This window comes from Oncorhynchus clarkii, chromosome 10 (assembly GCF_045791955.1).
Source record: "Oncorhynchus clarkii lewisi isolate Uvic-CL-2024 chromosome 10, UVic_Ocla_1.0, whole genome shotgun sequence".
NCBI lineage: Eukaryota > Metazoa > Chordata > Actinopteri > Salmoniformes > Salmonidae > Oncorhynchus > Oncorhynchus clarkii.
Window position 1 is genome coordinate 10,649,152 of NC_092156.1, and position 144,179 is coordinate 10,793,330.

The 144,179-nt window shown below is 43.8% G+C and overlaps 2 protein-coding genes across 3 annotated transcripts; both read left to right on the forward strand.

Annotated features, from left to right (window-relative positions):
* The first annotated feature begins 23,376 nt into the window (after nt 1-23,376).
* On the forward strand, nt 23,377-62,079 carry LOC139418001 (cytoplasmic polyadenylation element binding protein 4b). Of its 2 annotated transcripts, none has more exons than XM_071167074.1 (10): nt 23,377-23,800; nt 25,831-26,985; nt 46,507-46,597; nt 49,072-49,122; nt 52,437-52,607; nt 53,338-53,427; nt 53,682-53,800; nt 55,259-55,373; nt 55,730-55,911; nt 57,235-62,079. In XM_071167074.1, exons 2-10 carry the CDS (start codon nt 25,876-25,878, stop codon nt 57,460-57,462), a joined length of 2,157 nt encoding a protein of 718 aa, XP_071023175.1. In that variant the 5' UTR covers nt 23,377-23,800; nt 25,831-25,875; the 3' UTR covers nt 57,463-62,079. The 2 variants fall into 2 exon arrangements, with proteins under 2 accessions (XP_071023175.1, XP_071023174.1); XM_071167073.1 differs by having other exon boundaries at nt 23,733-23,815.
* Nucleotides 62,080-74,790: 12,711 nt separating this feature from the next.
* On the forward strand, nt 74,791-118,727 carry LOC139419427 (neuronal vesicle trafficking-associated protein 2-like). The gene is made up of 5 exons (XM_071169376.1): nt 74,791-74,955; nt 75,435-75,601; nt 82,908-83,024; nt 116,620-116,730; nt 117,344-118,727. Exons 2-5 carry the CDS (start codon nt 75,473-75,475, stop codon nt 117,533-117,535), a joined length of 549 nt encoding a protein of 182 aa, XP_071025477.1. The 5' UTR covers nt 74,791-74,955; nt 75,435-75,472; the 3' UTR covers nt 117,536-118,727.
* The last annotated feature ends 25,452 nt before the right edge of the window (nt 118,728-144,179 follow it).

A 144,179-nucleotide genomic window follows, 5' to 3' on the forward strand; every position in this document is an offset into this window, starting at 1 on the left:
TTTATGACTATACGGTTGCTTTAGCAAATTGGTAGTTATACTTTAGTGAGACTCATGAGTATAAAATAGGAACTTATGGTAAGTGATGATGTCTGTCTGTTGTTTAACAATGGTTTGACTTCCTCTCATAGACATACGCATACACTCAAACAGACTCATAGATACTCATAGACTCCTATAGAGTCATATAGACTCATTTAGATTCAAATAGACTCATACAGATTCATATACACTCATATAGAGTAATATAAACTCATATATACTTATATAGACATACACTCACATAGACTCATATTAGACTCGTATAGATTCATATAGACTTAAATAGACTTATAAAGACTCATATAGATATACACTCATATACGTACAGTTGAAGTCGGAAGTTTACATACACCTTAGCCAAAAACGTTTAAATGCAGTTTTTCACAATTCCTGACATTTAATCCAAGTACAAAGTACCTGTTTTAGGTCAGTTAGGATTACCACTTTATTTTAAGAATGTAAAATGTCAGAATAATAGTAGAGAGAATTATTTTTTTCAGGTTTTATTTCTTTCATCACATTCCCAGTGGGTCAGAAGTTTACATACACTCAATTAGTATTTTGTAGCATTGCCTTTAAAATGGTTTAACTTGGGTCAAATGTTTTGGGTAGCCTTCCTCAAGATTCCCACAATAAGTTGGGTGAATTTTGGCTCATTCCTCCTGACAGATCTGGTGTACTTTGGAAGTATGCTTGGGGTCATTGTCCATTTGGAAGACCCATTTGCAACCAAGCTTTATTTTCCTGGCGATGTCTTGAGATGTTGCTTCAATATATCCACATAATTTTCCTCCCTCATGATGCCATCTATTTTGTGAAGTGCACCAGTCCCTCCTGCAGCAAAGCACCCCCACAACATGATGCTGCCACCCCTGTGCTTCACGGTTGGGATGGTGTTCTTCGGCTTGCAAGCCTCCCCCTTTTTCCTCCAAACATAACAATGGTCATTATGGCCAAACAATTCTATTTTTGTTTCATCAGACCAGAGGAGATTTCTCTGTACGATTTTTGTCCCCATGTGCAGTTGCAAACTGTAGTCTGGCTGTTTTGTGGCGGTTTTGGAGCACTGGCTTCTCCCTTGCTGAGTGGCCTTTCAGGTTATGTTGATATAGGACTCGTTTTACTGTGTTTATAGATACTTTTGTACCTGTTTCCTCCATCAACTTCACAAGGTCCTTTGCTGTTGTTCTGGGATTGATTTGCACCTTTCGCACCAAAGTACGTTAATCTCTAGGAAACAGAACATGTCTCCTTCCTGAGCGGTATGACGGCTATGTGGTCCTATAGTGTTTATACTTGTGTACTATTGTTTGTACAGATGAAAGTGGTACCTTCAGGCATTTGGAAATTGCTTAATGACTTAAAGATTGCTGTACACCACCGGAACCCATCCAACTTGAAGGAGCTGGAGTAGTTTTGTCTTGATTAATGGGCAAAAATCCCAGTGGCTAGATGTGCCAAGCTTATAGAGACATACCCCAAGAAACTTGCAGCTGTAATTGCTGCAAAAGGTGGCTCTACAAAGTATTGACTTTGGGGGGGGGTGAATAGTTATGCACGCTCAAGTTTTCATTTTTTTGTGGTAGGCATGTTGTGTAAATCAAACAATACAACCCCCCCACCCCAAAATCTATTTTAATTCCAGGTTCTAAGGCAACAAAAATAGGAAAAATGCCAAGGGGGGTGAATACTTTTGCAAGTGACTGTAGACTCATATAGATTAATATAAACTCATATACACTCATATAGACTCAAATACTGTAGACTCATATAGACTCATCTAGATTAATATACACTCATATAGACTCACATAGACTCACATAGACTCATAGAGACTCATATACATACACTCATATAGATTCATATAGACTCACATAGACAGGACGCAGTCTAGTTATTCAGACGCTCCAGATCCCTTCATGGTCATGTGTCTGGTGAGAGGTTAGACATGTCTTTGTTTCACACTGTCACATGACCCAGTCTATCCTGTTTTGCTGACTGACAGACCAAAGTTTGTGCAGAGCTGTCCAAACTCTACTATTCTGTCTGACTACCATGTCTCTGTGTGTGTGTGTGTGTGCGTGTGTTAGCAGAAGCAAGTATGTTTGGTGAGTGTAAGTAACGGTAACACCACTATAATCAGCGTGTAACTGTGTATTATGTAATCAGCTGTGTGTGTGTGTGTGTGTGTGTGTGTGTGTGTGTGTGTGTGTGTGTCTGTGTTTTTCAAATGAAATGAAATCAAATGGTATTTGTCACATGCACAGAATACAACAGGTGTAGTAGACCTTAGAGTGAAATGCTTACTTACAAACCCTTAACCAACAATGCAGTTTTAAGAAAATACCCCCCAAAAAGTAAGAGATAAGAATAACAAATAATTAAAGAGCAGCAGCAAATAACTATAGCGGGGCTATATACAGGGGGTATATAAAGGGGGTACCGGTACAGAGTCAATGTGCGGGGCACTGGTGTCGAGGTAATTGAGGTAATATGTACAGTTGAAGTCGGAAGTTTACATACAACTTAGCCAAATACATTTAAACTCAGTTTTTCACAATTCCTGACATTTAATCCTAGTAAAAATGCATTGTCTTAGGTCAGTTAAGATCACCACTTTATTTTAAGAATGTGAAATGTCAGAATAATAGTAGAGAGAATGATTTATTTCAGCTTTTATTTCTTTCATAACATTCCCAGTGGGTCAGAAGTTTACATACACTCAATTAGTATTTGGTAGCATTGACTTTAAATTGTTTCACTTGGGGCAAACGTTTTGGGTAGCCTTCCACAAGCTTACCACAATAAGTTGGGTGAATTTTGGCCCATTCCTCCTGACAGAGCTGATGTAACTGAGTCAGGTTTGTAGGCCTCCTTGCTCGCAAACACTTTTTCAGTTCTTCCCACAAATGTTCTATAGGATTGAGGTCAGGGCTTTGTGATGGCCACTCCAATACCTTGACTTTGTTGTCCTTAAGCCATTTTGCCACAACACAACTGACAGATCTGGTGTACTTTGGAAGTATGCTTGGGGTCATTGTCCATCTGGAAGACCCATTTGCGACCAAGCTTGAACTTCCTGACTGATATCTTGAGATGTTGCTTCAATATATCCACATAATTTTCCTGCCTCATGATGCCATCTATTTTGTGAAGTGCACCAGTCCCTCCTGCAGCAAAGTACCCCCACAACATCAAACATCACATACACATGGCTAGCAGATGTTAATGCGAGTGTAGTGAAATGCTGCCACCCCCGTACTTCATGGTTGGGATGGTGTTCTTCGGCTTGCAAGCCTCCCCCTTTTTCTTCCAAACATAACGATGGTCATGATGGCCAAACAGTTCTATTTTTGTTTCATCAGATTTCTCCAAAAAGTACGATCTTTGTCCCCATGTGCAGTTACAAACTGTAGTCTGGCTTTTTTATGGCGGTTTTGGAGAAGTGGCTTCTTAGTTGCTGAGCGGCCTTTCAGGTTATGTCGATATACGACTTGTTTTACTGTGGATATACGTAGATACTTTTGTACCTGTTTCCTCCAGCATCCTCACAAGGTCCTTAGCTGTTGTTCTGGGATGGATTTGCACTTTTCCTCCAAAGTACGTTTATCTCTAGGAGACAGAACGTGTCTCCTTCCTGAGCGGTATGACGGCTGCATGGTCCCATGGTGTTTATACTTGCGTACTATTGTTTGTTAAGATGAACGTGGTACCTTCAGGCGTTTGGAAATTGTTTCCAAGGATGAACCAGACTTGTGCAGGTCTACAATTTTTTTTCTGAGGTCTTGGCTGATTTATTTTGATTTTCCCAGGATGTCAAGCAAAGAGGCACTGCGTTTGAAGGTAGGCCTTGAAATACATCCACAGGTACACCAACAATTGACTAAAATTATGTCAATTAGCCTATCAGAAGCTTCTAAAGCCATGACATAATTTTCTGGAATTTTCCAAGCTGTTTAAAGGCACTGTCAACTTAGTGTATGTAAGTTTCTGATCCACTGGAATTGTGATACAGTGAATTATAAGTGATATAATCTGCCTGTAAACAGTTGTTGGGAAAAGAGTAGATGTCCTAACCGACAAGACATTTGTGGAGTGGTTGAAAAACGAGTTTCAATGACTCCAACCTAAGTGTACGTAAACTTCCGACTTCAACTGTATAATAACAGAGAGAGCGGTGGCTAGAGTCTTTGACAATTTTTAGGGCCTTCCTCTGACACTGCCTGGTTTAGAGGTCCTGGATGGCACAAAGCTTGGTCCCGGTGATGTACTGGGCCGTACGCACTACCCTCTGTAGTGCCTTGCAGTCAGGGGCCGAGCAGTTGCCATACCAGGCAGTGATGCAACTTGTCAGGATGCTCTCAAGGGTGCAGCTATAAGACCTTTTGAGGATCTGAGGACCCATGCCAAAACTTTTCAGTCTCCAGAGGGGGAATGGCACGTTGTGTTAGCTAATCCAAGTTTACATTTGAAAAGGCTAATTGATCATAGGAAAACCCTTTGCTACAGTTACTAAACTAGTCTAATCGAAGCGATTCCCAAACCTTCCATAACAAAGTCATTACCTACATAGAGATGAACCTGGAGAAGAGCCCCCTTAGCAAGCTGTTCCTGGGGCTCTGTTCACAAACACTAACAGACCCCACAGATTCCCAGCACAGCAACACAAATAGACCCAATCAAATCATGAGAAAACAAAAAGATAATTACAGAGCAAACTAGAATTTGTCCCTAAACAGAGAGTACACAGTGGCAGAATACCCGACCACTGTGACTGACCCAAACTTAAGGAAAGCTTTGACTATGTACAGACTAAGTGAGCATAGCCCTGCTATTGAGAAAGGCCGCCGTAGGCAGACCTGGCTCTCAAGAGAAGACAGGCTATGTGCACACTGCCCGTAAAATGAGCTGCACTTCCTAACCTTCTGCCAAATGCATGACCATATTAGAGGCACATATTTTCCTCAGATTACAAACCCACAAGAACTTGAAAACAAATACAATTTGAGACTCACACAGCCAAAGTAAGTCACATGGGTTCACAATGTGTAGCTGCTCTGTGTAGGTAGTCTGGGTTGGCTGCAATAGTGCTCAGCCTCTCGGCTCCATACAACAATCCCCTGTTTGTCTCTCTCTCTCTCTCTCTCTCTCTCTCTCTCTCTCCCTGTATGCCTGAGTGTGTGATCTGTGCGTGTGTGCGCGTGCGTGTGTGTGTGTGTGCTTTTGTCTTTAAATCTGTGTGTGTGTGCCTGTGCCATCGTGTTTGTACCTGTGTTAGTCAGTGTCTGTCTGTGCTTGTGTTATGTTCCTGAGAGAGAGAGAGGGAGAGAGAGAGAGAGAGAGAGAGAGAGAGAGAGAGAGAGAGAGAGAAGGTTTAGCATCAATCCCATCAAATTTTTGAGACTCTCCTAGCTGTTATAGTGTGTCTGGGTGCAACATGGAGACTCTTCTAGCTGTTAAAGTGTGTCTGGGTGCAACATGGAGGCTCTCCTAGCTTCTATAGTGTGTCTGGGTGCAACATGGAGACTTTCCTAGCTGTTATAGTGTGTCTGGGTGCAACATGGAGACTTTCCTAGCTGTTATAGTGTGTCTGGGTGCAACATGGAGGCTCTCCTAGCTGCTATAGTGTGTCTGGGTGCAACATGGAGACTTTCCTAGCTGTTATAGTGTGTCTGGGTGCAACATGGAGACTTTCCTAGCTGTTATAGTGTGTCTGGGTGCAACATGGAGGCTCTCCTAGCTGCTATAGTGTGTCTGGGTGCAACATGGAGACTCTTCTAGCTGTTATAGTGTGTCTGGGTGCAACATGGAGGCTCTCCTAGCTGTTATGGTGTGTCTGGGTGCAACATGGAGGCTCTCCTAGCTGTTATAGTGTGTCTGGGTGCAACATGGAGTCTAAGGAAAACAGACAACAGGAGCACCATAAACATTAGCAGCTGTACCCACGGCAACACAGGCAGTTCTTTGAAGTTACAACACACAGACAAACACACTGATGTCCCCATGGCTCTATAGAGGTACAGGAGAGGGAGGGGGGGCATTAGAGGAGGAGTAGGAAAGGGGTGGTAAGAAGAGAGAGGAGGGAGGGAGGGAGGGAGGGGTGGTGAGGAGAGGGAGGGGGAGAGGGAGGAGGAAGAGGAAGAGGGAGAGGAAAAGGGAGAGGGAAAGGAGGAGGATAAGGATAAGGAGAGGGAGGAGGAGAGGAAGTGGAGGGGGAGGAGGAGGAGGTGGGGAGGTAGAGGAGGAGAAGGAAGAGGAGGAGGAGGAGTGGAGGTAGAGGAGGAGAAGGAGGAGGAGGAGGAGGAGGAGGAGGAGGAGGAGGAGGAAGGGGGAGGTGGAGTGGTGATATAAAGGAGGAGGATGGGTCAGTTGGGTGACAATAGTATTAGCCTGGTACAGCTGTCAATGGCAAGGAGCAGGTCATGGCTTAACCTTGAGATCCCTGTTGTTTCCACGGTAACAGTAGCTAGAGACTAGCCAGGACTCCTCTTTCTCTCTATCCAGTCACACAGTGCTGAGGTCACTACTTTTGTTGTGAACCAGATGGGCTTTAACACCACCCGACCTGCTCATTGTGTAACCACGCTCTTTAAGGTATGATACGCTGCTGGTGCTGTTACAGTCACTCCTCACAAAACTGTTGTCAAGATGCCTGTCTTTGCCAGCCATCTTGCCAGCCATCACTGTACCATGTATCCCTGCCACAGAGAGAGGGTGGTGAAATGAAACTCTATCATGCCCTATAGTGGGAAGTCCACAATAGATTCATATAGGGTTCAGAGTAAAGGGTTGGAGAAATACTGTATGTACGAGAACAAAACATTGCTGTCCCACATTTCAGCAGGGTTAAGTCGGTGTTGTTCTTTAGAACCTTAACATCCTCATTGTAACCATGGCAGCTATCTACTGTTTTGGGGAGTAAACAGAACAGCTGCGGAGGGAATTTCTACAGGCCTGAAAATAGAGAGGGGGGCTCATCAAAATCACACCAGCATCAAACAGGACTCTGGGTGGTGGAGGGGGTAGTGTGGTGGGGGACATGGATGGGTGGGGATTGAGAAGGGGGGACAGGAGAGGACACGTGGTGTGGTGTGAGTGGGGCGAGGGCCCTGCCGGCAGCGGGCAGGCTAGGCTGTGAATGATGGGGGTTCTGGAACACGCATTCCTGGGGGTTGAGCTGCCTGTCCAGCCTCAGTATGGATCTCATTGTTCCTGGGGGTTGAGCTGCCTGTCCAGCCTCAGTATGGATCTCATTGTTCCTGGGGGTTGAGCTGCCTGTCCAGCCTCAGTATGGATCTCATTGTTCCTGGGGGTTGAGCTGCCTGTCCAGCCTCAGTATGGATCTCATTGTTCCTAATCCGGTCATGAGAGCAGCCAGACCACATGCAACAGCCACACACTCTCAGAGATACCAACCTATCATACTTATAGACAACACAGACACACACATGCACGCACGCACACACACGCACACACACACACACACACACACACACACACACACACACACACACACACACACACACACACACACACACACACACACACACACACACACACACACACACACTCGGAAAGATACTACCTTGGATGCTGGTGCTCAGGACCTTGGGGAAACAAACAAATATACCGTAATCACACATACTGACTCATAAATAGAATGTATTCATACTTTTCTATAAAATCTTTTGTATATCCAAGTTTTTAACCTAGATTCTCTACTTGAGTACCTGAATGCCCTTTAATTCACCAAAGGCATGTGTGAGATTTGATTTTAGAATGCATTGTTTTGAATTATAATGGCCCAACCGAAGCCGAGTCCCCGGCTTGTTCACTTTCACACCATGTTCAATTAGAACATTTATTTCAACGTTTTATCGTTAGCGCTGTGGTCACACAAAACAATAGAAATGTTGTCATTATTCCCTTTTCTTCAACCTCATTTGAATTGTAAGAGGTGGCTTAGGGTTGAGGCTTTAGTATACATGCTAAATTAGACCACTTCATCCACTTATGGAAACACAACATCGCTATCAGTGAAGATGACTGGTAATATGGACTATACTGTTATCCTTTCTACCTGCCTCGCTCTGCTTGCCCCGCCCACCCGCTTCTGGGGAGCTTTTCGCTTTACTGTCTAAATGACTAGAAAGGCTTTCTCCTCTCCTCTCCTCTCCTCTCCTCTCCTCTTCTCTCCTCTCCTCTCCTCTCCTCTCCTCTCCTCTCCTCTCCTCTCCTCTCCTCTCCTCTCCTCTCCTCTCCTCTCCTACTGCCAGATGTGACCTATCACATTCCCCATCTGTCTAGTGCATCCATCTCAGAGCACCAGCAGTGGCATCTCTATGACAGGGTCCAGGACACCTCCAACACACACACGCACACCCACGTGCATGCCCACGCGCCCACACACACACACACTAAATGGATACTGTAGTCTCTTTAGGCACTCATCCTCTGGGTGTGGTGAGACTAAAGAACTTGGAAACCGTTTTCGGCTATCCACTGCATGAGATTAGGATTTATGTTATGAGCTTTTCCTTTTCCTGTCTCAAGCGTGTCTGCGTTGCCGTCTCTTGGGCAATACCGGGCAGCTGTTTCTAAATCTAGATGTCCATCACTCATTGTAATACTTTGGAATCATTAATCTGAATACCCCCCCCATATCTTCTTCTGGCCTGTTGTAGAGATTAATGTCTGGTGCCTTCATATAGATAGCCGCCTCGCCAGCTGTGGTCCCAATACTCTCCACAGCACAAGATGAGGTCTCTCACTCCCACTGGTGCATCGACATGCCTGTCTTCCCTCTGTGTGAGCATGTTCTCCATCTCTCCTGCCCCACAGTCTTCATGTGTATTCTGTAATGCAATCATCACTGTTGCCATGGAGAGGGAGTACGGGCGGCGGCGACACGCACCATGACCTCGTGAGGAATAGCTTTGTGGAGGAGAAGCACGCTGCCTGACTATGATTCTGCAATGAGTCACCATGAGCAGCCCTTCCCAGAAATACCCTGCACCACTCTGCACTGCCACGTCGCTCCATCACGTTGTCATGGTAATTATTGTTTTCTTAGTCACCATAATGCATTGTTTATGTGGCATGACGAGGGACAGCACGAGAGGACTCTGGGTATAGGGACAGACAGTTTGGTGCACTTCAGTGCCATTTGTGATTTCTCCATAAATCAGCTTTACAGAGTGAGCTGTATTGTAGCCTCACTCAGCTAAAGCTGCTCCATGGCAGGCAGCACACCACACCACATAACTTTGCTGCATTCGACCTTCCTTTTAAGTCTGACCTTGTGCTGATGCACTGACAGAGAGAGAAAAGAGAGGGGGGGAGGTAGCTTTTAGACAGTCAGCTGAATCCAGCCCTGGGAGAAAGCCTGGCTTCTTCCTGTATGGGTAATTCAGTCCTGGGCTTGATACACTACACCAGCAGGCCTCTGCACCCGAAACAAAATGGCCCCGTTGTTGAGACTGTGCAATTTCTTCTCCATAGTGTGATCTATGAAGCAACAGTGGTGTAAAGTACTTAAGTAAAAATACTTAAAAGCACTATTTTTGGGGGGTATCTGTAATTTACTTTACTATTTATAATTTTGACAACTTTTGCATTTACTCCTCTACATTCCTAAAGAAAATAATATACTTTTTACTCTTTACATTTTCTCTGACAGCCTAAGGTACTCGTAACATTTTGAATGCTGAGCAGGACAGGAAAATATTCTAATTCACACTTATCAAGAGAACATCCCTGATCATCCCTACTGCATCTGATCTGGCGGACTCACTAAACACATGCTATGTTTGTAAATTATTTCTGAGTGTTGGAGCGTGCCCCTGGCTATCTGTAAATAAAAAAAAACAAGAAAATGGTGCTATCTGCTTTGCTTAATAAACGGAATTTAAAATTATTTATACTTTTGATACTTACGTATATTTGAGCAATTTTATTCACGTTTGATACTTAAGTATATTTAAAACCAAATACTTTTAGACTTTTACACAAGTAGGATTTTACTGGGTGACTTTCACTTTTACTTGAATCATTTTATATTAAGGAATCTTTACTTTTACTCAAGTTTGTCAATTGGGTACTTTTTCCACCACTGTAAGGCGAAGCAGGGCCTGTGGGGTTAGCAGGGGTCAGGGTGTCAGACAGGAGCCCCACTCTATGCCAGGACAGAGTGCTAATCTGTGCTGTGCTGAGCAGCTCTGTCGGGGGCTAGAGGAGCAGACTGGGACCCTTGTCAGAGCAGTGATGAAGGGTCAACATCTCCAGCTCCAGTTGCCCTTTTCCTCCTCTCCACTTCTAGAGAGAGCAAAGTTATATACTAAAGGAATTAGAGACAACCAGAGCAGGGCTTCTACTATATGACACAAGGATATCTATGTATTTTTATACATCGGGAAATTAAAATGTGTTTCCTCATTTGTGGACCATAAACGAGACTTGAGAGTGAGATGTGAACGTGGACCTGAATGTGACAGAGCTAATCATCAGGATGGGAGCGCATAGGGTCTTGTGTTGTCAACTGTGCTGTTTCTGGGGCAGCTTCCTGTTGGGAATTCTGGGAGAGGGGGTGTCCAACCCCCACTTAGATGAGATGAGGGGTGCGGCGGCGACCGAAGTGGAGTGGAACGGCACAGTCATGGCATTCCCACCCATAAAAAGATGATTGCAGGTTGGTGGATACAAGCAAGCAGGCGAGAGAGAGAGGGCTGTTTTATTATGATGCTCCCTGGCCTCAATTATAGCATCTGAATTAGACTGCTCATCTATAGCAGCTATATCGAGATGCGTAAATCTTACAGATTAAACTGTATCACCATATGAAAAAAGAACATGCAGCTAAAAAAAAGAGGAGCTCTCTTGTCTCCCTACCTCCTCCTCCTCCTCCTCCTCCTCCTCCCTGCAGATGATGTAGAGCCAAAGAGCAGGCAAGCGTTGTGATTTAATTGCACACTAGAGCAACCTCAGAGAATCTTGTATGGTGTGCATGCCAGAAACAGTTGGTGTTGTTTCTGTCTTTAATAAACTAATGGTATGTGGTGTGGTAACGGTACCTTGTTTGAGGCATGCAAGGCTCAGTAGGTCCGCTCCACAAACACATTGGGCCGTCAAACATCAGCTTGAGCTGAAGCCGTATCGTGCAAGATTCTGTTTGTCTATTCCGTGTTGGTCTGACTGACTTGATAGTTTTTTACAATGCAGGATGCGGAGGGGGCTGTTCAATTGTGCTGTAAAACACATGACTGTGCATGCTGTGGCGCATTCCCTTTGTACATGACAGACACGTTGCATACCAATGATTTTGGGTTATACAGCAAAAACAGGAGGTGGTGGTGGGCTATTCTTTTTTGAAGCGGAGCTCTGCAGCAATTGCAAACCACTTGGCAGCACTCTCACTGGACCATGCCATGCATTTCAATGAATTGTAGTGGTGCTGCTGGAAAAGGAAATTTGAATGGACACTGGGAGGCATTTAAGAAGTCATCATTATGTCTGTGGCTCTGTGCTGTCTAGCCTACCTGGTGGACAGAGTGTACTGTACTGTATTGTACTGTAGGAGGATGCGGCTGGGCCTGGGCTGGGGCAGGGTTGAGGAGGGCTGGGACAGGGGCAGGGCTGGGGCAGGGGCAAGGCTGGGCCTGGGCTGGGACAAGGCTGGGCCTGGGTTAGAGCAGGGCTAGGGCAGGGTTGAGGAGGGCTGGGACAGGGGCAGGGCTGGGGCAGGGGCAAGGCTGGGCCTGGGTTGGAGCAGGGCTGGGGCAGGGCTGAGGAGGGCTGGGACAGGGGCAGGGCTGGGGCAGGGGCAAGGCTGGGCCTGGGTTGGAGCAGGGCTGAGGAGGGCTGGGGCAGGGGCAAGGCTGGGGCAGGGCCGAGGAGGGCTGGGGCAAGGCTGGGGCAGGGCTGGGACAGGGCTGAGGAGGGCTGGAACAGGGGAGAGGCTGGGCCTGGGCTGGGGCAGGGCTGAGGAGGGCTGGGACAGGGCTGAGGAGGGCTGGGACAAGGCTGGGCCTGGGCTGGGGCAGGGCTGAGGAGGGCTGGGACAGGGCTGAGGAGGGCTGGGACAGAGGAGAGGCTGGGCCTGGGTTGGGGCAGGGCTGGGGCAGGGCTGGAGAGGGCTGGGACAGGGGGAAGTCTGGGCCTGGGTTGGGGCAGGGTTGGGGCAGGGCTGAGGGGGGCAGGGCAGGGGCAAGTCTGGGGCAAGGCTGGGGCAGGGCTGGGGAGGGCTGGGAAGGACTTGGGCAGGGCAGGGCTGGGCAATGTGTGTTTGCACAGGGCCTGGCTGTTACATTATCCCCACTGGCAGAGTGCCTCACACCTCCTCGCCTCTGTGATGAGTGGGGAGCTGAACTAATTACCTTCCAGCAGAAATTAGATTACGGTGTGTTTGCCGGGCATCACCTCCGTGAGATAATATCCACATCTGCTCTGGACTGCTCTATCCTGACTTAACCTATGGGGAGCGGGACATGGACAGTTTGTGGAGTAACATCCTCCACTGCAAGCAAACTAGCACTAAACATTTTTTTGCTTGGAAAGCAGATATGTCTTTTTTATCATACCCAGTATAACACGTTTTAACGATGCGTTCTAATGTAATTGCTATGTAATATAGTGTCCAATACGATACATTTAATTTACCGTATCCAGGAGGACGTTCGTACGATAACAACATGCCATCCATAATTTTCAGTCCACATAAAGTGAGTATGTTTTACAGCAGCAATGTAGCCAGGCACCTATCACAAAGGTCAGCATGGCACTGGGCCAAGAAAATGAAACCCCCCCCCATATATTCCAACAGCTTTCTGGATTCTCTCCACCAATGGGAAGACAGGTGAACAGTCTAAAGTGCACTGACCTGGCCTCTTCTAAAGCGGGGTGAGCAGGTTTAAACCGCAATCAATAGTAATCAATGGTCATGTTTTGGCTTGAAATAGAACAGGACAGAGTGTCAAGTAGACTTTGTATTGAGAGCTGTTCCTATCTGCATTCCTATCTGACGTGATTAGAAGAAAGATGAGTAATAACTGAAAGGATAATAAGGCTATGGTTGACTTAGCAACCAGCACAGAGAACTGTTGTTTACGTAGAAACACATGCAGTACATATTTAGTTGCGCTTGAGAGATGTCTAACAGATACAGTGTAAATCTGCAGTGCTATCTAGATCAGTGTTTCTCGATCTTGGTTTTTGCCCTAGCACTAACACACTTGATTGAATCAAAGATTGTCTATTATATTGACAAGATAGTCAAGTGGCCGTTCTAACAATGGAAATACATGTCCTCAAAGATGGAAGGCAGGTGGGAGGGGGCGAGATCAGATGGGACCATTCTAGCCAATGAGAAGGCGGATATGTGTGTGAACAACAGGCCATGTGCCATTATAGTGTCTGTGACAACATGGGCAGTGCCTTTGAGGCTATCACCATTTGAAAGTAGTACATTTTCTTCTTCATTGGCTGATTGCTCCCAGCTCATAGGAATCCCCACCCAGTTGACTACTTTAAAATGGTGGAAGCCCTCAATGACAATGTCCATGCTAAAACGGGTTGTAGCAATGATGAGTCCTCTATCGATCTCTATGACAACAGCTCAGTCGTTTAAAAAGAAAAAGTTGCCGAAATGCCACGTGCATCCACTTATATCAGTGCATTCATAACAACCTAACCATTAAGCAACTTCTATTTAATCAAATAAGCCTTATGTAGCAAATTAGCAATTTGTAAAACCTCTTGCTTCGCCTCTTCCTCTTTGATGGAACTAATCAACATATCATCAAGCTTGTGTGTTAGATGCTAGGGCAAAAACAATAATGTTTTCCCCTTTGGGTCCCCGGGACCCGGATTGAGAAACTCTGATCTAGACAAAGTAACATGTCTCTGGTATAGAGTGTCTATGTTTGTCTCTGTGTTATCTGATATCCCCCTATAGCTGTGTCTCTGTGTATGTGGCGCTGTGTTGGCCTTGCTCTAGGGAGTGGGCTGTGGCCTTCCACAGATGGCCTGGAGGAGAGCCTGGTGTAAGCTGTCCTCCACGGCTCAGTGCAGCGCCTTTAGCTGCCCACGCCCACGCACTGCTTGAGATGCAACACACTGGGGCTAAGGAGTCGCCATGAGCAGAAGGACAGAGGACGCCTTCTCAATGCCTGGCTGAATCAAAATCAGGTCACGAAAAAAGAAACACTGTGTCTAACCAAGATTCCTTCGTCTTATCTTTTCCACAAAACGATGTTTGATTAGAGTTGCTCCTAATCTGTATATAAAATACAGTAACTTCATAGATGTTTCCGGAAGAAGAAAAAAAGCGGTAGAAAAAACATTACACAGACGGCTCCATGCATAAAAAACATTACACAGACGGCTCCATGCATAAAAAACATTACACAGACGGCTCCATGCATAAAAAACATTACACAGACGGCTCCATGCAGACTGTCATGATTCAATGGACAAACTGCAATGTGCGTGTTTTGTTTCAATGTTTCTGGGAGAGTTGTTAGATAATCCCTGTGAGTTGCTGTGTTAGTGTGCACGTCTAATACATTTTATATGTGTCAATAGAGATCAATGGACAGCGAATGACAGTGATCAATCTGATAAGCCCAGATATTGGCCTGTAGCAGAATGCCCTGCCAGTGACCCAGCCAGACCTGGTGAGTGGAAACTGAAAGAGCGGGTGCCCCTCCACCCTAAACAACTCTTCAATTCCCATGAAAAAGAGAGCGGGAGCGAGAGCTCAATGGATGCAGTGGAGTACAATGGAAGGCAGTATTGATCAAAGCTAGCTACTGGATTGAAGTGAATTCAGTGAATAGAAGAGTCTCAGAGTATTGATGACCAGTATGCCTGTGTATTGTGGCAGGGTTGAGGAGGGCTGGGACAGGGGCAGGGCTGGAGCAGGGGCAAGGCTGGGCCTGTGTATTGTGGGGCTTCAAAGGGGAAGAGGAACACATAAACAGAGGCATCAAATATGTATTCATAAAATGCATACGTAAAATATATTCATGCATAAATAAGTTGCTTTGTAAAGAAGTGTCTGCTAAATGGCATATATTACACTTCTCCAAAGTAGAGCAGATGCTGTATATACTGTAAGACACTGCATCTCAGTGCAGGAGGCTTCACTACAGTCCCTGCTTCGTATCCAGGCTGTATCACATCCGGCCGTGATTGGGAGTCCCATAGGGCGGGGCACAATTGGCCCAGCTTTGTCCGGGTGTCATTGTGAATCATCGTCATTGTGAATAAGAACTTGTTCTTAACTGACTTGCCTAGTTAAATAAAGGTTAAATAAAAAAATATGTAATTCTATATATCTATACATAAACCAAGCCTTTTCTCTCACACCAGTACCTGTATTCTCCATTCCCTTCTCTTTCATGTCGATCCATGGCGTCTCCAAGAGGACAGACAGTACGGGGCGTGACACATGAAGGGATGTCCTGTTCCTAATGTTTCTGTGAAGGTAACTGGTAACAGGAGACCAGCAAGGCATGTTGTCCCAGGGCAGGCAGCACAGGGCTGTGTCTGTCCTGCTTGCCCAGTAAAGGGGGTGGGATGGTGATGTAAATGTTTGATGGGGTTGCAGATTACTGCTCTGATATGCTGCATCATGCCATCTGTCCCCAGCAGAGCCGTGCGTTCTAAAGAGAGGGAGGAGATGGAGAGAGCGAGAGAAAGAAACTGAAGGACAGTCATCAGTGTTTCCCTTCCTTTACCCATGGAACCGTTATAATAAGAGGTTCTTCAGAGGGCAGAATAAGTGATGATCAAAGGATATGTTAAATTGTTTCTCATGGATTTTGTGCAGTATTGATCCTGCACGGTGCAGTGGGGTGGGTTGGGGGTGGGGAGGGGAGGGGAGGGAAGAGCTCTCATACATTTACACTGCAGAGTCTCTTCTTTGGTTCTCTCGTTGTTATCCAGGCAGCAGTCACATTGTGCTGTGAGGCTTGGAGCAGAGAGAGAGAGATTTAAACAGATTGATAATATATGTGTTATACTTCAATCAATGGGACTAACTATCAATCAGGCAGATTGTGAACTCTGCAAACAGAAGTCAATAAACACAACAGTACTCTGGGGCCTTGGGTGGAAATCTCTTACCAAAGCCCTGCCTCCTTCTGGTCCTGATAAAAAAAGGTCAACAGTTCTCTTCACAACATAACAACACAGTGAGGCTAATCATGATTTTCCCAGAAATGATATTTAGAAACCTGAAAATAAAACTGAACAATAACACAGAGATCAATGTCCGTCCGTTTCTACTAACTCTATGTGTGATGATATATTCTATAAGCACGGCACACTTTGGAATATTAGTTTGAATCCTACATTAATGCTACTGTACACTTACGTTCATGTTTGACCTGGAAGGCTGAAACCCAACCTGGACTAGTCAGATACAGTTTAGCTCATGCAGAGCAAAGCCAGTTTCCCAGACCCAAGTAGGCTACTGTACGCTGAAAGCAGTGAAGAGAAGAATGGGGCCATGCCAAGCCTACGGGAATCCACCTCAGTCATTTTTTTGTCCGGTGCTTAAACACATTAAGTTTATGGGGACACCAAGAAACTAACATCTGAAGTAATTAAGTCAGAACTTGAATGAAATCTCGGAAAGAGGCAGTCAAAAATATACATATCTTCCCTCCTCAGGCTTTCAAGTTTTTAATGATGATGATCTCAAGCACTGTTGTTTAGTGTTTAGAGTTTACTGACAGGGACAGCAATTTTTTCACTCTCTCTGAAATGTGGTTTGTGTGCGTCTGTAAGTTGTTGTTCGTATGTGTGATTTAAAACAAATGATAATAATGACATGTGGCACACTGTTTAGACTGTGGTGTAAAAGACACTTTCACATGGGCAGCCACTGTATCACGTCACCCAGACCCGTTTTTATCAGACTGGCTGACACATAGACATTACATTGTCCATGGGCTGAAACTGCATCAACTGATAAGGTTCATGTTGAAACTCCATCCTTCACCTGAGGAGAGGTGGAACGGTATACTGTTGGCTACGTCTGCCCCATCAAATACAGCTGAGGACTTTACATTATTGATGAGGCCACACTCCGCATCTCTGCTGGAGCGAAGGATGGCTCAGGTCGGTCTTACTCAGCTCTTCTGCGTCCAAAGCTCCAGGATTTTGGCCGTGTCAGCACTATGTGAGCTAGAAGAGAGAGAGATAGGTGGAGAGCGAGGAGTGAGGAGATAGAGAGGGGTGAGGAGAGAGAGGGGTGAGGAGAGAGAGGAGTGAGGGGAGAGAGAGGAGTGAGAGGGTAGAGGGGAGAGAGAGGTCGTTCTGGGTGGATTGGTAGTGTAAGGGAGCCGATGGTAAGGTAGCCATTTTCATTATTCACCATCGCAGTGAGCTGTGCCACTCGATATGGCCATTGTCAGATGTCCCCTGTCAACGGGCCAAGCTCATCAACTGTGGAGAGCTGCCCAGAAGGAAAGTGGCATCTCAATTGTCACACACACACACACACACACACACACACACACACACACACACACACACACACACACACACACACACAGCTGGTCCACTGTAATGTATTCCGTACAGTACCCAAAGGACTAATGAAATCACTAAGGTCTCTCTGACATCCACCATTCCTCCCTCAAACGTTGAGATATTCCACTGGCTAAACCTCTTTGGCTTCATTTGTATTTCATCCCTGGGAAAAACCCACCAGGACAAATACACAGAGAACAATGTGAACAAGCCCTGGCCTACTCTGCTGGAACACAGTTCATGACTATTATATTCCATTCCTTTCAAACAAAGTAGGGCAATACAGAATGGAGCAAGAGTCAAAGCTAGAGAGGCATAATGGAGGTATAGTGGAACGTGCTAGGGTTGTGCGCCTGGCACTTACGTAGTGGTGGTGGTGGTAAACAAACATGTATGTTTATACTATATACAACACGTCAAACAGAAATGATGCCTTTGTTGATACTTCTGCCTTGCAGCTCACGAGGACAGAGAACTGCTGAGAACACAAGCCCAGGCACCCAGTAGCGTGCCCAGTAGTGTGCCCTGACCCTGTATATAGCTTACGTTCTTCTTATTTCTATTTCTCGTGTGTTTTTGTTCTACTTTACTTTATAGTACAACTGATATTGATTACTGCATTGTCGGGAAAGGAATTTCACTGTACTTGTGTATGTGACAATAACACCTTGAAACTTGAGATAGTTTGTTTGATGTATTGAATATTTAATGTAGTACAATACAATGGTATTACACAATATAATGTGGCTTTGTTGTAGTCGTCTATTCACGGCTCTCTAGAAGAAATCAGTAGGGGTGATTCATTTTTTATGGATTTAATGTTTTATTCATAGCCTCGCCGGAACTGTTGCAATATATACACGTAAAAAAGAGATACAAAACATGTCTGGATATGCGATTGGTTACGGTGGACAAACACTGTAACCAACCAGAAATACAGTAGGACACATATTTTAAAAGCTATTATCATCCGCCACACTGCTTTCTCTCATAAATATGGATGTTATTTCCCTGCTTTGCATGTTAGCATTTATTTCCTTTTGAATGTTAGCATTTATTTCCCTTTGAATGTTAGCATTTATTTCCCTGCTTTGAATGTTAGCATTTATTTCCCTGCTTTGAATGTTAGCATTTATTTCCCTGCTTTGAATGTTAGCATTTATTTCCCTGCTTTGAATGTTAGCATTTATTTCCCTGCTTTGAATGTTAGCATTTATTTCCCTGCTTTGCATGTTAGCATTTATTTCCCTGCTTTGCATGTTAGCATTGAGGGTGCATGGGACGGAAGATGAGTTGGTGGAGAAAAGGTGTTGTCTCTCTCTGTAAATGAAACCAGTAAGATCGGTTATTCTATCCTTCTGTAATCCATTTACCTACGCTTATACATCTCCACCCCACTGTGAGAGAGAAATATGTGTTTCAAATGCTCCTTTCCTCCACCTCTTCCCACTGTTGTCAAGATTAGTGAATTAATATGATGAATGGATGAATCAATATCCCTGGGATCATGTTTGCTGAATTGGAGAGAAAATGGTAACAATAAGGAAATGTGTATAGGACAGAGAGCTGTGGAGGTGTCTACATTAACGGACACTACGCAATTATTACTGTGTTGCTATCTGTTTCTGGGTCTTTGAACGGGAAAAACTATGGACCATAAATAAACATTTATTCAGTGTAAAAGAGCTGATTCTCAGAACAGCAGCGGCCAGTGAAACAGAATGGTTACGTTTTACTCCTCTACAGAAATCCTGAAATGTTGGCAGAAGTGGATGAGGCCCATTTAAAGAGACATGACATACTGTATGTAATGCCATGTCAGAATGATTGGATTTTTGACTGTTAAATGATTGCTGATGTTGCATTATAACTGTGTAATGTAATCTGTTGCAAACAAATGCCTCATTGTATTTCAATTCAGCCGGCTTGTCAAACACTGCAGTGGCAACACAGGCAGATAATCACACACACATTTGAATTAAATTCAGTCAGAGCTGTTATCAGCAGGTTAAAGGGATATGGCCTGTCTCACTGAGTGAAGTGTAAGGTTAAAGAGAAATGAGAGACTCTCATACTCTAGTATCCATGGCTACCACCCGCATGCAGTTACACACGCTCTAGAACCCCCAGTATACCACACACACACACACACACACACACATACACACACACACACACACACACACACACACCTGAAAATAAAATTACAAGTTTAATTGAATGAGCACATTTGTAGACTTCACGTTTCATGAAAAGGCAATGAGAGATTGTCAGTTAGTCGTGACCCGAGCAGCCTAGTGAAAATGATCAGGCAGGAAGAGCTTGATTAGCGGGTGAGAGAATAGAAGGCTAGGCAGCAGCTTGGTTTAATGAGATCTCTGTTTGTGGCCACAGCTGTTCAGAGCAGAGGCTCTCTCTCTCTATGCTCCCTGACCCATCATTTCACATCCGCACTGGTAATGGGATTGATCCTGCTGGCCCAAAAATGTTGAGAAGAGAGCAAGCAGGTGCCACCACCAATACCACTGACAGCAGACCTTTCCACCACTGTCACAATCTGCCCTATCACATGCGGTCAATTTCATGCATTACGTATTGACTTTGAAATTAAATCATTTGTCATTTTCGAGGAATAGTGAAATAATGGATGTTGAGATCAAAAACCAAAAAATCAAAAGCTAAATGATTTTAATTGTAAACTAAAAGAATGATATCAAAAGCAAAACCCCCCAAAATATTTTTTTGTACAATTTTCCAGCAACCAACCCTATTGTATCCATTTTTCCTGTGCTTTTTTTTGCCTGCAGTTACAATCTTTGGTTAAGTTACTCTGATATTTGCTTTCACTGTCCGTTTCTTTGCTTTCTCTGCCAGTTTTATCAATTGCGAGTTTTGGCAATTTTTTTCATGAATGCAGGGTTTAGAGGGAGTGATAGATAATGCATCTCAATTTATCCACAAGTTTTGGATTGACAAGTAATTCTAACCCAATCAATGAGCAGGATAGACTGAGGAGGGTGGAATTTTTATATTGGCTACTTAATAGTCTGGGTCAGCACTTAATAGTCTGGGTCAGCACAGAGATGAGGCCGTGTGCTGCCGAAACCACCTCTGAATATTCTTTCTGCTGAAGACAAAGTGAACATTAGCTGGATATAGGGGCAACAAGGGAAGAGCTTTAACCGACTTGCCCATGAATGTCTCTAGATTAAATAGCCAGCTAGTCCAGAACATCTTGTTAAGGGTTATTACGAATACAATCATACTGTATATAAATGACTGGTTTGACTGTATGCTTTTCACAAACCAAGTAATTATTCTGTCCGTAAAGGGCGTAATGTGATTTCAATCTCCTTATGAATATCTCCAGCTAGATAAATAGCTAGCTAAATGATATATGTAATCCAGAGGACTCGTGTAAGAGTGTTGATGTGTCAAAGTGGATACAGAAGTCCCTGGTCTAAATACAAATGATGCAGCTAGCTAGTTACATTTAACTGGAGACAATCGTCATGGAATTAAAATCACAATAGTCTATTCGACCATAACAAGCACTATGGTTTACTAAAAATATACAGACAAACCTTTCACTACGACTGGTATGGGCTAGCTACAGGCATGCAGAGTCTTGCGATTCATTCCATTTGACTAGCTAGTCAGACAACTACAGTAAGACAACCAACTAAGCTAGAAATAGAATAGGAATAGAAAGAAACCACCCTCTGTCTATCCTGCTCATTGATTGGGTTAGGATGAACCGTCACTCCAAAATTTGTGGACCAATGCAGGTGCATTATCTACGCCTCCCTCTAAACCCCCCCTTTACTTTTAAAAAAATGCCAAAACTCACAATTGAAAAAATTCGCAGTGGCTACAACAGATTTTCATGCAAATATTCTAAAATCCACATAAAGAATATATGCACAAAAAGAATTGTTACGGATAAAAATCAGTGTGATGACAAAGTGCACACAACATTTTATTTTCACTTAATTTTCAGAATAAAAATCAGTGTTTTCATCACATTTTTAACTCTATGGCCTACGGATAGTTTTATCACGAAAACTGTTGTGTTAAATAGAAAGTGTGCCCACTCTGGTCTTGATACCTGCACTCTAGCCAACAGCTTGCAGATACAGTGCAGGTAGGCTGTGAGGGTAGGCTAGTCTACTGTACATGATGAGATTATTATGGATAACGGCAGTCAAGCATCGATCATCATGGCACCAGAATAAGACCCTCCATATTTATTGGGAATTTGCATCAAGCACATTACCGTGCACTTTCTCCACCCTGTGAAGTTCATTATTTCAACTGTAGGCTAGCCTAACAAACTACTGTACATAGTTTCCTGAGTCGTAGTGGGAGGAAGCTAAGTTTACTTCGATATGATGGTTATTATATAAATATACAGTATACGCATAAAGGCATTTCCACCAGCATTTCTCACATAATTTTATTGACGGAAAAATATTCCACCCATGTCAAATTAACAAGTGATCTGTTGGCATTTATAAAATTAAACCGAAACATCCTGTTTCCATGGCAGCTGTTGTGATAATGTTTTGTGAGGTATGACTTTACTTGGATAAAAACTGTGGATGGAACATGGTTAGTGAAAGCAAAGAAACGGATGGCAAAAGCAAAGATTAGAGTAACCTAACCAAAGGTAGTAACAGCAGGCAAGAGGGTAATTGAAATGGATTCAATAGGTTTGGTTGTTGGAAAATTTTTAAGCTGCAAAATGTGACTTTTTGGCCTACCCTACCAAATACATATAGAAAACTAAGTTATAGACCTGTCATTCTCGTTGAAAGCAAGTATAAGAAGCAGTATATCTGTTATATGTGCACTATTTCTATGCTTCCCTTTCTTAAGTTTTATTTTTGGCTTTAAAAATTATTTGCTTGCAAGTTTTTTTTATTTATCTTTTGATATTCTTTTTGCTTACAATTCTACACATTTTTGCTTTTAAATTTTTTTGTTTTTAAGCTCAACATCCATTATTTCATTTTTAAGCTAAAATATTATTTTTACATTTTCAACTGTTTACGATTTATTTTATTTTGAATTCAATACCTAAAGCATGAAATTGACACCATACTATAACCAGCATCTTGCCTTTCAAACCACTGAGAGATTTCCTGGAAGTTGCAGAAGATATTTCCACCACACAAGCTCCCATGCATATCACCTGCAGTAATAGGGCTGCATCCAAGGCACATCACATTATCCTCAGTGTTTGATGGTGAATATGTCTATGAACACTGGAAGGAGCAAGCTCTCTTTTCCATGTAGAACATTGAGCTGTACTGGGATGTTCATGCTATATATAACCTCTAGCCAAAAACAAACAATAACAGTTAAGGATGAAAAGCTATATGCATGAATGTAAGAATAAGGTATGACTATGTCTATATTACAACTACAGCCTGTTCAACGCTATATTTTTGCTCAGAATCCATATCGTTCACATTTTAAACATTTTGCAGGAGGCTTGACCTCTTAATAACTTACAAACGATAGGGAAGGAATGCAATTTCAGCTGTTTCTCTCTGATCTGAGCTCTCATGATTCGACCTTACTAGGCGGAGACTTGGCGTGAAGAGGATATACGCATATCACGTTAATTGACCTTAAAGGGCGGGCACATCTTTAAGGTGGGCGAGGCTACTGGTTTGTATGACCAATTATACGCCACTATCTCACGAGGTGTGGGTGGCTCCCAGTCATCCGTGGGAAGGTTTTAGAAGGGGGCGGAGCTCTACCCGGAAGTGTCTCGCGGCTGAGCACTCTGTCATTTGTCCACGGTCGGTTCTGAGGAGAGGGACAGCAACGGCAAAGAAACGCAGGAACAAGTCAGTTGGATAGAGAGAAGAAAGAAAATAATAGAGAAATCCTTTAAACAATGAAACCGACCGAATAAGCCACTACAGTCAACTAGTATTGAATTCGTTTTAAACATTTAATTCAATGACATTTTTTTTTATTTTTTATACAAGCAAGGTTAGCGGTTCGCGAGAGAGAGCTGTGTCATTGAGCAGGCAGGACACGTCAGGCAGGAGACGAGAGAAAAGCTGGTTAGCCATAACTAGCTACTATATGAGCTAAAGCCATCAAAGTACCCTATCGCTTGTCATAAACTTGATATTCACAATTTTATCAGACACATCGAGATTGCCGATTGACTACAGGACGGATCGAGTCATCGCCTGGATCAAGGGTAAGCGACCAAAAGGTGAAAAATGGATTTTATTGTCGATGTGTGTGCAACGTTGCTTTAGCCAGATTATTCATACACTACTATAGCTAGCTAGCATCTGTGACTACCGACTTTGTCATATCTGTTTAAGATATTGCCTAAAACAATCAAACTGTTGGGGGAAGTGCCTAATACAGATTAAGAGTAAATAAGCCATCATTTTCTGGAATTAAAGGGTCGAATCCAAGCAACGGGATAGGCTTTGACAGCTGTCAGGCAAGCAAGGTCGCTTGTCTGTCATGATTTCGTTCAAATGTATCTAGCTAATGTTAGCTGGCTAGCGTCATTTTCCAAATACTGTTGCATAAGACTATTGCAACTGGCAAGCTAACTTTAGTATGTTATCGACAAAATGCTAGCTAGTTAATTGGCCCTAGACATGTCACCACTGCAATCTCCTGTCGACTGTCAGATATACACTACATTGCCAAAATAGTGGATTCGACTATTTCAGCCACACCCCTTGCTGACAGGTACATAAAATCGAGCACCCATCCATGCAATCTCCATAGACAAATATTGACAGTATTGTGGCCAGTACTGAAGAGCTCAGTGACTTTAAATGTTGCATCGTCATAGGATGACACCTCACCTGCTAGAGTGGCACCGCTCAACTATAAGTGCTGTTATTGTGAAGTGGAAACGACTAGGAGCAACAACGGCTGCGAAGTGGTAGGCCACACAAGCTCACATAACAGGACCGCCAAGTGCTGAAGCATGTAAAAGTAATCTGTCCTCGGTTGCAACACTCACTACCGAGTTCAATATGGCCTCTGGAAGCAACGACAACACAAGAACTGTTCGTTGGGAGCTTCTTTATGAAATGGGCTTCCATGGCTGAGCGGCCGCACACAAGCCTAAGATCACCATGCGCGCAATGCCAAGCGTCGGCTGGAGTGGTGTAAAGCTTGCTGCCATTGGACCCTGGAGCAGTGGAAACACGTTCTCTGGAGTGATGAATCACGCTTCACCATCTGGAGGTCTGACAGACGGATCTGGGTTTGGCGGATGCCAGGGGAACGCTACCAGTCCTAATGCATAGTGCCAAATGTAAAGTTTGGTGGAGGAGGAATAATGGTCTGGGACTGTTTTTCATGGTTCAGCCTAGGCACTTAGTTCCAGTGACGAGAAATCTTAACTCTACAGTATACAATGACATTCTAGATGATTCTGTCCTTCCAATTTTGTGCCAACAGTTTGGGGAAGGCCCTTTCCTGTTTCAGCATGAACAAAGCGAGGTACACACAGAAATGGTTTGTCAAGATCGGTGTGGAAGAACTAATCGCCCAACATCAGTGGCTGAATGGAAGCAAGTCCCCACAAATGTTCCAACATCTAGTAGGAAGCCTTCCCAGAAGAGTGGAGGCTGTTATAGCAGCAAAGGGGCGACCAACTCCATATTAATGCCCAAGATTTTGTAATGAGATGTTTGACGAGCATGTAGTGTAGCTTATCAGAAAACGTTAGCTAACTAGATAGTTAGACTAGTGTAGCATATTCTGTAGCAACGTAAAGATGGTGCTAGCTAACCAACCAACTAGCTAGCATGCAATAAACCATTTAGCTACAATGTACAAGGTGGAACTGATGTGGCATCTGTCACGTTAGCAAGGTTATTATATCGGCAGCTATTCTCGACAGATAGCTTTAACTCATTCCATGAATTTGTGTCCATTAATACCTTAACCATAAGGTGAGAGGAGTTCCTAATGTATCAGTGACCTTAATTCATTAATTAGCTAAGTACAAGGGAGGAGTGTGAACCCGAGGCACTCGGTCCTCTGTGGAATAAAAAAACATTGTTTTATTTATTTAACCTTTTATTTAACTGAATGAGTTTGCCACATGTGGACTAGCAAGATGGTTACTTGCAGAAAAGGGTCTGACGTAAGCTGGCTTTCAAAGTCCATTACACTGGTGACTGCCTGATTCTCAATTACAACCATTGGAATAATAACTGGTGTGTTTTTTGTGTTTGCCCCTCTCTTTAGGACGTAAAGATCACGGGATAGCATATATTGTGTGGGGGAAAACAAATGGGGGATTACGGGTTTGGAGTCTTAGTGCAAAACAACACTGGCAACAAGTCTGCATTCCCAGTTAGAATTCACCCACATCTGCAACCTCCACATCATCATCAGAATGCGTCTCCAAGCCCTGCTGCTTTCATAAACAATACCACATCTGGTAATGGCAGTAGCAGTGGGTCGCCTTGGCTTTTTTCAGCCACAGCTGCCCACAGCAGCATGCAAGATGAAATTCTTGGGTCTGAAAAACCCAAAGCCCAGCAACAGGAAATGCAAGAAACGCAAGAAAAACAGCAACTGTCCCCTGGCCACCAGGAGTCTGTAATCATATCTGAGTTAGAGAAGGCGAGGTCTGAGGAGAACAAGGTGGAGGGCAGCCCCTCAGAGGGTAACAATGGAAAGGAGAAGCTGCGCCTCGAGTCCCCAGTACTGACAGGCTTCGACTACCAAGAGACATCGGGTCTTGGGGCTCCGGCCCAGTCCAGTACCTCCTCGTCCCTGACCGGCTTCAACAACTGGTCAGCGGCTATTTCCCAGACACCCTCCACCATCATCAACGAGGATGTCAGCTTCTTCAACCCAGCTGCCTCTGCTAACAATGGGGCCCTCCTGTTCCAGAATTTCTCCCACCACACCAGCCCAGGCTTTGGGGGAAACTTCTCGCCCCAGATTGGACCCATCTCCCAGCACCATCCCCCACATCCACACTTTCAGCACCCACACAACCAACACCAACAGCACCGCAGGTCCCCGGCCAGCCCCCACCCTCCTCCCTTCCCCCATAGGAATGCTGCGTTCAGCCAGTTGCCGCATTTGTCCAATAATCTGAATAAACCCCCGTCACCTTGGGGTAGCTACCAAAGCCCTTCTCCTTCTCCCTCTTCTACCTCCTGGAGTCCCGGCGGGGGCTATGGTGGCTGGGGAGGCTCCCAGGGGCGTGAGTACCGTCGGGGCCTCAACGGAGGCATGACCCCACTGAACTCAATCTCCCCACTGAAGAAAACATTCCCCAACAACCACGTGCCGTCGCAGAAGTACTCCCGCACCAGCCCTGGGTTCAACCCCAAATCCTGGATGGACGAGAGTGTGAGCAGGAGTGACAACATCTTCCCCTTCCAGGTCAGTCAATAATTCCCACTGGTTTTATACAGTGTCTTCTAACTGTGTACTGATATTAGAGCCATTCAGCGAGACAAAATATAATTGTGTGTACCCAAAGACCTTACTCTGCGTTACGTGATGAATTTGTCACGCTATTAGATGTTGGTCCTAATGCTTTAATTGCCAGAGGCCTCTTATGACTAGCGTAGCTGTACCACTGCAGTGATGTGTGCCACGTATATGACATACAGAAGCTATGACATCATAGAAAATATCAGATCATTTTCTACATCCAGAGAACACACTGTAGCGAAATAGATGGAACATCAATTACCTATCTTTCTGTGAAAGTGATTTTTAGGATTACAGGGCTATTAATAACCCGAGACTACCGGTCTACACATCCTTTATAATGCGACCTCATTTATAATGCAATTTGAAATTTGATTGATAGCACACAATGAAGATGACTTGGATAACGGTATAATGTGTTGGAAAACTCTGATAGGCTTGATGGAAAGGGCATGGAGATTATTTTATTGATCAAGCACAGGGGTGACAGCGTCTGGAGGAGGGGGGGTAGAGGTGGGTGCAGGGGTTGGGCTAGTGTACGTGCTGGAAGGCTTGATTTGAAGGCTCTGTGGACCCCCCCCCCCCCCCCCCCCCCAGAAGTGCTGATGCCATGATGCCACATCGACCATGTTAGATATAGCCTGACTGCTATGTTACTGTAGCACACAGCAGTGCTGTGCTCTTGTTGCTCAGGCTAGCTGGATTGTGGCACTCTGACCTCTAAATGCATTGGGGTTGGAGGGTGTGATTGGAGGTTAGCTTCTGCTTTGATGCAGGCTGTAATAACTGAAACACATTGTTTTTTTAATAATTAAGAAGCATTTTCTAGTCTACTTCAATGAGGGATGCTGAATATTCTCACATATCGGGTAAGGTTGGCCTGACAGGCAGCTCGAGATGTAGAAGAGTGTTCCATAGAGACTGTCAGAATGAAGTTGTGCCCTTTAAATCCATTGGAAATGAATCCTCTGCAACGGTCTCTATATTGAAGGTTTGAGTAGTGAAAGGCTACTGTCGTGTGACTGAACTGAGGTATCTGCCGTGGATCAAAATCCAATAGTAGGTTAGGCGTAGCTGTCCGGAACTGCTGTGGAATTATTACACAGATATTACATTGTTATTGTATAATCATGCTTAGTCACGCTAGGATTAATCACATGGGTATTCTATTTTTGTTCTTTAAAAAAAAGATCTGTTCTATGTAACTTAATGATTACTTTTATCATATTGGCTAATTACATTATTACAGTACCAGTCAAAGGATTGGACACACCTACTCATTCCAGGGTTTTCCTTTATTTGTACTATTTTCTACATTGTAGAATAATAGTGAAGACATCAGCACTATGAAATAACACATGGAATCATGTAGTAACCAAAAAAGTGTTAAATAAATCAAAATATATTTTATATTTGAGATTTTTCAAAGTAGCCACCCTTTGCCTTGATGACAGCTTTTCACAGTCTTGGCATTCTCTCAACCAGTTTCATGAGGTAGTCACCTGGAATGCATTTCAATTAACAGGTGTGCCTTGTTAAAAGTTAATTTGTGGAATTTATTTCCTTAATGCATTTGAGCCAGTCAGTTGTGTTGTGACAAGGTAGGGGTGGTATAAAGACCAAGTCCATTTTATGGCAAGAACCGCACAAATAAGGAAAGAGAAATGACAGTCCATCATTACTTTAAGACATGAAGGTCAGTCAATATTGAACATTTCAAGAACTTTGAAAGTTTCTTCAAGTGCAGTCTCAAAAACCATCAAGCGCTATGATGAAACTGGCTCTCATGAGGACCGCCACAGGAAAGGAAGACCCAGAGTTCATTAGAGTTAACTGCACCTCAGATTGCAGCCCAAATAAATGCTTGACAGAGTTCAAGTAACCGACACATCTCAACATCAACTGTTCAGAAGAGACTGCGTGAATCAGGCCTTCATGGTCGGATTGCTACGAAGAAACCACTACTAAAGGACACCAATAAGAGAAAGAGACTTGCTTGGGCCAAGAAACACGAGCAATGGATATTAGACCGGTGGAAATCTGATGGTGTGGGGGTGCTTTGCTGGTGACACTCAGTGATTTGTTTAGAATTCAAGGCACACTTAACCAGCTTGACTACCACAGCATCCCATCTGGTTTCCGCTTAGTGGGACTATCATTTGTTTTTCAACAGGACAATGACCCAAAACACACCTCCAGGCTGTGTAACACGGAACCCAAACTGGCTGCGCGCGTGCGCTATCGTGCATAAATGTATTTTGTTCCCCCACACCAAACGCGATCACGACACGCAGGTTAAAATATCAAAACAAACTCTGAACCAATTACATTAATTTGGGGACAGGTCTAAAAGCATTAAACATGTATGTCAATTTAGCTAGGTAGCTTGCACATGCTAGCTAATTTGTCCTATTTAGCTAGCTTGCTGTTGCTAGCTAATTTGTCTTGAGATATAAACATTGAGTTGTTATTTTACCTGAAATGCACAAGGTCCTCTACTCCGACAATTAATCCACACACAAAACGGTCAACCAAATCGTTTCTAGTCATCTTTCCTCCTTCCAGGCCTTTTCATCTTTGAACTTGTATGGTGATTAGCATCTAAACTTTCATAGTATTACAACGACTACCGGCAAAACGGTTCGTCTTTCAATCACCCACATGGGTATAACCAATGAGGAGATGGCATGTGGGTACCTGCTTCTATAAACCAATGAGGGGATGGGAGAGGCAGGACTTGCAGCGCGATCTGCGTCAGAAATAGGAATGACTTCTATTTTAGCCCTGGGCAACGCAGACGTGAGCAGTGTGGGTGCAATAATTGAATAACATAGATTTCTACATTTATTTTGCAACGCTCGCGACGTGTTCGGTCTGGTCATCATGTAAGGGCTATTTGACCAAGGAGAGTGATGGAGTGCTGCATCAGATGACCTGGCCTCCACAATCACCTGACCACAACACAATTGAGATGGTTTGGGGTGAGTTGGACCTGCAGAGTGAAGGAAAAGCAGCCAACAAGTGCTCAGCATATGTGGGAACTCCTTCAAGACTGTTGGAAAAGCATTCCTCATGAAGCTGGTTGAGAGAATGCCAAGAGTGCAAAGCTGTCATCAAGGCTAAGGGTGGCTACTTTGAAGAATCTCAAATATAAAATATATTTTGATTTGTTTAACACTTTTTGGTTACTACATGATTTGTGTTATTGTGTTATTTCATAGTTTTGATGTCTTCACTATTCTACAATGTATAAAATAGTAAAAAATAAAGAAAAATCCTTGAACGAGTAGGTGTGTCTAATCTTTTGACTGTTACCGTACATAATAAATAGGTTCCCTGTCTCTCTGTCCCTGAACAAGCAATGTTTTCAGCTTAACTTGGACAGTGATAGTGAACACCAGCCCATTAATTGCATGACTTTCTCTTGTGACTGCCAGGCATGTCCAAATGGTTCTACATAGTTTCCATCTCATCACGGAGAGAACAGGTGGGGGGGGTTTGTGGTGTCCCTTTTGGAGTCATTTTTCTCCATATCCATTCCTAACCTTATACCTGTTTTGAAGGGTATAACACAAAAAAAAATGTTTTAGAATTTTTTTTGGGGTGAAAAAAGACTTCAACATTTAACAGGAATTCAGCAAAAAATAAATTAACTGTAGGAAATCTGTTGCCAAGCATTCCCATTAATACATTTTTATTTATTTAGTCGAGGTATAAAAATTATTTTCGTCCCCCCGACCGACCATCTGGTTTGACAAAACGTCCCGCAGCTGAATCTAGGTGCCTACCCCTGCTGTAGGCTATTTTTCCTCTCGTTATTTAGCATAGCCTACATCCATCAAGCTTGCACAACATTTACATTGCTCAAGTAAGAAATACCTTACTGTCTACAATACTTCGGCTTCATACTGTAGCAGCACCTTTTCATCGAAATCTTGGTTATGTTAGTCAACAGTGGATGCCTGTTTAACTTATTTAAATTAGCTTTCACTGACTGTTTAGGTGTCTGCCTTGGGGACTTAACACATTAAAGTGATGTGATACTGAGCTCTTAGTTTAATGGTGCCGGAAGTTTCCATAGGCCTGCTGTGTCTCAGCCAAGAATATCACATGTTTGGTGTGAATGTAGAGGCTGTCTGATGGGGGGACTAGAGCACGCGCTCCATGCAAGCCGACACAGGTGAGATGTTGATGATTAACCTGTGTCTCAGGGAGAAAATGAGAAGGGAGATGCTGCTCCCACTTGGGAGAACAAAAACCGGTTTATGAGAAAATGGAGTAGAAAACAGACGGAATTATGGAATCCAGACATTAAAATGGAATTCAACAATATTCAGAAATGTATTGAACTTAGTAGGAAATCCACAAAATGTATTGAACTTAGTAGGAAATCCACAAAATGTATTGAACTTAGTAGGAAATCCACAAAATGTATTGAATTTAGTAGGAAATCCACAAAATGTATTGAATTTAGTAGGAAATCCACAAAATGTATTGAATTTAGTAGGAAATCCACAAAATGTATTGAATTTAGTAGGAAATCCACAAAATGTATTGAATTCATTAGAAAATTCATCATAAGTTTATCATAAGACGTGATTCTTTTTTTCCTGCAACTTTCTGAAACTAAACAGGAATGTTCTTCTGTGTGTGTGTTTGCTCGTGTGCGCGCGCGTTGATATCTACACTTTGTGTGGCCGTTAGCGATGATGCTAATGATAACGTTTCCCAAAAAGGTTTTCAATTAAATGCTAATTACAACGTTTTTTTTTAGTCCTACCAGACAGAATATCATGACTGTTTGCATCAATCCAGTGGGCGTTTGTTTTGCCGGCTTTGCAATTACATGAGCACTACAGAAACTTAGCTAACCAAACAATGGCATTAAAGGGTAACTACACCCAAAAATCTTTTTTCTCCCTCCCCCCAGACTTCAAGTGGTCTGATGCGGTTTAAGCATTTTTGTGGACTCATCCAATGTTGTTTTTTTCAGTTTTTTTCAGAGCGATACAATGAATAAATGGGAAAAACAAAACGGAGATAACACAATCAGGCAAAAAATAAAACATTTTCTAGGGCCATAAAGAAGGACCATTTATTTAGATGTGATGTTCATCCTGTGATGGCCTTGGGCTGTGCTGCTGCTGATCAGAGCAGGACTGTACTGGGAGACCTAACCTAAATTTTTTAAAATTTAGCCATTATTTAACTAGGCAAGTCCGTTAAGAACAAATTATTATTTACAATTATGGCCTACCGGGGTTAACTGCCTTGTTCAGGGGCAGATCGACAGATTTTTATCTTGTCAGCTCGGGGATTTTCGGTTACTGGCCCAACGCTCTAACCACTAGGCTACCTGCTGCCCCAAATGAACAAGGAGGCTGTTTGTTTTTCAGGCTAGGTCTCCTCTCTGTTTGTTTCTGTATTAGAGCAGCTTTTGTCACTGGTTGCAGGTGCCATTGGCAAACAGTCATATGTTTCCTACAGTAGGTCCAGTGTCATCTCTCAGGGATTAGTGACTATGCCTCCCAGAGAGGGATGTTCTGATAATATAAAACATGGACAGGCCTCTGGTCCCTACTATAGGCTTACTGCCTTTGGGTACGGTACTAGAGCTCTGTTCTTAAGCCAAGCTCTCTGCACTGAGGCAGGGCCGGTCTTTCACTTTCTAAACCCCGGGCATCCTCTTAGCTCTGTGTAAGCTGCTCTACACACTTCCGTGACTGGGAGGGACAGGGCCTACTGCTTGGTAACATGCCTGTGGATCTGGGCTTGGGCAGGCACCCAAAGGGCCACATTTAGCAATATAATGTGTGTGGGAAATTGTTAGAGGTAGCCTACGGTTGTGATTTTTCTGGTTAACCTTTTTTAAACGAAGGACATATATTTGCTTGCATTTATAACTGCTTCAAATCACAGTTGTCATTAGGGCTGGGTGATATATCAAATTAATTCAAATGTTTTAGCACAATATTCCCGTAACCGAAACGGTTTCAATCCACTATTTGTATTTGAGGTTTGTGCCAACTGAATCAGTCAGATGGACACACAAAGACATTGAGACATTATTTTACTGTAATAGAGGAGTAGTTAACCTTTCTAATGAAAACCTTTTTATGTATCAACTCAACTCAAAAACCCAGAGCAGTCACTACTAAAATGTGGAGTATCAATTAAAATTCATTCTGGAAAATTAATTCTCAGTTTTTCACTAGCAGCATTTGCCAAAAACTGTTATACTAGCTGTCTAGTCTGTTTTAGAAATGTGTAATTAGCATCAAAGATGGGTGCGTTTGTAAATTCACTCTGGCCATCTACTCCAATTTCAGAGCACTCTCGTTTGTGTGCTAGAGTGCAGAATAACTGATGAACGCTCAACACCTGTTGAATATGGCTGGTGTCGGTAAGCGTCAGCAAAATTTAAATTGTTGCCAGCAGCCCAGTTAGTCACCAACGCTCTAGCTAACATGAAAACAGCCTAACCACCTCTGCTAGGGCGAGTAAAATCATATCAAATTTATTTGTCACATACACATGGTTAGCAGATGTTAATGCGAATGTAGCGAAATGCTTGTGCTTCTAGTTCCGACAATGCAGTAATAACCAACAAGTAATCTAACCTAACAATTCCAAAACTACTACTTTATACACACAAGTGTAAAGGGATAAAGAATATGTACATAAAGATATCTGAATGAGTGATGGTACAGAACGGCATAGGCAAGATGCAGTAGATGGTATCGAGTACAGTATATACATATGAGATGAGTAATGTAGGGTATGTAAACAAAGTGGCATAGTTTAAAGTGGCTAGTGATACATGCATTACATAAAGATGCAGTAGATGATATAGGGTACAGTATACACATATACATATGAGATAAGTAATGTAGGGTATGTAAACATTATATTAAGTAGCATTGTTTAAAGTGGCTAGTGATATATTTTACATCAATTTCCATCAATTCCCATTATTAAAATGGCTGGAGTTGATTCAGTGTGTTGGCAGCAGCCACTCAATGTTAGTGGTGGCTGTTTAACAGTCTGATGGCCTTGAGATAGAAGCTGTTTTTCAGTCTCTCGGTCCCAGCTTTGATGCACCTGTACTGACCTCGCCTTCTGGATGATAGCGGGGTGAACAGGCAGTGGCTCGGGTGGTTGTTGTCCTTGATGATCTTTATGGCCTTCCTGTGACATCGGGTGGTGTAGGTGTCCTGGAGGGCAGGTAGTTTGCCCCCGGTGATGCGTTGTGCAGACCTCACTACCCTCTGGAGAGCCTTACGGTTGTGGGCGGAGCAGTTGCCGTACCAGGCGCTGATACAGCACGACAGGATGCTCTCGATTGTGCATCTGTAGAAGTTTGAGTGCTTTTGGTGACAAGCCAAATTTCTTCAGCCTCCTGAGGTTGAAGATGCGCTGCTGCACCTTCTTCACGACGCTGTCTGTTTTGGTGGACCAATTCAGTTTGTCCGTGATGTGTACGCCGCGGAACTTAAACCTACTACCCTCTCCACTACTGTCCCATCGATGTGGATAGGGGGGTGTTCCCTCTGCTGTTTCCTGAAGTCCACAATCATCTCCTTAGTTTTGTTGACGTTGAGTGTGAGGTTATTTTCCTGACACCACACTCCGAGGGCCCTCACCTCCTCCCTGTAGGCCGTCTCGTCATTGTTGGTAATCAAGCCTACCACTGTAGTGTCGTCCGCAAACTTGATGATTGAGTTGGAGGCGTGCATGGCCACGCAGTCATGGGTGAACAGGGAGTACAGGAGAGAGCTCAGAACGCACCCTTGTGGGGCCCCAGTGTTGAGGATCAGCGGGGTGGAGATGTTGTTACCTACCCTCACCACCTGGGGGCGGCCCGTCAGGAAGTCCAGTACCCAGTTGCTCAGGGCAGGGTCGAGACCCAGGGTCTCGAGCTTGATGACGAGTTTGGAGGGTACTATGGTGTTAAATGCTGAGCTGTAGTCGATGAACAGCATTCTCACATAGGTATTCCTCTTGTCCAGATGGGTTAGGGCAGTGTGGTTGAGATTGCATCGTCTGTGGACCTATTTGGGCGGTAAGCAAATTGGAGTGGGTCTAGGGTGTCAGGTAGGGTGGAGGTGATATGGTCCTTGACTAGTCTCTCAAAGCACTTCATGATGACGGAAGTGAGTGCTACGGGGCGGTAGTCGTTTAGCTCAGTTACCTTAGCTTTCTTGGGAACAGGAACAATGGTGGCCCTCTTGAAGCATGTGGGAACAGCAGACTGGTATAGGGATTGATTGAATATGTCCGTAAACACACCAGCCAGCTGGTCTGCGCATGCTCTGAGGACGCGGCTGGGGATAACATCTGGGCCTGCAGCCTTGCGAGGGTTAACACGTTTAAATGTTTTTGACTGTAGACCCTGCCACACCTCTTGTGTCTGAGCCGTTGAATTGTGACTCTACATTGTCTCTATACTGACGCTCACCGAATCAGCGTATTCGTCAATGTTGTTGTTGGACGCAATGCGGAACATATCCCAGTCCGCGTGATCGAAGCAGTCTTGAAGCGTGGAATCAGATTGGTCGGACCAGCGTTGAACAGACCTGAGCGCGGGAGCTTCTTGTTTTAGTTCCTGTCTGTAGGCAGGAAGCAACAAAATGGAGTCATGGTCAGCTTTTCCGAAAGGAGGGCGGGGGAGGGCCTTATATGCGTCGCGGAAGTTAGAATAGCAATGATCCAAGGTTTTACCAGCCCTAGTTGCGCAATCGATATGCTGATACAATTTAGGGAGTCTTGTTTTCAGATTAGCCTTGTTAAAATCCCCAGCTACAATGAATGCAGCCTCAGGATATGTGGTTTCCAGTTTGCAAAGAGTCAAATAAAGTTTGTTTAGGGCCATCGATGTGTCTGTTTGGGGGGGAATATATACGGCTGTGATTATAATCGAAGAGAATTCCCTTGGTAGATAATTGTTAAGGGAATGCGGACGACATTTGATTGTGAGGAATTCTAAGTCTGCATAGTTTCCTAGGAACGCGAAGCGAGGCGGCCATCTCTGTCGGCGCCGGAAATATAATGGTCAGAGGGAAATGTTCTAATTTGTGTTGAAGTAAATAGAAAGCTAGCCAACCTTAGCCAATTAGCTTGGGTGCTTGACTGCCGTTGTGAGGTCAGAACGCTCGGATCAACCCTACTCCCAGGTCACAGCGTCCAGTGTGCGCTCTGAGCGCTCTGAGAGCGAAGTGCTCTGAATTTACGAATTTACGAACACACCCTAAATAAGGAATTGCGAACTCATTCTCATTCTGAGAAATAAGGTATGCCACTCGATTTCAACTGAACAAAGTGGACAGGCTAGCATACTGTTCAAACATATGGAAATGGACAGAAGGGTGTGTTCATGACAACGCTTCTACCTTGTTAGCTGGGAAATATGTCCAAGTTGGCTGAACTTGAATTATAAAGATTAGCTGGCTACTCACTAGCAAGTGGGCTTGTGCTTGTGGGATTGTTTTCTATAATCAAATCAAAATGTATTAGTCACATGCGCCGAATACAACAGGTGTAGGTAGACCTTACAGTGAAATGCTTACTTACGAGCCCCTAACAAACAATGCAGTTAAAAAAAATATATGGATAAGATATAAAAGTAACAAGTAATTAAAGAGCAGCAGTGAAATAACAATAGCGAGACTATATACAGCGGGTACCGGTACAGAGTCAATGTGTGGGGGCACTGGTTAGTTGAGGTAATATGTATATGTAGGTAGAGTTATTAAAGTGACTGCATAGATGATAACAACAGAGTAGCAGCGGTGTAAAAAGGGGAGGCAGCATTGCAAATTCAGGAGTCTTATGGCTTGAGGGTAGAAGCTGTTTAGAAGCCTCTTGGACCTAGACATGGCGCTCCGGTACCGCTTGCCGTGTGGTAGCAGAGAGAACAGTCTATGGACTAGGGTGGTTGGAGTCTTTGACAATTTTCAGGGCCTTCCTCTGACACCGCCTGGTATAGAGGTCCTGGATGACAGGAAGCTTGGCCATTCATTCTACCCTCTGCAGTGCCTTGTGGTCGGAGGCTGAGCAGTTGCCATACCAGGCAGTGATGCAAACCAATAAGGATGGTGCGGTTTGGGGCATGTAAAACGTCTGCCTTCTGCTCCGGTACCATTTTACATTTTAAGGGATGCTTTGGGATTTTGGCAATAAGGCCCTTTATCTATTTCCCCAGAGTCTGATGAACTAGTGGAAACCACTTATCTCTGTGTCCAGTATGGAGGAAGTTGGAGGTAGTTTTGCGAGCCAATGCTAACTAGCATAAGCACAATGACTGAAGTCTATGGGTATCTGCTAGCATGCTTTTTGCTTGCGAAACTACATCTAACTTCCTTCATAGTGGACACAGAGTCAAAAATGGTATCCGCTTGTTCATCGGATTCTGGGGAAGTAGATAAAGGATCTCATTGCCAAAATCCCAACGTATCCCTTTAAGACCATGAAAGTAGCCTATGACGTCTGTTCGTTCATGATACGGCAGGATGTCTTATCAAAACAGAAAATATCGACCCCAAAAGTCTCGTGTTCACATCACTGTGTGTATCAGTTGATGGTATACTAATGGGAAGATGTTTTGGGATGTGTAGACTGACTAATGTGCTGAGGTTAGTATCAGACAGGGCTCTACACTGACCTTTTTTACAAGGAGCACATGTGCTCCTAAGATGAAAGATTTAGGCACACAGAAAGAAGGAGCACAATGAAAAATATTTGAGATATTAAAGCTAGAATCCTTCAATTTTCTAGGCGCACTGGTGCTCTTAAATATAAATTGTGGGTCACACAGCAAAAGATTTGGGTGCATATGCAAGTAAAATGGCCGCACTGTAGAGCCCTGCCAGATGTAGTCTTTTGTTCTATGGTTATAGTAACAAGCCTCATTCATTCATTCTCATTTAGCCCCCCATTTACGGCCAGCACACTTTCCCAGCTATTAAAATTTAGAGGGCATTAGCCAATTAGTCACGATCCTGATGGCGGTAAATGCCCCTTGAATAATGAAAGAATTGACCATCAGTGACAAGTGCACGACCGTGTTCTTATGTTCTCTAACCTTCTACCCTTGAATGGAGTTATGAAACAGGACGCGTACTGTGTGTTTTAACGAGCGGGAGAATGGGGGGGGGGGGGGGGGGGGGGGAGGAGATGTGTCAGAAGTGTCACAGGCGTTTTAACTCCCAGTCTCTGATTAGGATCTGTTGCTGTTTTTAATGACTTTATCACCAAAGTAGATCTGTCTCCCCTGGGGAACCAGTCTGCACCCCTTGCTACCCCTCCCTACCATGCTCTGGGGCTGGCTTCATGGGTTTGTGGGTGTTTTAATGTGGAAGCTTTGAAATGCCTTGACCAGCAACACAAAAATCAAGTGTCAAAGCTAAGCCCCCTTCCCTAGCTCCCTCCCTCCTTCCCTAGATCCCTCCCCCTTCCCTAGCTCCCTCCCTCCTTCCCTAGCTCCCTCCCTCCTTCCCTAGCTCCCTCCCTCCTTCCCTAGCTCCCTCCCTCCTTCCCTAGCTCCCTCCCTCCTTCCCTAGATCCCTCCCCCTTCCCTAGCTCCCTCCCTCCTTCCCTAGATCCCTCACTCCTTCCCTAGCTCCCTCCCTCCTTCCCTAGCTCCCTCCCCCTTCCCTAGCTCCCTCTGTCCTTCCCTAGATCCCTCCCCCTTCCCTAGCTCCCTCCCCCCTCCCTTTCCATTATTTTAGCCGTGACATTGTAGATTAATGTTGTGGCAGAAACCCATGTTTCATCAAGGCCTGTTTTAGCAGTGTTCTTCACGTTGGATAGTTTGACCTTAGCTTCTAGCTATACTCCCAAACTCAGGCTCTCTGCCTGGAGCGAGTTGAAATACAAAATACTCCAGTTTGGTATTTCCGACTGTTTCTCGCTATTCTTTTGTCTCTTTATCAGGTGAAAACTATTTTTCCTCATAGTTAGGGAATTATTTCATTACATTCCTATGTGCCACTCGCCTGTTATTTAGCCTAAGCTTGACTTAAAATGTTCCTTAAAGATTATTGTTGAGCTTGGTAAGGAAGTCTTTTTTGACCCGCCCACCTTTGTGTGTGTACTTTGGAGGTGAACCAAACTTGTCATGTGAGGCTGTGAGAAGGAAAGAGTTGAACCTGCCTGTCCTTCAGTTCAACTGGCCAATGCCGTACTCTTAAGGGCTATGTGTCTGTGTGCCTATGTACGTAACCTTGTCCTGTAGAACCCATCTGCCACCATGACGACGCACAAGTATGGCTGCTGTTGCTATGCATCTGAATGGATTGGCGACTGCAGCGATTAAAGGGATATTGCAAGATTATGGCAATTGTGCTGTTCTACTTACCCAGAGTCAAATTAACTCATGGTACCATTTTTACGTCTCTATGTGCAGTTTGAAGGAAGTTAGAGGTGGTTTCGTGAGCCAATGCTAACTAGCGTTAGCGCAATAACTGGAAGTCTACAGGTACAGTAGCATACGCTAGGATCTGACTCTGGCTAAGTAGAACAGCAGCACAATTGTCATAATCTCGCAGTATCCCTTTAATCGCTACGGTTGCCAATCCATTCAGATGCATAACTACTGCAACAGCAGCCATACTTGTGTGTCGTCATGATGCCGAACGGCATCTCATTACCTAGTACTTCACGAGGACCCTTCCTGTTTTGCCTCTTAGGATAGGGATAGGGTTATGTGCACACTGTTTTTTTGTTGAGTATTTATTTTGTAATTAATTAAGAGTGTTTTTGTGTTAATCTCCTATTTGACTTCAAGTAGTTCATCTCTCAGTGGATTGTAGAAAATACATTCTAGGCTACTGCATCCCCAGCCTACTGGTGATTTGTGTGGTTGTCACTCCTAAGGTCATGGTTGTTAATTCCGTTAGTTTACTGCTCCATGGCCACCATTTTAACGCTTGTTTCCATTCCCACTGCTTAGCATTAGGGCTGGTCGACATGGCCACAATATCGCATCACAGTATTTTTCAAATTGTTGACTGTTTTATGTTTTTGAATAGTACAAGTTAAATACTTTATGAGTAGTGTGTGACCCTACATACATTCTAAGTGATTTCAATGGGTCTCTCTCCATTCTGATTGTTTTATACTGGTTAATTAAACTTCAACCCAAATTAATTGTCTGCATTTTCATCAATCTCATTTGTGATCCTTTCCTCACTGCCACGTAGAACTGCACGATATGGGCAACAAAAATCAAGGCCTTGTTTTAACAAAATGTTGCAATTACGGTTTGACTTGAGATTTATTCAGATTCTATAGTTAGATGATAATAGTGGGCACTTTGAATACAGTGTTTTGATATGACAACGAATTAACATACCAGGGAGAAGTTATTGCGGCAGGGTAGGAACCAAAGTGTTGGTGAGTGTTTCCTAGGGGACCTTATAATCTTTGGCTACATTAAATATGTAGCTAACATATGCTTTGCCTATTCCTCTTTGATTTAGAAGATACTGTTTCACAAGCAGCATGCTGATTTAGGCCTATACCATCACTGGTATCAGGCTGTAGTTAGTTGCGTTTTCTATCACTCGGTACATTTATTAGCTAGCTCGGTAGCCAGCTAACTAGCAATTAGCATTATTGGCTAACATGACTTAGCCACAACTTGCTAAGAAAATACAAATTACCTGTATGCAAATGTAAGAAACACAAGCTAATAGTATAGTTATAGAACACTTGTGGATTATATTAAGAAGCAAAGTTAAAACAGCATGGTAGTCATCAATGTTGTTGCATGTGCTGCATTGACCATGCAGACTGAACTTGTGGTCGAGCAACAAAAACATGCACTCTGTGAGTAAACAGGGGCCGGGGCTAGGTCTGGAGAGAGATGACTCAACTAGCGGAGTAAACTATAAAAATGTACGTTACACACAGCTTATCACATTTAACAAAACAAACATTCAAATATCATTATATAAGGTATAGTAAAACCCCAAACCGGTCTGTGCATCAATACTGGTATATTGTTTTTTTTCCCAACAACAAGCAGGACTCACACGATATTCTCCAAACACCCCACAGGTCAGACATCCCAATTATTCGCAAAAGGAAGCGATGCAGAGGACGAAGAGCCGGATGCCTCGTCCGGACCCGCAGAAGGCGAGTAGGAAAGCTGCCGTTACCGTCAATATTACTCGCCAACGTGCAATCATTGGACAATAAACTAGACGAGGTACGATCACGAATATCCTACCAACGGAACATCAACTGTAATATCCTATGTTTCACGGAATCGTGGCTGAATGACGACATGGATATTCAGCTAGCGGGATACACGCTGCACTGTCAGGATAGAACAGCACACTCCGGTAAGACGAGGGGGGGCGGTCTGTGCATATTTGTAAACAACAGCTGGTGCATGAAATCTAAGGAAGTCTCTAGATTTTGCTCACCTGAAGTTGAGTATATTGTGATAAATTGCAGGCCACACTACTTGCCTAGAGAGTTCTCAGCTATACTTTTCATGGCTGTTTATTTACCACCACAGAGACGGGCACCAAGACCGCACTCAGTCAGCTGTATAAGGAAATAAGCAAACAGGAAACCGCTCACCCAGAGGCGGTGCTCCTAGTGGCCGGAGATTTTAATGCAGGGAAACTTAAATCAGTTCTACCAAATTTCTATCAACATGTTAAATGTGCAACCAGAGGGAAAACATTTCTAGATCACCTGTACTCCACACACAGAGACGTGTACAAAGCTCTCCCTCGCCCTCCATTTGGTAAATCCGACCACAACTCTATCCTCCTGATTCCTGCTTACAAGCAAAAATTAAAGCAGGAAGCACCAGTGACTCGGTCTATAAAACAATGGTCAGATGAAGCAGATGCTAAACTACAGGACTGCTTTGCTATCACAGACTGGAACATGTTCCGGGATTCTTCCGATGACATTGAGGAATACACCACATCAGTCACTGGCTTTATCAATAAGTGCATCGAGGATGTCGGAAGCGTACAAGAAATCCCGCTATGCCCTGCGACAAACCATCAAACAGGCAAAGCGTCAATACAGGGCTAAGTTGAATCATACTACACCGGCTCTGACGCTTGTCGGATGTGGCAAGGCTTGCAAACTATTACAGACTACAAAGAGAAGCACAGCCGCGAGCTGCCCAGTGACACGAGCCTACCAGGCGAGCTAAATCACTTCTATGCTCACTTCGAGGCAAGCAACTGAGGTATGCATGAGAGCTTCAGCTGTTCCGGACGACCGTTTGATCACGCTCTCCGTAACCGACGTGAGCAAGACCTTTAAACAGGTCAACATACAAGGCTGTGGGGCCAGACAGATTACCAGGATGTGTGCTCCGGGCATGTGCTGACCAACTGGCATGTGTCTTCACTGACATTTTCAACATGTCCCTGATTGAGTCTGTCATACCAACATGTTTCAAGCAGACCACCATAGTCCCTTTGCCCAAGAACACAAAGGCAACCTGCCTAAATGACTACAGACCCGTAGCACTCACGTCTGTAGCCATGAAGTGCTTTGAATGGCTGGTAATGGCTCACATCAACACCATTATCCCAGAAACCCTAGACCCACTCCAATTTGCACCGCCCAAACAGATCTACAGATGATGCAATCTCTTGCACTCCACAATGCCCTTTCCAACCTGGACAAAAGGAACACCTATGTGAGAATGCTATTCATTGACTACAGCTCAGCATTCAACAACATAGTACCCTCAAAGCTCATCACTAAGCTAAGGAACCTGGGACTAAACACCTCCCTCTGCAACTGGATCCTGGACTTCCTGACAGGCCGCCCTCAGGTGGTGAAGGCAGGTAGCAACACATCTGCCACGCTGGGGCAGCAGGGTAGCCTAGTGGTTAGAGCATTGGACTAGTAACCGAAAGGTTGCAAGTTCAAATCCCCGAGCTGACAAGGTACAAATATGTCGTTCTGCCCCTGAACAAGGAAGTTAACCCACTGTTCCTAGGGTGTCATTGAAAATAAGAATTTGTTCTTAATGCTTAACGGACTTGCCTAGTTAAATAAAGGTAAAAAAAAATCTTTAATAAAAAATCCTCAACACTGGAGCTCCCCAGGGGTCCGTGCTCAGTCCCCTCCTGTACTCCCTGTTCATCCACAACTGCATGGCCAGGCAAACTCCAACACCGTCATTAAGTTTGCAGACGACACAACAGTGATCACCGACAACGACGAGACAGCCTATAGGGAGGAGGTCAGAGACCTGGCCGGGTGGTGCCAGAATAACAGCCTATCCCTCAACATAACCAAGGCCAAGGAGATGATTGTGGACTACAGGAAAAGGAGCACCGAGCACACCCCCATTCTCATCGATGGGGCTGTAGTGGAGCAGGTTGAAAGCTTCAAGTTCCTTGGTGTCCACATTAACAACAAACTAGAATGGTCCAAACACACCAAGACAGTCGTGAAGAGGGCACGACACAGCCTATTCCCCCTCAGGAAACTAAAAAGATTTGGCATTGGCATTTGGCATTGGCATTGGCATTTGGCATCCTCAAAAGGTTCTTCAGCTGCAACATTGAGAGCATCCTGACCGGTTGCATAACTGCCTGGTACGGCAATTGCTTGACCTCCGACCGCAAGGCACTACAGAGGGTAGTGCGTACGGCCCAGTACATCACTGGGGCAAAGCTGCCTGCCATCCAGGACCTCTACACCAGGCGGTGTTAGAGGAAGGCCCTAAACATTTTCAAAGTCCCCACCCACCCTGTTCATAGCCTGTTCTCTCTACTACCACACGGCAAGCAGTACTTGAGTGCCAAGTCTAGGACAAAAAGGCTTCTCAACAGTTACACCCAAGCCATAAGACTCCTGAACAGGTGACCAAATGGTTACCCGGACTATTTGCATTGTGTGCCTCCCCCCCGCCCCCAGCCCTCTTTTACGCTGCTGCTACTCTGTTTATCTTATACGCATAGTCACTTTAACTATACGTTCATGTACATACCACCTCAATTGGCCCGACCAACCAGTGCTCCCGCACATTGGCTAACCGGGCTATCTGCATTGTGTCCCACCCCTCTTTTATTATAGCCTTGCAACTCTTATTTTCTATTGTCTTTTTACTATTGTTTTATTTCTTTACTTACCTACACACACACACACACACACACACACACATACCTTTTTTTCGCACTATTGGTTAGAGCCTGTAAGTAAGCATCTCACTGTAAGGTCTACTACACCTGTTGTATTCGGCGCAGGTGACAAATAAACTTTGATTTGATAGGATGTATGACGCAACCACATGAGACTTCACACTAATATGTTTTTGGATTTGTCAAACTTGAACTCTGGCCTAGTTGAAGTGCTTCTTTAGTTCTTTGACAGGCAGCCAGATCTTGCCTGGGCTGAAAGATGCTGTCAATGGTGAATTATTTCCAGGTCTTGTCTGGCCTGGGCTCGGCTGAAAGATGCTGTCAATGGTGAATTATTTCCAGGTCTTGTCTGGCCTGGGCTGGGCTGAAAGATGCTGTCAATGGTGAATTATTTCCAGGTCTTGTCTGGCCTGGGCTGAAAGATGCTGTCAATGGTGAATTATTTCTAGGTCTTGTCTGGCCTGGGCTGAAAGATGCTGTCAATGGTAAATTATTTCCAGGTCTTGTCTGGCCTGGGCTGAAAGATGCTGTCAATGGTAAATTATTTCCAGGTCTTGTGCAACAAGCCTCTCATTATTACCAAGTAGGACTTGTATTGTGTGTTGGCTGGCCATTCTGTGGAGGGTTTCAACTAGGTATGTAACATTGAAACATTTTCTTAACATTTTAAATTGCCTTTTTTCTGTTAAAACTATATAAGTATTTCAGAATCTAGACATACTCCTTATAGTAACATATGAAGTATGACACCAAGATGATGTCTGTATCATGTACGGTTCACAGATCATAAGGTCTTACAGGAGGCATGTGTAGGTCTAAAATGGCCACTTTCATCATGATTTTCTCAAACATGGTTTGTGATACAAACCATTAAGCCTGGAAGTTGATAGTCTTTGTGCATTCTATCATATAGACTGTTCGTTTGAAGTACTGTCATCCTGACAGATGCAGGATTTTTGGGTCCGATACCAATTTGTATTTTTTTTATTAATACAAAAAAATTGGTTTTAATGGGGACAAATTACTGATATACGGTGCATTTGGAAAGTATTCAGACCCCTTGACCGTTTCCACATTTTGTTACAATACAGCCTTATTCTAAAATGGATAAAACATGTTTTTTTTCCATCATCAATTTACTCACAATACCCCATTTGGGGAGTTTCTCCCATTCTTCTCTGCAGATCCTCTCATGCTCTGTCAGGTTGGATGGGGAGCGTTGCTGCACAGCTATTTTCAGGTCTCTCAAGAGATGCTCGATCGGGTTCAAGTTCGGGTTCTGGCTGGGCGACTCAAGGACATTGAGACTTGTCTCGAAGCCACTCCTGCCCTGTCTTGGCTGTGTGCGTAGGGTCGTTGTTATGTTGGCAGGTGAACCTTCGCCCCCAGTCTGAGGTCCTGAGCACTCAAGGATCTCTCTGTACTTTGCTCCGTTCATCTTTCCCTCGATCCTAACTAGTCTCCCAGTCTCTGACGCTGAAAATATCCCCACAGCATGATGCTGCCGCCACCATGCTTCACCTTAGGGATGGTGCCAGGTTTCCTCCAGAGGTGATGCTTGGAATTCAGGCCAAGGAGTCAGACCAGATAATCTTGTCATTATGGGGTGTCGTGTGTAGATTGATTGAGAATATATATATTTTTAAATCCATTTTGGAAGAAGGCTGTAACGTAACAATGTGGAAAAAGTCAATCGGTCTGAATATTTTTCGACTGTATTTTTTTATAGATGCATTCTGGGTTTTTTTTTCACTCAAATTACGTTCCAAAGGATTAACATATACTCTAAATTATGATTTCTTACCTAAAATTAGAGTTACAATTATTTAGCAGCATTTTGTTTGTGGTTTACATAACCACAAAAGCAACTACATCCTCTATAAATACAGTACAAAGTACACTGAACAGAAATATAAATGCAACATGCAACAATTTCATAGATTTCGCTACACTCGCATTAACATCTGCTAACCATGTGTATGTGACAAATAACATTTGATTTGATTTGGATTTTAAAAAATTAGGCCCTAATCTATGGATTTCACATGACTGGGAATGCAGACATGCATCTGTAAGTCATAGATACCTTAACACATAAATGGACCTCAGGATCTCGTCATGGTATCTCTGTGCATTCAAGTTGCCATCGATAAAATGCAATTGTGTTCGTTGCCTGACGCTTATGCCTGCCCATACCATAACCCCACTGCCACCATGGGGCACTCTATAATATTAAAGATGATCTCTCTCCCCCCAAAAATAAAAATAAATGTAACATTTAAGCAGTGGCAGCTCCATACTTTCAAAGCAGCCCTCTCATCTCTCTTTTACACAGGAGCGCACCAGATCCTTTGATGGCTTCAACATGCATTCCCTGGAGAACTCTCTCATTGACATCATGAGGGCCGAGCAAGATACCCTGAAAGGTAAGATAACAATCACAAAACCACCAGGATTGCATGTCTGGTCACAATATTGATGCTAGCGGCCATATCTAAAAACCTTTTGTCCTTCAAATCTGCTGCAAGGTCATCTAGGATGGGCGTTTGTCTGCTGCCCCACAGCCATGTCCGACGACTGCTGATTTGAGCTTTCCTTTCAGTGGCACTAGAGTGGACTAGAAAGTGAAGAGTGGAGGCTTATGTAGGCTAGGCTATTCTACAGAGAGTGCAAATGGAAATATTGCTGCAAGCAGCAATGAACGGGGTTCACAGGATGACAGAAAGGACACAAGCTCAGTTGGATAACAAAGCAAGCATTATATCATGTATCAGTGAAATCATTACCATGTTTATCTCTCAATACCAGAAGGATGACGGAAGTGGAGTTTTGTTTAGTGGGTCTTGGGTAGCCTAGCGGATAAGAGCGTTGGGTCATTGACCAAAAGGTTGCTGGTTTGAATCCCCGAGACGACTAGGTGAATAATCTGTTGACGTGCCCTTGAACAAGGCACTTAACTCTAATTGCTCTTGTAAATCACTCTGGATAAGAGCGTCTGCTAAATGACAAATGTAAAATATAGTGCTATAGGTTGGTAGCGTGGCCGCCTTTGAATGCAGCAACTAATCGTTGTCAAATTCATTAGAGGCTAATTCATTGAGTATTACTCCAGATTTGGTATAATCTGATTTATGGTTCATGAGAAGATTTCTGAAGCATTTTTGGCCTATTTTAGCCTATTAGTGTATGTGCTAATATGCATGTCCAAAGACCAAATTTGCAGTGACTCTTAGATTTAGTCCATGAAGATTTTTAATAATTTTTTTTAAGCATTAGTGGTACACAGTCAAAAAAAGTGAATTGTTAAGCGTTTCCTCATTTTTTTACGATATCAATGCCAAACTTAACATGGTTCGTCATGGTAATGTCTTTGACCTTAAAGTTTCAAGTTGGTAGGCCATTGTTTAGTGGATTTGCAAAGGTTTTAAATGGTCATGGAAAATCTGATTTATCAATAACTCAAACAAAGTTAGGAGATGTATTCTGGGTCTACATACTGGTTTTATTTGGACTTATTGTTCATAAATATTTCAAAAGTTTTCAAAAATGTCAAAGTTGGAGCTAAATCTACTTTATGGTGGTGACGTGGGAGGTGTTACTTGTTCCTTTTTAGAGTTTTCATAGCTGCAGATTGTGAAGGGTTTGTTGATTGGATGCAATTATGGGGAATGTAAATACAACGCTCGCAGCAGTCTCTATCTGTTGTCCATCTGGTTTGTGGTGCAAACGTCCCAAACCAGAAAGTTCCTGTTGTCAGTCAGGATGACCTATTGTACTACTACTCCAACTGGTGTTTGTCTGGGGAAGGATTAATTAGAGGGAGTAGCCTGGGTGGCGTTTCTATTTAACTGCCCATAGCTTGTGCATGCATTTATTCCTTTTACACCTCTGTATTCAGCTGTTAAACCACAGTGAAACACAACTTTAGCGAACATCTGAGAGGCGAAGAGCCTGAAGTGATGAGTTGTTGTTCTCAGTCTAGTTTGAGCTGATTTAGTGCCTTGACGCTCCCAGTGCCTCGTGCCAGCTACAGAGGGTTAGAGATGCAGAGGAAAACATCATTATGAGGCATCATTCCATCTCGCCACTGTCTCCAGGGTAACGTGTTTCTACATTACAAAGATCCACACAGATGAATGGTTTACTGCTCCCACTTTGTGCTGTCCCTACTGGGGTGAGCTCTAAGGGTACCAAGCAGCACCCCTACCCCTAATTGAAAATAATGACCTGACCCTCAAACATGAACCCCACTGCTCTGCAGAACAGATGAAAAGGAAGGAGGGGGAAATCGACTGTAGAAGTGGCTTTGAATCGATTCCAGCAGTGTCCTCTGTTGACTGAAAAGAGTACTCTGTGTCACCACTGACTACTGAGCCGGTCCACCACCCTCCTCTCCTCTCCTCTCCTCGATTTAATAGGCGGGGGAGGGGCTTGGAGAATTTGTGTGACGGAACATACCAATCACTGAACACTCTACCAACCCTCTCCTCGGGGGGGCCCCCCCAAATGTTCCACATTTTTGTTTCAACCCAAAACTGGCACACCTGATTCAATTAGTCCAAAGGCTTGATGATTAGTTGACTAATTGAATCAGGAGTGGCAGTTTCTTTTTTTTAAATAAAAATGTGAAACGTCTGGTGGGCGGCCCGATGAAAGGTCTGGGAAACCCTACACTAGTCCACTCCAGTCACAATGGGTTTACTATTAGTTTTCCTCTCATCCCCTCCACCAAGGCACCCCAGCATGGCACAGTTCAACTCTCAAGTACATTTGGCAGGAGGTCGGTAGGAACAGGGAATGTACCAGCGAGCAGGCGGCTGAGAGATAGATGATGTAACCAGTGCTTGTTTTGTGTGTTTGTCACAACCAATCTCTTAACGGTGTACACTCCGCTCTCTAGGTCGCCTAGGATTCACCCATCCAGGGGGAGAAAGTCCTCTGCCCATAAATGGTACGTAAAAAGGGTTTGTTAACACTAGTGCTCTGCATGCTCAACCCATGCTAATGGATGGAAGGTGAATCAAACCATTTGGTAACATAGTCGACAAGATTAGCAGCACCATGTTTGTACTTAACATGCTCTTGAGGCATCAGTGTGGATTTCCTTCTCTGTGTTCCACTATTCTTATTCCATTAGTTCTTTAATGGTTTATGTGGATTTAATAAATAAGGATTTAGTAATATAGATGAATTATTTCATTTTAAATTGCATAGCTAAACACGTTTTAACGTTGTGTAATCCCTCACCTAAGGCAGTGCATCTATCCCATTTGCATTCAGTCGTCAGATCTCTTTTGCCTGTGCAGTGAAGGAACTAAGCTCCTAGTATTTGTGTTCTTAAATTATTTTATTTTTTTAGAATAAAACCTATTGCCTAGAGATGTTAGTTTAACCATTTCTCAATATGTTGTGTTGCATATTTCCTTCAACATTCTGTGACATTTCCTGTTATAGTTCTTTATATTGAATCAGTGCATGATTCACTTCTTTCCTCTATGCAGACACAAATACCGTAGGCTAGTTGTAGCTACAAAGGTAGACTAAATCTAATCTCTTTAGCTACAGCTTCCTCAACTGCAGTTTGATATGCATAAGCCGAAATGCAACTGAATGCTCAGTGATCCACCATGGACTCTCTCCCTGAGCCTCATAGTGTTATATTGGTCCAACATGGTGTTCCACCATGGACTCTCTCCCTGAGCCTCATAGTGTTATATTGGTCCAACATGGTGATCCACCATGGACTCTCTCCCTGAGCCTCATAGTGTTATATTGGTCCAACATGGTGATCCACCATGGACTCTCTCCCTGAGCCTCATAGTGTTATATTGGTCCAACATGGTGATCCACCATGGACTCTCTCCTTGAAGCCTCATAGTGTTATATTGGTCCAACATGGTGATCCACCATGGACTCTCTCCCTGAGCCTCATAGTGTTATATTGTTCCAACATGGTGATCCACCATGGACTCTCTCCCTGAGCCTCATAGTGTTATATTGGTCCAACATGGTGATCCACCATGGACTCTCTCCCTGAGCCTCATAGTGTTATATTGGTCCAACAGGACAGATGGTGGTTCTGCATGGATGCCGTTCAGAGGGTACTACCAGTCTTAGAGAGGCAGTCAAACCAGCTGATCGTTACTCTGTAGAACACACACCAGAGAGTGTGTATAACCACCCTCCACTGACCTCCTAAAGACCTTCTCTGTATCTGGCCTAGGAAGGGAGAGTGTGTATAACCACCCTCCACTGACCTCCTAAAGACCTTCTCTGTATCTGGCCTAGGAAGGGAGAGTGTGTATAACCACCCTCCACTGACCTCCTAAAGACCTTCTCTGTATCTGGCCTAGGAAGGGAGAGTGTGTATAACCACCCTCCACTGACCTCCTAAAGACCTTCTCTGTATCTGGCCTAGGAAGGGAGAGTGTGTATAACCACCCTCCACTGACCTCCTAAAGACCTTCTCTGTATCTGGCCTAGGAAGGGAGAGTGTGTATAACCACCCTCCACTGACCTCCTAAAGACCTTCTCTGTATCTGGCCTAGGAAGGGAGAGTGTGTATAACCACCCTCCACTGACCTCCTAAAGACCTTCTCTGTATCTGGCCTAGGAAGGGAGATTGTGTATAACCACCCTCCACTGACCTCCTAAAGACCTTCTCTGTATCTGGCCTAGGAAGGGAGAGTGTGATCCTCATGAGTATCCCCGCAGACGTGTATAGACGTGACTGCACAGGAAACCAAGTTTTAATGTCACATGCACAAGTACAGTGAAATGCCTTTCTTGACAGCTCACCAATGGACTAATCAATAACAATCACAACAACAAGGTATAAGAAAAACCCACAATAATAAACTGTGAAATCATGGGTGAATGTTCAATACAAGCTCATCTGTCTGCCACGTAACCTGGAGCACTGAGGAGGCAACATATACCCAATCACATGGAGGATGTGACTGAGAAGGAGAGGGCATATGTTGTGATTGAAAGAATGAATAATATCTGTCATTCCTGGTCACTGTTGGTGTTATTTTGGTATTTTACATGCAGCAAGGAATTATGGGAGGAGACGAGGTAAACTGAATTTTATTTTATTTTTCGCCTCAAACTGGCATAGAAAGACCCGGTCTTTTGCGTCCATGTCCAGTATTTCTGAAGGGGGACAGTATGTGTTTGCATGTAGATGTTGTGGTTTGTTGTTGGTCTATTTGTTTGATATGGCATGTTGTTTGGGGGGTTTTCAGCTCTAAGAGCTTTTGTTTGTGGTGTTGTGGTCACACACACACACACACACACACACACACACACACACACACACACACACACAGTGTACAGACTCAGGGCTAACTCTCTTACATAATTGGTCATAAAGCTGCTCGTCTCTGTTTTCTGTCACTTGGTCAGGAATATGGCTGGGGTGGCTTAACCTCCAGGACATAGGGCGGGAACAATATTTAGCCTCTGCTGCTGCCATAGGCTTAGCTGTGTGTGTGTGTGTGTGTGGTATCCCTGGCTCAGTCCCTCTCAAACAGCACAGCAGGGCTGCTTGTAGTAGAAGGCCTTAATGTAGCACTGTCTCTGGCAGTCAATGAGTCAGGTGAATTACTGGAAAATAGACACATTGTTATAGCTAGTATTGCTTGACAATACAATACTTAACCATGTAATAACATTCATGTTGATAAACCTAAGTAATAAATTAAAAAGTATCCATTGTGTTACATCTTTATGCAATCTGTCATTGACTGACTTGTCTCCTCTCTCTCTCTCCTCGTCCCTTCTTCCCACCTCTCTCTCCTTGTCCCCTCTTCCTCTTCCCTCCTCTCTCTCCTTGTCCCCTCTTCCTCTTCCCTCCTCTCTCTTCTCGTCCCCTCTTCCATCCTCCCTCTCTCCTCGTCCCTTCTTCCCTCCTCTCTCTCTCTCCTCGTCCCTTCTTCCCTCTCTCTCTCTCTCTCTCCTCGTCCCTTCTTCCCTCTCTCTCTCTCTTATTGTCCCCTCTTCCTCTTCCCACCTCTCTCTTCTCGTCCCCTCTTCCTCTTCCCACCGCTCTCTTCTCGTCCCCTCTTCCTCTTCCCACCTCTCTCTCTTCTTGTCCCCTCTTCCTCTTCCCTCCTCTCTCCCCTCGTCCCCTCCTCTCTCTCTCCTCGTCCCCTCCTCTCTCTCTCCTCGTCCCCTCTTCCTCTTCCCTCTCTCTCCTCATCCCCTCTTCCTCTTCCCTCCTCTCTCTCTCTCTTCTCCTTTCTCCTCACTCCCTCTCCTCAGGTCACTCTTCCCTGTTCCCCATGGAGGATGGTTTCCCTGACGACGAGCGTGGTGAGCAGAGCCTGCCTGGCCTTGGCTCGCCCCACTGTTTCCCCCACCAGAACGGGGAGCGTGTTGAGCGTTACTCCCGCAAGGTCTTTGTCGGTGGCCTCCCGCCAGATATTGATGAAGGTAACCTTTACACCACTGCAGACCACGTTCACACAGGCGGAGGTGCTGTGACCACGCTATGGTGATGCTTTGACTGGGCTGAACACCTGGTTGATCAGGTGGAGGTCTACAATGTGGATATCTTAATGGCCAGTAGTCACAGGTTTACATGACTGATGTTGAAGACCAGTCCCTCTGTGACCAATTTCGGCCGTAGACTTTCACCAAGCAGCACTGCTCTACCATAGCAAGTCTTGTGTTATTTAGTTTCCGCTTCCTGAGGGCTTTGGCTCGCGACTAGGCGTAGTTCTAGTACATTCTCTGTTATAAGTAGTGTAGGACATCTCTCAGGTGTGATCAGTGTTGCTGGCAGAAGACTAGAGAACAGCTGAGGCTACCATCTGCTCTGCTTTAATCTCCCTGTTTAATGTTACCAGGGACTCCCTCTGGTAGAGCCCACTAATGTTACCAGGGACTCCCTCTGGTAGAGCCCACTAATGTTACCAGGGACTCCCTCTGGTAGAGCCCACTAATGTTACCAGGGACTCCCTCTGGTAGAGCCCACTAATGTTACCAGGGACTCCCTCTGGTAGAGCCCACTAATGTACCAGGAACTCACTCTGGTAGAGCCCACTAATGTACCAGGAACTCACTCTGGTAGAGCCCACTAAGAACAGTCATCTGATGACACACACCTTATCACAGTACAACTGCTGTGAGGCAATTGTTGAATGTTTGTTTTCACTTTTAGATGAAATAACTGCAAGTTTCCGTCGCTTTGGACACCTCTTTGTGGACTGGCCTCACAAGGCAGAGAGCAAATCTTACTTCCCCCCGAAAGGTGAGTCACGTGACCAGTCTTCCCTTTTGTCAGCCACATGCAGCATTGTCATCAAAATGGGTTATCAGAGTTTATTATTGAAGTCTTAATAGTTTGATTGGTTAAAAACAAAGTTGTGAGCAGAGCGGTCATAACATTGGCAGTCATTTCCAGCAACAGACAGCGAATGAAACGGTAGAGATCAGAGTTAAGTAGTGGTCTCTGTGACATGGTTCTGTGTAGGCGGTTGAAGTGGTGTCTGTTTTGTCCTGTAGGTTATGCCTTCCTGCTGTTCCAGGATGAGAGCTCTGTGCAGGCCCTGATTGAAGCCTGTATTGAAGAGGACGGCAAGCTCTACCTGTGTGTGTCTAGCCCCACCATCAAAGACAAGCCGGTGAGTGGATTGTGCCGTCACCATCATCCATCTGCTCCCTTCTTTACCTCTTATTATGAAAGAGCTCAAGATGCAGCAGGGGTGTATTCATTACGGCGATTATGTTGCGAAACATTTAGTCTGTTGCGAAACGTTTTGCAACAAACGGTTTACTTCCAAAAGGGGAAATGCAAACGAGAGTTTCTATTGGACATATTTTGGTAGGTCACTCTCCGTTTTGTTACATTTGATTCCGTTTGGTTCTTCAACGGTAAGGTGTTTCTGTAATTAATACACCCTAGAATTGTACTGCTTCATGTTTGATTGTTTGAGTCCATTCGATTAGTGGCAGACCAAGTAAATAAGCAAGCAACATAACATGGCCAACATCGAGCCATAACATGGCCGACGTCGAGACGCGGGGACGTGACATTGCAGACGTCGAGACGTGACATTGCGGACGTCGAGACGTGACATTGCAGACGTCGAGACGTGACATTGCAGATGTCGAGACGTGACATTGCAGACGTCGAGACGTGACATTGCAGACGTCGAGACGTGACATTGCAGACGTCGAGACGTGACATTGCAGACGTCGAGACGTGACATTGCAGACGTCGAGACGTGACATTGCAGACGTCGAGACGTGACATTGCAGACGTCGAGACGTGACATTGCAGACGTCGAGACGTGACATTGCAGACGTCGAGACGTGACATTGCAGACGTCGAGACGTGACATTGCAGACGTCGAGACGTGACATTGCAGACGTCGAGACGTGACATTGCAGACGTCGAGACGTGACATTGTAGACGTCGAGACGTGACATTGCAGACGTCGAGACGCGTGGACGTGACATTGCAGACGTCGAGACGTGACATTGTAGACGTCGAGACGTGACATTGCAGATGTTGAGACGCGGGGACGTGACATTGCAGACGTTGAGACGCAGGGGCGTGACATTGTAGACATTGAGACGCGGGAACCTGACATTGTAGACGTCGAGACGTGACATTGTAGACGTCGAGACGTGACATTGCAGACGTCGAGACGTGACATTGCAGACGTCGAGACGTGACATTGCAGACGTCGAGACGTGACATTGCAGACGTCGAGACGCGGGGGCGTGACATTGTAGACGTCGAGACGGGGGGACGTGACATTGCAGACGTCGAGACGTGACATTGCAGACGTTGAGACGTGACATTGCAGACGTCGAGACGTGACATTGCAGACGTCGAGACGTGACATTGCAGACGTCGAGACGTGACATTGCAGACGTCGAGACGCGGGGACGTCGAGACGCGGGGACGTGACATTGTAGACGTCGAGACGCGGGGACGTGACATTGTAGACGTCGAGACGCGGGGACGTGACATTGTAGACGTCGAGACGCGGGGACGTGACATTGTAGACGTCGAGACGCGGGGACGTGACATTGCAGACGTTGCGTGTAACATGTCTCTCTGTGTGTGACAGGTCCAGATCCGTCCCTGGAACCTGAACGACAGTGACTTTGTGATGGACGGCTCCCAGCCTCTGGACCCCAGGAAGACCATCTTTGTGGGTGGGGTGCCACGCCCTCTCCGTGCAGGTAACCTTTTGACCCTAGTCAGCTAAAGCACTGTTTCCATTGGCACTTTAGTCCTAGACTGCATCCCAAATGGCATTATATTCCCTATATTGGGCACTACTTTTGACCAGGGCCCATAGGACATTTGGGACACAGACATGTATCCTCGACGGCGTATTAAAACCTGTTAGATTAGTGCTGCATTTCATCACATCAGCATGCACAGTATGTAATGGAGGAGAAGGGAATTGGTAGCAACTCATAATGAAAATGGAAGCTATTTGGAACATGATGACCAAGCTGGGAGTGTTACATGAAGTGTACGAGGCTGCACCCTGGCATTGTGCCACCGGCAACCTGTTTCCCTCCGTCCACAGTGGAGCTGGCTATGATCATGGACAGGCTGTATGGAGGCGTGTGCTATGCAGGCATCGACACAGACCCGGAGCTCAAGTACCCCAAGGGAGCAGGGCGGGTCGCCTTCTCCAATCAGCAGAGCTACATCGCTGCTATCAGCGCTCGTTTTGTCCAGCTGCAGCATGGAGAAATCGATAAACGGGTTAGTGAAGGCCCTCTCTTTCTCAGGCTTATACAGCATTACACAAATACGCAGAAATGTTGTACCAAACACATAAAAGGCTCCTATCTCCTGTCTTGTACATTTTTAAAAGGACAATTTGTTATTTATTGTAATGGTTTTATAGATGAAGGTAAAACATTTTGGGGTATTTTGACTGGGTCATACGAGGACAGATAAGAAATTACTGTCGAGCAGACATTTAACCAGCTGCCACCTGCAGAAGAATTATGCTAATTCACTCAGCCAAAATCAGTCCAACCAATCACGTCTCTACTTTGATTCTGACTTTAGAATGTTTATTGGTGACCATTGTCCTAATTAGAATGTAACTGTCAATGCAACTATGTGTTGTGTTAAATCTTTAGATACAGTACGTTAATTAATGTAAGATGTATTCATCCTAGCTCTATTCTTTACTGCATGTCTGACAGATGGTTTTCTTTCTCCCTGTCTCTCTCTGGGTCCTCTCCCCCCGTCTCTCTCTGGGTCCTCTCCCCCCGTCTCTCTCTGGGTCCTCTCCCCCGTCTCTCTCTGGGTCCTCTCCCCCCGTCTCTCTCTGGGTCCTCTCCCCCCGTCTCTCTCTGGGTCCTCTCCCCCCGTCTCTCTCTGGGTCCTCTCCCCCTGTCTCTCTCTGGGTCCTCTCCCCCGTCTCTCTCTGGGTCCTCTCCCCCGTCTCTCTCTGGGTCCTCTCCCCCGTCTCTCTCTGGGTCCTCTCCCCCCGTCTCTCTCTGGGTCCTCTCCCCCCGTCTCTCTCTGGGTCCTCTCCCCCCGTCTCTCTCTGGGTCCTCTCCCCCCGTCTCTCTCTGGGTCCTCTCCCCCCGTCTCTCTCTGGGTCCTCTCCCCCCGTCTCTCTCTGGGTCCTCTCCCCCGTCTCTCTCGGGGTCCTCTCCCCCCGTCTCTCTCTGGGTCCTCTCCCCCGTCTCACTCTGGGTCCTCTCCCCCCGTCTCTCTCTGGGTCCTCTCCCCCCGTCTCTCTCTGGGTCCTCTCCCCCCGTCTCTCTCTGGGTCCTCTCCCCCCGTCTCTCTCTGGGTCCTCTCCCCCCGTCTCTCTCTGGGTCCTCTCCCCCGTCTCTCTCTGGGTCCTCTCCCCCCGTCTCTCTCTGGGTCCTCTCCCCCCGTCTCTCTCTGGGTCCTCTCCCCCCGTCTCTCTCTGGGTCCTCTCCCCCCGTCTCTCTCTGGGTCCTCTCCCCCCCGTCTCTCTCTGGGTCCTCTCCCCCCGTCTCTCTCTGGGTCCTCTCCCCCCGTCTCTCTCTGGGTCCTCTCCCCCCGTCTCTCTCTCTGTCTGCCCTCTTCCCCCCCCAGGTGGAAGTGAAGCCATACGTCTTGGACGACCAGTTGTGTGATGAGTGTCAGGGAACTCGGTGCGGGGGCAAGTTTGCCCCTTTCTTCTGCGCCAACGTCACCTGTCTCCAGTATTACTGTGAATACTGCTGGGCGGCCATCCACTCACGCGCTGGTCGGGAGTTCCACAAGCCACTGGTCAAGGAGGGAGGGGACCGGCCTAGGCACATCTCCTTCCGCTGGAACTGAGAGGCAGAGGGGAGAGGGGGGAGTAGGAGTCGCAAAATCATTGTACAAATAAATGCACTTTTCTGTTGCTGGTTCCTTTTTAACTCTAATTTGGGAGAGAAAAAAAGTTTAATTTTAAATTAATATTTTTTTTAAAGATGAGGAGATATGTCAAGAAAGGAAAAGAAAATGTGTATCCCATGTGAAATCCCATGTGAAATCCCATGTGAAATCCCATGTGAAATCCCATGTGAAATCCCTTTCTCTTGACTTTCTCCAGTTGCTTTTATCTTTTATTAGAGCAGAATTTGAAAAGATTAGGCTTTCAATTGTCACCTTACTATCCAATTGACGTGTCATTGACCATCAACCTCAAAGCAGTATGTTCAGTTCAAATGTTCATCCAATAGGCTCCAGAGCAGATGTTCATCCAATAGACTCCAGAGCAGATGTTCATCCAATAGGCTCCAGAGCAGATGTTCATCCAATAGGCTACAGAGCAGATGTTCATCCAATAGGCTCCAGAGCAGATGTTAATAGCAAAGGTGTTGCTAAAGAAGAGTGCACTTATTTCTTTATTTTAGAGTGCAGAATATAAAGTCTCAGTAGTTAACCAAAGCTTAATCTCAATTGGTTTGAAAAAGAAACAAGTACAGAAACGTGGATTATTTCCCAGATCAGATGTTTGAATATTTTTTTTAGAGACCATGCTAATATTTGATGTTACTTGACAAGATCCATTTCACAACAGGCGTTCTGGTTTGATCTCCATTTTGACATGCAAAAACTAATACCTCAAGCTTAGCTGCTAATGTGACGAATAAGTTAAAGAAAGTAAGCTGGTATCCCTCTTCCCTTAGGACCACAATCAAAGGGAAACGGCGTCAGCAAAAAGACACATTTTTATAGACGCTGCTTTGTCACTTCTTTATTTTTGTAATCTGACCCAAGGTTGTACTAAGAATGAACAGAGCATTTTATTGGGGAATGTATGGCGTTGGAGGTCCCTGAGACCCTCAGCGCTGGCCCGTATAGAGATAAGTGACCCCCCCCCCCCCCCCCTCTGTGTCTGAGGCCATGCTAGCTAGGAGAGGAGAGGCTAGTGCCTAGTTGTCATCAGGGCTGCACGTGAGCAGAAAGCCCTGTTTTTCGTGTATTATTATTATTATTATTGCGTTGGTGCAAATCTCCCAATTCTTTATTCACAACCGTATTCTGTTTTTAACCCCGCTCAAAAAGAGAAATGAATTAGAAAAGCCAGGCTTGTCATCAACACATTTCCATCTAGAGGAGGATGCAGTTATTAGAGCTGCAGACCTCTCTTCCTGTGCCAGCCCAGCTAACTCAGCCAGTGTTCTAAGCATAAATGAAGATAGTCCATGCGATGTGCTCTACTACGTACGTCCCACAATGCAGTTCACTCACTCAAACAAGACTGCAATGAAGAGGTTATACCTAGATGCTTTAGGGAACCAAAGTCGCCTGTGCAGTAGTGCAGTAATACAGTATTTCATTTCAGTTTTTCTGAGTTCATTATTCTTTTCCTATTTTTCTTACAAAGACCAGATGGACTACAGCAAACCAAAGATTGGCCTTGAATAGATAACAGTGCAGTCAAAATCCAGGAAAACACTAGTGAAAACAACTGGACTTATTCAGTTTACAGACACCCAGGCTTTTTCACCAGTCAATCCTCTCATTTCCAAAGGTCAAAATAGAGACGTTTGTTGCTAGGCAGTTGTGTAACGTGAATAGGTCTGGAACAGGTTTGGGGAAATTAACACAAAAAGCTAAACAAAGGCTCACATTTGGTTTGGTTATTATAGTCATACAGTATCTGAATCTACTAGCGTTTTAATATGTCAGGGAGAGAGTGCTGAAATAGAATTTAACACACTAGTGAAAACCGTATCCTTGTGTTGGCTTGCTGGTGTTCTACTGCACCATGACTTTAGCTTGCTGGTGTTCTACTGCACCATGACTTTAGCTTGCTGGTGTTCTACTGCACCAGGTCTGCACCAGGACTTTAGCTTGCTGGTGTTCTACTGTACCATGACTGTAGCTTGCTAGTGTTCTACTGCACCATGACTTTAGCTTGCTGGTGTTCTACTGCACCATGACTTTAGCTTGCTGGTGTTCTACTGCACCAGGTCTGCACCAGGACTTTAGCTTGCTGGTGTTCTACTGCACCAGTTCTGCACCAGGACTTTAGCTTGCTGGTGTTCTACTGCACCAGTTCTGCACCAGGACTTTAGCTTGCTGGTGTTCTACTGCACCAGTTCTGCACCAGGACTTTAGCTTGCTGGTGTTCTACTGCACCAGTTCTGCACCAGGACTTTAGCTTGCTGGTGTTCTACTGCACCAGGACTTTAGCTTGCTGGTGTTCTACTGCACCATGACTTTAGCTTGCTGATGTTCTACTTCACCATGACTTTAGCTTGCTGGTGTTCTTCTGCACCAGTTCTGCACCAGGACTTTAGCTTGCTGGTGTTCTACTGTACCAGTTCTGCACCAGGACTTTAGCTTGCTGGTGTTCTACTGCACCATGACTTTAGCTTGCTGGTGTTCTTCTGCACCAGTTCTACACCAGGACTTTAGCTTGCTGGTGTTCTACTGCACCAGTTCTGCACCAGGACTTTAGCTTGCTGGTGTTCGACTGCACCATGACTTTAGCTTGCTGGTGTGGTGGATAAACATTTTAGGAGTTAAACACTTTTTGAAGAATTTGCTGTTAATGAGAGAAAAAAAGATTATTTTATACATGGCCTGCTGATTTTTGGTACAGTGTTTTCTAGCTAAATTATTTTGTCATGCACATATAAACATTTTATGCACTACTTTTCTAAATATGTTTTTTTTCTTCCCAACAGTCATTTTAGGCACATTTTTCACAAATGGGGAAAACTCCTTTTTGCAATACCTCAATTTTTCACATTGTGAAAGGTAGCTTTTGTACTTTTGTTACTGAGAGATCTGCATATATGGACACTTTTCATTTAACGAAAAAAATGTAGTGATTTCGATATATATTATTTTCAGTTATGCTTTTTTCTACATTTCAGTGCTGAGGAATCTTCACAACCAAGTAGCGTACGTGCATTGACGCGACTTCCGAAACGGCAGAGGAACGATCAGTGTACTGCTTAAAGGTCTTAGATCTTATACACTAGATGTTTCACAAAAATCAGATCTTAACAGCATGGCGAGGACAAAGTTGTCATTTAAAATTTTAATGTTATTGTTTAAAAAAAATGGCTATCCTAGTTGGGGAAAATGGTAACTTCTCTTTTTGGTTTCCTCTCCATAGCTGGATTATAACTATTATAAGGATAATGCAAATTATGGTTCATGCTTCGGCTGAATCTCGTATCACAAGAATGGATGTTTGGTGTTTAGATATTTTAACATTTGAAAATATATATTCTTGAACTTGCCAACTAGCTCCTATTGTAATCCTTAGCATGCATGACGAAAAAAAGATAAGTACATGAATTAGCTATTGAATTTGATTGTTGTGGTTGTGCACCAGATGTTTCTCAACTTGAATTTGTTAAGGACACACCCCCACACCTCACTTCTCTCCCATGTGTTGATATCTTTGCCTTCTCCATACTCAGACCTCTGCAGGACGCTAAGAAAAAAAGATGAGAATATAAGAAAAAACGAACTCTAAAATCTATTTTAGCAGTGGAGGACTTGAGCATCTTATAGGACACTGTTGAAAAGACTTGTTAACTCATCTCCACTGTCTGTTGAGGTAATTCAACCGTTTTGGAAGAAGGGGAACTTTAAGACTTGAATGTGGTAAATGTTGCAAGTTAACTTCGAGTTGTTATGTGCAATACATTTTATTTTATTTTTTTTCCAGATAAAGACTCTTTGCAATGTAATTCTTTAATGCCATTTTTAATTGCAGACATTTAAAGAAGACGTTAATATGTTTTTCAGTCATTTTCTACTGTTATTGTAATCCTTTTCATGCTGGTGTTTGTAAAAAAGAAAAAGAAATCAAACTATTTGTACTAATATAAATAATTGAAGTTATTTTTAAAACATTAAAGGTTTTGTGCTCATTTGTTTATTTCAAGCTACTGTGATTGGTTGTAATTATTAGGTCAATAATGTATTTAGCTGTTTATTGGTATATTTTTAATTGGAATGTATAATTTTTTATAATTTTGATCAGATTTTTGTTATATTTTTGAGGTGAAGCTTTTAAAGTGTCTAGTTTTTACTAATTGCTATATTGTGCTCCACAATATATGATTAACATTTTCTGAAGGAAAATAAATATTTAAATATTTGTCTGTTAATGATGTTACTTAATGGCAAAATTTCAATAGTTTTTAACTGTATGGGAAGGTTGTTGTATTTATTAATAGCATTTTTTACTTAAGATATCACCTTAATTTCTATTGTCATTTCACTTTATAAGTTCCTATTTTTGTATTTTCCTTTCTAATTAAGTTATGTAATACAAAATGTCCATATTTCTAGGAGTTGGTCTGTAGCAGTGCTAGTGAAACGAAAAATACAATTCTGTTATTTAATTGTTTGCAGCCAACTATTTATAACAGTGCATCATTTTGAAATATTTGTAATGTGAAATGTTGAATGAATAAAACTTAACTGTGAAAAGGCCCATTGTCTGTTTATTTTTGGTGTGGATTGTAACAGTCCGTATTCTGTAGCGGTCTATCGGTTGCTGCTTTCACAAAGCTAGGCAGCAGCCATTGTTGGGCCCTGGCTCATAAAACCTCAAAATTAATTCAGATATCTTTACTACATACAAGCAAATAAGGTCACAATGAGTTGTGTACGTTAGGCTGTGTGTGAAAGAGTGTGAGACAGGGAGTTGAAATGCTGACCACAAGCAGCTTTCGATAATATCGGTATCAAAGTAACCATTTCTATTTTATGAGCATTGATTTTGCAACCATTGATTATTTCCTTGTCCAGACTACGAAGTCATTGTGTTTGTATGCCAGCTGTTACTCTGATCTTTTCAAAGACTTAGAATGTCACTATAATGCTATGGTCATCCTTGCGTATCCTTGGTCATCCTACACAAGCCATAGCTGATTAGCTGATGAAGCTAGTCAATGTAAAATACATGCATCATGCATGCCAGGGTATTGATAATACTGCAGCAATTCCATTGGATAATGAGGTGTGATTAGTGTGTCTACAAACACAGGAAGTAATCGCCTTCCTCAGACTCAGCAGCTCCACCTGCCTGCTGACTGGTACATTTCCAATATAAAGTATGAAACCTTGTTGCACTACTTAGAATCCACTTTTCTGTGGTCTTCTAATAATCTGTCCAACCTGAAAAGAAAACCATTAGCTCACTACCTTTGGGACCTTGCGTGCCAAAGCAGCACTCACATTGCATGAGTAGGCCAAAGTGTAAACCCGTACCATATTCCTTCAATGTAGGCAAAATCATCTCATCCTAGTAGAGGAGAGTGGGGTATGTTGAGACATTTTTTACATTCAGCATCACTACGTCAAGGGGAATATAGTATTCTAACAAAGATATCTACATATATTCAAAATGTTGTGTATTCCTGGATGTAATCAGAATTAATGTAAACATAAAAGTTTTTGAAAACATAGCTTGTCGAAAGAAAAAGTGGTCGCTTGACACAACTTACCCCGGGTTTGGGGTAAGTTGAGAACAGGGACAGAGTAAGTTGAGCCTCCTTGGGGTAAGTGGGTGATGGTGTCCTGTGATAGTGTGATGGTGCTGGTAGGTCAGAGTTGAATTCATATATATATATATATATCTTTGTTCAATATCACTCCCATCAAGATGGCGCCGAAGAACATGACTGAAGTTTTACATTCTTCCAACCAATTGTGCAATTTTGTTATTTTTTTTGCGTAACTTCTTTTTTTACTTATTGTGTACATAATGTTGCTGCTACCGTCTCTTATGACCGAAAATAACTTCTGGACATCAGAAAAGCGATTACTCACCGCGGACTAGAAGAAACTTGTTCCTTTAACGAGTCTGATGAGAAGGATATCCTGCTTTCACTGGAACAGGCCCAGATCCACACCTTTTGCGTGAAGAAAAGGGGATGCAGATCCGGGTTTGAGTTCTGAGAATCCGGAGGTGAGTGAATAAACTCCCAATGCCTTTCATTCTCCTTGCTAACGTGCAATCGTTAGAAAATAAAATTGTTGACTACTATTAAGATTATCCTACCAACGGGACATTAAAAACTGTAACAGCTTATGTTTCACTGACACATGGCTGAACGAAGAAACGGACAATATAGAGCTGGCGGGATTTTCCATGCACAGGCAGAACAGAGACGCTACCTCTGGTAAGACGAAGGGTGTGGGTGTGTGTCTTTTTGTCAATAACATCTGGTGTGCGACGTCTAATATTAAAGAAGTCTCAAGGTATTGCTCGCCTGAGGTAGAGTACCTTATGATGTCGACCACACTATTTACCAAGAGAGTTCTCATCTGTATTATTCGTGACCATCTATTTACCACCACAAAGCGAAGCTGGCACTAAGACAGCTCTCAACCAACTCTATAAGGCCATAAGCAAAGAAGAAAATGCTCACTCAGAAGTGGCACTCCTAGTGGCCGGGTACTTTAACGCAGGCAAACTTAAATCAGTTTTACCAAATTTTTACCAGCATGTCACATGTGCAACCAGGAAAAAAAAAATCCTAGACCACCTTTACTCCACACACAGAGACATACAAAGCTCTCCCCCGCCCTCCATTCGGCAAATTTGACCAAAATTCTATCCTCCTGATTCCTGCTTGCAAGCAAAAACTAAAGCAGGAAATACCAGTGACTCACTCAATACGGAAGTGGTCAGATGAAGCAGATGCTATGCTACAGGACTGTTTTGCTAGCATAGACTGGAATATGTTCCGGGATTCCTCCAATGGCATTGAGGAATACACCATCTCAGTTATCGGCTTCATCAATAAGTGCATCGATGACCTCGTCCCCACAGTGACTGTACGTACATATCCCAACCAGAAGCCATGGATTACAGGCAACATCCGCATCGAGCTAAAGGCTAGAGCTGACGCTTTCAAGGAGCGGGAGACTAATCCGGATGCTTATAAGAAATCCCGCTATGCCCTCAGACGAACCATCAAACAAGCAAAGTGTCAATATAAGATTAAGATAGAATCCTACTACATCGGCTATGACGCTCGTCGGATATGGCAGGGCTTGAAAACTATTACTGACTACAGAGGGAAACTCAGGCGCGAGCTGCCCAGTGACGCGAGCCTACCAGACGAGCTAAATGCCTTGTATGCTCGCTTCGAGGCAAGCCACCCTGAAGCATGCACGAGAGCAGCAGCTGTTCTGGATGACCGTGTGATAACGCTCTAGGTAGTCGATGTGAACGAAACCTTTAAACAAATCAACATTCACAAAGCCGCTGGGTCAGACGGAATACCAGGACATGTACTCAAAGCACACGCGGACCAACTGTCAAGTGTCTTCATTGACATTTTCAACCTCTGCCTGACCGAGTCTGTAATACCTACATGTTTCAAACAGACCACCATAGTCCCTGTGCCCAAGGAAGAGAAGGTAACCTGCCTAAAGGATTACCGCCCTGTTACACTCACGTCGGTAGCCAGGAAGTGCTTTTAAAGGTTGGTCATTGTTCACATCAGCAGGATCCTCCTGGACATGCTAGACCCACTCCAATTCGCATACCGCCCAAACAGATCCACAGATGACGCAATCTCAATCGCACTCCACACCGCCCTTTCCCACCTGGACTAAAGGAACACCAATGTGAGGATGCAACTGCATCCTGTACTTCCTAACAGGCCGCCCCCGGGTGGTAAGAGCAGGCAACAACACGTCTTCCATGCTGATCCTCAACACTGGGGCCCCTCAGGGGTGTGTAATTAGTCCCCTCCTGTAGTCTCTGTTCACCCACGACTGCATGGCCAAACATGACTCCAACACCATCATTAAGTTTGCTGACGACACAAGTGGTAGGCCTGATCACCGACAACGATGAGACGGCCTATAGGGAGGAGGTCAGAGAACTTGCAGTGTGGTGCCAGGACAACAACCTCTCCCTCAATGTGAGCAAGACAAAGGAGCTGATCATGGACTACAGGAAAAGGCGGGCCGAAAAAGCCTCCATTAACATCAACGGGGCTGTAGTGGAGCAGGTCGAGAGTTTCAAGTTCCTTGGTGTCTACATCACCATCACCATCATGGTCCAAACATACCAAGACAGTCGTGAAGAGGGCACGACAAAAACCTTTTCCCCCTCAGGAGACTGAAATGATTTGGCATGGGTCCCCAGATCCTCAATAGGTTCTACAGCTGCACCATCGAGAGCATCCTGACCGGTTGCATCACCGCCTGGTATGGAAACTGCTCGGCATCTGACCTTAAGGTGCTACAGAGGGTAGTGCGAACGGCCCAGTACATCACTGTGGCCAAGCGTCCTGCCATCCAGGACCTATATAATAGGCGTGTCAGAGGAAAGCCCATAAAATTGTCAGAGACTCCAGTCACCCAAGTTATAGACTGTTTTCTCTGCTACCGCACGGCGAGCGGTACCGGAGCGCCAAGTCTAGGACCACATGGCTCCTCAATAGCTTCTACCCCCAAGCCATTAGACTGCTGAACAATTCAGAAAAATCGCCACCGGACAATGCTGCTGCTACTTGCTGTTTGTTATCTATGCATAGTCACTTTGCCCCCACCTACATGTACAGGTTACCTAGCCTGTTCCCCTGCACACTGACTCGGTACCGGTGCCTCGTTATTGTTATTCTGATTGTATTACTTTTGATTATTACTTTTTATTTAGTGTACTTGGTAAATATTTTCTTCCTCTTGAACTGCCCTGTTGGTTAAGGGCGTGTAAGGAAGCATTTCACGGTAAAGTCTAAACATGTTGTATTCGGCACATGTGGCAAATAACATTTGATTTGGTTTAATTTTATCACTTACCCTTCCATTTCTTGACCAATTGTCCAGGACAAGGATGTTGTTTTGATGTGCCAATTCGTAGGCAAGATCTGTGGATTTGAGGCTACTAAAGCACATGAAACTGGTCTGTAAGATTCTTGATATGTTAATCAAGCTGAGACTCCATGTCATCAGATAAGACCTGGTGTGTCTCTGCTACTCTATCATAGCCTCTCTTTATCAAGCTGAGACTCCATGTCATCAGATAAGACCTGGTGTGTCTCTGCTACTCTATCATAGCCTCTCTTTATCAAGCTGAGACTCCATGTCATCAGATAAGACCTGGTGTGTCTCTGCTACTCTATCATAACCTCTCTTTATCAAGCTGAGACTCCATGTCATCAGATAAGACCTGGTGTGTCTCTGCTACTCTATCATAGCCTCTCTTTATCAAGCTGAGACTCCATGTCATCAGATAAGACCTGGTGTGTCTCTGCTACTCTATCATAGCCTCTCTTTATCAAGCTGAGACTCCATGTCATCAGATAAGACCTGGTGTGTCTCTGCTACTCTATCATAGCCTCTCTTTATCAAGCTGAGACTCCATGTCATCAGATAAGACCTGGTGTGTCTCTGCTACTCTATCATAGCCTCTCTTTATCAAGCTGAGACTCCATGTCATCAGATAAGACCTGGTGTGTCTCTGCTACTCTATCATAGCCTCTCTTTATCAAGCTGAGACTCCATGTCATCAGATAAGACCTGGTGTGTCTCTGCTACTCTATCATAGCCTCTCTTTATCAAGCTGAGACTCCATGTCATCAGATAAGACCTGGTGTGTCTCTGCTACTCTATCATAGCCTCTCTTTATCAAGCTGAGACTCCATGTCATCAGATAAGACCTGGTGTGTCTCTGCTACTCTATCATAGCCTCTCTTTCACACAGGTACATGTTAATAGTCTTCTTTGTTAATGTACCTCCTCAGTGTCATTCAGTTTATTATTTCATCCCTTGCTGCTGTTCAAATGGACTTCATCCCTTCTCTCACTTCCTTGGCTTCTTTCTCAAGAACCTCAAGGGGGGGGGGGGGGGGGGGCGGCTAGACCCCTGCTTGTTTTACTTTTAATACACGATGTAACAATACAAATGCACTATGACATATTACATTTAGTCTGTTTTATGGTTAATATGCATAGAATTTTTGCAATCATCATTTGAATGGGGTATGGTGGTGATTGGCTCAATTTAACCCAAGGCAAACATTTTGACTATATGAGCCCACACAGCTACAAAGATGTACTGTCATGTAGTTTTAGGATCTCATATTGTAGCTTTCAGAGACCCCAGCAGATGCATTAAAGTCTTAAAACAATCTACTTTGGTTTAGAAACAAGCATCATGAAACGTTTAACACAATAAATTCATTTGACTTTGTGAAAATCTTTTTTTTTTTTTACCTAACTTTGCTTACCACTTTTTTGTATGTGGTTTCTTCATTTACAGACTCCATGAAATGATGACCTCTTTTTGTGTATGGTTTCCTAGAAACAAGGGGTGGCTCAACTAACCCAACTCTCCCCTAGTGTTTTTCTTCAATGTAGACAAAATCATCTGATATCTAATTACCTTGCTATCATCCAAATAAGTCATGCAAGAGAAAAAGTTTTGGATGGCATTGCGTGGCTATCCCGCTGCAGGAAGTGTGCATAGAATATTAGTGACACAAGGCTTGGATGAAAGACCCAGATGACATAATGCCTGTCTATCTCACAGGGGAGACAAAGGTTCTGCTGAGCCAATCCATTCTGCTACCGGATGCCTGCTTCTCTCTCTCTCTCTCTCTCTCTGCCTCTGTCGCAGTCAGTAACAAGGTCACAGAGAAATGCATCACTCTGTAAACACAGCTAGGTCGTGGTGTCTGGTAAAATGCATAGGAAGGCAAGGCCTCTGCCCTGGGCATGTTGTCTCAGTTAGAACATTGATAAGAATCAGTACTCTAGGACAGGAATTGTACATCTTAGGTTATTGAACACTGTGTGTATCGTGTCTATGTGATCAGTCCTAAACTGGTGAAGAATTCAGTGCATTGGAAGTATTCAGACCGCTGGGCTTTTTACACATTTTCTTTTGTTACAGTCTTATTCTAAACGGATTCTGGATTAAATATTTTTTTCCCCCTCGTCAATCTACACACAATACCCCATAATGACAAAGCAAAAACAGGTTTAGACATTTTTGCATATTTTTTTTTAAACTGAAATTTCACATTTACATAAGTATTCCCGACACTTTACTCAGTATTTTGTTGAAGCACCTTTGGCAGCGATGACAGCATAGAGTCTTCTTGGGTATGACGCTACAAGCTTGGCACACCTGTATTTGGGGAGTTTCTCCCATTCTTCCCTGCAGATCATCTCAAGCTCTGTCAGGTTGGATGGGGAGCGTTGCTGTACAACTATTTTCAGGTCTCTCCAGAGATGTTTGATCGGGTTTAAGTCCGGATCTCTGGCTGGGCCACTCAAGGACACTCAGAGATTTGTCCCGAAACCACTCCTGCGTTGTCTTGGATGTGTGCTTAGGGCTGTTGTCCTGTTGGAAGGTGAACCTTCACCCCAGTCTGAGGTCCTGAGCGCTCTGGAGTAGGTTTCCATCAAGGATCTCTCTGTACTTTGCTCCGTTCATCTTTTCCTCGATCCTGACTAGTCTCCCAGTCACAGTCCCTGTCACTGACAAACATCCCCACAGCATGATGATGCCACCCCCATGCTTCACCATAGGGATGGTGCAAGATTTCCTCCAGACATGACGCTTGGCATTCAGGCCAAAGACTTCAATCTTAGTTTCATCAGTCCAGAGAATCTTGTTTCTTATGATCTGAAAGTCCTTTAGGTGCCTTTTTGCAAACTCCAAGTGAGCTGTCATGTGCCTTTTACTGAGGAGTGGCTTCCGTCTGGCCAATCTACTATAAAGGCCTGATTGGTGGAGTGCTAAAGAGATGGTTGTCCTTCTGGAAGGTTCTCCCATCTCCACTAAGGGAGTCTGGAGATCTGTCAGAGTGAACATTGGGTCCTCTGATTGCTCAGTTTGGCTGTGCAGCCAGCTCTCGAAAGAGTCTTGGTGGTTACAAACTTATTCTATTTAAGAATGATGGAGGCCACTGTGTTCTTGGGGACCTTCAAATCTACAGACTTATTTTGATACCCTTCCCCAGATCTGTGCCTCGACACAATCCTGTCTTGGAGCTCTATGGATAATTCCTTCGACCTTATGGCTTGGTTTTTGCTCTGACATGCAGTGTTAACTGTGGGACCTTATTACATAGTTTCAGGCTTTTATTCTGAAAAATGATCGAGAAGGATCACATCGCATCAGTGGATGGCTTGGAGCAGACATTCTCTCTCCCCTATTGAAAAACCTATGATCCGGTTGAAATATTGATTATTTATTGTAAAAACAAGGCTACCCAAGAAGGTAAAGATAACTGAACTAAATGACTATTGCCCGTAGCACTCACATCTGTCATCATGAGTGGCTTTGAGAGACTAGTCAAGGTTCATATCACCTCCACCTTACCTGCCACCCTAGACCCACTTCAGTTTGCATACCGCCCCAGCAGGTCCACAGACGATGCAGTTGCCATCACACTGCACACTGCCCTATACCATCTAGAAAAGAGTAATACCAATGCAAGAATGCTGTTCATTGACTACAGCTCAGCATTCAACACCATAGTACCCTCCAAGCTCATCATTAAGCTTGAGGCCCTGGGTCTCAACACCGCCCTGTGCATTTGGGTCCTGGACTTTCTGACGGGCCGCACCCAGGTGGTGAAAGTAGGAAACAACATCTTCACTTTGCTGATCATCAACACTGGGGCCCCACTAGGGTGCGTGCTCAGCCCTCTCCTGTACTCCCTGTTTACCCATGACTGTGTGGCCATGCACGCCTCCAACTCAATCATCAAGTGTGATGATGACACAACAGTAGTGGGCTTGATTACCAACAATGACGAGACAGCCTACAGGGAGGAGGTAAGGGCACTCAGAGTGTGATGTCAGGAAAACAACCTCTCACTCAGGAGATGATCGTGGACTTCAGAGGGAGCACCCCCCTATCCACATCGACAGGACAGTAGTGAGGAAGGTGGAAAGTTAAGTTCATCAGCGTACACATCACGGACAAACTGAAATGGTACACCCACACAGACAGCGTGGTGAAGAAGGTGTAATAGCGCCACTCCAACCTCAGGAGGCTGAAGAAATTTGGCTTGTCACCTAAAACCCTCACAAACTTTTACAGATGCACAATTGAGAGCATCCTGTCGGGCTGTATCCCTGCCTGGTACGGCAACTGCACCGCCATTAATCGTAAGGTTCTCCAAAGGGTTGTGCAGTCTGCACAACGCATCACCAGGGGCAAACTACCTGCCCTCCAGGACAACTATAGCACCCGATGTCACAGGAAGGCCAAAAAGATCATCAAGGACAACAACCACCTGAGCCACAGCCTGTTCACCCCGCTACCATCCAGAAGGCAAGGTCAGTACAGGTGCATCAAAGCTGGTCACTTCACTGCCGGGGCGGCAGGTAGCCCTGTGGTTAGAGCATTGGGTCAGTAACTGAAAGGTTTCTGGATTGAATCCCCGAGCTGACACGGTAAAAATCTGTCGTTCTGAACAAGGCAGTTACCCCACTGTTCCGTGGGAGACTGTCATTGTTAATAAGAATTTGTTCTTAACTGACTAGTTAAATAAATGTAAATAAATATTAAGAAATTGATCACTATTCACTTTAAATAATGCCACTTTAATAATGTTTACACATCTTATATTACTCATCTCATCTTATACCTGTTTTTGCTTTGTCATTATGGGGTACTGAGTGTAGATTGATGAGGGAAATACAGTGGCTTACGAAAGTATTCACCCCCTGGTATTTTTCCTATTTTGTTGTTTTACAACATGGAATTAAAATAGATTTTTGGGGGGTTCGTTTAATTTGATGTATACAACATGCCTACCACTTTGAAGATGCAAAATATTTTTTCTTGTGAAACAAACAAGAAATAAGAAAACTTGAGCGTGCATAACTTTTCACCTTCCCTCAAAGTCAATACTTTGTAGAGCCACCTTTTGCAGCAATTACAGCTGCAAGTCTCTTGGGGTATGTCTCTATAAGCTTGGCACATCTAGCCACTGGGATTTTTGCCCATTCTTCAAGGAAAACCTGCTCCAGCTCCTTCAAGTTGGATGGGTTCCGCTGGTGTACAGCAATCTTTAAGTCATACCACAGATTCTCGACTGGATTGAAGTCTCGGCTTTTGACTAGGCCATTCCAAGACATTACATTTTTTTCTGCTGGAAGGTGAACCTCCGTCCCAGTCTCAAATCACTGGAAGACTGAAACAGGTTTCCCTCAAGAATTTCCCTGTATTTCCTTGTACACTTAGCGCCATCCATCATTCCTTCAATTCGGACCAGTTTCCCAGTCCCTGCCGGTGAAAAACAACCCCACAGCATGATGCTGCCACCACCATGCTTCACTGTGGGGATGGTGTTCTCGGGTGATGAGAGGTGTTGGGTTTGTGCCAGACATAGCATTTTCCTTGATGGCCAAAAAGCTCAATTCTAGTCTCATCTGACCAGAGTACCTTCTTCCATATGTTTGGGGAGTCTCCCACATGCCTTTTGGCGAACACCAAACGTGTTTGCTTATTTTTTTCTTGAAGCAATGGCTTTTTTTTCTGGCCACTCTTCCATAAAGCCCAGCTCTGTGGAGTGTACGACTTAAAGTGGTCCTATGGACAGATACTCCAGTCTCTGTCTTTGTTGCCTCTCTGATTAATACCCCCCTTGCCTGGTCCGTGATTTTTGGTGGGCGGCCCTCTCTTGGCAGGTTTGTTGTAGTGCCATATTCTTTCTATTTTTTAATAATTGATTTCATGGCGCTCTGTGGGATGCTCAAAGTTTCTGATATTTTTTTATAACCCAACCCTGATCTGTACTTATCAACAACTTTGACCCTGTCCTGTTTGGAGAGCTCCTTGGTCTTCATGGTGCCGCTTGCTTGGTGGTGCCTCTTGCTTAGTGGTGTTGCAGACTCTGGGGCCTTTCAGCACAGGTGCATATATACTGAGGTCATGTGACACTTAGATTGCACACAGGTGGACTTTATTTAACTAAGTATATGACTCCTGAAGGTAATTGGTTGCATCAGATCTTATTTAGGGGCTTCATAGCAAAGGAGGTGAATTCATATGCACGCATCACTTTTCTGTTTTTTTCCCCCTTCAGATTCCTTTTTAACAAATTATTTTTTCCATTTCACTTCACCAATTTGGACTATTTTGTGTATGTCCATTACAAGAAATAAAAATAAAAATAAATATAAATTACAGTTTGTAACGCAACGAAATAGGAAAAATGCCAAGGGGAATAAATACTTTTGCAAGGCACTGTACTTTCCGAATGCACTGTACATACAGACAGAAAAAACATACGCTAACATTTTCAATTATTTAAATTATTTAAGTTATTTAAGTTGTTTAAGTTATAATATATATTATGATCAGGCAAGACAAGATATAAGTGCCTTTAAACGGGGTGTGGTAGTAGGTGCCAGGCGCACCGGTTTGTGTCAAGAACTGCAACGCTGCTGGGTTTTTCACGCTCAACATTTTCCTGTGTGTATCAAGAACGGTCCACCACTCAAAGGACATCCAGTCAACTTGACACAACTGTGGGAAACATTAGAGTCAACATGGACCATCATCCCTCTGGAATGCTTTCGACACCATGTCGAGTTCATGAGGGCAAAAGGGGGTACAACTCAATATTAGGAAGGTGTTCTTAATGTTTGGTATACTCAGTGTATAGATGATCTGGCATATGGACTCATCTTGACATCAGACAACTTTTAACATCTGAACATCTGATTTTGGATTGCAATGTCCAGGGCCATTTCTAGCATTTTTGGTGGGGCCCTCCCATCTCGCGGACAAGATATTTTAGCTGCCTCGTCTTGGTGGTGGAGAGAAAAATGTGTGGCTTCAACGTTAATTGCGTGGAGAAAATGTTGCAGTTTTAAAGCACATTTTCTGTAAATCAATTTTTTTTTCATGGGGAAGAGAAAACATTTAGCAGATTTAAAATTAATTTCATGCAATTCTACTCATTTTGCCATGGGGCGGAGAGAACACTGCTGTTTTAAAGCAAATTTCCTGCAATGTTACAAATTTTGCCATGGGTTGGAGATATTATTTAGCAGTTTTACAGCTAATTTCCTGCAATGCTACACATTTTGCCATGTCTTATGCAATGTTCATATGATATCTGAGTGAGAGTGACTAAATCAATGGGGACTCCTGGAGGTGATGGTGCCTAGATAGCTTGGGTGCCCGGTCAGTAATTCGGCCATGATTATTAAAATGTTTAGATAGCTGTCAAGACTAATGTTAGCTGACATGGGCTAATTGAGTTAACTTCAGCGACTGACATAACAAGACGAAAACTGTCCTACTATCAATCCTACCTAAACAGTACATTGAGTTGAGGCCAAGGACTGTTGAAGTGGCCGTTTATGTCTAGAAACGGCACTGGCAATGTCCATTTTAATGTTATTTCTCCTCAGTTATACTTAACTGCTCCTCAGTTCTACTTTCTAACCAAGTGGGAATGTGGTAATTACCAGTTGCGAAGTCGTAAATACGAGTTGTGTGCTTTCACGTTTTGAACTGGGAAATACCATCAAACATGGTGGTCTTTAGAAGGTTTGTAAGTGTTTTGCTCTTTTTTGGCCGACGAAAAGTATATCCAGAGCTGCTTTCACTTTCTAAATCAAAAGGAAGATGAACAGAATCAATAAACTACTACTGCTGATGACGCCGCCGTGCTTAATGTCTTTTTTTGTTGACAAATAACGTCAGAGATGTGCAGGGGAGAACGGGGATGATAGATGAGTTTCCCACTTGTAATTATCAATTGAATTGGCGTTCAAGTGGATTTCCCCAGTCATGTGCTGTTATTTACAAAGTTACTAGATGATGTGAAGGCAGTTTTATAGAGATGGCAATGTTTTTATGCAGGGGGAGAGATACAGACATGCACCGTAAATGTTGGGCGGATTATTTACTGTAATCCGATTAGATTTTTTTTTTTTAATAATCCGGGTTGATTACAGTTACTTCATTTAGCTATCCCGAAACATGTAATCCGTTACTACCCAACCCTGCCGCACAGTTATAGCGTCAGGTCCCTAGATGGCGATAAAGACTAAGAAAATACATTTTAGTGAGGTTTGTGGTTTTATTCAAATCGGCCAAAACAAATGTGGGATTTCATTCAAAAATCCACCTAGTGGTGCCGTTTGCAAGTATAAAGTGAGGAGGCAGTGTTTGGGTTTGGGGGCTGGGCTGCCTATGTAATCTGCTAGTCTCTGCCTACTTTCTCGCATCAGCACCACCAAGCTTTGATTGCGTTTTAGCCCGGTCTGCCTGCATCTGCGTTCCTTGCCTCGCGTCTTAGATATTAGCCTACAAAACAGCAGACGAAGAAACGAAAAAGGATTTATAGAAGTGTGTCCATCGTAAGTAGATGTTTTTATTTGACATATTCTGTTTTTGGACGCTAAGGACGAAGTAGTCTAGGCTAGGCTACTGCAGGTGTAGCCCTATGAACATAGCCCGATAACATAGTATTTATTTTGATGCCTGCTGCATGGCGTTGGAAAAGGTGATTTTCCACAATTTTTAAATGTAGAATATATTAATTTTGATACATTAGATGGGGGAAATGATATCTCAAGTTAGCCTGCACACCCACGTATTTAATTTATCAAATATTTTGAATAATTAAACGGGGTTTCATAGCGTCTTATTACCCTGTTACAATATTTGATGTTATTATGAAGTTAAAGTTTAAATCAAATGTAGGTCATTTAAATGTTTAAATAAACTTGGTTGGATTAAATAACAAACGTATCGATTTGCGTGGTCAGTAGATGTTTTATTGTTTGATAAATGACACACGAACAATGAACTAACATAGTTTTTGTTATATTTACAGCATCTGCTTGAGAAGTGTACTATTTTCTATTAGTAAAGATGGTTAAACTGGGGAGCAATCTAGAAGACAAAGGCGCTAAACCGGTCAGTGTGGAGGATGGCTTCCAAAACGTGCCGCTCATCACCCCTCTGGACGTCGGTAACCTCCAGTATGGAGCCCCAGACAAGGTAAAATGGACTATCTGTCTGCTCTGCTCTCCGACTCACTCCATGATTTATTGCCATTGCCATTACGTAATTGAACAGAAATCCCATCTTTCTGTCATCTCAATTGCCCTCTTGCTTCCTTTGTTTAAAGCACCTATTAAGGAAGCAGGTGTATAACTGGGATGTACATGTTCCATTCAAGGAAGCCAGCAAACATGTAAATCTCTAATTTACTTTGACAAGAGGGTTTATTTTTTTGGTCCAGCACTGACGACTTCTGCTGCTTATTACACAGAATGATGATGCATGAATCACTGAACTGAATGTGATTGATATGATTGATATGAGTAATGATATTTGTAATTGTTTAATAATGCATATAATTGAATCTTACTTTGAAGGGATTTTCAATCATAACAGCTGATCGGCTAGTGTTCTCCATATGAACGCAGCAGTTTTTTTAAACATGTTCATAGGAGTGAAGGACAGGTTCTTTGTTGTGTTGTCACAAGGCATATCTGCTGATGTCATTTCATGCATGTTTTACTTCAGCAGGGAATGCTGATATTAATTTGACATTGAGGATGTAAAGAAATAACTGTCCTCTCTCTGTGATTTATTTGTCAGCTCCCAGCTGATCATGAGGCTGGCTCTTGGTTTATTTGATCGACAGCACAGCAGGGCCCGTGGCCCCATGCAGGCCGAGCCCGTCACTCTATAGTAACCATTAGGAGAAGAACCGTGACACTTTTGCAGAGTGGTGCTTCAGCCCTCGTCTTGTATTCTGCTGATGAAGGCACAATCTCCCAGTACACCTGCTAACTGGAGTGGCCTGTCACTCCACACAGACTTGCAGCATTACAAAAGAGCCCTGTGTCATATTTCACTAGGGGGGCAGGGTCACAATAGCAGGTCCTGCCTCTCCTTCCACAACAGTGTTATAAAGGGAGACTCTGGGGAGACGGAGCACCATTCAGAATTTTCAATGCGTTGATTCATGCCTCTCAAGTGTCATATAAGATATACCATTCAGAGAGTCAAAATGGGTCAAGAACAGTGCTATTGGGCTGTGATTACGGGAACAGCTGCTTTAGAGAACATGTCAAAATGGATAAGTACATAATTGCTGGTTGTTTGGAGATGGAGTTGTTGAAGTGGACTAGGTACCATGCCAATACATTTCCCCAGGGTGGTTGGATAACTAGAAAAAATATGAAGACTCTACTTTGCATACAGCCTTGGAAAATGCAGTTGAGTTATTTATTTTAATGGAAAATTATTGACATTTGAAACAATGCAGTGAAGACTCATTTCATAATGTGTTTACAGTGGTCCTGTGTTTCCTGAACAGTGAAAATGACATGAAATTACATGACATGACATCAGAGGGTTTGAATAGTCTTTGTTGTCTCTATGAAGAATGGACATCAATGTCTCCAGATTCCCCTCAAAGCGCTGTCATTCTAGTATCTAGTTTGTTCCTGACAGAGATTGAGAGGTGGTCTAGGCAGGCTCTCAGAGCTCTGGAGGGCAGTGGTGTGTGTAGACTAGACACAGTGTAGTCTTGTTGGGCTACAGATGATGCATAGCTCTGGGTACAGTTCACATTCTGCTGCATTCCCTAGATTCCATGTTCACCGTCTGGTTAAAAACCTCCCTAGCCTGAGGTGATGTTACCATGTTTTCTCAGAGATTCGTGGCTGTATGTTATACGGAAATAATGTTTTTTTATGGGGTGGATCAGCTTTAACATTGCAGATAGATTGCAGTGTCTATCAATGTAATTGTCTGCATTATTTACAATCCACCATATATATTTTGTTTATAAATATAGATATTATTTTAAATATATTTAATAAGTTTTCCTTTATTATTTTCCCCTAACCCTACCACCCCTCCCCTAATTGGAGTAAACTAATGGACAACAACACTTAGGCTTCTACTTCCAGTTTATACATACTAAATAACAGTGGAGGCTGCTGCGGGGAGGACGGCTCATAGTAATGACTCGCTGGAACGGAGCGAATGGAGTGGCATCAAGCATATGGAAACCATGTGTTTGATGTATTTGATACCATTCCACCAATTCCGCTCCAGCCATTACCACGAGCCTGTCCTCCTCAATTACGGTGCCACCAACCTCCTGTGCCATATACATTTCATGGACGCAGTATATTATACATTAGTTATCTTTTATTTGTCTTTAGTCCCACCCTTCAGCTCCCCTCAACACCTCCCATCTATCTCTGAACATCATTTAATTTATATTTGCCATATATTGTTCAAGTGTTCTGTGATGTTTCACAAAAGTTCTGAACCTTTCTATTCTCATAGTTTTCTACAGATTGTAAATTAAAGATACACATTTTAGGTAAGAGCATTATTATACTATTGATCAATTGACCATGACTTTTCACATCACCCAGCAGTGCTATTCGCAGAGTTAACTCCAGGTAAATGTTACAATTCTTCAGCCATTGCTGAACCTGGGACCAAAAACAAGCTACATATGGACAATAACAAAAAAGAAAATCAAATGATTATTTCTTTTCGCAGCAAAATGTCACCGTTTATCAGGTGAATATAAAACAATAACTGAAATAGATGGAAGTGAAAGTCAACCATGACACCCTCTATGGATATTATTACAGAGAGTGGCCTAGAGGTCTAAAGGGCATTTACATTGTACCTTCAAACATAACTCAAAACACGGTGGGGTTGAGTCTATTCTGTCATCATGTGTTGGAGGAGTTACCAGGGAGCTACAGCTGTTGATATCCCTCTAAGTCTAACCAGGGCTGCACAGGGCTGGACAGGGCTACACAGAGCTACACAGGGCTGGACAGGACTATACAGGACTGGACAGGACTACACAGAGCTACACAGGGCTATGCACGGCTGGACAGGACTATACAGGGCTGGACAGGACTACACAGAGCTACACAGGGCTGGAAAGGACTACACAGAGCTACACAGGGCTGGACAGGACTACACAGGGTTAAGCACGGCTGGACAGGACTATACAGGGCTAAGCACGGCTGGACAGGACAATACAGGGCTAGACATGGCTGGCCTGGACTATACAGGGCTGGACAGGACTACACAGAGCTACACAGGGCTTAGCACGGCTGGACAGGACTATACAGGGCTGGACAGGACTACACAGAGCTACACAGGGCTGGAAAGGACTACACAGAGCTACACAGGGCTACACAGGGCTGGACAGGACTACACAGAGCTACACAGGGCTAAGCACTGCTGGACAGGACTATACAGGGCTGGACAGGACTACACAGAGCTACACAGGGCTGGACAGGACTACACAGGGCTAAGCACAGCTGGACATGACTATACAGGGCTAGACAGGACTACACAGAGCTACACAGGGCTTAGCACGGCTGGACAGGACTATACAGGGCTGGACAGGACTACACAGAGCTACACAGGGCTGGACAGGACTACACAGAGCTACACAGGGCTAGACAGGACTACACAGGGCTAAGCACGGCTGGACAGGACTATACAGGGCTAGACAGGACTACACAGGGCTGGACAGGACTACACAGAGCTACACAGGGCTTAGCACGACTACACAGGGCTGGACAGGGCTAGACATGGCAAGACAGGATTGGCCAGGGCTACACAGAGCTAGACAGGGCATCACAGGGCTACACAGGGCTAGACAGGGCTGGACAGGGCTACACAGAGCTAGACAGGGCTACATAGGGCTAGCCAGGGCTACACAGGGCTAGACAGGGCTACACAGGGCTAGACAGGGCTACACAGGGCTAGACAGGGCTACACAGGGCTAGACAGGGCTAGACAGGGCTGGACAGGGCTAGACAGGTCTAGACAGGGCTGGACAGGGCTACACAGACCATATTTGGGGACTTTTTTTTGTTATCTTGCTAGTCTTATTATCTTGGTAGGTTTATTATTTTGAGTTTCTTTGGAGTTTCACCTCCTTATTCCTTGTAGCAGTGATGCAGTCATTCATGTGCATTATTCAGACAGGAAGTCATTGCGTGTGTCCCAAATGGTAGCCTATTCCCTATTTGGTTCACTACTTTGACTAGGACCCTATCCCTAAAAGTAGTGCACTAAATAGGGAATAGGGTGCCATTTGGGACGTATCCATATAATGACATAAAATGTGATGCTGTTCTAGGATTAGACAACAATCTCTCTGTAATCTTATTATCAGCCTTTTGATGTACAGTGGGGCAAAAAAAGTATTTAGTCAGCCACCAATTGTGCAAGTTCTCCCACTTAAAAAGATGAGAAAGGCCTGTAATTTTCATCATAGGTACACTTCAACTATGACAGACAAAATGAGAAAAAAAAATCCAGAAATCACATTCTAGGGATTTTTAATGAATTTATTTGCAAATTATGGTGGAAAATAAGTATTTGGTCACCTACAAGCAAGCAAGATTTCTGGCTCTCACAGACCTGTAACTTCTTCTTTAAGAGGCTCCTCTGTCCTAACTTGTTATCAGTATAAAAGACACCTGTCCACAACCTCAAACAGTCACACTCCAAACTCCACTATGGCCAAGACCAAAGAGCGGTCCAAGGACACCAGAAACAAAATTGTAGACCTGCACCAGGCTGGGAAGACTGAATCTGCAATAGGTAAGCAGCTTGGTTTGAAGAAATCAACTGTGGGAGCAATTATTAGGAAATGGAAGACATACAAGACCACTGATAATCTCCCTCGATCTGGGGCTCCACGCAAGATCTCACCCCGTGGGGTGAAAATGATCACAAGAACGGTGAGCAAAAATCCCAGAACCACACGGGGGGACCTAGTGAATGACCTGCAGAGAGCTGGGACCAAAGTAACAAAGCCTACCATCAGTAACACATTACGCCGCCAGGGACTCAAATCCTGCAGTGCCAGACGTGTCCCCCTGCTTAAGCCAGTACATGTCCAGGCCCGTCTGAAGTTTGCTAGAGAGCATTTGGATGATCCAGAAGAAGATTGGGAGAATGTCATATGGTCAGATGAAACCAAAATATAACTTTTTGGTAAAAACTCAACTCGTCGTGTTTGGAGGACAAAGAATACTGAGTTGCATCCAAAGAACACCATACCTATTGTGAAGCATGCGGGTGAAAACATCATGCTTTGGGGCTGTTTTTCTGCAAAGGGAACAGGACGACTGATCCGTGTAAAGGAAAGAATGAATGGGGCCATGTATTGTGAGATTTTGAGTGAAAACCTCCTTCCATCAGCAAGGGCATTGAAGATGAAACGTGGCTGGGTCTTTCAGCATGACAATGATCCCAAACACACCGCCCGGGCAACGAAGGAGTGGCTTTGTAAGAAGCATTTCAAGGTCCTGGAGTGGCCTAGCCAGTCTCCAGATCTCAACCCTATAGAAAATCTTTGGAGAGAGTTGAAATTCCTTGTTGCCCAGCAACATCCTCAAAACATCACTGCTCTAGAGGAGATCTGCATGGAGGAATGGGCCAAAATACCAGCAACAGTGTGTGAAAACCTTGTGAAGACTTACAGAAACGTTTGACCTGTGTCATTGCCAACAAAGGGTATATAACAAAGTATTGAGATAAACTTTTGTTATGACCAAATACTTATTTTCCACCATAATTTGCAAGTACATTCATAAAAAATCCTACAATGTGATTTCTGGATTTTTTTTCCTAATTTTGTCTGTCATAGTTGAAGTGTACCTATGATGAAAATTACAGGCCTCTCTCATCTTTTTAAGTGGGAGAACTTGCACAATTGGTGGCTGACTAAATACTTTTTTCCCCACTGTAGGTAAATTATAATGCAAATACAGTCTGTTTGATTATCTGACTCAGTGGAGCTCCTAGGATGACCTACTGTACCTGGGGAACTGCATGTCCTCACCCAAGGGTAGCCTACATATTGCTTTTTCCCCATGAATGAGAAATGAAATGCCAGTGGTAATGATAACAGTGTCTCTAAAAAAAGACAGAGAGGCATGGGGTGCAGACAGCCTGGTATTTCAGGGGGGAAATGAAATGTCAACATGATGGGGGAAGAAGTTAGAGAGGCTGTAATTGCAGAGTTCAGGGCAAGTAGCTGAGTCTCTTGGAGACTTCAGGACAATATAATGCCGTTAATTCCAGGTTGTGCTGTGGAGAGAGGAGGTACCAACGGTTTGTGGAAGGTACAGTTATTTGGTCCTATTATTGGAAGCGCTAGCGCCATTCAGTTCCTGTAATTTGTCAAGTTAGAGAGGTCCAGGGGAAGAGTGTCTGCAGATGGATATCTGAGAGGAACAGTACAGTCACAGTGGCCTGTACCAGTGATAAGGAACCAGCAGTACAGTCACAGTGGCCTGTACCAGTGTTAAGGAACCAGCAGTACAGTCACAGTGGCCTGTACCAGTAATAAGGAACCATCAGTACAGTCACAGTGGCCTGTACCAGTGATAAGGAACCAGCAGTACAGTCACAGTGGCCTGTACCAGTGATAAGGAACCAGCAGTACAGTCACAGTGGCCTGTACCAGTGATAAGGAACCAGCAGTACAGTCACAGTGGCCTGTACCAGTGATAAGGAACCAGCAGTACAGTCACAGTGGCCTGTACCAGTGATAAGGAACCAGCAGTACAGTCACAGTGGCCTGTACCAGTGATAAGGAACCAGCAGTACAATGTGCTGAATTCATCAGTCATTTACTGCAGAGTATACTTTCTGACGAAATCTTCAATGTGACTTTCATACAAGCAGCACAATGAGGCTCACCTGGATGTTTTTACATTTTTAATTGAACCTTTATTTGACTAGGCAAGTTAGTTAAGAAGGTTGTGATACAGCCCGGGATCGAACCAGGGTCTGTAGTGATGCCTCTAGCAGTGAGATGCAGTGCCTTAAACCGCTGCGCCACTCGGGAGCACTCAGGATGTAATCACGTGCACATTTTTATCTCTCTCTCCCCCTCTGTGTTTTGACTGCTATTCTGAGCCAATTTCAGTGAAGAATGGCAGAGTGACATTACTGGGACAGGCCTCTGCTTACCCAACTCTCTGTTCCTCTACATCGTGTTAAAAGAGAGTGGATTGGTTCTGATTGGGGTGCATCATACAGGCCAGTGCCTAAAATAGCCAACCCCTGACAGTTGCTTGGCAGAGACAGAGGTTAGAGTTTTTATGTTTCTCTCTCTGCCCTTGAATAGATAACACAGTGATGACATAACACGGTGATGACGTAAGAGTAAGACTGTGCGGTATGATGGCTCTGTCTATCTGAAGTCCAGCTAACCCCTAAGGGACATTTTTTTGCTGTGTCACTGTAACTGACTGTGTTTTGCCCTCTCATTTCTCTGTAGGTGGTGGTGAAGACACGGACTGAGTACCAGACGGACCAGAAGAAATCCAAGATGAAGGTGCCCAAGGTGGAGGAGTTTACCATCAGCTTCACTGATGGAGTGTCAGAGAGACTCAAGGTACTCTGAAAGTTAATTTCTTAATTCACTGAGACAGACCAACTCTTCCCTCAGCGCTAAGATGCTACGTTGCTACGTTGCTGCCTGCTAGCGTTGTTAATATTAGAATTCCGCTCCTTTCAGCACATATAGTGTTCCTGAGGAGTTATCTTTGGGAATGTATCAACTTCACGGATGCAGATGTAAGTTCCTTAGGATTCCTTAGGAGCTGTACAGGGAACACAATGGTAATTGGGTTGTCATGGTAGCCAGATCTCACGCATAAGCTCATGAGAATCTCTGTACTACTTGAGCTAGCAAGCTGAAATGTCCGTGTGAATATAACAGTGTGTGATCCACAGTACCTGAGACATACTGGATGTTTCTTCTAGATTTATTACACATTATTAACATACAAAGTAGATACCCAGGTTGAAATTGAAATGGACCTGCAGTTTCTTATAGAGCAGCTCTGTCACTTACAGTGAGAGGAGACCCAGACCGTAGAGTGAAATGTATTGACCTCATCCATAGTTAACACATGCTCTGCTTTCATTAGCCTCAATAGCAGTGGTCATTGTTCCCTCGGCACATCAAATCAATGGGCTGCAATGTCTTATACAGTCCTGAGAGTGAGGTCTAGGGCTGGGAATTGCCAGGGACCTCACAATATGATATTATCAATATACTTAGGTGCCCATACTATACAGTGGGGCAAAAAAGTATTTAGTCAGCCACCAATTGTGCAAGTTCTCCCACTTAAAAAGATGAGAGAGGCCTGTAATTTTCATCATAGGTACACTTCAACTACGACAGACAAAATGAGAAAAAAAATCCAGAAAATCACATTGTAGGATTTTTAATGAATTTATTAGCAAATTATGGTGGAAAATAAGTATTTGGTCACCTACAAACAAGCAAGATTTCTGGCTTTCACAGACCTGTAACTTCTTCTTTAAGAGGCTCCTCTGTCCTCCACTCGTTACCTGTATTAATGGCACCTGTTTTAACTTGTTATCAGTATAAAAGACACCTGTCCACAACCTCAAACAGTCACACTCCAAACTCCACTATGGCCAAGACCAAAGAGCTGTCAAAGGACACCAGAAACAAAATTGTAGACCTGCACCAGGCTGGGAAGACTGAATCTTCAATAGGTAAGCAGCTTGGTTTGAAGAAATCAACTGTGGGAGCAATTATTAGGAAATGGAAGACATACAAGACCACTGATAATCTCCCTCGATCTGGGGCTCCACGCAAGATCTCACCCCGTGGGGTCAAAATGATCACAAGAACGGTGAGCAAAAATCCCAGAACCACACGGGGGGACATAGTGAATGACCTTCAGAGAGCTGGGACCAAAGTAACAAAGCCTACCATCAGTAACACACTACGCCGCCAGGGACTCAAATCCTGCAGTGCCAGACGTGTCCCCCTGCTTAAGCCAGTACATGTCCAGGCCCGTCTGAAGTTTGCTAGAGAGCATTTGGATGATCCAGAAGAAGATTGGACGACTGATCCGTGTAAAGGAAAGAATGAATGGGGCCATGTATCGTGAGATTTTGAGTGAAAACCTCCTTCCATCAGCAAGGGCATTGAAGATGAAACGTGGCTGGGTCTTTCAGCATGACAATGATCCCAAACACACCGCCCGGGCAACGAAGGAGTGGCTTCGTAAGAAGCATTTGAAGGTCCTGAGGTGGCCTAGCCAGTCTCCAGATCTCAACCCCATAGAAAATCTTTGGAGGGAGTTGAAAGTCCGTGTTGCCCAGCAACAGCCCAAAAACATCACTGCTCTAGAGGAGATCTGCATGGAGGAATGGGCTAAAATACCAGCAACAGTGTGTGAAAACCTTGTGAAGACTTACAGAAAACGTTTGACCTCTGTCGTTACCAACAAAGGGTATATAACAAAGTATTGAGATAAACTTTTGTTATTGACCAAATAGCTATTTTCCACCATAATATGCAAATAAATTCATAAAAAATCCTACAATGTGATTTTCTGGATTTTTTTTCTCATTTTGTCTGTCATAGTTTAATTGTACCTATGATGAAAATGACAGGCCTCTCTCATCTTTTTAAGTAGGAGAACTTGCACAATTGGTGGCTGACTAAATACTTTTTTGCCCCACTATATGTATTGCAATTCCCAGGATTCTACAGGTATTGCGATTCTATGCTGTGATTTTGTTGAGATTTAAATGTTACAAACATATTCACCATATGTTCCGTGTGGCTCAATTGGTAGAGCATGGCGTTTGCAACACCAGGCTTGTGAGTTTGATTCCCATGGGGGACAAGTACGAAAATGTATGCTCTCACTATACTGTAAGTCACTCTGGATAAGAGCATCAGCTAAATGTAATATTGCTCACTATATGTCTTCTGCAGAAAGAGAAGAGAGAAAATGAGTTTTGGTCAGTCATGGAAATAAAAGTATTTAAAACATGTTGGCTCACTATTTAAAATGAAGATGGAGAACAAGCTATAGGATGAAAAATACCTGAGTTTTGGTGCAGGTACAGACGACTAGTGCTAGCTAACGCTATTTAGCAAAAAAACACAACCAAAATATATATTTTTGCAAATCAATACTTGGAGTCAAAATATCAACATAATATCTTCAGAAATAATATTGCGATATGTAACTGTATCGATCCCCCCCCCCCATCACTTGTTTAGAGCTATTACCATTTTAGGTGCTGTTGAATTTTGATGGAAGAGAGGGTTCTGCAGAGTGTTTGACTATAATTATTGTGAGATGGAGTCTGGCAGTGTGGAAGGAGAGCAGAGAGAGGGGAAGTTTGGCTTTGCCGTTAAAGGTCATTTGAGGAGCCGGCAGAGGAAGAGAGAGACAATGAAATATTCAACACAAACAGAGGCTGTGAAGCTTGTCTGAGTGGGGTTGTGACTGACTGAGAGGAGGATCTCTTCTGCCTTGCTCCTTTTGTGGCAGAGTGGAGAGGCTTCATCGACCATGCCTGGCCTTCCCTCCCACAGCTGGGAGATGAGAGGGAGGTATTTGCCCTGGAAACAAGGAGGGCCTTCTCTTGCAGACTGCACGGCGCAATGCGCTATCAACTTCTGTTTGGTGGAGGGAATTCAAATGAGGGACTTTCTTATAACTCAGTCTGATTTGTGTGCCATAGGATCTTTTGGGGCGGGGAGGGGGGGGGGGGGGGGGGCTGGCTGCCTTGCGTGACTGATTGAGCTGAATGAGCAGTGGTGTATTCTGACTATCCTCCCAGCCTAGCGCTGACTGAGGAGAAAGAGACGGATCTGTGTAGGAAGCTCTCACATCGTCTCTCCAAAGCAGATTGTGTTGATGGATGAAGCGCTCAGAGTCTCACCTCCCTGCGATTGCTTCCAGTTGAGTTGAGCATGGCCAAATTCCCCATAGTTACTTTATCTGGGAAAAGGGGGAGGAACGTCTTCCTTCATTAAACACAAAACAAAAGAAGACGGAGGTCTCTTGGTATCTGATGCAGCAAAGCGTAACATATTAACATATCATGTCGGAATAAAAGGGGGAATTAGGAGGACTCAATTAAAGTGGGGAGGTGGATGGAGGGACGGGGTTCAAGCTGTCTGCTGGGGCTCGGAGGGCAGGTTGTGACTGTCTCTCTCTTTCTCTGCAAGCAGGGAGGCAGGATGTTTGACCACACACTGCATGCCAAGTGAAAATCACATTGTATGATTTTTAAGTAATTAATTTGCATTTTAGAGACAGCGCGTTTCAGAGACAGCACGTTTCAGTGACAGCACGTTTCAGTGACAGCACGTTTCAGCGACAGCACGTTTCAGTGACAGCACATTTCAGAGACAGCACGTTTTAGTGACAGCACGTTTCAGAGACAGCACGTTTCAGTGACAGCACGTTTCAGAGACAGCACGTTTCAGAGACAGCACGTTTCAGTGACAGCACGTTTCAGAGACAGCACGTTTCTGGCAGACTTCTTCTGTTACACACAGGTGTTCGAAGTATGCTAGATAGCTAATTAGTATAGGTGGTCCCTCCAACTGCAGTCTGTCTTCTGCGAACACGTGCTGTAACATGGAGATGTGGCCATGTGGGAACACTAACGCAAACCCTATAAAGGTGTGCATCCATTTCTCGCTGATATGAAAGGTAAGGTCCTTATGCTTAACGCCTTTGTCAAGTGACAACGACTCTTATGTGTAATGTAATGAAATGGAACTGAGAGTCATGAACAATGGCTAACTCTCCCTGTGTGCACATGAGTATAGAGAAAATGACATGAAAGAGCAGGGAGCTGAGCTGAGACGCCTCTCTCTCTGTCAAGGGACTCAGCAGAATGAGAATGAAGGGCAGGCGCTGGCTGGGTGTCTTGGCTAGCAGATGCAATCTCCACATATCCAAAACATTGCCTGTGAGCATCAGAGGTGAACCAGTTGCATACACAGCTCGAGCAAGACATTCATCAGCATTTCTCTGACTACTTTACTCCATTGAGTCAAAGAAACTTCTGATTCCAGGAGGACCATGAGCTGTTGCTATCAATAAGGTGTCTGATTTATCATTTTCATCTTGAATAGAAGTAGAGGGACTTTTGTCAGAGATTGCTTGTTGTGAGCACTGATGGAACTTTATGCACTTGGCCAGATGATTCTGCATCTTTGTTGCATTCTTCACATAAGATTTGGCACAGTATTTGCAAATGTACATAGCTTTTCCTTCTACATTAGCTGCAGTGAAATGTCTCTACACATCAGATAGTGCCCGTGGCATTTTCCTGTAAAGAGTTTTTTTTTTAATTTGGTGTATCTTAGGTGTATCCCACAAAAAAAGGCTCACTGTTATAAGCTAACTTTTTTGATGAATTTAAGAAATTCCCAAAATTCCAGGGCTTAACTTCCCATGGAAAATGTCTGGGGAAATTTACCGCAAAGTTTCCGACCCTTTGCAACCCTAATAGAAAGTAGAGAGTAGTAGACAGTATAGAGTAGTAGAGAGTATAGAGTAGTAGAGCGTATAGAGTAGTAGAGAGTAGAGTGTAGTAGAGACTAATAGAGAGTATATCGTAGTAGAGAGTAGTAGAGAGTAGAAGAGAGTATAGAGTAGTAGAGAGTATAGAGTAGTAGAGGGTAAAAGAGAGTATAGAGTAGTAGAGAGTATAGAGTAGTAGAGTGTAGTAGAGAGTAGAAGAGAGTATAGAGTAGTAGAGAGTATAGAGTAGAGAGTAGTAGAGCGTATAGAGTAGTAGAGAGTAGAAGAGAGTATAGAGTATAGAGAGTAGTAGAGAGTATAGGGTAGTATAGAGTAGTAGAGAGTAGTAGAGAGTATAGAGTAGTAGAGAGTAGTAGAGAGTAGTAGAGAGTAGTAGAGAGTATAGAGTAGTAGACAGTAGAGAGTAGTAGAGAGGAGTAGAGAGTATCAGAGAGTATATAGTAGTAGAAAGTATAGAGTAGAAGAGAGTATAGAGTAGTAGAGAGTATATAGTAGTAGAGAGTAGTAGAGCGTAGTAGAGAGTATATAGTAGTAGAGAGTTGTAGAGAGTATAGAGTAGAGAGTAGTAGAGAGTAGAGAGTATTAGAGAGTATATAGTAGTAAAGGAGTAGAGAGTGTAGAGTAGAAGAGAGTATAGAGTAGTAGAGAGTAGAGAGTATAGAGTAGTAGAGAGTAGAGAGTTTAGAGTAGAAGAAAGTATTGAGTAGTAGAGAGTATAGAGTATAGAGTAGTAGAAAGTATAGAGTATAGAGTAGTAGAGAGTATAGAGTATAGAGTAGTAGAGAGTAGAAGAATGTAGAGAGTAGTAGAAAGTAATAGAGAGTATATAGTAGTAGAGAGTATAGCGTATAGAGTAGTAGAGTGTAGTAGAGAGTATAGAATAGTAGAGAATAGAAGAGAGTATAGAGTAGTAGAGAGTATAGAGTATAGAGTAGTAGAGAGTAGAAGAGAGTATAGAGTAGTAGGGAGTATAGAGTAGAGAGTAGTAGAGCGTATAGAGTAGTATAGAGTATAGAGTATAGAGTAGTAGATAGTAGTAGAGAGTATATAGTATTAGAGAGTATAGAGTAGTAGAGAGTATAAAGTAGTAGAGAGTAGTAGAGAGTATAGAGTAGTAGAGAGCAGAGAGTAGTAGAGAGTATAGAGTAGTAAATCGTAGAGAGTAGTAGAGAGGAGTAGAGAGGAGTAGAGAGTATTAGAGAGTATATAGTAGTAGAAAGTATAGAGTAGAAGAGAGTATACAGTAGTAGAGAGTGTAGAGTATAGAGTAGTAGAGAGTAGAAGAATGTAGAGAGTAGTAGAAAGTAATAGAGAGTATATAGTAGTAGAGAGTATAGCGTATAGAGTAGTAGAGAGTAGAATAGAGTATAGAGTAGTAGAGAGTATAGAGTAGAGAGTAGTAGAGCGTATAGAGTAGTAGAATGTAGAAGAGAGTATAGAGTAGTATAGAGTATAGAGTAGTAGAGAGTATATTGTAGTAGAGAGTATAGAGTAGTAGAGAGTATAGAGTAGCAGAGAGTAGTAGAGAGTTTACAGTAGTGGAGAGTAGTAGAGAGCAGTAAAGAGTATAGAGTAGTGGAGAGTATAGAGTAGCAGAGAGTAGTAGAGAGTATAGAGTAGTAGAGAGTATAGAGTAGCAGAGAGTAGTAGAGAGTATATTGTAGTAGAGAGTATAGAGTAGCAGAGAGTTGTAGAGAGTATAGAGTAGTAGAGAGTATAGAGTAGCAGAGAGTAGTAGAGAGCAGTAAAGAGTATAGAGTAGTAGAGAGCAGAGAGTAGAGAGTAGTAGAGAGTATAGAGTAGTAGATAGTAGAGAGTAGTAGAGAGGAGTAGAGAGTATTAGAGAGTATATAGTAGTAGAGAGTATAGAGTAGAAGAGAGTATAGAGTAGTAGAGAGTATATAGTAGTAAAGAGTTGTAGGGAGTATAGAGTAGAGAGTAGTACAGAGCAGAGAGTAGAGATTATTAGAGAGTATATAGTAGTAGAGAGTAGAGCGTGTAGAGTAGAAGAGAGTATAGAGTAGTAAAGAGTATAAGAGAGTATAGAGCAGTAGAGAGTAGAAGAGAGTATAGGGTAGTAGAGAGTAGAAGAGAGTATAGAGTAGTAGAGAGTAGTAGAGAGTAGTAGAGAGTAGTAGAGAGTATGGAGTAGTATAGAGTATAGATCATAGAGTAGTAGTGTGTCGTGGAGTATAGAGTAGTAGAGAGTAGTGGAGAGTAGTATATTGTAGTGGAGTATAGAGTAGAATAGAGTAGTAGAGAGTATATAGTAGTAGAAAGTAGTGGAGTATAGAGTAGAATAGAGTAGTAGAGAGTATAGAGTATAGAGTAATATAGAGTAGTAGAGAGTAGTGGAGTATAGAGTAGTAGAGAGTAGTGGAGTATAGAGTAGTTTAGAGTATAGAGTAGTAGAGAGTATAGAGTAGTAGAGAGTTTAGAGTAATATAGAGTAGTAGAGAGTAGAAAAGAGATTAGAGTAGTGTAGTATAGAGTAGTAGAGAGTATTAGATACTATAGAGTAGTAGAGAGTATAGCCTAGTAGAGAGTATAGAGTAGAATAGAGTAGTAGAGAGTGTAGAGTAGTAGAGAGTAGTAGAGAGTAGAGAGTAGTAGAGAGTATAGATTTGTAGAGAGAAGTACAGAGTATAGTGTAGTAGAGAGTAGAGAGTAGTAGAGACTATATAGTAGAGATTATTGTGTCACTTCTCTTGCGTTCATTGCACGCAGAGTCAGGGTATATGCAACAGTCTGGGCAGCCTAATTTGCCAGAATTTTAGGTAATTATGACATAACATTGAAGGTTGTGCAATGAAACAGGAATATTTAGACTTATGGATGTCACCCGTTAGATAAAATACGGAACGGTTCCGTATTTCACTGAAAGAATAAATGTTTTGTTTTCGAGATGATAGTTTCCAGATTCGACCATATTAATGACCTAAGGCTCGTATTTCTGTGTGTTATTATGTTATAATTAAGTCTATGATTTGATAGAGCAGTCTGACTGAGCGATGGTAGGCAGCAGCAGGCTCGTAAGCATTCATTCAAACAGCACTTACGTGCGTTTTGCCAGCAGCTCTTTGCTGTGCTTCAAGCACAGCACTGTTTATGACTTCAAGCTGGTGTAACCGATGTGAAATGGCTAGCAAGTTAGCGGGTTGCGCGCTAATAGCGTTTCAAATGTCACTCACTCTGAAACTTGGAGTAGTTATTCCCCTTGCTCTGCATGGGTAACGCTGCTTCGTGGGTGGCTGTTGTCGTTGTGTTGCTGGTTCGAGCCCAGGTAGGTGCGAGGAGACGGACGGAAGCTATACTGTTACACTAGCAATACTAAAGTGCCTATAAGAACATCCAATAGTCAAAGGTATATGAAATACAAATGGTATAGAGAGAAATAGTCCTATAATTCCTATAATAATTACAATCTAAAACTTCTTACCTGGGAATATTGAAGACTCATGTTATAAGGAACCACCAGCTTTCATATGTTCTCATGTTCTGAGCAAGGAACTTAAACGTTAGCTTTCTTATATGGCACATATTGCACTTTTACTTTCTTCTCCAACACTTTGTTTTCACATTATTTAAACCAAATTGAACATGTTTCACTATTTACTTGATTTTATTGATGTATTATATTAAGTTAAAATAAGTGTTCATTCAGTATTTGTCACGTCCTGACCTTAGTTCCTTTTTTTATGTCTCTATTTTAGGTTGGTCAGGGCGTGAGTTGGGGTGGGCATTCTATGTTTTGTTCTATGTTTGTATTTCTATGTGTTTGGCCTGGTATGGTTCCCAATCAGAGGCAGCTGTCAATCGTTGTCTCTGATTGAGTACCATACTTAGGCAGCCTGTTTTCGCCCTTGAGTTGTGGGTAGTTGTTTTCTGTCTCTGTACCAGACAGGACTGTTTCATTTGTTCCGTTTTGTTCTTGTGTTCAGTGTAATTAAAAGATCATGAACACGTACCACGCTGCACCTTGGTCCTCTCCTTCTTCCACCAACGACAACCGATACAGCATTGTTGTAATTGTCATTATTACAAATAAATAAATAAAAATCGTCCGATTAATCGTTATCTGCTTTTTTTGGTCCTCCAATAATCGGTATCGGCGTTGAAAAATCATAATTGGTCGACCTCTAGTGTAGAGTAGTAGAGAGTAGAGAGTAGTAGAGAGTAGAGAGTTATAGAGAATAGAGAGTAGTAGTTTTACAAGTCACAAGTAAGTCTTAAGTTTCGGCACTTAAGTCCCAAGTCAACTCACAAGTCAAGACAGGCAAGTCCGAGTCAAGTCTCAAGTCCTAAACTTTGAGTTTCGAGTCATAAACAAGCCATAATGTACTCTTCACCAAATGTAATACCAATTCATATTTTTAACAGGAGTAATATTTAGTATATTACATTTACGCAATTAATGAATGCTTTTAGAAATATATATATTTATTACTTTCCAAATAAACATTATATTTCCATGGAAATACATGGGTAGCCATGAGAAAGACCCCCCCCCCCCCCCCCATAGCGATCGACAATCGAGGGTCGCTATGGGGCGCAATCGGGCGATCTAGGCTTGTACACAATCGCCCAACCTTCTCTCTTTCACACACACACACACACACACACACACACACACACACACACACACACACACACACACACACACACACACACACACACACACACACACACACACACACACACACACACACACACACACACAGGCTAATTGATTTAATGTTACGTTAGGCAACATGCTACACAAGCGAAGTTATATATAGCTGTCGGCTAGATTAGCCACGATTTACCGCTCTTTGTGCAGCTTCAAATGTTGAACAGTTGTTGGAAGTTGGAAGTTGTTGCGCCTCCTGTCATTTTCTTCCTGCACGTTTTGCAAGTTGCAATCAGTTTTTTGTTGACTACAGCGTAGTCTTTATATCCGAAAATAATCATTTTGGGTATCATCTTTCCAAGGGCTCCATCTGAATTGACTTGAGTCCACACCTCTGGTAGAGAATAAAGTAGTAGAGAGGAGAGCGTAGAATATAGTATAGAGTAGTAGAGAGTATAGAGTAGTAGAGAGTATAGAGTTGTAGAGAGTAGAATAGAGAATAGAGTTGTGGAGAGTAGAATAGAGTATAGAGTTGTAGGGAGTAGTATAGAGTAGGGAGTATAGAGTTGTAGAGATGTAGAGAGTAGTAGAGAGTAGGGAATAGAAGATAGTATAGAGTTATAGAGAATAGAGAGTAGTAGAGAGTATAGAGTTGTAGAGAGTAGTAGAGAGTAGAATAGAGTATAGAGTGGTAGAGAGTAGAGAGTAGTAGAGAGTATAAAGTAGTATAGAGTAGTAGAGAGTATAGCGTCGTATAGAGTGTAGAGTTGTAGAGAGTAGTAGAGAGTAGAATAGAGTATATAGTAGTATAGAGTATAGAATTGTATAGAGTAGATAGTATTGAGTATAGAATAGTAGAGAGTACAGAGTAGTAGAGAGTAGTATAGAGTAGTAGAGAACATAGAGTATGGAGTAGTAGAGGGTAGTATAGAGTAGTAGAAAGTAGAAAGTAGAAGAGAGTATAGAGTAGTAGAGAGTATAGAGTAGCAGAGAGTAGAGAGCAGTAGAGAGCATAGGGTAGAAGATAGTATTGTGTAGTAGAGAGTATACAGTGGTAGAGTGTATAGTGTAGTAGAGAGTAGAGAGTAGTATAGAGCAGTAGAGAATAGTAGAGAGTAGTAGAGAGTAGTATAGAGTATTGATTATAGAATATAGTGGTAGAGATGATAGAGTATTGCGTATAGAGTAGTAGAGTATAGAGTAGTATGGAGTAGATAGTAGAAGAGAGTAGAAGAGAGTATAGAGTAGTAGAGAGTATAGAGTAGTAGAGAGTGGATAGTGGTAGAGAGCATAGAGTAGTAGAGAGTATATTGTAGTAGAGAGTATAGAGTTATAGAGAGTATGAGAGTAGTAGAGAGTGGTAGAGAGTTTACAGTAGTGGAGAGGAGTATAGAGTAGTATAGAGTAGAATAGAGGAGTAGAGCGTAGTATAGGATATAGAGTAGTAGAGATTATAGAATATTGCATATAGAGTATAGAGTAGTAGAGAAGAGTTGAGCGTAGAGAGTAGTAAAGAGGAGTAGAGGAGAGTAGAGAGTAGTGGAGAGTATAGAGTATATAATAGTAGAGAGTATAGATTAGAAGAGAGTAGTAGATAATATAGAGTATAGAGTAGTAGAGAGTAGTAAAGAGTAGAGAGTAGTGGAGAGTATAGAGTAGAAGAGAGTAGTAGATAATATAGAGTATAGAGTAGTAGAGAGTAGTAAAGAGTAGAGAGTAGTGGAGAGTATAGAGTAGAGGAGAGTAGTAGAGAGTATAGCGTCGTATAGAGTGTAGAGTTGTAAAGAATAGAGAGTAGTAGAGAGGAGTAGAGAGTAGTAGAGAGGAGTAAAGAGTAGAGAGTAGTGGAGAGTATAGAGTAGAAGAGAGTAGTAGAGAGTATAGCGTCGTATAGAGTGTAGAGTTGTAAAGAGTAGAGAGTAGTAGAGAGGAGTAGAGAGTAGTAGAGAGGAGTAAAGAGTAGAGAGTAGTGGAGAGTATAGAGTAGAAGAGAGTAGTAGAGAGTATAGCGTCGTATAGAGTGTAGAGTTGTAAAGAGTAGAGAGTAGTAGAGAGGAGTAGAGAGTAGTAGAGAGGAGTAAAGAGTAGAGAGTAGTGGAGAGTATAGAGTAGAAGAGAATATAGAGTATAGAGTAGTAGAGAATATAGAGTATAGAGTAGTGAAGAGTATAGAGTAGAAGAGAGTAGTAGATAATATAGAGTAGAGAGTAGTAGAGAGTAGTAAAGAGTAGAGAGTAGTGGAGAGTATAGAGTAGAAGAGAGTAGTAGAGAGTATAGCGTCGTATAGAGTGTAGAGTTGTAAAGAGTAGAGAGTAGTAGAGAGTAGAATAGAGTATATAGCAGTATAGAGTATAGAATTGTATAGAGTAGATAGTATTGAGTATAGAATAGTAGAGAGTACAGAGTAGTAGAGAGTAGTATAGAGTAGTAGAGAACATAGAGTATGGAGTAGTAGAGGGTAGTATAGAGTAGTAGAAAGTAGAAAGTAGAAGAGAGTATAGAGTAGTAGAAAGTATAGAGTAGCAGAGAGTAGAGAGCAGTAGAGAGCATAGGGTAGAAGATAGTATTGTGTAGTAGAGAGTATACAGTAGTAGAGTGTATAGTGTAGTAGAGAGTAGAGAGTAGTATAGAGCAGTAGAGAATAGTATAGAGTAGTAGAGAGTAGTATAGAGTATTGAGTATAGAATATAGTGGTAGAGATGATAGAGTATTGCGTATAGAGTAGTAGAGTATAGAGTAGTATGGAGTAGATAGTAGAAGAGAGTAGAAGAGAGTATAGAGTAGTAGAGAGTATAGAGTAGTAGAGAGTGGATAGTGGTAGAGAGCATAGAGTAGTAGAGAGTATATTGTAGTAGAGAGTATAGAGTTATAGAGAGTATGAGAGTAGTAGAGAGTGGTAGAGAGTTTACAGTAGTGGAGAGGAGTATAGAGTAGTATAGAGTAGAATAGAGGAGTAGAGCGTAGTATAGGATATAGAGTAGTAGAGATTATAGAATATTGCATATAGAGTATAGAGTAGTAGAGAAGAGTTGAGCGTAGAGAGTAGTAAAGAGGAGTAGAGGAGAGTAGAGAGTAGTGGAGAGTATAGAGTATATAATAGTAGAGAGTATAGATTAGAAGAGAGTAGTAGATAATATAGAGTATAGAGTAGTAGAGAGTAGTAAAGAGTAGAGAGTAGTGGAGAGTATAGAGTAGAAGAGAGTAGTAGATAATATAGAGTATAGAGTAGTAGAGAGTAGTAAAGAGTAGAGAGTAGTGGAGAGTATAGAGTAGAGGAGAGTAGTAGAGAGTATAGCGTCGTATAGAGTGTAGAGTTGTAAAGAATAGAGAGTAGTAGAGAGGAGTAGAGAGTAGTAGAGAGGAGTAAAGAGTAGAGAGTAGTGGAGAGTATAGAGTAGAAGAGAGTAGTAGAGAGTATAGCGTCGTATAGAGTGTAGAGTTGTAAAGAGTAGAGAGTAGTAGAGAGGAGTAGAGAGTAGTAGAGAGGAGTAAAGAGTAGAGAGTAGTGGAGAGTATAGAGTAGAAGAGAGTAGTAGAGAGTATAGCGTCGTATAGAGTGTAGAGTTGTAAAGAGTAGAGAGTAGTAGAGAGGAGTAGAGAGTAGTAGAGAGGAGTAAAGAGTAGAGAGTAGTGGAGAGTATAGAGTAGAAGAGAATATAGAGTATAGAGTAGTAGAGAATATAGAGTATAGAGTAGTGAAGAGTATAGAGTAGAAGAGAGTAGTAGATAATATAGAGTAGAGAGTAGTAGAGAGTAGTAAAGAGTAGAGAGTAGTGGAGAGTATAGAGTAGAAGAGAGTAGTAGAGAGTATAGCGTCGTATAGAGTGTAGAGTTGTAAAGAGTAGAGAGTAGTAGAGAGTAGAATAGAGTATATAGCAGTATAGAGTATAGAATTGTATAGAGTAGATAGTATTGAGTATAGAATAGTAGAGAGTACAGAGTAGTAGAGAGTAGTATAGAGTAGTAGAGAACATAGAGTATGGAGTAGTAGAGGGTAGTATAGAGTAGTAGAAAGTAGAAAGTAGAAGAGAGTATAGAGTAGTAGAAAGTATAGAGTAGCAGAGAGTAGAGAGCAGTAGAGAGCATAGGGTAGAAGATAGTATTGTGTAGTAGAGAGTATACAGTAGTAGAGTGTATAGTGTAGTAGAGAGTAGAGAGTAGTATAGAGCAGTAGAGAATAGTATAGAGTAGTAGAGAGTAGTATAGAGTATTGAGTATAGAATATAGTGGTAGAGATGATAGAGTATTGCGTATAGAGTAGTAGAGTATAGAGTAGTATGGAGTAGATAGTAGAAGAGAGTAGAAGAGAGTATAGAGTAGTAGAGAGTATAGAGTAGTAGAGAGTGGATAGTGGTAGAGAGCATAGAGTAGTAGAGAGTATATTGTAGTAGAGAGTATAGAGTTATAGAGAGTATGAGAGTAGTAGAGAGTGGTAGAGAGTTTACAGTAGTGGAGAGGAGTATAGAGTAGTATAGAGTAGAATAGAGGAGTAGAGCGTAGTATAGGATATAGAGTAGTAGAGATTATAGAATATTGCATATAGAGTATAGAGTAGTAGAGAAGAGTTGAGCGTAGAGAGTAGTAAAGAGGAGTAGAGGAGAGTAGAGAGTAGTGGAGAGTATAGAGTATATAATAGTAGAGAGTATAGATTAGAAGAGAGTAGTAGATAATATAGAGTATAGAGTAGTAGAGAGTAGTAAAGAGTAGAGAGTAGTGGAGAGTATAGAGTAGAAGAGAGTAGTAGATAATATAGAGTATAGAGTAGTAGAGAGTAGTAAAGAGTAGAGAGTAGTGGAGAGTATAGAGTAGAAGAGAGTAGTAGAGAGTATAGCGTCGTATAGAGTGTAGAGTTGTAAAGAGTAGAGAGTAGTAGAGAGGAGTAGAGAGTAGTAGAGAGGAGTAAAGAGTAGAGAGTAGTGGAGAGTATAGAGTAGAAGAGAGTAGTAGAGAGTATAGTGTCGTATAGAGTGTAGAGTTGTAAAGAGTAGAGAGTAGTAGAGAGGAGTAGAGAGGAGTAAAGAGTAGAGAGTAGTGGAGAGTATAGAGTAGAAGAGAGTAGTAGAGAGTATAGCGTCGTATAGAGTGTAGAGTTGTAAAGAGTAGAGAGTAGTAGAGAGGAGTAAAGAGTAGAGAGTAGTGGAGAGTATAGAGTAGAAGAGTATAGAGTAGAAGAGAGTAGTAGATAATATAGAGTATAGAGTAGTAGAGAGTAGTAGAGAGTATAGCGTCGTATAGAGTGTAGAGTTGTAAAGAGAGTACAGAGTACAGAGTAGTAGAGAGTAGTATAGAGTAGTAGAGAACATAGGGTATGGAGTAGTAGAGGGTAGTATAGAGTAGTAGAAAGTAGAAAGTTGAAGAGAGTATAGAGTAGTAGAAAGTATAGAGTAGCAGAGAGTAGAGAGCAGTAGAGAGCATAGGGTAGAAGATAGTATTGTGTAGTAGAGAGTATACAGTAGTAGAGTGTATAGTGTAGTAGAGAGTAGAGAGTAGTATAGAGCAGTAGAGAATAGTATAGAGTAGTAGAGAGTAGTATAGAGTATTGAGTATAGAATATAGTGGTAGAGATGATAGAGTATTGCGTATAGAGTAGTAGAGTATAGAGTAGTATGGAGTAGATAGTAGAAGAGAGTAGAAGAGAGTATAGAGTAGTAGAGAGTATAGAGTAGTAGAGAGTGGATAGTGGTAGAGAGCATAGAGTAGTAGAGAGTATATTGTAGTAGAGAGTATAGAGTTATAGAGAGTATGAGAGTAGTAGAGAGTGGTAGAGAGTTTACAGTAGTGGAGAGGAGTATAGAGTAGTATAGAGTAGAATAGAGGAGTAGAGCGTAGTATAGAATATAGAGTAGTAGAGATTATAGAATATTGCATATAGAGTATAGAGTAGTAGAGAGGAGTTGAGCGTTGAGAGTAGTAAAGAGGAGTAGAGGAGAGTAGAGAGTAGTGGAGAGTATAGAGTATATAATAGTAGAGAGTATAGATTAGAAGAGAGTAGTAGATAATATAGAGTATAGAGTAGTAGAGAATATAGAGTATTGAGTAGTGAAGCGTATAGAGTAGAAGAGAGTAGTAGAGAGTATAGAGTAGTAGAGAATATAGAGTATAGAGTAGTAGATAGGAGTAGAGCGTAGAGAGTAGAGAGTAGTGGAGAGTATAGAGTATAGAGTAGTAGAGAGTAGAAGAGAGTAGTAGAGTATAGATTAGTAGAGAGTATAGCGTAGTAGAGAGGAGTAGAGCGTAGAGAGTAGTGGAGAGTATAGAGTAGAAGAGAGTAGTAGAGAGTATAGAGTAGTAGAGAGTAGTAGAGAGTATGGAGTAGTAGAGAGTATAGATTAGAAGAGAGTAGTAGATAATTTAGAGTATAGAGTAGAGAGGAGTAGAGAGTAGAAGAGAATATAGAGTATAGAGTCGTAGAGAGTAGTAGAGAGGAGTAGAGAATAGAAGAGAATATAGAGTATATAGTCGTAGAGTGTAGTAGAGCGTAGAGAGTAGTGGAGAGTATAGAGTATAGAGTAGTAGAGAGTAGAAGAGAGTAGTAGAGTATAGATTAGAAAAGAGTAGTAGAGAATATAGAGTATGGAGTAGTAGAGAGTAGTAGAGAGTAGTGGAGAATATAGAGTACAAGAGAGTAGTATAGAGTAGTAGAGTATAGAGTAGTAGAGAGGATAGATTAGAAAAGAGTAGTAGAGAATATAGAGTAGTAGAGAGTAGAGAATAGTAGAGAGGAGTATAGAGTAGTAGAGAGTAGTGGAGAGTATAGAGTAGAAGAGAGTTGTAGAGCGTAGAGGGTAGTAGTGAGTCACAAGTAGTAGAGAGGAGTAGAGCATTGAGAGTAGTAGAGAGTAGAGCGTATAGAGTAGTAGAGAGTATAGAGTAGTAGAGAGTAGAGAGAAGATTGAGCTGGATAGTATAGATTAGTATCGAGTAGTAGAGTATAGAGTAGAAGAGAGTAGTAGAGAGTAGAGAGAAGATTGAGCAGGATAGTATAGATTAGTATCGAGTAGTAGAGTATAGAGTAGAAGAGAGTAGTAGAGTGTAGATTAGTAGAGAGTATAGAGTAGTCGAGAGTATAGAGTAGTAGAGAGTGTAGAGTAGTAGAGAGTAGTAGAGAGTAGATAGTAGTAGAGAGTAGAGAGTAGTAGTAGTAGAGAGTAGATAGTAGTAGAGAGTAGAGAGTAGTGGAGAGTAGTAGAGAGTGGAGAGTAGTAGAGAGTAGAGAGTAGTAGAGAGTGGAGAGTAGTAGAGAGTAGTCAAGATTTGAGAGTAGTAGAGAGTAGAGAGCAGTTGTAGAGAGTATATATTAGTAGAGAGTGTAGAGTAGGGATACAATGTGAAGCTGTGCATTTGTTAAGAGACAACCAACAACCCCTTTTCTAGTTTTTGAGGCATCACATTGATTTACATGGCTTCTCTGTAGAACTGTACATTTGTAAATATGTTAAAACTATCATTTCTAGACTTGATTTCCACCTAGAGGCTTTTCTCCCCGGCTCTGTCACACAACTGAGGCAAGTCAATGGCCCGTATGGATCAGCCTGTTCTGTGACAGTTAGTCCTCCAGTCAGGAGCTGGGTTGTGGCCTGAGGCCAGCAGCAATCCTCCTCCAGACTATAATTTATGACCAGCCTCTCTCGTCTGTCACTTGCGCCATCCGCGTTTCTAAAGTGCCAGTCAATACAAACTCACTCACTCACTCACTCACTCACTCACTCACTCACTCACTCACTCACTCACTCACTCACTCACTCACTCACTCCCTCACTCACTCACTCACTCACTCACTCACTCACTCACTCACTCACTCACTCACTCACTCACTCACTCATTCATTCACCTTGGAGCCATAGAAACACTGCCAGGTCCTAGTGCTAGGGAATTAGAGCCGCCTCCCTGGTGAACGCTGGCCATTGATTGGTTGGATTAATCAGCCATGTTGTTCATGGGCAGCCCTGACCCCCCCAGCCCAGTTAGCGGCCAGTGATGCTGACTGACTGCCTGACTGCCTGCCTGTCAGTGTTACGATGATCGATCGCTTCCAGTTATTCCAATTACAGCTGGGTCCTCCTCCACCCTCTCTGAGATAGAGAATCTATCAACATGGCATCGCATGGGGAGGTTCAACTTTGAATGGTTAGGAGGCATTGCATGATAGCTAAGATTGAACATGTGAAGATACTGTTACAATGAATTAGTTTACCCATTATTGCCACTACCCCTCCACATGTACAAACAGATACACACAATGGGTTATGTGGGCTACAGATGGGAAATACTATATGTTAATTTATTACTACTATTCACTGTTCGATTGGACCAAAAGGAACAACAAAAGACGGTTGGTAGTTTGTGCCAAAGGAGTAATTTATTTTTGTGATTTGTAATTTCAAAAAGGACAGCATATTCAAGCTGCCGCGGGGGCCAAGGATTTTTGTGTGAGCAATGCAGGAGATCATTTATAGCAGCAGCTGGCTTTTCCTCTGTTCTAACAGAGATTAACACTCAGCTGCCTCCAATAGCTCACAATTATTACATCTGGTTACGGAGCTCATGTTAAATCCTCAACTTTCTCCATAATGATGTGTTCTGTATAATGATTCAGGAAAAGTTCAATTCTTCGCCAATTTTACCTGGTTTACTTTCTGTAATCTGGTTTTCAAGAGTAACAGGCTGACTACACCGCTCGTGTCGCACGCGTCGCATAAATGTGGAAATCTATATTATTCAATTATTTTAGCCACACTGCTCACGCTCGCCAACAAGCGTCTGCGTTGCCAAGGGCTAAAATAGAAGTCAGTTCTATTTGTGACGCGGATCGCGCTGCAAGTCCCGCCTCTCAAATCTCCTCATTGGTTTATGGAAGCAGGTACCCACGTGCCATCTCCTCATTGGTTATACCCACGTGGGTGACTGAAGACAAATGAAGTCAGTGGCGGTGATGCACCTAATTTATGAAAGTTGCCAATTGAAATATAAAGTCCAGAGAAGAAAAAGCCTGGAAGGAGGAGAGATGACTAGAAAATATTTGGTTGACTGTTTTTTGTGTGGATTAATTGTCGGAGTAGAGGAATTTGTGCATTTCAGGTAAAATAACCACTCAATGTTTATATCACAGGACAAATTAGCTAGCAACAGCAAGCTATCTAAATGGGACAAATTAGCTAGCAATGGCAAGCTAGCTAGCTAAATTGCCATAAATGTCTAATGCTTTTCAACCTGTCCCCAAATGAATGTATTTGGTTGAGTTTGTTTTGATATTTTAACCTGCTTGTCGTGATCACGTTTGGTGTGGGGGAACAAAATACATTTTTGCATGATGGCATACGATGGCGCACGCACGCAGCTGGTTTGGGTTCCGTGTAACACTACCCGCGGAAATGATTTGATCATTTGATTTGTGGTGATGTGGAAATAGGCCACGCTGTCATTGAGGAGGTAGCATAAGGATATGTTATTGTAATTCAGGCTGAAGTGTCCCACTCCTTGTTTCTGGTTTGTGTGGCTCTGACACTTTCCATGAGCACTTTACATGTTGTGAAGTCATGATGACAGTGGGAATCTAATTGACTGCTGTGTTCTGTCACAACCCTCGCCTCCATCTCTGGCCCGGAGAGCTTGGGGAGCAATTTGTTTATATGTGTCTGTTTCTGTCCTCTCTCTCTCTCTCTCTCTCTCTCTCTCTCTCTCTCTCTCTCTCTCTCTCTCTTCTGTCTGTCTGTCTCTCTCTCTCTCTCACAATTCAAGGGGCTTTATTGGCATGGGAAACATGTGTTAACATTGCCAAAGCAAGTTAGGTAGATAATATACAAAAGTGAAATAAGCAATAAAAATTAACAGTAGACATTACACATACAGGATTTTCAAAACCATAAAGACATTACAAATGTCATATTACGTATATATACAGTGTTGTAACGATGTACAAATGGTTAAGGGTACACAAGGGAAAATAAATAAGCATATATATGGGTTGTATTTACAATGGTGTTTGTTCTTCACTGGTTGCCCTTTTCTTGTGGCAACAGGTCACAAATCTTGCTGCTGTGATGGCAAACTAGTATTTCACCCAGTAGATATGGGAGTTTATCAAAATTGGGTTTGTTTTCGAATTCTTTGTGGATCTGTGTAATCTGAGGGAAATACTGTATGTGTCTCTAATATGGTCATACATTGGACAGGCGGTTAGGAAGTGCAGCTCAGTTTCCACCTCATGTTGTGGGCAGTGCGCACATAGCCTGTCTTCTCTTGAGAGCTATGTCTTCCTCCGGCGGCCTTTCTCAATAGCAAGGCTATGCTCACTGAGTCTGTACATAGTCAAAGCTTTCCTTACGTTTGGGTCAGTCACAGGGTTCAGGTATTCTGCCACTGTGTACTCTCTGTTCAGGGCCAAATAGCATTCTAGTTTGCTCTGATTTTTTGTTAATCCTTTCCAATGTGTCAAGTAATTATCTTTTTGTTTTCTTGTGATTTGATTGGGTCTAATTGTGCTGCTGTCCTGGGGCTCTGTGGGGTGTGTTTGTGTTTGTGAACAGAGCCCCAGGACCAGCTTGCTTAGGGGACTCTTCTCCAGGTTTATCTCTCTGTAGGTGATGGCTTTGTTATGGAAGGTTTGGGAATCGCTTCCTTTTAGGTGGTTGTAGAATTTAACGGCTCTTTTCTGGATTTTGATAATTAGTGGGTATTGGCCTAATTCTGCTCTGCATGCATTATTTGGTGTTTTACGTTGTACACTGAGGATATTTTTGCAGAATTCTGCATGCAGAGTCTCAATTTGGTGTTTGTCCCATTTTGTGAAATCTTGGTTGGTGAGCGGACCCTAGACCTCACAACCATAAAGGGCAATGGGCTCTCTGACTGATTCAAGTATTTTTAGCCAGATCCTAATTGGTATGTTGAATTTTATGTTCATTTTGATGGCATAGAATGCCCTTCTTGCCTTGTCTCTCAGATCGTTCACAGCTTTGTGGGAGTTACCTGTGGCGCTGATGTTTATGCCAAGGTATGTATAGTTTTTTGTGTGCTCTAGGGCAATGGTGTCGAGATGGAATTTGTATTTGTGGTCCTGGTGACTGGACCTTTTTTGGAACACCATTATTTTGGTCTTACTGAGATTTACTGCCAGGGCCCAGGTCTGGCAGCATCTGTGCAGAATATCTAGGTGCTGCTGTAGGCCCTCCTTGGTTGGTGACAGAAGTACCAGATCATCAGCCTACAGTAGACATTTGACTTCAGATTCTAGTAGGGTGAGGCTGAGTGCTGCAGACTTTTCTAGTGCTCGCGCCAATTCGTTGATATATATGTTGAAGAGGGTGGGGTTTAAGCTGCATCCCTGTCTCACCCCACGGCCCTGTGGGAAGAAATGTATGTGTTTGCCTATTTTAACTGCACACTTGTTGTTTGTGTACATGGATTTTATAATGTCGTATATTTTACCCCCAACATCACTTTCCAACAATTTGTATAGCAGACCCTCATGCCAAATTGAGTCGAAGGCTTTTTTGAAATCAACAAAGCATGCGAAGACTTTGCCTTTGTTTTGGTTTGTTTGGTTGTCAATTAGGGTGTGCAGGGTGAATACATGGTCTGTTGTACTTACCGTACATTACACGGATTCCAATTTGTTGTGGCTAACGTTAGCTAGGTTAGCTAGTTGGCTAGTTTGGTAAAAAAGACAATTTGACATTTGCTCAGTACATTGTTTTCATTGAGGAATGTACAAGTCTGCTGTAAATGATAATGTAGAGGATTTTCCCAAGGTTGCTGTTGACGCATATCCCATGGTAGTTATTAGGGTCAAATTTGTCTCCACTTTTATGGATTGGGGTGATCAGTCCTTGGTTCCAAATATTGGGGAAGATGCCAGAGCTAAGGATGATGTTAAAGAGTTTTAGTATAGCCAATTGGAATATGTTTTTTGTATATTTGAACATTTCATTAAGGATACCATCAACACCACAGGCCTTTTTGGGTTGAAGGGTTTTTATTTTGTCCAGTTGCTCATTCAAGGTAATTGCAGAATTCAGTGGGTTCTGGTAGTCTTTAATAGTTGATTCTAAGATTTGTATTTGATCATGTATATGTTTTTGCTCTTTATTCTTTGTTATAGAGCCAAAAATATTGGAGAAGTGGTTTACCCATACATTTCCATTTTGGATAGATAATTATTTGTGTTCTTGTTTGTTTAGTGTTTTCCAATTTTCCCAGAAGTGGTTAGAGTCTATGGATTCTTCAATTACATTGAGCTGATTTCTGATGTGCTGTTTCTTCTTTTTCCGTAGTGTATTTCTGTATTGTTTTAGTGATTCACCATAGTGAAGGCGTAGACTCCGGGTTTTCCGGGTCTCTATGTTTTTGGTTGGATGGGTTTCTCGATTTTTACATTCTTCATCAAACCATTTGTAATTGATGTTCATTTTCTTTGGTTTTCTATTTGAGATTTTTAAATTTGATAGGGAAGCTGAGAGGTCAAATATACTGTTAAAATGTTCTACTGCTAAGTTTACACTTTCACTATTACAGTGGAACGTTTTATCCAGGAAATTGTCTAAAAGGGATTGAATTTGTTGTTAACTCATTGTTTTTTGGTAAGTTTCCAAACCACATTCCTTCCATCTATAGCATTTCTTAATGTTACTCAGTTAATTTGGCTTTGATGCCTCATGATTGAGTATTGCTCGGTTCAAGTAGACTGTGATTTTGCTGTGGTCTGATAGGGGTGTCAGTGGGCTGACTGTGAACGCTCTGAGAGACTCTGGGTTGAGGTCAGTGATAAAGTCGTCTACAGTACTCTCTCTCTCTCTCTCTCTCTCTCCCTCTCTCTCTCTCTCTCTCTCTCTCTCTCTCTCTCTCTCTCTCTCTCTGTCTCTCTCTGTCTCTCTCTCTCTCTCTCTCTCTCGCTCTCTCTCTCTCTCTCTCTCTCTCTCTCTCTCTCTCTCTCTCTCTCTCTCTCTCTCTCTCTCTCTCTTATCCATCATTATATTTCAGCCAGGCAGGCAGAGCCCATAGAGGGCCCCCTTCATCTCCTCATCAAGCTGCTCCGAACTCTCCTCATCCAGCAGCACCTAGCTTCACATAATAAGGTGTGATTGTGAGGCGCTGGAGACTGACTGTCAGGAAGATATTCATGATCGTGTCTGAGGGATGTAAACAGGAGTGTTTAGTTGTTCTTTACCAAGCCTGGGGGGTGTCTTCGGGTAAATTTCCTCCAAGCCCGAGATCAACACCCCAGCATTAATATCATATCTTCTCTTCTCCTCAAGAATTTTATCCAAAATGCAGGTCATTAGAAAAATTGTTTGCATATCCTCGTTAGTGGTGTGTTCACTTAGAACAGGTAGAAGGTAGAAGTCAGTATCACTTAATAACCAACACACTATCACAGCCTATTGTGAAAGTAGACACAAATGACACAATTATCGTTCTTCATAATGCATTTATGTACATTACACGGATTCCAATTTGTTGTGGCTAACGTTAGCTAGGTTAGCTAGTTGGCTAACATTAGCTAGGCTAAGGGTGAAGGTTAGGGTTAGAGGTTAAGATTCGGTTTAGGGGTTAGAGTTAGGTAACATGCTAACTAAATAGTTAAGGGTTAAGGTTAGGTTTAGCTAACATGCTAACTGAGTAGTTAAAAAGTAGTAAGTTGTTGCAAAGTTGATAATTAGCTAAAATGCTAAAGTTGTCTGTGACATAATTTGAACATGCAACATTTTGGTTGCTAGACGGTTGCGTTATACAATCTTACCGACCAATCCCACCAACCTCCCTCCTATCGTTTCTGTCTTAAGTAACCTACTGCATTTATCTGTGATTAAAATGCACTTTATACAAAATTGTGTACTGCACACAATTTTTTAAAACTTTTTCATGTGCCCGTCATGAATTTCCAATAAGCTATTCATGTTTATTTCAAAATAATCTGTGATATTGGTTAGCATTAACAGGATTGTGTTTAACAAATGCCATCGCTCGGTGTGAGATAGTGCCATGCTGTCAGTTAAGAACAAATTCTTATTTACAATGACGGTGCACTGATCCGGTCCTCGTCTCTGTGCGTGTGTGGATTCATAGAACGTCACTAAGTCTTTCAAGTGTTATCCTTAATGAAAATCTAGATTGTCTCTAAATTTCTAAGTGTGAACCTGTCTTAATTAGACGTGCCAGTGTGTTCTTTCAAACCCTTGAAGTGCTATCTCCTGAGAGACCTGCCCCAATTGGGCTCATTAACAGAATGAGAAATGAACTCATACTGAACATGACGCTGCTTCCCTTCTCTAATGGATAAGTCAAATCAGATCAAATTTTATTTGCCACGTGCACCGAATACAACATTGAAATGCTTACTTACAGGCCCTAACCAACAGTGTGATTTTTAAGTAAAAAATAGGTATTAGGTGAACAATAGATACGTAAGGACATAAAAAAAACAATAGTAAAAAGACAGTGAGAAATAACAATAACTACTATAATATTAGCGAGGCTATAACAGTAGCAAGGCTATATACAGTAGCGAGGCTATAATAGTAGCGAGGCTATATACAGTAGCGAGGCTATAATAGTAGCGAGGCTATATACAGTAGCGAGGCTATAATAGTAGCGAGGCTATATACAGTAGCGAGGCTCCATACAGTAGCAGTAGCATTTGGTTGACTTTTTCGGTTGACTTTTTCCACATTTTCTTACGTTACAGCCTTATTCTAAAATTTATTAAATACATTATTTTCCTCAATCTACAATTTATTAAACATAAAAACTGAAATACCTTATTTACATAAGTGTTCAGACCCTTTGCTATGAGACTCGAAATTGAGCTCAGGTGCATCATCCTGTTTCCTTTGATCATCTTTGAGATGTTTCTACAACTTTGTTTCTACAACCTGTGGTAAATTCAATAGATTGGACATGATTTGGAAAGGCACACACCTGTCTCTATAAAGTCCCACAGTTGACGGTGCATGTCAGAGCAAAAAACAGGCCGTGAGGTCAAAGGAATCGTCCGTAGACCGCCGTGACAGGATTGTGTCGAGGCACAGATCTGGGGAAGGGGACCAAAACATTTATGCAGCATTGAAGGTCCCCAAAAACACAGTGGCCTCCATCATTCTTCATTGTAAGAAGTTTGGAACCAACAAGACTCTTCCTAGAGCTGGCCTAGAGCATTTCTCTCTACCCTGTGGCAGAATTTGTAGAATTGTGGGAAATTAGCTATAAAACAGTTCATTTTCTTCTCTGCCCCATGGCAAAATGTGTAGAATTGCACTAAAATAACTCTAAAATGTTAAAAATGTCAAGCTGGGGGCACCAAAAATATTTGGCTGGCATTATGAGGGGGGGGGGGGGGGGGGTTCAGCCTTGCAGCTTTTTTATGGGCCCCATAAAAGTTGCCCATCCCTGTTCTAGACATTGTTACCTCCATGGCACCACTTCTCCTGTGCATCACTCCTTTCCTTCCTCAGCCTCTACCCTAGTGGGCATCCCCCTTCAGGTTGCCATGTAGCTCAGTCATCTAAAACCATCTCATAAGGGCTTGAGAGGGAAATCTAAGACCATTACATTCAATGAAAAAGATGGTTGTAGTTCCCTCAGTCTTACAAAGCTCCCTCCATTTTAACAGGTCTTAGCCTCAGAGAAACAGTTCACTGGTCATGTGAAAATGGCAGGTAAAGCCCAATTTTCTTCTTCATGTTATCAGAAAAACTTAACCCCCTCCTCCTCATATTGTGAGCAACATCTTACAATACAGGAACAGAGTTTCCCCTTCTGTGCTTGGCTCTGTATTGAATGCCAGCTTAAGCATTCCAATATGATTCACAGACAATAGGCTTTCATTCCTCAATCATAGATCTACTGATGTACTTTTAACTTATCTCATTGTTCTGTCAGCACCACCTGGTGCTAGAGGAAGAACATACCCTCTCTGCCTCTCTTTAGCTCTCTCTCTGCCTCTCTTTAGATCTCTCTGCCTCTCTTTAGACCTCTCTGCCTCTCTTTAGCTCTCTCTTGACTGTCTCTATCTCCCTCTGCCTCTCTCTGCTTCTCTTTAGCTCTCTCTTGACTGTCTCTATCTCCCTCTGCCTCTCTCTGCTTCTCTTTAGCTCTCTCTGCCTCTCTTTAGCTCTCTCTTGACTGTCTCTATCTCCCTCTGCCTCTCTCTGCTTCTCTTTAGCTCTCTCTGCCTCTCTTTAGCGCTCTCTCTGACTATCTGTCTCTGTCGCCCTCTGCCTCTCTCTGCCTCTCTTTATCTCCCTCTGCCTCTCTCTGCTTCTCTTTAGCTCTCTCTGCCTCTCTTTAGCGCTCTCTCTGACTATCTGTCTCTGTCTCTCTCTGCCTCTCTCTGCCTCTCTTTATCTCTCTCTGCCTCTCTCTGCCTCTTTAGCTCTCTCTCTGTCTCTCTTTTTTAGCTCTCTCTCTGCCTCTCTAACTCTCTCTCTGCCTCTCTTTAGCTCTCTCTGCCTCTCTCCGTCTCTCTTTAGCTCTCTCTCTGCCTCTCTCTGCCTCTTTAGCTCTTTCTCTGTCTCTTTAGCTCTCTCTCTGCCTCTCTCTAGCTATCTCTCTGCCTCTCTTTAGCTCTCTCTCTGTCTCTCTTTAGCTCTCTCTCGGCCTCTCTCTGCCTCTTTAGCTCTCTCTCGGTCTCTCTTTAGCTCTCTCTCTGCCTCTCTCTAGCTATCTCTCTGCCTCTCTTTAGCTCTCTCTCTGCCTCTCTTTAGCTCTCTCTCTAGCTATCTCTCTGCCTCTCTCTAGCCATCTCTCTGCCTCTCTAGCTCTCTTTCTGCCTCTCTCTGTCTCTCTTTAGCTGTCTCTCTGCCTCTCTCTGCCTCTATCTCCCTCTGCCTCTCTCTGCCTCTCTGTAGCTCTCTCTCTGCCTCTCTAGCTCTCTCTCTGACTATCTCTCTCTGCCTCTCTTCCCCTCTCTCTCTCTCTGCCTCTCGATTTCTCCCTCTGGAGCGACTGTAAGAGTTTTTGCGCTCACATACTGTATTCCTGGAAAAGTGGTCTTGCTGTGAGAGTGGGCGAGGGTTGCATTCTAACAGCATAAGGCAAGGAGACTGGAATTACAAGATAGGGCAAGAGTTAGGAAGAAAATAAAAGATCAAACTGACACATATAGACACATATAAAACCTATGTCTGAGGGAGACAAATGGCAGAAACATAGCAGCCACATGTCAAAATTTTCCCCATATTCAGAACAGTAAATTGAGATTTGAACAGAAACCTATTACACGGAGCCACAACAGACTCAGCTGAACAACGTGTGGGGGAGAGGAGATTAGGGGTGATAGAGAAAAGGGATGATGTACCACAGCCACTCTGTCTGTACTGTACCACAGCCACTCTGTCTGTACTGTACCACAGCCACTCTGTCTGTACTGTACCACAGCCACTCTGTACTGTACTGTACCACAGCCACTCTGTCTGTACTGTACCACAGCCATTCTGTCTGTACTGTACCACAGCCACTCTGTCTGTACTGTACCACAGCCATTCTGTCTGTACTGTACCACAGCCATTCTGTCTGTACTATACCACAGCCACTCTGTCTGTACTGTACCACAGCCACTCTGTCTGTACTGTACCCCAGCCACTCTGTCTGTACTGTACCACAGCCACTCTGTCTGTACTGTACCACAGCCATTCTGTCTGTACTGTACCACAGCCACTCTGTCTGTACTGTACCCCAGCCACTCTGTCTGTACTGTACCACAGCCACTCTGTCTGTACTGTACCACAGCCACACTGTCTGTACTCTACCACAGCCACTCTGACTGTACTGTACCACAGCCACTCTGTCTGTACTGTACCACAGCCACTCTGTCTGTACTGTACCACAGCCACTCTGACTGTACTGTACCACAGCCACTCTGTCTGTACTGTACCACAGCCATTCTGTCTGTACTGTACCACAGCCACTCTGACTGTACTGTACCCCAGCCACTCTGTCTGTACTGTACCACAGCCATTCTTGTCTGTACTGTACCACAGCCACTCTGTCTGTACTGTACCACAGCCACTCTGTCTGTACTGTACCACAGCCACTCTGTCTGTACTGTACCACAGCCACTCTGTCTGTACTGTACCACAGCCACTCTGTCTGTACTGTACCACAGTCACTCTGTCTGTACTGTACCACAGCCACTCTGTCTGTACTGTACCACAGCCACTCTGTCTGTACTGTACCACAGCCACTCTGACTGTACTGTACCACAGCTACTCTGTCTGTACTGTACCACAGCCACTCTGTCTGTACTGTACCCAAGCCACTCTGTCTGTACTGTGCCACAGCCACTCTGTCTGTACTGTACCACAGCCACTCTGTCTGTACTGTACCCCAGCCATTCTGTCTGTACTGTACCACAGCCATTCTGTCTGTACTGTACCACAGCCACACTGTCTGTACTGTACCACAGCCACTCTGTCTGTACTGTACCACAGCCACTCTGTCTGTACTGTACCACAGCCACTCTGTCTGTACTGTACCACAGCCACTCTGTCTGTACTGTACCACAGCCACTCTGTCTGTACTGTACCACAGCCACTCTGTCTATACTGTACCACAGCCACTCTGTCTGTACTGTACCACAGCCATTCAGCCTGTACTGTACCACACCCACTCTGTCTGTACTGTACCACAGCCACTCTGTCTATACTGTACCACAGCCACTCTGTCTGTACTGTACCACAGCCACTCTGTCTGTACTGTACCACAGCCACTCTGTCTGTACTGTACCACAGCCACTCTGTCTGTACTGTACCACAGCCACTCTGTCTGTACTGTACCCCAGCCACTCTGTCTGTACTGTACCACAGCCACTCTGTCTGTACTGTACCACAGCCACTCTGTCTGTACTGTGCCACAGCCACTCTGTCTGTACTGTACCACAGCCACTCTGTCTGTACTGTACCACAGCCACTCTGTCTGTACTGTACCACAGCCACTCTGTCTGTACTGTACCCCAGCCACTCTGTCTGTACTGTACCACAGCCACTCTGTCTGTACTGTACCACAGCCATTCTGTCTGTACTGTACCACAGCCACTCTGTCTGTACTGTACCCCAGCCACTCTGTCTGTACTGTACCACAACCACACTGTCTGTACTGTACCACAGACACTCTGTCTGTACTGTACCCCAGCCACTCTGTCTGTACTGTACCCCAGCCACTCTGTCTGTACTGTACCACAGCCACTCTGTCTGTACTGTACCACAGCCACTCTGTCTGTACTGTACCCCAGCCACTCTGTCTGTACTGTACCCCAGCCACTCTGTCTGTACTGTACCACAGCCACTCTGTCTGTACTGTACCCCAGCCACTCTGTCTGTACTGTACCACAACCACACTGTCTGTACTGTACCACAGACACTCTGTCTGTACTGTACCCCAGCCACTCTGTCTGTACTGTACCCCAGCCACTCTGTCTGTACTGTACCACAGCCACTCTGTCTGTACTGTACCACAGCCACTCTGTCTGTACTGTACCCCAGCCACTCTGTCTGTACTGTACCCCAGCCACTCTGTCTGTACTGTACCACAGCCACTCTGTCTGTACTGTACCACAGCCACTCTGTCTGTACTGTACCACAGCCACACTGTCTGTACTCTACCACAGCCACTCTGACTGTACTGTACCACAGCCACTCTGTCTGTACTGTACTACAGCCACTCTGACTGTACTGTACCACAGCCACTCTGTCTGTACTGTACCACAGCCACTCTGTCTGTACTGTACCACAGCCACTCTGTCTGTACTGTACCACAGCCACTCTGTCTGTACTGTACCACAGCCACTCTGTCTGTACTGTGCCACAGCCACTCTGTCTGTACTGTACCACAGCCACTCTGTCTGCACTGTGCCACAGCCACTCTGTCTGCACTGTACCACAGCCACTCTGTCTGTACTGTACCACAGCCACTCTGTCTGTACTTTACCACAGCCACTCTGTCTGTACTGTACCACAGCCACTCTGTCTGTACTGCTACATTAGCACAGTAACACACTCACCGTGCACTCCAGGGATGTTTAGCCAGTGAATAAATCCCGCTGCTTCCTAGGGATTATGGGCCTCCGTCTATGTGGATTATAGTGATGTCAGATTACGACGCCGCCAACAACAACAACACAAACAACAGCAGCAGCAGAAACATCAACCTTGTCTGCCTGTCTGTTTTGTCTCTGCCTGTTTGCCTATCTGTCTGCCTGTCTACACTAAGACTATAGCTGCCATATTTGGGGCAGATTTGACCTCGTTTGCTGACATCCGTCCCTGTCCTGATTGAGTCAGGTGCTTTAGGGAAAGGTTGACATGTATGCCAGCTGGCTCAAGGACAAATACAGCTAGTCAGCAAAACCTTTCAAAATGAAGCAGTCTGTATTTAATCAAAATACAGATGAAAACAACCAGTCAGATGGGAATTGGATCATGGTGGATCTGCCGGTGCACACCAGTTTAGTCCCCATTATCAACAAGGCAAGGGAAAATAGAGGTCATTCCATTCACAACTAAGCCAACGGGGAGCACACATCAATAAGGACAGATGTGTATGTTGTATTACTGTAGTCAGGAAATTTGATGTGTTGGAAATTGGCAAACGTACCCTCACCTAGAGTTGGACTATACTAGACTACGGTGTATGATTCCGACTGTTCAATAGTAGGGTTCCATTCCTGTAGTGTTCTGACTAGAAGGCCAACCATTTTATTGGTGCTATCTGGTGCTGTGAAGGCACACTAAATATAGGATGCTAGCTGTGACATTAGTATTATCATCAAATCAAATTCATCGCAAATTTAACTCATCTCAAATTTGAAATAGGTTTGAGCTGAATCTTTAACATGATGAAACAAATGCTGGCCACCAGTAATGAATATATCCTAATGTAATAATGTAGTATAATAATAGTAAATGGAATATGTATATATAGATCAAGAATGTCCAATGCTCCTCCCAGGTGGTGCAGTGGTTAAGCGCCAGCTGTGCCACCAGAGACTCTGGGTTCGCGCCCAGGCTCTGTCGCAGCCGGCCGCGACTGGGAGGCCCGTGGGGCGACGTACAATTGGCCTAGCGTCGTCCGGGTTAGGGAGGGCTTGGCCGGTAGGGATATCCTTGTCTCATCGCGCACTAGCGACTCCTGTGGCGGGTCGGGCGTTGTGCGCGCTAACCAAGGTCGCCAGGTGCACGGTGTTTCCTCCGACACATTGGTGCGGCTGGCTTCCGGGTTGGATGCGCGCTGTGTTAAGAAGCAGTGCGGCTTGGTTAGGTTGTGTTTCGGAGGAGGCATGGCTCTCGACCTTCATCTCTCCCGAGTACGTACGGGAGTTGTAGCGATGAGACAAGACAGTAACTACTATTAATTGGATACTACGAAATTGGGGAGAAAAAGCACAATTTGTGTCATGGTGTTATTTCACATCCTGGTGAGGTTTAGGATTCATTGAGATTATAAAGAAGCTAATCATTAATATTAACGTGAACCACATTTTTCTGCCAGGTTAAAAGCTATCAACTGATATTCCATATAATAAATAATAATAATGTGTTTCTGTCATTTGGACAGCTGCCAGAGAGAGAGAAAAAATGAGTTTTGTTATTGCATTGATTTAGCAAGACTGATTGAGTTTTGAATGACTAATTATGCTTTAAAATCAAAACGTAAGATGTAAAATAGTAGATAGCTACAGTAGATGTGTATTTAATTATTTGTGAGCCTAAAAGCCCTTTTTAAGAAGCCATTTCATCATGTTTCGGGTTTGTGATAAGCGAATGTAATTGAACAAAACGTCAGACAGATCCTGACATTAACACAGAAGTCAACTGTCATTTAGCCTTTTTACAAATCATCCTGATCTCTGCTAATCAGCACTCAGCTATAATTACCCTAGCCTAGCATCCTGCCAAGATGGTGTGGTGGCCAGTACGAAGGGAGGCCATTGGAAACAGGGAAATTGTTTTATGGCCCAATAGGATGAATTGTGAAGATAGCACTTCAGTCACCTGATTTGACACTGTGGTAAAATCAGAGCTTTACTGTACCACCAGCTGGCGTGTGCACGTGTCCTTTCACTCCTCTTTAGCGTCTTCACTTGACAATAGCATTCTTACTTCTCTCAGCTGTCCTTTATCTACATTTGCATCATTTTAATTAACCGGTGCTCCAAAGCACCCAATCATAGATTCAGGAGGAACAGGGAGAGCCTTGGTCCTTTTTTGTATGTTAATCTCTCACTATAAAACTGTCTCGTCTACCAGGGAAATACACATTTTAAACACAACATTTCCACATCAAGACGTACAGATGTACTTATTTGAATCACTATTGAAAGTAATGTGTTCTTATTTATTGGAATATGTGGTGGTTTGTGATAAATTATAAATTAGCGCTGCTCAAAACAGTTTCACACTCCTCCATTTAACCTTTATTTAACCCGGCAAGTCAGTTAAGAACAAATTCTTATTTACAATGACGGCCTAGGAACAGTGGGTTAACTGCCTGTTCAGGGGCAGAACGACAGATTTTTACCTTGTCAGCTCGGGGGTTTGAACTTGCAACTTCCAACGCTCTAACCACTAGGCTACGCTGCTGCCCCGGTTCATTTCCAAACCAAGATATTGTTTTCTAGCCTCTGTCTGCATCAACTGCATTTTGTGACCAATATGGGTGCTAAATTGTGAAAAATTGAATTAGTGAAGGTTTTTTATTAAATCTGTTTTTCTCCACTGAGTTTAATCTGGCAGCCAATGAACACACTCTGAGCTTTCTCCCTCTACCTCAATACTCAGATGGAAACTTCTAGAGCTAATGATGATGAGTTATTAACATGTCGGGACGATACAAGTATCACAATACTCGTTAGTATCGTGGCAAGGAAACAAAACACGAAGCGGATTTAACTTCTTTAGGAAAACAGCCCTACTGTTGGAAACAAACATCATTATGTTGTCATTTAGAGTCATGTGCATTTTTCTTCAAATAATTGTTAGGTTTAGGTTTAGAATAAAGGTTAGGGTTGGGTTTAGGTTTAGAATAAGGGTTAGGGTTAGGTTTAGAATAAAGGTTAGGGTTAGGGTTAGGTTTAGAATAAGGGTTAGGGTTAGGTTTAGAATAAAGGTTAGGGTTAGGTTTAGGTTTAGAATAATTGTTAGGTTTAGGTTTAGAATAAAGGTTAGGGTTAGGTTTAGGTTTAGAATAAGGGTTAGGGTTAGGTTTAGAATAAAGGTTAGGGTTAGGTTTAGGTTTAGAATAATTGTTAGGGTTAGGTTTAGAATAAAGGTTAGGGTTAGGTTTAGGTTTAGAATAAGGGTTAGGGTTAGAATAAAGGTTAGGGTTAGGGTTAGGTTTAGAATAATTGTTAGGGTTAGGTTTAGAATAAAGGTTAGGGTTAGGTTTAGGTTTAGAATAAGGGTTAGGGTTAGAATAAAGGTTAGGGTTAGGGTTAGGTTTAGAATAAGATTAAGGGTTAGGGTTAGGTTTAGAATAAGATTAAGGGTTAGGGTTAGGTTTAGAATAATGGTTAGGTTTAGGTTTAGAATAAGGGTTAGGGTTAGGTTTAGAATAAGGGTTAGGGTTAGGTTTAGGATTAGAATAAGGGTTAGGTTTAGGTTTAGAATAAGGGTTAGGGTTAGGTTTACAATAAGGTTAAGGGTTAGGTTTAGAATATGGTTAAGGGTTAGGTTTAGAATAAGGGTTAGGTTTAGGTTTAGAATAAGGGTTAGGGTTAGGTTTAGAATAAGGGTTAGGGTTAGGTTTAGAATAAGGTTAAGGGTTAGGTTTAGAATGTTTTAATTGTTGTCATGGAAACAATCTTGTGATACTGGTTTCGTCAAATCCTAATGCATATTCACTTGTTTTCTCTCACCTTGTCACCAGACAAGTGATGGTTAAAAATGTATTGTGATGGAGGTTATTTTGGTTGTTAGTTGTCGAGTGCTCTTTTGAACACAATTCATGGTGTCAAACCTTGCTTCAAGACCTTCGCTTTGACAAGAGACCTGACATTGCCGGCAGCTATAAAATTGACCAGAGTATTTGTCATCTTTTATTCCCAGGTCACGATTCTGATAGTCTTGGCCTTGGCCTTCTTGGCCTGCATAGTGTTCCTGGTGGTGTACAAGGCCTTCACGTACGAACACAGCTGCCCAGACGGATTCATATACAAGGTGAGTGGGCCCTGTCTTATGTGGGGTCATATGTGTGTCGCAAATGGAATCCTATTCTCAACGGGCTCTGATCAAAAGTAGTGTACTGCATAGGGAATAGAGTGCTATTTGTGACAAAACTTGAAAACTACACTGGCTAGTCATCTGAACAGTCACCTTTGGAGGTTATTGCTGAATGTTAGCTGAAGCAAATCTAATTTTAGACACAGCCCCTGCACTCTTCAGAGAAAAAAAATAACCTCTTCACCAGAAAAAGCCCTTAGTGTTGTGCAGCAGTCTGTACGTGAGGAGAGTATGTTCTAGAACCCTCTCTCTCTCTCTCTCTCTCTCTCGCTTTCTCACTCTCTCTCTCTCTCTCTCTCTCTCTCTCTCTCTCTCTCGCGCGCTCTCTCTCGCTCTCTCACTCTCTCTCGCTCTCTCACTCTCTCTCTCTCTCTCTCTCGCTCTCTCACTCTCTCTCGCTCTCTTGCTCTCTCTCGCTCTCTTGCTCTCTCTCTCGCGCTCTCTCTCTCCCTCTCTCTCTCTCCCTCTCTCTCTCTCTCGCGCTCGTTCTCTCGCTCTCTCGCTCTCTTGCTCTCTCTCGCTCTCTTGCTCTCTCTCTCTCCCCCTGCAGCATAAGCGATGCATCCCTGCCTCTCTGGAGGCCTACTACACAGCTCAGGATGCCAACTCCCGAGGGCGCTTCTATACGGTGATCAGCCACTACAGCATGGCCAAGCAGACCACCTCCCGCTCCGTCTCTCCATGGCTCCCCGCTGGCGCTGCCCCACACGACGCCAAGCCGCCCAACACAGATGGGCACTGAGTATGCCTGCCCAACCCTCCCACCAACCCCACCTCTTCTGCCCGGATCCATGACAAGCTTTTAACAGGGAGTGTCTGTCGTTCTCCAGTGTCTCGCTAGGCTCAGAGTACTGTCACGCCCACTTGCCCGCCCCAGCCCATCCACCCAGCACCACAATCTCTGCCTCTCCTTCCTTCTGTCTGTTTTCTTTCTTTATTTATTCATTATTTATCATCACTAATTATTTTTTTTACTTGTTATTGGTATTTTGTATTTGATATCAAACAACTGTTTGTACAAAGTCTCGAGTCAAAGTTGAAATCCATTCAGAGTATATGCTTTTCTGAGCTGCTACTAACTGAGTGAGTCAAAAGTCATTTTTCAGATGTGTCCATTTGATGTGTCCATTTGATGTGTCCATTTGATGTGTCCATCTGATGTGTCCATCTGCTCGGCCCCCTGTAGTGTCATGACTCTGTGTAATCAAAGTCATGTTATGATAAACTCTGATTCAAGTCCAGGCATATCCATGGCATTTTGGTTCATACTCATACTGTAATACATTCTTATAGAAAGGGTTTTCCCAAATTAGTACCTATTTGTACGTCTATGGAAGTTAAACTTCAACACCAATATACAGTAGATGTCCTGAATTATCTGAGCAAAGCTAGCTAAGTATTCTCTATCATGACGGTTTGATATCGGAACACTCTTTAATGTACTGTCCTGTATGTCCTACTTCCCTTCTTGAGCCAAGCTGTATAAAGCCCAGTGCATTCATGCTAGTTCATGTGTGTGCATGGTTGTAGCTAGGTTTCATGACAGTTTAACTATTTTTCGTGGGAAAAGAGCGACCTTTATTGCCAGTTACATTTCGCTTTAGCAGACAGTCCAGCCACTGTACACAACATGACTATGTGGGTCTATTGCTAAGGATAAATACCCAAGACGTGGTGATGATGGGAAACATTGTGTATATCGCCGTCTTTGCCAAAACTCTGGTTCCTGTAATGTTTAGAACCATTTGTAGATGAGCTTCTCTGCAGAGTTTTGTTCTCTTACCATTTATTTCTTCTTTTTTATCTTGTCAAAAAAAAACAACAAAAAAAAACGCCTTTTGAACTATTGTGATGTTTGGTAGTTGATATGTAGCAAAGTCTGGAGTAGTTTCTCACTGTACATCCCATAGGTTTGAAATGAAAATAAAGCAAGTTGTGACCTGTTCAGAAAGTCTCTGTCCTGTTGTTTTCAATGCTCCACGATTTGGTTCCGTTCTCATTATCCTGGTCCACATGTGTTCAGTGTGCATTAATTAGTCAACTCTGCTGACTATCGTTGGCAAGTCATAGGGTACATGACACAAGATGGGGGGGGGGGGGGGGGGGTTAAGGGTTAATTACATATACTGATCTAGTCCAAAATACCTCTGCATTGGAAGCATCATAGAATCCAGGGCAGGCTCCAGGCATAAGTGCTATAAGCGGCTAGAACCCCATAGAGTTGACAGTTAGAATAGTAGAATACACAGGGTTGTGCATCAGCAGTTTTTCACTCATTTTGTCAGTCACTGACAATCAGTTAATTAGCCAAGTCAGCTAACAATGTTTAGATATCACTCAGATATCATTAACATGGCATAAGTTATGGCAAAATGTGTAGTTCCAGGAAATTAGCTTTAAAACTGCAACAACAAATCTGCACCCTGGCAAAATGTGTAGAACTGCACTAAACTTGCTATACAACCGCAACATGTTCTTTACGCCACATGGCAAAATGTGTAGAACTGCACTAAACTTGCTATACAAACGCAACATGTTCTTTACGCCACATGGCAAAATGTGTAGAACTGCACTAAACTTGCTATACAACCGCAACATGTTCTTTACGCCACATGGCAACATGTGTAGAACTGCACTAAACTTGCTATACAACCGCAACATGTTCTTTACGCCACATGGCAAAATGTGTAGAACTGCACTAAACTTGCTATACAACCGCAACATGTTCTTTACGCCACATGGCAACATGTGTAGAACTGCACTAAACTTGCTATACAACCGCAACATGTTCTTTACGCCACATGGCAAAATGTGTAGAACTGCACTAAACTTGCTATACAACCACAACATGTTCTTTACGCCACATGGCAACATGTGTAGAACTGCACTAAACTTGCTATACAACCGCAACATGTTCTTTACGCCACATGGCAAAATGTGTAGAACTGCACTAAACTTGCTATACAACCGCAACATGTTCTTTACGCCACATGGCAACATGTGTAGAACTGCACTAAACTTGCTATACAACCGCAACATGTTCTTTACGCCACATGGCAAAATGTGTAGAACTGCACTAAACTTGCTATACAACCGCAACATGTTCTTTACGCCACATGGCAACATGTGTAGAACTGCACTAAACTTGCTATACAACCGCAACATGTTCTTTACGCCACATGGCAAAATGTGTAGAACTGCACTAAACTTGCTATACAACCGCAACATGTTCTTTACGCCACATGGCAACATGTGTAGAACTGCACTAAACTTGCTATACAACCGCAACATGTTCTTTACGCCACATGGCAACATGTGTAGAACTGCACTAAACTTGCTATACAACCGCAACATGTTCTTTACGCCACATGGCAACATGTGTAGAACTGCACTAAACTTGCTATACAACCGCAACATGTTCTTTACGCCACATGGCAACATGTGTAGAACTGCACTAAACTTGCTATACAACCACAACATGTTCTTTACGCCACATGGCAACATGTGTAGAACTGCACTAAACTTGCTATACAACCGCAACATGTTCTTTACGCCACATGGCAACATGTGTAGAACTGCACTAAACTTGCTATACAACCGCAACATGTTCTTTACGCCACATGGCAACATGTGTAGAACTGCACTAAACTTGCTATACAAACGCAACATGTTCTTTACGCCACATGGCAAAATGTGTAGAACTGCACTAAACTTGCTATACAACCGCAACATGTTCTTTACGCCACATGGCAACATGTGTAGAACTGCACTAAACTTGCTATACAACCGCAACATGTTCTTTACGCCACATGGCAACATGTGTAGAACTGCACTAAACTTGCTATACAACCGAAACATGTTCTTAACGCCACATGGCAACATGTGTAGAACTGCACTAAACTTGCTATACAACCGCAACATGTTCTTTACGCCACATGGCAACATGTGTAGAACTGCACTAAACTTGCTATACAACCGCAACATGTTCTTTACGCCACATGGCAACATGTGTAGAACTGCACTAAATTTGCTATACAACCGCAACATGTTCTTTACGCCACATGGCAACATGTGTAGAACTGCACTAAACTTGCTATACAACCGCAACATGTTCTTTACGCCACATGGCAACATGTGTAGAACTGCACTAAACTTGCTATACAACCGAAACATGTTCTTTACGCCACATGGCAACATGTGTAGAACTGCACTAAACTTGCTATACAACCGCAACATGTTCTTTACGCCACATGGCAACATGTGTAGAACTGCACTAAACTTGCTATACAAACGCAACATGTTCTTTACGCCACATGGCAACATGTGTAGAACTGCACTAAACTTGCTATACAACCGAAACATGTTCTTTACGCCACATGGCAACATGTGTAGAACTGCACTAAACTTGCTATACAACCGCAACATGTTCTTTACGCCACATGGCAACATGTGTAGAACTGCACTAAACTTGCTATACAACCGCATCATGTTCTTTACGCCACATGGCAACATGTGTAGAACTGCACTAAACTTGCTATACAACCACAACATGTTCTTTACGCCACATGCCAACATGTGTAGAACTGCACTAAACTTGCTATACAACCGCAACATGTTCTTTACGCCACATGGCAAAATGTGTAGAACTGCACTAAACTTGCTATACAACCGCAACATGTTCTTTACGCCACATGGCAACATGTGTAGAACTGCACTAAACTTGCTATACAACCGCAACATGTTCTTTACGCCACATGGCAACATGTGTAGAACTGCACTAAACTTGCTATACAACCGCAACATGTTCTTTACGCCACATGGCAAAATGTGTAGAACTGCACTAAACTTGCTATACAACCACAACATGTTCTTTACGCCACATGGCAAAATGTGTAGAACTGCACTAAACTTGCTATACAACCGCAACATGTTCTTTACGCCACATGGCAACATGTTCTTTACGCCACATGGCAACATGTGTAGAACTGCAGGAACTTAACATTAAAACGTAAATGTTTTCCCTGCCTTCAAGAGGGGGGGGGGGGGGGGGGCAACACATTTTTTGTTTCTTCGGGAGCTGTGGAAACATGTAATTAGATATACACAGAACACAGAGACAACGTGAAACAGGAGAGATTTGTTGCACTAACATGGAACAATGTGAGCAAACAGGATGATTGCATAATAAACTATTAACATAGCAACATGCAGTACATTCCTTTACATGAAGTACATCGTTCCTGACTGAAATAGGCATTGCTCTTAGATTCTCATTCATCATCGCATGGCAAGTCTTAAGCCATTAAGGGCTTAAGGGCTTGATCGTTAATATTGAACCAAGATTTACCTGAATCAAAGATAGTTTCCTACATGGGGATTTTTACAATTGAAAATAGCCTCAAACTTGTGTTAAAGCTGGAATCCTTAAAATGGCGATTAGCGGCTGAAACAATACGTTTTTGCTCCCAGCCACTGTTTGGCTTAAAAGCTGCTGGTGCTGGAGAAATGTAACCACTCTCAAATTCAAAAGACAGAGCTATGGATGCAAGGACTGACCATCCATGATATAACACCATGTTTTGAGGCTATACAGTGTTTGTTCTCATTTACTTACCGTTTACAAACATTGGAGTAAAATAATACCACAAACAATAAGTTACTGCAAACAAGGGACAGTGTTTGTTCTCATTTACTTACCGTTTACAATCATTGGAGTAAAATAATACCACATACAATAAGTTACTGCAAACAAGGGACAGTGTTTTTCCCCTTCGGATATCATTGCACGTGTGATAGAATAACAGAATATCTACGGCATTTTTTTTATCACCCTTCTCGAGGATCCTCACCTCTGCTTCCTCAACAAAACTACTTCAATAACAAAACACTGGGGCGAACGCCGGCACTGTCTGCCCTAATGAGGATTCCAGCTTTAAATGTCCAGGCTTATCAAACCCAATAGACACGGCACTAGTCAAGTCACTGTTAAAGACCGTCCGTGTGGGCAGTGTTTTCTATGAGGAGAGTAGGACAGGAGTTAACAGGGGCGATGCAGCTTTGCGCTGACTGACACCCTCATGTTGACGTGTGGAAATGAACATCCGTTTATTTTCTCGTTTGTTGTCTTTCCTCACCAGAACAGCCATGTTTAAAGCTCCACTTTTAATACTGACGCTTTGTTTGGTTGTTTTCAATGCTGCCCAATAGTATCGAAAGGTGTTAAGGGAATTTTTTATCAATGATGACTAATTATGTATACATTTCAATCAGGATGTACTAATCAGAATACTATTATGTTACTGTATATGTACTAATCAGAATACTATTATGTTACTGTATATGTATGAATTTTCTTTTTAATCTTAGTTCTGAATATAATGTGTGCAAATAATCAAGAATGAGAACAATGACGGTCTGTTCCTTGGTAGAATTGAATGAACTATATCTCCAGACTGACTAGAATGCTTATCTACACTGGCTGACCTTGGCTCTAGGCGAGGAGGGAAGGCTTGAGAACTATAGAGTCTTTCTACCAGTGTCAAGAAGAGACGGAACATTTAGAAAACGCTGACGTCATTTTCAGTTTATAACCTGTGGTAAACTGTATCGTATTCAGTACTCTCGTGAATAAAGGCTACTATTTGACTTTAAGACCGGGCTCTGTCGATCTCTATAAAATAAGGGTCATACAAATTCTTATGAATTGACAGAGTGTTTAATTTTAATTGGGAATTAAAACAGAGGAATTAAATTCCTGCAACAAAAGGCTGCTCCACCGGCTGTCGGCCCGTCAGAGAAAGACTGCTCCACCTGCTGTCGGCCCGTCAGAGAAAGGCTGCTCCACCTGCTGTCGGCCCGTCAGAGAAAGGCTGCTCCACCTGCTGTCGGCCCGTCAGAGAAAGGCTGCTCCACCTGCTGTCGGCCCGTCAGAGAAAGGCTGCTCCACCTGCTGTCGGTCCGTCAGAGAAAGGCTGCTCCACCTGCTGTCGGCCCGTCAGAGAAAGGCTGCTCCACCGGCTGTCGGCCCGTCAGAGAAAGGCTGCTCCACCTGCTGTCGACCCGTCAGAGAAAGGCTGCTCCACCTGCTGTCGGCCCGTTAGAGAAAGGCTGCTCCACCGGCTATCGGCCCGTCAGAGAAAGGCTGCTCCACCGGCTGTCGGCCCGTCAGAGAAAGGCTGCTCCGCCTGCTCTCGGCCCGTCAGAGAAAGGCTGCTCCGCCTGCTGTCGGCCCGTCAGAGAAAGGCTGCTCCACCTGCTGTCGGCCCGTCAGAGAAAGGCTGCTCCGCCTGCTGTAGGCCCGTCAGAGAAAGGCTGCTCCGCCTGCTGTAGGCCCATCAGAGAAAGGCTGCTCCGCCTGCTGTCGGCCCGTCAGAGAAAGGTTGCTCCGCCTGCTGTCGGCCTGTCAGAGAAAGGCTGCTCCGCCTGCTGTCGGCCCGTCAGAGAAAGGCTGCTCCGCCTGCTGTCGGCCCGTCAGAGAAAGGCTGCTCCGCCTGCTGTCGGCCCGTTAGAGAAAGGCTGCTCCGCCTGCTGTTGGCCCGTCAGAGAAAGGTTTCAGCTCAGCTGGACATCACAGCTCATGTCCTGAGTGCTTAAAGTCCATCTATTCACCACAGAGGATTCTATTACCTTTTATTTTATGACTGATTTGTGACCAGTTCACACGTATATAATTAATTCCAAGGGAATACAGAATCCCGTTAAAATTAAAGAGACATCCAGATGACTTGTTCTTAAGTCCCATGTTACATCCAGACTGGTTCTTCTCATTACAAGTCCCATGTTACATCCAGACTGGTTCTTCACATTACAAGTCCCATGTTACATCCAGACTGGTTCTTCTCACTACTCAACTCATCACCAGGAAAACCTTCAGAGTGCCCTTTAGGCCTCTCTGACATAGATTGGAGGATAGTGTAAGAATCTATTGTTGGAGAATCTGTAATGGAGGTCATCATAGATAGACTGGAAAACGGAAATAATATGAAACAGTATGGATTGGATTCCCATGGCCCTTTTGCCTCACTCTGGTTTCAAACTGCCATTTTTTATTTTTTATTTTTTATTTTACTGGAATGGTTTAAATGAAGGGTATTGGATAACAGAGTTTTTTTTAGTTTTGTGACCTGTGAGTCCTCCTTCAGTGTTCTGGTATCTCTTCATGGAGACCTGGCTGGGTCCTCTGAGGAAGCCTAAGGGTTGTGTTTAGTCAAGGTTTGGCCTAGTTTCTCTGTGCCTTTTAAAACAGGCTTTTTACAGTTATTCACTGGTGTGCTTTGGGGACCCCCGTTTTGTTTCGTTACATGCAATATTCAAAGTGTGGAGAACCATTTAATTATTTAGAAAATGTGTCTGGCCAGGGCCTGGAAGTCCCTGACTCGACGGCTTAAACATGCCAGGTGCAGAGCCTGAGTGCAGAACTCTCCAGTAATGGTGATTACATCCATTACCACTGTTTGTGTCTGCTTGCCGACATTGTTTGCATCTGTCCGAAACAAAATCCCAATCACACACACCTCCAGGGCCGTGCACAGATCTTTGTGTGGGAAGGTGCTCGAATATAATAGTATTTCTGCAACAACAACACACATTATAAGCAAGCTAGTGCCAGTGACTCATCAGCCTAGAGACGATGAGAGATTACTGACATCGGGAAAAGTGTCTATCAGAAGATCATATTGAATGATGATGTAAATCTGCTAGCTAGTTAGTTAGGCTGTCAAAACAATCTCCTTTTAATTTGATTTGAGTTTGTCCTGCTGCTGACAAATGCATCTTACTAACAAGCAGTCAAATTGCCCCAATTTTTTCCCCTGACAGTGAGAGACACACGATGGATCAAACTAAAAAATAGCCTCCTACCAGTCTCAAGCCCAGCGCCCCCGTCGCCAGTGGCCACTACAAGCAAGCAAGTCTGACTAGTGCTCTCTTGGTGCTATCGGATCTTTCGGAGATTCAAGAGCTTATGAAATTAGCAACTATGATGTGAAATTTCTAAATTTAAAATAAAAAATGTAAATAAAAATGAAGAAGTCATTCACCAAATGTAAAAAATCCACGAGCTGTGTGAGCACTTTTTCATTGGAGGGAAAAAGGGCAGGTGCTCAGGCACGGGTTGAGCCTTGTCTGTGCACATGCCTGCACACGTCTGTTCATTACAGGACCTTAAATGTCATTTCATTCTAAAAGAAAACCAACCCTCTAAATCCATGTGAATTATTAATTGAAAGAGAGTAGTTTTATGTGCTCATTAATTTCTGTTTTCAACGTATTGAAAGGAGCAAATGTTTGAGTTAGCTACTTTACAGTTTGTAACTATGGGATAATTCCTTATTTGGTCATACTGAATTAATGGCTCATTCCCCAGTGTAATTTTAATTAGCATATGCACACATTCAGTTAAAGCAACGTCAATGTATCTCATTGCAAAAACAGACAGAGTAAGCTAAGTGCTACCACTGAAACTGGGTCATGGGATAATCCCCTGGTCATATGTCAATCATATTTAATAACTCCAAGTATGCTGACACACTGCAGTCACAGATAGCCCACTTTCAGTAGCTTTGACACATACTGCAAAATACCCTGAGCGTTGCCTTCTGAATAATGAGTATCTAACATAGGCTAAGTCACATACAATGCTATGCTAAGCCAATAAAATGTTGCAGTGGATTTAAGAAGTGCATTCTGATTATTCAGCCGTTGAATTTTCATCACCAAGTAACAGAGAGACTATCAAGCAAAATATGAAGCTTAGCCTCAAGCATTTAGTGAAAGTCGTAAGATTTCTGTACCTTATCAGGGAATCTTCCTTCCAATTCCCCACACTAATGAAGCTTTAATTGGGCCCTCATTCACTGGCCTATCAGCCTGATCACGTCACTGACTGGCTATTAAAGCTCATCTGGAGATGCAACAATAACCAGGCAAATAGTTTTGTCCTCCTGGCTGTTCCACTATCTTCACAGGCCTGGCCTCTCTCGGATGAATGGTAGTCATCCTAGCCCATCCTCATTAACTCAGTTGATAAGCAATTAAAAACAATGTTAACGAAACCATCTCTCACCTCTCTATACTTTGATCACAGAGGAGAGGAGAGGAGAGTTCTCTCCAAAGCGGACGACGGCAGAAATTCTAGGAAGATTAAAAGAGGAAAAAGGCTCCAGGTTTATTTGATAGCAGGAAAAGATTTGAAAGAAGAATTCCTCTGCCAGGAAGTTCAACGTACGGTCTCATCTACTGTCTGGTTCCTCTGAGCCTCTAGCCTGAAGGGGACAAAAACACTACTGTAGAGTATAGGAAGTGGATAAATCACCCAGGGGTCACTAACAGTGTCCTTGAGCGAAATGTTCTGCATTAATAGCGAAGCCGTGTACTGTAAACACATTATTTATTTTGCTGCATAAGGAATAAAGCTGAACTGCATATGTAAACAGGATCTATGTTGGAGAGAACAGTGCAGTTCTACAGTACATGTTCTTTCTGTATGTTCTGACCCATCACATGGCTGACTGGCTGGGCTGTTTTTGGACGTGCGGCTCTCTTCCTGTTCATCATCACTGGTCCATTTGTTCCCCCACAGACTGCTCTATCAACCACAGGACATATTCTGACACCCCACAAACATGTAGGCTAGATAGAGATAAGATAAGACACACACACACACACACACACACACACACACACACACACACACACACACACACACACACACACACACACACACTCGGGACCGTGGCATCTGGCGCTTCATCTGGAAGCTGCCATGACTGACAGAGCATGAGGTGGACGGGTGCATCCAAGGGGAAAGCGGTCAGCAGACACTGTTACCACACTGTTAACACGACACCACATGTCCAGTCCACTCAGAAAGGGACTGTGGGACTAGACCATTGTTAAAGGAAGGTCATGATACAAGTTCCACTACACCAGAAGAAATCAATATCCAACTATCATTTAACAACTTTTTTTCCACTTGAAGGCGATGATTTGAAGTAGGCTGTTTGATCAGAAAGGTAATGGTCAGATTGAAATACCATTAGACAGATAAACCTGTGACATTCAAACCCCAAGAACTGGAGAGATATGACCCAGGACAAAAACAGCATGGGCCATCTGCTTACAGCACTATATGAATTGTAAGATATAATTTAAATGTCACAAAGCACAGTTGAAGCCTACTGTATACCGACAATGGTTCTGCTGCCATACACCATGAGTGGTATTTATATTTTAGTAGACACTCATATTCAGAGCGACTTACAGTAAGTAGTAAGTGCAAAAATATTCATCATTTTTAAAAGTACATTTTTTATTCTGGTCCCCTCTTGGGAACCAAACCCACAAGCCTGGTGTTGTGAGCACCATGCTTTACCAACTGAGCCATGCCCTTCCATTTGAGCCATGCCCTTCCAACTGAGCCATGCCCTTCCAACTGAGCCATGCCCTTCCAATTGAGCCATGCCCTACCAACTGAGCCATGCCCTTCCAACTGAGCCATGCTTTACCAACTGAGCCATGCTTTACCAACTGAGCCATGCTTTACCAACTGAGCCATGCCCTTCCAACTGAGCCATGCCCTACCAACTGAACCATGCCCTACCAATTGAGCCATGCCCTTCCAACTGAGCCATGCTTTACCAACTGAGCCATGCCCTTCCAACTGAGCCATGCTTTACCAACTGAGCCATGCTTTACCAACTGAGCCACGCTTTACCAACTGAGCCATGCTTTACCAACTGAGCCATGCCCTACCAACTGAGCCATGCTTTACCAACTGAGCCATGCCCTACCAATTGAGCCATGCTTTACCAACTGAGCCATGCCCTACCAACTGAGCCATGCTTTACCAACTGAGCCATGCCCTACCAACTGAGCCATGCATTACCAACTGAGCCATGCCCTACCAACTGAGCCATGCCCTACCAACTGCTGAGCCATGCTTTACCAACTGAGCCATGCCCTACCAACTGAGCCATGCCCTACCAACTGAGCCATGCTTTACCAACTGAGCCATGCCCTACCAACTGAGCCATGCTTTACCAACTGAGCCATGCCCTACCAACTGAGCCATGCCCTACCAACTGAGCCATGCCCTACCAACTGAGCCATGCTTTACCAACTGAGCCATGCCCTACCAACTGAGCCATGCTTTACCAACTGAGCCATGCTCTACCAACTGAGCTACACAGGTATTCTCTGCATGTTATCCATCTGTAATGACAACTCTGTCTTTTGCAAACGGGCAAACATTACACGGGTCATCATTACAAATCAAATACATTTTTATTGGTCACATGCACGTGTTTAGCAGATGTTATTGCGGGTGTAGGGAAATGCTTGTTACCAACAAGCATTCAAGTCTTACTGATGAATCATCCATCTTTCTTCAAGTACAACCACCTCATGTTAAATTAGAACCACACATGGGATTACTATAGCCTGCAAGCGAACTAGCACCAGACAGCAATGTGTTTTCACTTGAACATACAAGGTGTTTAAGTGGAGATGAATACCACAGCAGGTTAACTGTGAACGCTATCTATTTTAAAAAGAGGGAGAAATGTGTAACTGTTTTAGAAACAACATTAGCACCTGCCTTCTAGAGAATGCTGTTATTTCTATCGGGAAAAAGAAAGTCGACGATTTTTCCACTTGGAAACAGCAGGTTCGCTCGACCTTATTCATGGTTTCCTCGGGCGTAAAGGTGGTGGAATTATGAGGGAATTAATTCAAGGTCAGAATACAGTTTATCTGTACACACACCTCCGCCAGACCTTCATTTTGTAGTTCTCCACCATTAGAAAATAGCAGGTGAATAGCATGCTATTCTCATGCTTAAGTTCAAGGTCATATTACGCATAGAGGGAAAAGTGCATAAAAAATGAAATTATGTTCCATTTACACGCGCTTAATTCAGGTCCGAATCAGCGCCATTGTGAGTAGTGCTTGTTGTGCTACCTTACTGCAGCAAAACGTATGTGACCGTTTGAGTGTCAACTACTGTTGCTCTCATGACTAATTAATTAAAAATGACTTCCTGTGGAATTCTTGTTATCTCATTCGCATTCACCACAGATAAAACAGTAGCTCCACTGCTGAAGTAAACAAAACCGAAACAGACAGACCGCTGCTTCAGGGTTGTTAAATTCACAAGCAACCTAGTAGTCAACCTAGTAGTCAACAATGTTACAGCGCACTGTACCAATAACTGACGAGGACAGATGCTGCAGGCAGGACAAATTGGAGGGAGGCATTGATAGCCATCTGGATAGAGAGAAGATCATAGTAAAGATCAAGGTAAACAGACTCCCAGGCACATATAACTGAGAGAGTAGTGAAGGTCATTGGAAACAGTAAAGACCAATGTAAACAGACACCAGGCACAAAGAACTGAGAGAGTAGTGAAGGTCATTGGAAACAGTAAAGACCAAGGTAAACAGACACCAGGCACAAAGAACTGAGAGAGTAGTGAAGTTCATTGGAAACAGTAAAGACCAATGTAATCAGACTCCCAGGCACATATAAATGAGAGAGTAGTGAAGGTCATTGGAAACAGTAAAGACCAATGTAAACAGACACCAGGCACAAAGAACTGAGAGAGTAGTGAAGGTCATTGTTAGACTACTGCAATGCTCTACTTTCCGGTTACCCGGATAAAGCACTAAATAAACTTCAGTTAGTGCTAAATACGGCTGCTAGAATCCTGACTAGAACCAAAAAATGTGATCATATTACTCCAGTGCTAGCCTCTCTACACTGGCTTCCTGTCAAAGCAAGGGCTGATTTCAAGGTTTTACTGCTAACCTATAAAGCATTACATGGGCTTGCTCCTACCTATCTCTCTGATTTGGTCCTGCCGTACATACCTACATGTACGCTACGGTCACAAGACGCAGGCCTCCTAATTGTCCCTAGAATTTCTAAGCAAACAGCTGGAGGCAGGGCTTTCTCCTATAGAGCTCCATTTTTATGGAACGGTCTGCCTACCCATGTCAGAGACGCAAACTCGGCCTCTAACCCTATTACGGGGGCTGAGTCACTGGCTTACTGGGGCTCTCTCATGCCGTCCCTGGAGGGGGTGCGTCACCTGAGTGGGTTGATTCACTGATGTGGTCATCCTGTCTGGGTTGGCGCCCCCCCCCCTTGGGTTGTGCCGTGGCGGAGGTCTTTGTGGGCTATACTCAGCCTTGTCTCAGGATGGTAAGTTGGTGGTTGAAGCTATCCCTCTAGTGGTGTGGGGGCTGTGCTTTGGCAAAGTGGGTGGGGTTATATCCTTCCTGTTTGGCCCTGTCCGGGGGTGTCCTCGGATGGGGCCACAGTGTCTCCTGACCTCTTCTGTCTCAGCCTCCAGTATTATTGCTGCAGTAGTTTATGTGTCGGGGGGCTAGGGTCAGTTTGTTATATCTGGAGTACTTCTCCTGTCCTATTCGGTGTCCTATGTGAATCTAAGTGTGCGTTCTCTAATTCTCTCCTTCTCTCTTTCTTTCTCTCTCTCGGAGGACCTGAGCCCTAGGACCATGCCCCAGGACTACCTGACATGATGACTCCTTGCTGTCCCCAGTCCACGTGGCCGTGCTGCTGCTCCAGTTTCAACTGTTCTGCCTTATTATTATTCGACCACGCTGGTCATTTATGAACATTTGAACATCTTGGCCATGTTCTGTTATAATCTCCACCCGGCACAGCCAGAAGAGGACTGGCCACCCCACATATGCTTTCTCTATTTCTCTCTTTCTTTCTCTCTCTCGGAGGACCTGAGCCCTAGGACCATGCCCCAGGAATACCTGACATGATGACTCCTTGCTGTCCCCAGTCCACCTGACCGTGTCATGTACTGTCATGTTGTGTCTTGTCTCTGTCCTTTCCCTTCACCCTGTCTCCCTCTGCTGGTCGTTGTTAGGTTACCTTTTCTCCCCCTCTTTCCCCCAGCTGTGCCTTGTCTCCTCCTAACCACCTCGTCACCCCTTTTCCCACCTGTTCCCTTTTTCCCTCTGATTAGGTCCCTATATCTCTCTCTGTTTCTGCTCCTGTCTTTGTCGGATTCTTGTTTGTTGTGTTTCATGCCTGAACCAGACTGTCGTCATGTTTGCTGTAACCTTGTCTTGTCCTGTCGGAATCTGCCGGTCCGTCTGAGCCTACCTATGTTTGGTAATTAAAGAAGCTCTGTTTAAGTTAATTCGCTTTTGGGTCCTCATTCACGCACCGTAACAGAAGAATCCGACCAAGAATGGACCCAGCGACTTCGGATCCTCTCCACTCAGCCGTCGGGATCCAGGGAGCGATGCTAGGCAGACACGAGCAGGAAGTGTCTGCTGCTCGACATGCCGTTGAGACCCTGGCCACCCAAGTCTCCAACCTCACAGAACAGGTTCACCATCTCCGCCTCGATCCACCGGCCACTTCCAGGGCTTTCGAATCTCCGGAGCCCAGAATCAATAACCCGCCGTGTTACTCTGGGGAGCCCACTGAATGCCGCTCGTTCCTCACCCAGTGTGATATTGTGTTTTCTCTCCAGCCCAACACTTACTCCAGGAGCACTGCTCGTGTCGCCTACGTCATATCTCTCCTTATTGGACGGGCTCGTGAGTGGGGCACGGCAATCTGGGAGGCAAGGGCTGAGTGTACTAACCAGTATCAGGACTTTAAGGAGGAGATGATACGGGTTTTTGATCGATCTGTTTTTGGGGAGGAGGCTTCCAGGGCCCTGTCTTCCCTATGTCAAGGCAATCGATCCATAACAGACTACTCTATTGAGTTTCGCACTCTTGCTGTCTCCAGTGGCTGGAACGAGCCGGCCTTGCTCGCTCGTCTTCTGGAGGGTCTCCGCGCAGAGGTAAAGGATGAGATTCTCTCCCGGGAGGTTCCTTCCAGCGTGGATTCCTTGATTGAACTCGCTATTCGCATTGAGCGACGGGTTGATCTTCGTCACCGAGCTCGTGGAAAGGAGCTCGCGCTCTCCGTCGCTCCCCTCTCCGCATCACTACCATCTTCCTCTGCCGGCTCGGGTGCTGAGCCCATGCAGCTGGGAGGTATCCGCATCTCGACTAAGGAGAGGGAACGGAGAATCACCAACCGCCTCTGTCTCTATTGCGGTTCCGCTGGTCATTTTGTCACTTCATGTCCAGTAAAAGGCCAGAGCTCGTCAGTAAGCGGAGGGCTACTGGTGAGCGCTACTACTCCTGTCTCTCCTTCAAGATCCTGCACTACCTTGTCGGTCCATCTACGCTGGACCGGTTCGTCAGCTTCCTGCAGTGCCTTAATAGACTCTGGGGCGGAGGGCTGTTTTATGGACGAGACCTGGGCTCGGGAACATGACATTCCTCTCAGACAGTTAAAGGAGCCCACGGCCTTGTTCGCCCTGGATGGTAGTCCTCTCCCCAGGATTCAGCGTGAGACGCTACCTTTAACCCTCACTGTTTCTGGTAATCATAGTGAAACCATTTCTTTTTTAATTTTTCGTTCACCTTTTACACCTGTTGTTTTGGGCCATCCCTGGCTAGTTTGTCATAATCCTTCCATTAATTGGTCTAGTAATTCTATCCTCTCCTGGAACGTCTCTTGTCATGTGAAATGTTTAATGTCTGCTATCCCTCCTGTTTCCTCTGTCTCTTCTTCACAGGAGGAGCCTGGTGATTTGACAGGGGTGCCGGAGGAATATCACGATCTGCGCACGGTGTTCAGTCGGTCCAGGGCCACCTCTCTTCCTCCACACCGGTCGTATGATTGTAGTATTGATCTCCTTCCGGGAACCACCCCCCCCCGGGGTAGACTATACTCTCTGTCGGCTCCCGAACGTAAGGCTCTCGAAGATTATTTGTCTGTAGCTCTTGACGCCGGTACCATAGTCCCCTCCTCCTCTCCCGCCGGAGCGGGGTTTTTTTTTTGTCAAGAAGAAGGACGGGTCTCTGCGCCCCTGCATAGATTATCGAGGGCTGAATGACATAACAGTGAAGAATCGTTATCCGCTTCCTCTTATGTCTTCAGCCTTCGAGATCCTGCAGGGAGCCAGGTTTTTCACTAAGTTGGACCTTCGTAACGCTTACCATCTCGTGCGCATCAGGGAGGGGGACGAGTGGAAGACGGCGTTTAACACTCCGTTAGGGCACTTTGAATACCGGGTCCTTCCTTTCGGCCTCGCTAACGCTCCAGCTGTCTTTCAGGCATTAGTCAATGATGTCCTGAGAGACATGCTGAACATCTTTGTTTTCGTTTACCTTGACGATATCCTGATTTTTTCACCGTCACTCCAGATTCATGTTCAGCACGTTCGACGTGTCCTCCAGCGCCTTTTAGAGAATTGTCTTTTTGTGAAGGCTGAGAAGTGCACTTTTCATGCCTCCTCCGTCACATTTCTCGGTTCTGTTATTTCCGCTGAAGGCATTAAGATGGATCCCGCTAAGGTCCAAGCTGTCATTGATTGGCCCGTCCCTAAGTCACGCGTCGAGCTGCAGCGCTTTCTCGGCTTCGCGAACTTCTATCGTCGTTTCATCCGTAATTTCGGTCAGGTGGCAGCTCCTCTCACAGCCCTTACTTCTGTCAAGACGTGCTTTAAGTGGTCCGTTTCCGCCCAGGGAGCTTTTGATCTCCTCAAGAATCGTTTTACATCCGCTCCTATCCTTGTTACACCTGACGTCTCTAGACAGTTCGTTGTCGAGGTTGACGCGTCAGAGGTGGGCGTGGGAGCCATTCTTTCTCAGCGCTCCCTCTCTGACGACAAGGTCCACCCATGCGCGTATTTTTCTCATCGCCTGTCGCCGTCGGAACGTAACTATGATGTGGGTAACCGCGAACTGCTCGCCATCCGGTTAGCCCTAGGCGAATGGCGACAGTGGTTGGAGGGGGCGACCGTTCCTTTTGTCGTTTGGACTGACCATAGGAACCTTGAGTACATCCGTTCTGCCAAACGACTTAATGCGCGTCAGGCGCGTTGGGCGCTGTTTTTCGCTCGTTTCGAGTTCGTGATTTCTTATCGTCCGGGCTCTAAGAACACCAAGCCTGATGCTTTGTCTCGTCTCTTCAGTTCTTCAGTAGCCTCCACTGACCCCGAGGGGATTCTCCCTGAGGGGCGTGTTGTCGGGCTGACTGTCTGGGGAATTGAGAGGCAGGTAAAACAAGCGCTCACTCACACTCCGTCGCCGCGCGCTTGTCCTAGGAACCTTCTTTTCGTTCCCGTTCCTACTCGTCTGGCCGTTCTTCAGTGGGCTCACTCTGCCAAGTTAGCCGGCCACCCTGGCGTTCGGGGTACGCTTGCTTCCATTCGCCAGCGTTTTTGGTGGCCCACCCGGGAGCATGACACGCGTCGTTTCGTGGCTGCTTGTTCGGTCTGCGCGCAGACTAAGTCCGGTAACTCTCCTCCTGCCGGCCGTCTCAGGCCGCTTCCTATTCCCTCTCGACCGTGGTCTCACATCGCCTTAGATTTTGTCACCGGACTGCCTTCGTCAGCGGGGAAGACTGTTATTCTTACGGTTGTCGATAGGTTCTCTAAGGCGGCTCATTTCATTCCCCTTGCTAAGCTTCCTTCTGCTAAAGAGACGGCACAAATCATCATCGAGAATGTTTTCAGAATTCATGGCCTTCCGTCAGACGTCGTTTCGGACAGAGGTCCGCAATTCACGTCTCAATTTTGGAGGGAGTTTTGCCGTTTGATTGGGGCTTCCGTCAGTCTCTCTTCCGGCTTTCACCCCCAGTCTAACGGTCAAGCAGAACGGGCCAATCAGACTATTGGTCGCATCTTACGCAGTCTTTCTTTTCGCAACCCTGCGTCTTGGTCAGAACAGCTCCCCTGGGCAGAATACGCCCACAACTCGCTTCCTTCGTCTGCGACCGGGCTATCTCCTTTTCAGAGTAGCCTCGGGTACCAGCCTCCGCTGTTCTCATCTCAGTTCGCCGAGTCCAGCGTCCCCTCCGCTCAGGCTTTTGTCCAACGTTGCGAGCGCACCTGGAAGAGGGTCAGGTCTGCACTTTGCCGTTATAGGACGCAGACTGTGAGGGCTGCTAATAAGCGTAGAACTAAGAGTCCTAGATATTGTCGCGGTCAGAGAGTTTGGCTCTCCACTCAGAACCTTCCCCTTAAGACGGCTTCTCGCAAGTTGACCCCGCGGTTCATTGGTCCGTTCCGTATTTCTCGGGTCATTAATCCTGTCGCAGTTCGACTTCTTCTTCCGCGATACCTTCGTCGCGTCCACCCGGTCTTCCATGTCTCCTGCATCAAGCCCGTCCTTCGCGCCCCCGCTCGTCTCCCCCCCCCCCCCCCATCCTTGTCGAGGGCGCACCCATCTACAGGGTCCGTAGAATTTTGGACATGCGTCCTCGGGGCCGTGGTCACCAGTACCTCGTAGATTGGGAGGGGTACGGTCCTGAGGAGAGGAGTTGGGTTCCCTCTCGGGACGTGCTGGACCGTGCGCTGATCGAGGATTTCCTCCGTTGCCGCCAGGTTTCCTCCTCGAGTGCGCCAGGAGGCGCTCGGTGAGTGGGGGGGTACTGTCATGTACTGTCATGTTGTGTCTTGTCTCTGTCCTTTCCCTTCACCCTGTCTCCCTCTGCTGGTCGTTGTTAGGTTACCTTTTCTCCCCCTCTTTCCCCCAGCTGTGCCTTGTCTCCTCCTAACCACCTCGTCACCCCTTTTCCCACCTGTTCCCTTTTTCCCTCTGATTAGGTCCCTATATCTCTCTCTGTTTCTGCTCCTGTCTTTGTCGGATTCTTGTTTGTTGTGTTTCATGCCTGAACCAGACTGTCGTCATGTTTGCTGTAACCTTGTCTTGTCCTGTCGGAATCTGCCGGTCCGTCTGAGCCTACCTATGTTTGGTAATTAAAGAAGCTCTGTTTAAGTTAATTCGCTTTTGGGTCCTCATTCACGCACCGTAACAGACCGTGCTGCTGCTCCAGTTTCAACTGTTCTGCCTTATTATTATTCGACCATGCTGGTCATTTATGAACATTTGAACATCTTGGCCATGTTCTGTTATAATCTCCACCCGGCACAGCCAGAAGAGGACTGGCCACCCCACATAGCCTGGTTCCTCTCTAGGTTTCTTCCTAGGTTTTGGCCTTTCTAGGGAGTTTTTCCTAGCCACCGTGCTTCTACACCTGCATTGCTTGCTGTTTGGGGTTTTAGGCTGGGTTTCTGTACAGCACTTTGAGATATCAGCTGATGTACGAAAGGCTATATAAATAAATTTGATTTGATTTGAACTGAGAGAGTAGTGAAGGTGCAGCAATATAAGGACCATTTTCAGATTATATAATTTCCAGAGAAAAGAAACTAAAAGTATTGCATTGTACAACAATCCTGGTTTTATGTCTGTAACTGCTGGTGTAAAGACAGCCTTCTGTGGACTATGCATTTCTTGCATATAAAAACCTCTGCTGCAAAAGCCATGTTATTTCCTTAATGTTGCCCTTTGTACCGCAAAGCCTTTATGGGCAACTGTTCATTTTACCTCTCACTGCTCTGATCAACTATCCCCAAAACAGTGCAGCTATTCCCTCCGCAAGGCTATCAAACAAGCTAAGCGCCAGTACAGAGACAAAGTAGAATCTCAATTCAACGGCTCAGACACAAGAGGCATGTGGCAGGGTCTACAGTCAATCACGGACTACAGGAAGAAACCCAGCCCAGTCACGGACCAGGATGTCTTGCTCCCAGGCAGACTAAATAACTTGTTTGCCCGCTTTGAGGACAATACAGTGCCACTGACACGGCCTGCAACGAAAACATGCGGTCTCTCCTTCACTGCAGCCGAGGTGAGTAAGACATTTAAACGTGTTAACCCTCGCAAGGCTGCAGGCCCAGATGGCATCCCCAGCCGCGCCCTCAGAGCATGCGCAGACCAGCTGGCCGGTGTGTTTACGGACATATTCAATCAATCCCTATACCAGTCTGCTGTTCCCACATGCTTCAAGAGGGCCACCATTGTTCCTGTTCCCAAGAAAGCTAAGGTAACTGAGCTAAATGACTACCGCCCCGTAGCACTCACATCCGTCATCATGAAGTGCTTTGAGAGACAAGTCAAGGACCATATCACCTCCACCCTACCTGACACCCTAGACCCACTCCAATTTGCTTACCGCCCAAATAGGTCCACAGACGATGCAATCTCAACCACACTGCACACTGCCCTAACCCATCTGGACAAGAGGAATACCTATGTGAGAATGCTGTTCATCGACTACAGCTCGGCATTCAACACCATAGTACCCTCCAAGCTCGTCATCAAGCTCGAGACCCTGGGTCTCGACCCCGCCCTGTGCAACTGGGTACTGGACTTCCTGACGGGCCGCCCCCAGGTGGTGAGGGTAGGCAACAACATCTCCTCCCCGCTGATCCTCAACACTGGGGCCCCACAAGGGTGCGTTCTGAGCCCTCTCCTGTACTCCCTGTTCACCCACGACTGCGTGGCCACGCACGCCTCCAACTCAATCATCAAGTTTGCGGACGACACAACAGTGGTAGGCTTGATTACCAACAACGATGAGACGGCCTACAGGGAGGAGGTGAGGGCCCTCGGAGTGTGGTGTCAGGAAAACAACCTCACACTCAACGTCAACAAAACTAAGGAGATGATTGTGGACTGCAGGAAACAGCAGAGGGAACACCCCCCTATCCACATCGATGGAACAGTAGTGGAGAGGGTAGCAAGTTTTAAGTTCCTCGGCATACACATCACAGACAAACTGAATTGGTCCACTCACACAGACAGCATCGTGAAGAAGGCGCAGCAGCGCCTCTTCAACCTCAGGAGGCTGAAGAAATTCGGCTTGTCACCAAAAGCACTCACAAACTTCTACAGATGCACAATCGAGAGCATCCTGGCGGGCTGTATCACCGCCTGGTATGGCAACTGCACCGCCCTCAACCGTAAGGCTCTCCAGAGGGTAGTGAGGTCTGCACAACGCATCACCGGGGGCAAACTACCTGCCCTCCAGGACACCTACACCACCCGATGTCACAGGAAGGCCATAAAGATCATCAAGGACATCAACCACCCGAGCCACTGCCTGTTCACCCCGCTATCATCCAGAAGGCGAGGTCAGTACAGGTGCATCAAAGCTGGGACCGAGAGACTGAAAAACAGCTTCTATCTCAAGGCCATCAGACTGTTAAACAGCCACCACTAACACTGAGTGGCTGCTGCCAACACACTGACACTGACTCAACTCCAGCCACTTTAATAATGGGAATTGATGGGAAATGATGTAAATATATCACTAGCCACTTTAAACAATGCTACCTTATATAAATGTTACTTACCCTACATTATTCATCTCATACGCATACGTATATACTGTACTCTATATCATCGACGGTATCCTTATGTAATACATGTATCACTAGCCACTTTATACTATACTATGCCACTTTGTTTACATACTCATCTCATTTGTACATACTGTACCCGATACCATCTACTGTATCTTGCCTATGCTGCTCTGTACCATCACTCATTCATATATCCTTATGTACATATTCTTTATCCCCTTACACTGTGTACAAGACAGTAGTTTGGAATTGTTAGTTAGATTACTTGTTATTACTGCATTGTCGGAACTAGAAGCACAAGCATTTCGCTACACTCGCATTAACATCTGCTAACCATGTGTATGTGACAAATAAAATTTGATTTGATTTGATTTGAAAATGGAGCCTGTGCAGAATCCAGCTCTCCTGCTCTTGGTCATTATCATTTTGAATTGGGGCCAAGTTGAGATTTTCCTGGACATTAGGTTAGGAATGCAGCACTGTGTGAGGCTGGGTGGTGAGGCTGACAGTGCCAGAACATCCTGTGGCCCACTGACCAGACTTCACCTCAGCAGCAGCAGGAGGATGATTCATCAGTACTGATTGATGACTGGCTGGTAGTCCTTGGAGACAGACACAGTGCTATCACTAGCCTCTGTCAAGGTGCTGTATTAGGGGTCTGAGAATGCCAATGTGATTTGCAGCCCCAGAAAGGGCATCCCAGGAAAATGGCATCGTTTGTCAAAACAACAACAGAACTAACAATGTTTATAACTGTACCTGTTTGTTTTAGAGTTGAATGACGGGCAACATACTGAAACACAATACTATTCTAGTGTGTTTCATATTCGAAAGGGACGGATGGCGCTTTTGATCTTGCGAAACAGGACACATTCAGCAGCATAACGTTACATCTGCTATGGATCGTTTGATGTTCGAGGCTAATGGGAGGATTGTGCTCTTGGGTCGGATGAGGAAAACTTAGAGTAAAGTTTATTCATGAGCCCTAGAGGTGGATGTTCTACAGACTGTAAACTGTGGTTGCTTCCAGTATCATTTAACAACGGCTCTATGTGTTTCTCATCTATAGCAAGACACACATGGACAGTTGCTGATAAAAACAACAGTTGCAGCATGACTTCTTAATGTTTGCCCCTAAGCTCCCCGCTACACATTAAACATAGTTTAAACATAGTTTTCCTGCATACAGTTTCTTATAGCTATTCCATGTTTATCAGGACTATAACTGTACAATAGTTCCTTTCAGTGAGCTTCTAGGGTAGCATTCGTATCACACAGGGCTATTGGGAAAGGCTATCCGCCAACGGCTTAAAGCCATGATGTCTGTAGAGATGAGATCAGGATCACCACCACTGGCGTAACACAGTTTCTCTAGAACCCCTCACAAGGTCGGAGTTGCAATGTTTTTGAATATGTCACTGTCCTGGGCTACCTGAACCTGCATGACATGACCCGTCTCTGCGTTCTCTCCCAGCTTGGATTTGATTGGATTTATTAGGATTCCCATTAGTCTACACCAACGGTGACGGCTAGTCTTACTGGGGTCCAACACAGAACAAAAAATACATTAAAGACAAAATACTTTATAACGCACAGTACCAGTCAAAAGTTTGGACAAATCTACTCATTCAAGGGGTTTTCTTTATTTTTACTATTTTCTACATTGTAGAATAATAGTGAAGACGTAAAAAAAATCCAATAAAACATATGGAATCATGTGGTAACTAAAAAAGTGTTAAACATATCAAAATATATTTTACATTTGAGATTCGCCACCATTTGCCTTGATGACAGCTTGCACACGTTTGGCATTCTCTCAACCAGTTTCACCTGAAATGCTTTTCCAACAGTCTTGAAGGAGTTCCCACATATGCTGAGCACTTGTTGGTCAAATAGCCCTTACACAGCCTGGAGGTGTGTTGGGTCATTGTCCTGTTGAAAAACAAATGATCGTCCCACTAAGCACAAACCAGATGGGATGGTGTATTGCTGCTGAATGCCGTGGTAGCCATGCTGGTTAAATAAATCCCTGACAGTGTCACCAGGAAAGCACCCCCACACCATCACACCTCCTCCTCCATGCTTCACGGTGGGAACCACAAATGCAGAGATCATCCATTCTCCTACTCTGCGTCTCACAAAGACACAGCGGTTGGAACCAAAAATCTTGCTTTTGGACTTATCAGACCAAATGACAGATTTCCAACGGTCTAATGTCCACTGCTCGTGTTTCTTGGCCCAAGTAAAACTTTTCTTCTTATTGGTGTCCTTTAGTAGTGGTTTCTTTGTAGCAATTCGACCATGAAGGCCTGATTCATGCTGTCTCTTCTGAACAGTTGATGTTGAGATGTGTCTGTTACTTGAACTCTGAAGCATTTATTTGGAGCATTTATTTGCAATTTCTGAGGTGCAGTTAACTCTAATGGACCTATCCTCTGCAGCAGAGGTAACACTGGGTCTTCCTTTCCTGTGGCGGTCCTCACGAGAGCCAGTTTCATCACAGCGCTGGATGGTTTTTGCAACTGCACTTGAAGAAACTTTCAAAGTTCTTGACGTTTTTTAAAGTAATTAAAGTAACAACTAATTCGAGCTGTTCTTGCCATAATATGGACTTGGTCTTTACCAACTAGGGCTATCTTCTGTGTACTACCCCTACCTTGAAATTCCACAAATTAACATGTGACACTTTTTTTGGTAAACTACATGATTCCATATGTGTTATTTCATAGTTTTGATGTCTTCACTATTATTCTACATTGTAGAAAATAGTAGAAATAAAGAAAAACCCTTGAATGAGTAGATGTGTCCAAACTTTTGACTGGTACTGTACATACATTTGGAAACATTAACATTTAGTGTTAATGTAGTGTGTGTGTGAGTGTGTGTGTGTGTGTGTGTGTGTGTGTGTGTGTGTGTGTGTGTGTGTGTGTGTGTGTGTGTGTGTGTGTGTGTGTGTGTGTGTGTGTGTAATGTGTGTGTGTGTCTGTGTGTGTGTGTGTGTGTGTGTGCATCAATCAGTTACACATACATGCCACTACATACACTCAACTTGTACTGTAGGTCACATGGGTGAGAGGCGTTGTGCCCTGAGGTGTTGAAAGCAGGTTTGCTGTTCACTAGTGCTATATAAGATGGATGGGAGTTCCATGCACTCAAGGCTCTGTATAATACTGTGTTTCCTTGAATTTGATCTGGACCTGGGGACTGTGAAAATACCACTGTTGGCATGTCTGGTAGGGTAAGTGTGTGTGTCAGTGCTGTGTATAAATTGACTATGCAAACAATTAGGAATTTCCAACACATTAATGTTTCTTATGAAAACAAAAAGTGATGCAGTCAGTATTTCCTCAATTCCTAGCCAAGAGATAGTGGCATGCATAGTATTAATATCAGCCCTCTGATTACAATGAAGAGCAAGACGTCCTGCTCTGTTCTTGGATAGAAAGTTGTTGTGGGTAAAACCAGTCTATTAATGGATAATAATACAATCAGTCCGCCCTTAAAACACGAGGGATTATTTTATCATGCAAGTGTAGACTACTTTCTACAGCTATTTATATTTATTATATTATATTTATTTATATTTATATTTAGTTGATATTTAGCTGCTATTAATAAAACATAGAATTATACACATTAAATAGACTAACAATGAGGAAAAACATAGTTTGCTAAATTGGATGAATTCAGTCACTATGTATTGTTAAACTCAGTGGGTTTTGTATGGCTTACTGCCTACACAAATGGCCTGCAAAATTCATGAAATCAAATTAAATTAAATCCAACTTGAGGGACTCGCCTGGTCTCCTGAAGTCCTCCTTGCTGCTTCTCTTTGTGTCTGTTTTCCTCTTTTTCTCTGTCTGTCTCACTAGTTTTTTGTACAGAACAGACAGAATAGACAGAACAGACACAACAAAAAAGACAGAACACAACAGAACAGACAGAACAGACATAACAGAAAAGAACAGAATTAACAGAACTGACAGAATTTACAGAACAGAACAGATAAAACAGGCAGAACAGAACAGACGGAACAGAACAGACAGAACAGGTAGAACAGAACAGACGGAACAGAACAGACAGAACAGGCAGAACAGAACAGACGGAACAGAACAGACAGAACAGGCAGAACAGAACAGACGGAACAGAACAGACAGAACAGAACCGACAAAACCGACCGAACAGTACAGAACAGACAGAGTAGGCAGAACAGAGAGAACAGAACAGATGGAACAGAGCAGATGGAACATAACAGACAGAACAAAACAGACAGAACAGACAGAACAGAACAGACAGAACAGACATAACAGAACCAGCAGAACAGACAAAACAGACAGAACAGAAAAGACGGAACAGAACAGACAGAACAGATGGAACAGACCGAAAAGGCTGAACAGAACAGACAGCACAGACAGAACAGACAGAACAAAACAGACAGGACAGACAGAAGAGACAGAACAAAACAGACAGGACAGACAGAAGAGACAGAACAAAACAGACAGGACAGAAAAGACGGAACAGAACAGACAGAACAGATGGAACAGACCGAAAAGGCTGAACAGAACAGACAGCACAGACAGAACAGACAGAACAAAACAGACAGGACAGACAGAAGAGACAGAACAAAACAGACAGGACAGACAGAAGAGACAGAACAAAACAGACAGGACAGAAAAGACGGAACAGAACAGACAGAACAGATGGAACAGACCGAAAAGGCTGAACAGAACAGACAGCACAGACAGAACAGACAGAACAAAACAGACAGGACAGACAGAAGAGACAGAACAAAACAGACAGGACAGACAGAAGAGACAGAACAGATGGACAGAGCAGAACAGACAGAACTGAGAGAACACAACAGACATAACAGCCAGAACACAACAGACAGAACAAACAGAACAGATGGAACAGACAGAACAGAACAGACAGAACAGACATGGTGAAGCCCCAAAATTGCCCTTGCTAGAAGCATGTGTTTCAGACATAAGGAAGTAGATGGCTGCAAACTTTCTACTTTTAAACTCGGACAAAACAGAGATGCTTGTTCTAGGTCTGACAATTAATCTTAATGGTTGTACAGTCGTCTCAAATAAAACTGTGAAGGACCTCAGCGTTACTCTGGACC

Excerpts from the sequence above, each read along its gene's own strand:
- LOC139418001 (XM_071167074.1), top strand. The coding sequence starts at position 25,876 with ATGGGGGATTACGGGTTTGGAGTCTTAGTGCAAAACAACACTGGCAAC. Across the intron at positions 26,986-46,506 it reads ACAACATCTTCCCCTTCCAG|GAGCGCACCAGATCCTTTGA; the intron begins GTCAGTCAATAA and ends TCTTTTACACAG. Across the intron at positions 53,428-53,681 it reads ATCTTACTTCCCCCCGAAAG|GTTATGCCTTCCTGCTGTTC; the intron begins GTGAGTCACGTG and ends TTTGTCCTGTAG.
- LOC139419427 (XM_071169376.1), top strand. The coding sequence starts at position 75,473 with ATGGTTAAACTGGGGAGCAATCTAGAAGACAAAGGCGCTAAACCGGTC. Across the intron at positions 75,602-82,907 it reads AGTATGGAGCCCCAGACAAG|GTGGTGGTGAAGACACGGAC; the intron begins GTAAAATGGACT and ends ATTTCTCTGTAG. Across the intron at positions 83,025-116,619 it reads GAGTGTCAGAGAGACTCAAG|GTCACGATTCTGATAGTCTT; the intron begins GTACTCTGAAAG and ends TTTTATTCCCAG.